The sequence below is a fragment of the Schistocerca piceifrons genome, unplaced genomic scaffold, assembly GCF_021461385.2.
Source record: "Schistocerca piceifrons isolate TAMUIC-IGC-003096 unplaced genomic scaffold, iqSchPice1.1 HiC_scaffold_1578, whole genome shotgun sequence".
NCBI lineage: Eukaryota > Metazoa > Arthropoda > Insecta > Orthoptera > Acrididae > Schistocerca > Schistocerca piceifrons.
In genome coordinates, this window is record NW_025727432.1 from 434,922 (window position 1) to 579,100 (window position 144,179).

The window sequence follows — 144,179 nt, forward strand, 5'->3', positions numbered from 1 at the left end:
GTCTTAAGTACAACAAGACTGACTCTTCTTACTGTCTATGTTTTGAACCATCCCTGTGACACTAGTTATACATTCCGATGCTTCACTCCAGGTTTACTGTATCCCTTGGTCATTCTTATTGACGATGAAACACAGAAATTGCATCGGAATTTAATACAAAAGGTTCAACGCCGACTTAAGGTCAAGATGACTGACTCTTCCTACTGTCTATGTTTTGAACCATTCCTGTGACACTAGATATGAATTCCGATGCTTCACTTCAGGTTTACTGTATCCCTTGGACCTTCTTATTGACGATGAAACATAGAAATTGCTTCGGAATTAAATAGAAAAGGCACAATGCCGACTTAAGTACAAGAGGACTGACTCTTCTTACTGACTATACTATGAAACATTCCTGTGACACTAGTTATAGATTCCGATGCTTCACTCCAGGTTTACTGTATCCCTTGGACCTTCTTATTGACGATGAAACACAGGAATTGCATCGGAATCAAATAGAAAAGGCACAATGAAGACTTAAGTACAAGAAGACTGACACTTCTTACTGACTATGTTTTGAACCATTCCTGTGACACTAGTTATAGATTCCGATGCTTCACCTCAGGTTTACTGTATCCCTTGGACTTTCTTATTGACGATGAAACACAGAAATTGCATCGGAATTAAATACAAAAGGCAAAATGCCGACTTAAGTACACGAAGACTGACTCTTCTTACTGTCTATGATTTGAACCATTCCTGTGACACTAGTTATAGATTCCGATGCTACACTCCAGGTTTGCTGTATCCCTTGGACCTTCTAATTGACGATGAAACACAGAAATTGCATAGGAATTAAATACAAAAGGCACAATGCCGACTTAAGGACAAGAAGACTGACTGTTCTTACTGACTATGTTTTGAACCATTCCTGTGACACTAGTTATAGATTCTGATGCTTCACTTCAGGTTTATTGTATCCCTCTGACCTTCTTATTGACGATGAAACACAGTAATTGCATCGGAATTAAATAGAAAAGACACAATGTCGACTTAAGTACAAGAAGACTTACTCTTCTTACTGTCTGTGATTTGAACCATTCCTGTGACACTAGTTATAGATTCCGATGCTTCACTCCAGGTTTACTGTGTCCCTTGGACCTTCTTATTGACGATGAAGCACAGAAATTGCATCGGAATTAAATAGAAAAGGCACAATGCCAACTTAAGTACAAGAAGACTGGCTCTTCTAACTGACTATGTTTGGAACCATTCCTGTGACACTAGTTATAGATTCCGATGCTTCACTTCAGGTATACTGTATACCTTGGACCTTTCGTATTGACGATGAAACACAGAAATTGCATCGGAATTAAATACAAAAGGCACAATGCCGACTTAAGTACAAGAAGACTGACAATTCCTACTGTCTATGATTTGAACCATTCCTGTGACACTTGTTTTGGATTCCGATGCTTCACTTCAGGTTTACTGTATCCCTCTGACCTTATTGCCGATGAAACACAGAAATTGCATCGGAATGAAATACAAAAGGCACAATGCCGACTGAAGGACAAGAAGACTGACTCTTCTTACTGACTATGTTTTGAACCATTCCTGTGACACTAGTAATAGGTTCCGATGCTTCACTTCAGGATTTCTGTTTCCCTTGGACATTCTTATTGACGATGAAATACAGAAATTGCATCGGAATTAAATACAAAAGGCACAATGCCGACTTAAGTACAAGAAGACTGACTCTTCTACTGTCTATGTTTTGAACCATTACTGTGACACTAGTTATAGAGTCTGATGCTTCACTTCAGGTTTACTGTATCCCTTGGTCCTTCTTATTTACGATGAATCACAGAAATTGCATCGGAATTATATACATAATTCACAATGCCGACTTAAGTACAAGAAGACTGACTCTTCTTACTGTCTATATTTTGAACCTTTCCAGTGACACTAGTTATAGATTTCGATGCTTCACTTCAGGTTTACTGTATCCCTTGGACCTTGTGATTGACTATGAAACACAGAAATTGCATCGGAAGTAAATACAAAAGGACAATGCCGACTTAAGTAAAAGACGTCTGTCTCTTCTTACTGTCTATGATTTGAACCATTACTGTGCCACTAGTTATAGATTCCGATGCTTCACTTCAGGTTTACTATATCCCTTGGACCTTCTAATTGACGATGAAACACAGAAATTTCATCGGAATTAAATACAAAAGGCAAAATGCCGACTTAAGTACACGAAGACTGACTCTTCTTACTGTCTATGTTTTGAACCATTCCTGTGACTCTAGTCATAGATTCCGATGCTTCACTCCAGGTTTACTGTATCCCTTGGACCTTCTTATTGACGATGAAACACAGAAATTGCATCGGAATTTAATAAAAAGGTACAATGCCGACTTAGGTACAATAAGACTGACTCTTCCTACTGTCTATGCTTTGAACCATTCCTGTGACACTAGTTATAGATTCCGTTGCTTCACTCCAGCTTTACTGTATCCCTTGGACCTTCATGTTGACGAAGAAACACAGAAATTGCATCGGAATTAAATAGAAAAGCACAATGAAGACTTAAGTAAAAGAAGACTGACTTTTCTTACTGAATATGTTTGAACCATTCCTGCGACACTAGCTATAGATTCCGATGGTTCAATTCATGTTTACTGTATCCCTTGGACCTTCTTATTGACGATGAAACACAGAAATTGCATAGGAATTAAATAGAAAAGGCACAATGCCGACTTAAATACAAGAAGACTAACTCTTCTTACTGACTATGCTTTGAACCATTTCTGTGACACTAGTTATAGATTCTGATGCTTCACTCCAGCTTTACTGTATCCCTTGGACCTTCTTGTTGACGATGAAACACAGAAATTGCATCGGAATTAAATAGAAAAGGCACAATGAAAACTTAAGTAAAAGAAGACTGACTCTTCTTACTGAATATGTTTTGAACCATTCCTGTGACACTAGTTATAGATTCCGATGCTTCACTTCAGGTTCACTGTATCCCTTGGCCCTTCTAATTGACGATGAAACACAGAAATTTCATCGGAATTAAATACAAAAGGCAAAATGCCGACTTAAGTACACGAAGACTGACTCTTCTTACTGTCTATGTTTTGAACCATTCCTGTGACACTAGTCATAGATTCCGATGCTTCACTCCAGGTTTACTGTATCCCTAGGACCTTCTTATTGACGATGAAACACAGAAATTGCATCAGAATTTAATAAAAAAGTTACAATGCCGACTTAAGTACAATAAGACTGACTCTTCCTACTGTCTGTGTTTGAACCAATCCTGTGACACTAGTTATAGATTCCGATGCTTCACTCCAGCTTTACTGTATCCCTTGGACCTTCTTGTTGACGATGAAACACAGAAATTGCATCGGGATTAAATACAAAAGGCACAATGAAGACTTAAGTAAAAGAAGACTGACTTTTCTTACTGAATATGTTTTGAACCATTCCTGTGACACTAGTTATAGATTCCGATGGTTCAATTCAGGTTTACTGTATCCCTTGAACCTTCTTATTGACGATGAAACACAGAAATTGCATAGGAATTAAATAGAAAAGTCACAATGCCGACTTAAATACAAGAAGACTGACTCTTCTTACTGACTATGCTTTGAACCATTTCTGTGACACTAGTTATAGATTCCGATGCTTCACTCCAGCTTTACTGTATCCCTTGGACCTTCTTGTTGACGATGAAACACAGAAATTGCATCGGAATTAAATAGAAAAGGCACAATGAAGACTTAAGTAAAAGAAGACTGACTCTTCTTACTGAATATGTTTTGAACCATTCCTGTGACACTAGTTATAGATTCCGATGCTTCACTTCAAGTTCACTGTATCCCTTGGCCCTTCTTATTGACGATGAAACACAGAAATTGCATCGGAATTAAATACAAAAGGCAAAATGCCGACTTAAGTACACGTAGACTCACTCTTCCTACTGTCTATGTTTTGAACCATTCCTGTGACACTAGTTATAGATTCCGATGCTACACTCCAGTTTTACTGTACCCCTTGGACCTTCTTATTGACGATGAAACACAGAAATCGCATAGCAATTAAATACAAAAGGCACAATGCCGACTTAAGGACATGAAGACTGACTGTTCTTACAGACTATGTTTTGAACCATTCCTGTGACACTAGTTATAGATTCCGATGCTTCACTCCAGGTTCACTGTGTCCCTTGGACCTTCTTATTGACGATGAAACACAGAAATTGCTTCGGAATTAAATAGAAAAGGCACAATGCCGACTTAAGTACAAGAAGACTGACTCTTCTTACTGACTATGTTTGGAACCATTCCTGTGACACTAGTTATAGATTCCGATGCTTCACTTCAGGTATACTGTATACCTTGGACCTTTCGTATTGACGATGAAACACAGAAATTGCATCGGAATTAAATACAAAAGGCACAATGCCGACTTAAGTACAAAAAGACTGACTCTTCTTACTGTCTATATTTTGAACCTTTCCAGTGACACTAGTTATAGATTTCGATGCTTCACTTCAGGTTTACTGTATCCCTTGGACCTTGTCATTGACTATGAAACACAGAAATTGCATCGGAAGTAAATACAAAAGGCACAATGCCGACATAAGTAAAAGACGTCTGACTCTTCTTACTGTCTATGATTTGAACCATTACTGTGACACTAGTTATAGATTCCGATGCTTCACTTCAGGTTTACTGTATCCCTTGGACCTTCTTATTTACGATGAATCACAGAAATTGCATCGGAATTATATACAAAATTCACAATGCCGACTGAAGTACAAAAAGACTGACTCTTCTTACTGTCTATATTTTGAACCTTTCCAGTGACACTAGTTATAGATTTCGATGCTTCACTTCAGGTTTACTGTATCCCTTGGACCTTGTCATTGACTATGAAACACAGAAATTGCATCGGAAGTAAATACAAAAGGCACAATGCCGACATAAGTAAAAGACGTCTGACTCTTCTTACTGTCTATGATTTGAACCATTACTGTGACACTAGTTATAGATTCCGATGCTTCACTTCAGGTTTACTGTATCCCTTGGACCTTCTAATTGACGATGAAACGCATAAATTTCATCGGAATTAAATACAAAAGGCAAAATGCCGACTTAAGTACACGAAGACTGACTCTTCTTACTGTCTATGTTTTGAACCATTCCTGTGACACTAGTCATAGATTCCGATGCTTCAGTCCAGGTTTACTGTATCCCTTGGACCTTCTTATTGACGACGAAACACAGAAATTGCATCGGAATTTAATAAAAAAGGTACAATGCCGACTTAAGGACAATAAGACTGACTCTTCCTACTGTCTATGCTTTGAAGCATTCCTGTGACACTAGTTATAGATTCCGATGCTTCACTCCAGCTTTACTGTATCCCTTGGATCTTCTTGTTGACGATGAAACACAGATATAGCATCGGAATTAAATAGAAAAGGCACAATGAAGACTTAAGTAAAAGAAGACTGACTCTTCTTATTGAATATGTTTTGAACCATTCCTGTGACACTAGTTATAGATTCCGATGCTTCACTTCAGGTTCACTGGATCCCTTGGACCTTCTAATTGACGATGAAACACAGAAATTTCATCGGAATTAAATACAAAAAGCAAAATGCCGACTTAAGTACACGAAGACTGACTCTTCTTACTGTCTATGTTTTAAACCATTTTTGTGACACTAGTCATAGATTCCGATGCTTCACTCCAGGTTTACTGTATCCCTTGGACATTCTTATTGATGATGAAACACAGAAATTGCATAGGAATTAAATAGAAAAGGCACAATGCCGACTTAAATACAAGAAGACTGACTCTTCTTACTGACTATGCTTTGAACCATCTCTGTGACACTAGTTCTAGATTCCGATGCTTCACTGCAGCTTTACTGTATCCCTTGGACCTTCTTGTTGACGATGAAACACAGAAATTGCATCGGAATTAAATACAAAAGGCAAAATGCCGACTTCAGTACACGAAGACTCACTCTTCTTACTGTCTATGCTTTGAACCATTCCTGTGACACTAGTTATAAATTCCGATGCTACACTCCAGGTTTACTGTATTCCTTGGACCTTCTTATTGACGAAGAAACACAGAAATTGCATACGAATTAAATACAAAAGGCACAATGCCGACTTAAGGACATGAAGACTGACTCTTCTTACTGTCTATGCTTTGAACCATTCCTGTGACACTAGTTAAAGATTCCGATGCTTCTCTCCAGGTTTATTGTATCCCTCTGTCCTTCTTATTGACAATGAAACACAGAAATTGCGTCGGAATTAAATAGAAAAGGCACAATGCCGACTTAAGTACAAGAAGACTGACTCTTCTTACTGATTAGGTTTTGAACCATTCCTGTGACACTAGTTATAGATTCCGATGCTTCACTTCAGGTTTACTGTATACCATGGACCTTTCGTATTGACGATGAAACACAGAAATTGCATCTCAATTAAATACAAAAGGCACAATGCCGACTTAAGTACCAGAAGACTGACTCAACTTACTTTCTATGATTTGAACCATTCCTGTGACACTAGTTTTGGATTCCGATGCTTCACTTCAGGTTTACTGTTTCCCTTGGACATTCTTATTGACGATGAAACACAGAAATTGCATCGGAATGAAATACAAAAGGCACAATGCCAACTTAAGGACAAGAAGACTGACTGTTTTTACTGACTATGTTTTTAACCAATCCTGTGACACTAGTTATAGATTCCGATGCTTCACTCCAGGTTTACTGTATCCCTTGGTCATTCTTATTGACGATGAAACACAGAAATTGCATCGGAATTTAATACAAAATGTACAATGCCGACTTAAGGTCAAGAAGACTGACTCTTCCTACTGTCTATGTTTTGAACCATTCCTGTGACACTAGATATAAATTCCGATGCTTCACTTCAGGTTTACTGTATCCCTTGGACCTTCTTATTGACGATGAAACACAGAAATTGCTTCGGAATTAAATAGAAAAGGCACAATGCCAACTTAAGTACACGAAGACTGACTCTTCTTACTGTCTATGTTTTGAACCATTCCTGTGAGACTAGTTATAGATTCCGATGCTTCACTCCAGCTTTACTGTATCCCTTGGACCTTCTTGTTGACGATGAAACACAGAAATTGCATCGGAATTAAATAGAATAGGCACAATGAAGACTTAAGTAAAAGAAGACTGACTTTTCTTACTGAATATGTTTGAACCATTCCTGTGACACTAGTTATGGATTCCGATGGTTCAATTCAGGTTTACTGTATCCCTTGGACCTTCTTATTGACGATGAAACACAGAAATTTCATAGGAATTAAATAGAAAAGGCACAATGCCGACTTAAATACAAGAAGACTGACTCTTCTTACTGACTATGCTTTGAACCATTTCTGTGACACTAGTTATAGATTCCGATGCTTCACCCCAGCTTTACTGTATCCCTTGGACCTTCTAATTGACGATGAAACACAGAAATTTCATCGGAATTAAATACAAAAGGCAAAATGCCGACTTACGTACACGAAGACTGACTCTTCTTACTGTCTATGTTTTGAACCATTCCTGTGACACTAGTCATAGATTCAGATGCTTCACTCCAGGTTTACTGTATCCCTTGGACATTCTTATTGACGATGAAACACAGAAATTGCATCCGAATTTATCAGAAAAGGTACAATGCCGACTTAAGTACAATAAGACTGACTCTTCCTACTGTCTATGTTTGAACCACTCCTGTGACACTAGTTATAGATTCCGATGCTTCACTCCAGCTTTACTGTATCCCTTGGACCTTCTTGTTGACGATGAAACACAGAAATTGCATCGGAATTAAGTAGAAAAGGCACAATGCCGACTTAAATACAAGAAGACTGACTCTTAAACTGACTATGCTTTGAACCATCTCTGTGACACTAGTTGCAGATTCCGATGCTTCACTCCAGCTTTACTGTATCCCTTGGACCTTCTTGTTGACGATGAAACACAGAAATTGCATCGGAATTAAATAGAAAAGGCACAATGAAGACTTAAGTAAAAGAAGACTGACTCTTCTTACTGAATATGTTTTGAAAGATTCCTGTGACACTAGTTATAGATTCCGATGCTTCACTTCAGGTTCACTGTATCCCTTGGACCCTCTTATTGACGATGAAACACAGAAATTGCATAGGAATTAAATACAAAAGGCACAATGCCGACTTAAGGACATGAAGACTGACTGTCCTTACTGACTATGTTTTGAACCAATCCGGTGACACTAGTTATAGATTGCGATGCTTCACTTCAGGTTTATTGTATCACTCTGTCCTTCTTATTGACGATGAAACACAGAAATAGCATCGGAATTAAATAGAAAAGGCACAATGTCGACTTAAGTACAAGAGGACTGACTCTTCTTACTGTCTATGCTTTGAACCATTCCTGTGACACTAGTTATAGATTCCGATGCTTCTCTCCAGGTTTATTGTATCCCTCTGTCCTTCTTATTGGCGATGAAACACAGAAATTGCGTCGGAATTAAATAGAAAAGGCACAATGCCGACTTAAGTACAAGAAGACTGACTCTTCTTACCGACTATGTTTTGAACCATTCCTGTGACACTAGTAATAGGTTCCGATGCTTCACTTCAGGATTTCTGTTCCCTTGGACATTCTTATTGACGATGAAACACAGAAATTGCATCGGAATTAAATACAAAAGGCACAATGCCGACTTAAGTACAAGAAGACTGACTCTTCTACTGTCTATGTTTTGAACCATTTCTGTGACACTAGTTATAGAGTCCGATGCTTCACTTCAGGTTTACTGTATCCCTTGGTCCTTCTTATTTACGATGAATCACAGAAATTGCATCGGAATTATATACAAAATTCACAATGCCGACTTAAGTACAAGAAGACTGACTCTTCTTACTGTCTATATTTTGAACCTTTCCAGTGACACTAGTTATAGATTTCGATGCTTCACTTCAGGTTTACTGTATCCCTTGGACTATGAAACACAGAAATTGCATCGGAAGTAAACACAAAAGGCACATTGCCGACATAAGTAAAAGACGTCTGACTCTTCTTACTGTCTATGATTTGAACCATTACTGTGACACTAGTTATAGATTCCGATGCTTCACTTCAGGTTTACTGTATCCCTTGGACCTTCTAATTGACGATGAAACACAGAAATTTCATCGGAATTAAATACAAAAGGCAAAATGCCGACTTAAGTACACGAAGACTGACTCTTCTTACTGTCTATGTTTTGAACCATTCCTGTGACACTAGTCATAGATTCCGATGCTTCACTCCAGGTTTACTGTATCCCTTGGACCTTCTTATTGACGATGAAACACAGAAATTGCATCGGAATTTAATAAAAAAGGTACAATGCCTACTTAAGTACAATAAGACTGACTCTTCCTACTGTCTATGCTTTGAACCATTCCTGTGACACTAGTTATAGATTCCGATGCTTACCTCCAGCTTTACTGTATCCCTTGGATCTTCTTGTTGACGATGAAACACAGAAATTGCATCGGACTTAAATAGAAAAGGCACAATGAAGACTTAAGTAAAAGAAGACTGACTCTTCTTATTGAATATGTTTTGAACCATTCCTGTGACACTAGTTATAGATTCCGATGCTTCACTTCAGGTTCACTGTATCCCTTGGAACTTCTAATTGACGATGAAACACAGAAATTTCATCGGAATTAAATACAAAAAGCAAAATGCCGACTTAAGTACACGAAGACTGACTCTTCTTACTGTCTATGTTTTAAACCATTCCTGTGACACTAGTCATAGATTCCGATGCTTCACTCCAGGTTTACTGTATACCTTGGACATTCTTATTGACGATGAAACACAGAAATTGCATAGGAATTAAATAGAAAAGGCACAATGCCGACTTAAATACAAGAAGACTGACTCTTCTTACTGACTATGCTTTGAACCATCTCTGTGACACTAGTTATAGATTCCGATGCTTCACTCCAGCTTTACTGTATCCCTTGGACCTTCTTGTTGACGATGAAACACAGAAATTGCATCGGAATTAAATACAAAAGGCAAAATGCCGACTTAAGTACACGAAGACTCACTCTTCTTACTGTCTGTGTTTTGAACCATTCCTGTGACTCTATTTATAGATTCCGATGCTACACTCCAGGTTTACTGTATCCCTTGGACCTTCTTATTGACGATGAAACACAGAAATTGCATAGGAATTAAATACAAAAGGCACAATGCCGACTTAAGGTCATGAAGACTGACTCTTCTTACTGTCTATGCTTTGAACCATTCCTGTGACACTAGTTAAAGATTCCGATGCTTCTCTCCAGGTTTATTGTATCCCTCTGTCCTTCTTATTGACGATGAAACACAGAAATTGCGTCGGAATTAAATAGAAACGGCACAATGCCGACTTAAGTACAAGAAGACTGACTCTTCTTACTCACTAGGTTTTGAACCATTCCTGTGACACTAGTTATAGATTCCGATGCTTCACTTCAGATTTACTGTATACCATGGACCTTTCGTATTGACGATGAAACACAGAAATTGCATCTCAATTAAATACAAAATGCACAATGCCGACTTTAGTACCAGAAGACTGACTCTACTTACTTTCTATGATTTGAACCATTCCTGTGACACTAGTTTGGATTCCGATGCTTCACTTCAGGTTTACTGTTTCCCTTGGACATTCTTATTGACGATGAAACACAGAAATTGCATCGGAATGAAATACAAAAGGCACAATGCCGACTTAAGGACAAGAAGACAGACTGTTTTTAATGACTATGTGTTTAACCAATCCTGTGACACTAGTTATAGATTCCGATGCTTCACTCCAGGTTTACTGTATCCCTTGGTCATTCTTATTGACGATGAAACACAGAAATTGCATCGGAATTTAATACAAAAGGTACAATGCCGACTTAAGGTCAAGAAGACTGACTCTTCCTACTGTCTATGTTTTGAACCATTCCTGTGACACTAGATATAAATTCCGATGCTTCACTTCAGGTTTACTGTATCCCTTGGACCTTCTTATTGACGATGAAACACAGAAATTGCTTCGGAATTAAATAGAAAAGGCACAATGCCGACTTAAGTACACGAAGACTGACTCTTCTTACTGTCTATGTTTTGAACCATTCCTGTGACACTAGTTATAGATTCCGATGCTTCACTCCAGCTTTACTGTATCCCTTGGACCTTCTTGTTACGATGAAACACAGAAATTGCATCGGAATTAAATAGAATAGGCACAATGAATGCTTAAGTAAAAGAAGACTGACTTTTCTTACTGAATATGTTTGAACCATTCCTGTGACACTAGTTATAGATTCCGATGGTTCAATGCAGGTTTACTGTATCCCTTGGACCTTCTTATTGACGATGAAACACAGAAATTGCATAGGAATTAAATAGAAAAGGCACAATGCCGACTTAAATACAAGAAGACTGACTCTTCTTACTGACTATGCTTTGAACCATTTCTGTGACACTAGTTATAGATTCCGATGCTTCACCCCAGCTTTACTGTATCCCTTGGACCTTCTAATTGACGATGAAACACAGAAATTTCATCGGAATTAAATACAAAAGGCAAAATGCCGACTTAAGTACACGAAGACTGACTCTTCTTACTGTCTATGTTTTGAACCATTCCTGTGACACTAGTCATAGATTCCGATGCTTCACTCCAGGTTTACTGTATCCCTTGGACATTCTTATTGACGATGAAACACAGAAATTGCATCGGAATTTATCAGAAAAGGTACAATGCCGACTTAAGTACAATAAGACTGACTCTTCCTACTGTCTATGTTTGAACCACTCCTGTGACACTAGTTATAGATTCCGATGCTTCACTCCAGCTTTACTGTATCCCTTGGACCTTCTTGTTGTCGATGAAACACAGAAATTGCATCGGAATTAAATACCAAAGGCACAATGAAGACCTAAGTAAAAGAAGACTGACTTTTCTTACTGAATACGTTTTGAACCATTCCTGTGACACTAGTTATAGATTCCGATGGTTCAATTCAGGTTTACTGTATCCCTTGGACCTTCTTATTGACGATGAAACACAGAAATTGCATAGGAATTAAGTAGAAAAGGCACAATGCCGACTTAAATACAAGAAGACTGACTCTTAAACTGACTATGCTTTGAACCATCTCTGTGACACTAGTTATAGATTCCGATGCTTCACTCCAGCTTTACTGTATCCCTTGGACCTTCTTTTTGACGATGAAACACAGAAATTGCATCGGAATTAAATAGAAAAGGCACAATGAAGACTTAAGTAAAAGAAGACTGACTCTTCTTACTGAATATGTTTTGAAAGATTCCTGTGACACTAGTTATAGATTCCGATGCTTCACTTCAGGTTCACTGTATCCCTTGGCCCTTCTTATTGACGATGAAACACAGAAATTGCATCGGAATTAAATACAAAAGGCAAAATGCCGACTTAAGTACACGAAGACTCACTCTTCTTACTGTCTATGTTTTGAACCATTCCTGTGACACTAGTTATAGATTCCGATGCTACACTCCTGGTTTACTGTATCCCTTGGACCTTCTTGTTGACGATGAAACACAGAAATTGCATCGGAATTAAATAGAATAGGCACAATGAAGACCTAAGTAAAAGAAGACTGACTTTGCTTACTGAATATGTTTGAACCATCCCTGTGACACTAGTTATAGATTCCGATGGTTCAATTCAGGTTTACTGTATCCTTGGACCTTCTTATTGACGATGAAACACAGAAATTGTATAGGAATTAAATAGAAAAGGCACAATGCATACTTAAATACAAGAAGACTGACTCTTCTTACTGACTATGCTTTGAAACCATTTCTGTGACACTAGTCATAGATTCCGATGCTTCACTCCAGCTTTACTGTATCCCTTGGATCTTCTTGTTGACGATGAAACACAGAAATTGCATCGGAATTAAATAGAAAAGGCACAATGAAGACTTTAGTAAAAGAAGCCTGACTCTTCTTATTGAATATGTTTTGAACCATTCCTGTGACACTAGTTATAGATTCCGATGCTTCACATCAGGTTCACTGTATCCCTTGGACCTTCTAATTGACGATGAAACACAGAAATTTCATCGGAATTAAATACAAAAAGCAAAATGCCGACTTAAGTACACGAAGACTGACTCTTCTTACTGTCTATGTTTTAAACCATTCCTGTGACACTAGTCATAGATTCGATGCTTCACTCCAGGTTTACTGTATGCCTTGGACATTCTTATTGACGATGAAACACAGAAATAGCATAGAATTAAATAGAAAAGGCACAATGCCGACTTAAATACAAGAAGACTGACTCTTCTTACTGACTATGCTTTGAACCATCTCTGTGACACTAGTTCTAGATTCCGATGCTTCACTGCAGCTTTACTGTATCCCTTGGACCTTCTTGTTGACGATGAAACACAGAAATTGCATCGGAATTAAATACAAAAGGCAAAATGCCGACTTCAGTACACGAAGACTCACTCTTCTTACTTTCTATGTTTTGAACCATTCCTGTGACACTAGTTATAAATTCGATGCTACACTCCAGTTTACTGTATCCCTTGGACCTTCTTATTGACGATGAAACACAGAAATTGCATACGAATTAAATACAAAAGGCACAATGCCGACTAAGGACATGAAGACTGACTCTTCTTACTGTCTATGCTTTGAACCATTCCTGTGACACTAGTTAAAGATTCCGATGCTTCTCTCCAGGTTTATTGTATCCCTCTGTCCTTCTTATTGACGATGAAACACAGAAATTGCGTCGGAATTAAATAGAAAAGGCACAATGCCGACTTAAGTACAAGAAGACTGACTCTTCTTACTGACTAGGTTTTGAACCATTCCTGTGACACTAGTTATAGATTCCGATGCTTCACTTCAGGTTTACTGTATACCATGGACCTTTCGTATTGACGATGAAACACAGAATTGCATCTCAATTAAATACAAAAGGCACAATGCCGACTAAGTACCAGAAGACTGACTCTACTTACTTTCTATGATTTGAACCATTCCTGTGACACTAGTTTTGGATTCCGATGCTTCACTTCAGGTTTATTGTTTCCCTTGGACATTCTTATTGACGATGAAACACAGAAATTGCATCGGAATGAAATACAAAAGGCACAATGCGACTAAGGACAAGAAGACTGACTGTTTTTACTGACTATGTTTTTAACCAATCCTGTGACACTAGTTATAGATTCCGATGCTTCACTCCAGGTTTACTGTATCCCTTGGTCATTCTTATTGACGATGAGAACACAGAAATTGCATCGGAATTTAATACAAAAGGTACAATGCCGACTTAAGGTCAAGAAGACTGACTCTTCCTACTGTCTATGTTTTGAACCTTTCCTGTGACACTAGATATAAATTCCGATGCTTCACTTCAGGTTTACTGTATCCCTTGGACCTTTTTATTGACGATGAAACACAGAAATTGCTTCGGAATTAAATAGAAAAGGCACAATGCCGACTTAAGTACACGAAGACTGACTCTTCTTACTGTCTATGATTTGAACCATTCCTGTGACACTAGTTACAGATTCCGATGCTTCACTCCAGCTTTACTGTATCCCTTGGACCTTCTTGTTGACGATGAAACACAGAAATTGCATCGGAATTAAATAGAATAGGCACAATGAAGACTTAAGTAAAAGATGACTGACTTTTCTTACTGAATATGTTTGAACCATCCTGTGACACTAGTTATAGATTCCGATGGTTCAATTCAGGTTTACTGTATCCCTTGGACCTTCTTATTGACGATGAAACACAGAAATTGCATAGGATTAAATAGAAAAGGCACAATGCCGACTTAAATACAAGAAGACTGACTCTTCTTACTGACTATGCTTTGAACCATTTCTGTGACACTAGTTATAGATTCCGATGCTTCACCCCAGCTTTACTGTATCCCTTGGACCTTCTAATTGACGATGAAACACAGAAATTTCATCGGAATTAAATACAAAAGGCAAAATGCCGACTTAAGTACACGAAGACTGACTCTTCTCACTGTCTATGTTTTGAACCATTCCTGTGACACTAGTCATAGATTCCGATGCTTCACTCCAGGTTTACTGTATCCCTTGGACATTCTTATTGACGATGAAACACAGAAATTGCATCGGAATTTATCAGAAAAGGTACAATGCGACTTAAGTACAATAAGACTGACTCTTCCTACTGTCTATGTTTGAACCACTCCTGTGACACTAGTTATAGATTCCGATGCTTCACTCCAGCTTTACTGTATCCCTTGGACCTTCTTGTTGTCGATGAAACACAGAAATTGCATCGGAATTAAATACCAAAGGCACAATGAAGACCTAAGTAAAAGAAGACTGACTTTTCTTACTGAATATGTTTTGAACCATTCCTGTGACACTAGTTATAGATTCCGATGGTTCAATTCAGGTTTACTGTATCCCTTGGACCTTCTTATTGACGATGAAACACAGAAATTGCATAGGAATTAAGTAGAAAAGGCACAATGCCGACTTAAATACAAGAAGACTGACTCTTAAACTGACTATGCTTTGAACCATCTCTGTGACACTAGTTATAGATTCCGATGCTTCACTCCAGCTTTACTGTATCCCTTGGACCTTCTTGTTGACGAAGAAACACAGAAATTGCATCGGAATTAAATAGAAAAGGCACAATGAAGACTTAAGTAAAAGAAGACTGACTCTTCTTACTGAATATGCTTTGAAAGATTCCTGTGACACTAGTTATAGATTCCGATGCTTCACTTCAGGTTCACTGTATCCCTTGGCCCTTCTTATTGACGATGAAACACAGAAATTGCATCGGAATTAAATACAAAAGGCAAAATGCCGACTTAAGTACACGAAGACTCACTCTTCTTACTGTCTATGTTTTGAACCATTCCTGTGACACTAGTTATAGATTCCGATGCTACACTCCAGGTTTACTGTATAACTTGGACCTTCTTATTGACGATGAAACACATAAATTGCATAGGAATTGAATACAAAAGGCACAATGCCGACTTAAGGACATGATGACTGACTGTCCTTACTGACTATGTTTTGAACCAATCCGGTGACACTAGTTATAGATTCCGATGCTTCACTTCAGGTTTATTGTATTCCTCTGTCCTTCTTATTGACGATGAAACACAGAAATTGCATCGGAATTAAATAGAAAAAGCACAATGTCGACTTAAGTAAAAGAGGAGTGACTCTTCTTACTGTCTATGCTTTGAACCATTCCTGTGACACTAGTTATAGATTCCGATGCTTCTCTCCAGGTTTATTGTATCCCTCTGTCCTTCTTATTGGCGATGAAACACAGAAATTGCGTGGGAATTAAATAGAAAAGGCACAATGCCGACTTAAGTACAGGAAGACTGACTCTTCTTACCGACTATGTTTTGAACCATTTCTGTGACACTAGTTATAGAGTCCGATGCTTCACTTCAGGTTTACTGTATCCCTTGGTCCTTCTTATTTACGATGAATCACAGAAATTGCATCGGAATTATATACAAAATTCACAATGCCGACTTAAGTACAAGAAGACTGACTCTTCTTACTGTCTATATTTTGAACCTTTCCAGTGACACTAGTTATAGATTTCGATGCTTCACTTCAGGTTTACTGTATCCCTTGGACTATGAAACACAGAAATTGCATCGGAAGTAAATACAAGAGGCACAATGCCGACATAAGTAAAAGACGTCTGACTCTTCTTACTGTCTATGATTTGAACCATTACTGTGACACTAGTTATAGATTCCGATGCTTCACTTCAGGTTGACTGTATCCCTTGGACCTTCTAATTGACGATGAAACACAGAAATTTCATCGGAATTAAATACAAAAGGCAAAATGCCGACTTAAGTACACGAAGGCTGACTCTTCTTACTGTCTATGTTTTGAACCATTCCTGTGACACTAGTCATAGATTCCGATGCTTCACTCCAAGTTTACTGTATCCCTTGGACCTTCTTATTGACGATTAAACACAGAAATTGCATCGGAATTTAATAAAAAAGGTACAATGCCGACTTAAGTACAATAAGACTGACTCTTCCTACTGTCTATGCTTTGAACCATTCCTGTGACACTAGTTATAGATTCCGATGCTTACCTCCAGCTTTACTGTATCCCTTGGACCTTCTTGTTGACGATGAAACACAAAAATTGCATCGGAATTAAATAGAATAGGCACAATGAAGACCTAAGTAAAAGAAGACTGACTTTGCTTACTGAATATGTTTGAACCATTCCTGTGACACTAGTTATAGATTCCGATGGTTCAATTCAGGTTTACTGTATCCCTTGGACCTTCTTATTGACGAAGAAACACAGAAATTGTATAGGAATTAAATAGAAAAGGCACAATGCATACTTAAATACAAGAAGACTGACTCTTCTTACTGACTATGCTTTGAACCATTTCTGTGACACTAGTTATAGATTCCGATGCTTCACTCCAGCTTTACTGTATCCCTTGGATCTTCTTGTTGACGATGAAACACAGAAATTGCATCGGACTTAAATAGAAAAGGCACAATGAAGACTTAAGTAAAAGAAGACTGACTCTTCTTATTGAATATGTTTTGAACCATTCCTGTGACACTAGTTATAGATTCCGATGCTTCACTTCAGGTTCACTGTATCCCTTGGACCTTCTAATTGACGATGAAACACAGAAATTTCATCGGAATTAAATACAAAAAGCAAAATGCCGACTTAAGTACACGAAGACTGACTCTTCTTACTGTCTATGTTTTAAACCATTCCTGTGACACTAGTCATAGATTCCGATGCTTCACTCCAGGTTTACTGTATACCTTGGACATTCTTATTGACGATGAAACACAGAAATTGCATCGGAATTAAATACAAAAGGCAAAATGCCGACTTAAGTACACGAAGACTCACTCTGCTTACTGTCTATGTTTTGAACCATTCCTGTGACTCTAGTTATAGATTCCGATGCTACACTCCAGGTTTATTGTATCCCTCTGTCCTTCTTATTGACGATGAAACACAGAAATTGCGTCGGAATTAAATAGAAAAGGCACAATGCCGACTTAGGTACCAGAAGACTGACTCTACTTACTTTCTATGATTTGAACCATTCCTGTGACACTAGTTTTGGATTCCGATGCTTAACTTCAGGTTTACTGTTTCCCTTGGACATTCTTATTGACGATGAAACACAGAAATTGCATCGGAATGAAATACAAAAGGCACAATGCCGACTTAAGGACAAGAAGACAGACTGTTTTTAATGACTATGTTTTTAACCAATCCTGTGACACTAGTTATAGATTCCGATGCTTCACTCCAGGTTTACTGTATCCTTTGGTCATTCTTATTGACGATGAAACACAGAAATTGCATCGCAATTTAATACAAAAGGTACAATGCCGACTTAAGGTCAAGAAGACTGACTCTTCCTACTGTCTATGTTTTGAACCATTCCTGTGACACTAGTCATAGATTCCGATGCTTCACTCCAGGTTTACTGTATGCCTTGGACATTCTTATTGACGATGAAACACAGAAATAGCATAGGAATTAAATAGTAAAGGCACAATGCCGACTTAAATACAAGAAGACTGACTCTTCTTACTGACTATGCTTTGAACCATCTCTGTGACACTAGTTCTAGATTCCGATGCTTCACTGCAGCTTTACTGTATCCCTTGGACCTTCTTGTTGACGATGAAACACAGAAATTGCATCGGAATTAAATACAAAAGGCAAAATGCCGACTTCAGTACACGAAGACTCACTCTTCTTACTGTCTATGTTTTGAACCATTCCTGTGACACTAGTTATAAATTCCGATGCTACACTCCAGGTTTACTGTATCCCTTGGACCTTCTTATTGACGATGAAACACAGAAATTGCATACGAATTAAATACAAAAGGCACAATGCCGACTTAAGGACATGAAGACTGACTCTTCTTACTGTCTATGCTTTGAACCATTCCTGTGACACTAGTTAAAGATTCCGATGCTTCTCTCCAGGTTTATTGTATCCCTCTGTCCTTCTTATTGACGATGAAACACAGAAATTGCGTCGGAATTAAATAGAAAAGGCACAATGCCGACTTAAGTACAAGAAGACTGACTCTTCTTACTGACTAGGTTTTGAACCATTCCTGTGACACTAGTTATAGATTCCGATGCTTCACTTCAGGTTTACTGTATACCATGGACCTTTCGTATTGACGATGAAACACAGAAATTGCATCTCAATTAAATACAAAAGGCACAATGCCGACTTAAGTACCAGAAGACTGACTCTACTTACTTTCTATGATTTGAACCATTCCTGTGACACTAGTTTTGGATTCCGATGCTTCACTTCAGGTTTACTGTTTCCCTTGGACATTCTTATTGACGATGAAACACAGAAATTGCATCGGAATGAAATACAAAAGGCACAATGCCGACTTAAGGACAAGAAGACTGACTGTTTTTACTGACTATGTTTTTAACCAATCCTGTGACACTAGTTATAGATTCCGATGCTTCACTCCAGGTTTACTGTATCCCTTGGTCATTCTTATTGACGATGAAACACAGAAATTGCATCGGAATTTAATACAAAAGGTACAATGCCGACTTAAGGTCAAGAAGACTGACTCTTCCTACTGTCTATGTTTTGAACCATTCCTGTGACACTAGATATAAATTCCGATGCTTCACTTCAGGTTTACTGTATCCCTTGGACCTTTTTATTGACGATGAAACACAGAAATTGCATCGGAATTAAATAGAAAAGGCACAATGCCGACTTAAGTACACGAAGACTGACTCTTCTTACTGTCTATGATTTGAACCATTCCTGTGACACTAGTTACAGATTCCGATGCTTCACTCCAGCTTTACTGTATCCCTTGGACCTTCTTGTTGACGATGAAACACAGAAATGGCATCGGAATTAAATAGAATAGGCACAATGAAGACTTAAGTAAAAGATGACTGACTTTTCTTACTGAATATGTTTGAACCATTCCTGTGACACTAGTTATAGATTCCAATGGTTCAATTCAGGTTTACTGTATCCCTTGGACCTTCTTATTGACGATGAAACACAGAAATTGCATAGGAATTAAATAGAAAAGGCACAATGCCGACTTAAATACAAGAAGACTGACTCTTCTTACTGACTATGCTTTGAACCATTTCTGTGACACTAGTTATAGATTCCGATGCTTCACCCCAGCTTTACTGTATCCCTTGGACCTTCTAATTGACGATGAAACACAGAAATTTCATCGGAATTAAATACAAAAGGCAAAATGCCGACTTAAGTACACGAAGACTGACTCTTCTCACTGTCTATGTTTTGAACCATTCCTGTGACACTAGTCATAGATTCCGATGCTTCACTCCAGGTTTACCTGTATCCCTTGGACATTCTTATTGACGATGAAACACAGAAATTGCATCGGAATTTATCAGAAAAGGTACAATGCCGACTTAAGTACAATAAGACTGACTCTTCCTACTGTCTATGTTTGAACCACTCCTGTGACACTAGTTATAGATTCCGATGCTTCACTCCAGCTTTACTGTATCCCTTGGACCTTCTTGTTGTCGATGAAACACAGAAATTGCATCGGAATTAAATACCAAAGGCACAATGAAGACCTAAGTAAAAGAAGACTGACTTTTCTTACTGAATATGTTTTGAACCATTCCTGTGACACTAGTTATAGATTCCGATGGTTCAATTCAGGTTTACTGTATCCCTTGGACCTTCTTATTGACGATGAAACACATAAATTGCATAGGAATTAAATACAAAATGCACAATGCCGACTTAAGGACATGATGACTGACTGTCCTTACTGACTATGTTTTGAACCAATCCGGTGACACTAGTTATAGATTCCGATGCTTCACTTCAGGTTTATTGTATTCCTCTGTCCTTCTTATTGACGATGAAACACAGAAATTGCATCGGAATTAAATAGAAAAGGCACAATGTCGACTTAAGTAAAAGAGGAGTGACTCTTCTTACTGTCTATGCTTTGAACCATTCCTGTGACACTAGTTATAGATTCCGATGCTTCTCTCCAGGTTTATTGTATCCCTCTGTCCTTCTTATTGGCGATGAAACACAGAAATTGCGTGGGAATTAAATAGAAAAGGCACAATGCCGACTTAAGTACAAGAAGACTGACTCTTCTTACCGACTATGTTTTGAACCATTTCTGTGACACTAGTTATAGAGTCCGATGCTTCACTTCAGGTTTACTGTATCCCTTGGTCCTTCTTATTTACGATGAATCACAGAAATTGCATCGGAATTATATACAAAATTCACAATGCCGACTTAAGTACAAGAAGACTGACTCTTCTTACTGTCTATATTTTGAACCTTTCCAGTGACACTAGTTATAGATTTCGATGCTTCCCTTCAGGTTTACTGTATTCCTTGGACTATGAAACACAGAAATTGCATCGGAAGTAAATACAAGAGGCACAATGCCGACATAAGTAAAAGACGTCTGACTCTTCTTACTGTCTATGATTTGAACCATTACTGTGACACTAGTTATAGATTCCGATGCTTCACTTCAGGTTACTGTATCCTTGGACCTTCTAATTGACGATGAAACACAGAAATTTCATCGGAATTAAATACAAAAGGCAAAATGCCGACTTAAGTACACGAAGACTGAATCTTCTTACTGTCTATGTTTTTGAACCATTCCTGTGACACTAGTCATAGATTCCGATGCTTCACTCCAAGTTTACTGTATCCCTTGGACCTTCTTAATGACGATTAAACACAGAAATTGCATCGGAATTTAATAAAAAAGGTACAATGCCGACTTAAGTACAATAAGACTGACTCTCCTACTGTCTATGCTTTGAACCATTCCTGTGACACTAGTTATAGATTCCGATGCTTACCTCCAGCTTTACTGTATCCCTTGGACCTTCTTGTTGACGATGAAACACAGAAATTGCATCGGAATTAATAGAATAGGCACAATGAAGACCTAAGTAAAAGAAGACTGACTTTGCTTACTGAATATGTTTGAACCATTCCTGTGACACTAGTTATAGATTCCGATGGTTCAATTCAGGTTTACTGTATCCCTTGGACCTTCTTATTGACGAAGAAACACAGAAATTGTATAGGAATTAAATAGAAAAGGCACAATGCATACTTAAATACAAGAAGACTGACTCTTCTTACTGACTATGCTTTGAACCATTTCTGTGACACTAGTTATAGATTCCGATGCTTCACTCCAGCTTTACTGTATCCCTTGGATCTTCTTGTTGACGATGAAACACAGAAATTGCATCGGACTTAATAGAAAAGGCACAATGAAGACTTAAGTAAAAGAAGACTGACTCTTCTTATTGAATATGTTTTGAACCATTCCTGTGACACTAGTTATAGATTCCGAATGCTTCACTTCAGGTTCACTGTATCCCTTGGACCTTCTAATTGACGATGAAACACAGAAATTTCATCGGAATTAAATACAAAAAGCAAAATGCCGACTTAAGTACACGAAGACTGACTCTTCTTACTGTCTATGTTTTAAACCATTCCTGTGACACTAGTCATAGATTCCGATGCTTCACTCCAGGTTTACTGTATACCTTGGACATTCTTATTGACGATGAAACACAGAAATTGCATCGGAATTAAATACAAAAGGCAAATGCCGACTTAAGTACACGAAGACTCACTCTGCTTACTGTCTATGTTTTGAACCATTCCTGTGACTCTAGTTATAGATTCCGATGCTACACTCCAGGTTTACTGTATCCCTTGGACCTTCTTATTGACGATGAAACACAGAAATTGCATAGGAATTAAATACAAAAGGCACAATGCCGACTTAAGGACATGAAGACTGACTCTTCTTACTGTCTATGCTTTGAACCATTCCTGTGACACTAGTTAAAGATTCCGATGCTTCTCTCCAGGTTTATTGTAACCCTCTGTCCTTCTTATTGACGATGAAACACAGAAATTGCGTCGGAATTAAATAGAAAAGGCACAATGCCGACTTAGGTACCAGAAGACTGACTCTACTTACTTTCTATGATTTGAACCATTCCTGTGACACTAGTTTTGGATTCCGATGCTTCACTTCAGGTTTACTGTTTCCCTTGGACATTCTTTTGATGATGAAACACAGAAATTGCATCGGAATGAAATACAAAAGGCACAATGCCGACTTAAGGACAAGAAGACAGACTGTTTTTAATGACTATGTTTTTAACCAATCCTGTGACACTAGTTATAGATTCCGATGCTTCACTCCAGGTTTACTGTATCCTTTGGTCATTCTTATTGACGATGAAACACAGAAATTGCATCGCAATTTAATACAAAAGGTACAATGCCGACTTAAGGTCAAGAAGACTGACTCTTCCTACTGTCTATGTTTTGACCATTCCTGTGACACTAGATATAAATTCCGATGCTGCACTTCAGGTTTACTGTATCCCTTGGACCTTCTTATTGACGATGAAACACAGAAATTGCTTCGGAATAAATAGAAAAGGCACAATGCCGACTTAAGTACACGAAGACTGACTCTTCTTACTGTCTATGTTTTGAACCATTCCTGTGACACTAGTTATAGATTCCGATGCTTCACTCCAGCTTTACTGTATCCCCTTGGACCTTCTTGTTACGATGAAACACAGAAATTGCATCGGAATTAAATAGAATAGGCACAATGAAGACTTAAGTAAAAGAAGACTGACTTTTCTTACTGAATATGTTTGAACCATTCCTGTGACACTAGTTATAGATTCCGATGGTTCAATTCAGGTTTACTGTATCCCTTGGACCTTCTTATTGACGATGAAACACAGAAATTGCATAGGAATTAAATAGAAAAGGCACAATGCCGACTTAAATACAAGAAGACTGACTCTTCTTACTGACTATGCTTGAACCATTTCTGTGACACTAGTTATAGATTCCGATGCTTCACCCCAGCTTTACTGTATCCCTTGGACCTTCTTGTTGACGATGAAACACAGAAACTGCATCGGAATTAAATAGAAAATGCACAATGAAGACTTAAGTAAAAGAAGACTGACTCTTCTTACTGAATATGTTTTGAACCATTCCTGTGTCACTAGTTATAGATTCCGATGCTTCACTTCAGGTTCACTGTATCCCTTGGACCTTCTAATTGACGATGAAACACAGAAATTTCATCGGAATTGAATACTAAAGGCAAAATGCCGACTTAAGTACACGAAGACTGACTCTTCTTACTGTCTATGTTTTGAACCATTCTGTAACACTAGTCATAGATTCCGATGCTTCACTCCAGGTTTACTGTATCCCTTGGACATTCTTATTGACGATGAAACACAGAAATTGCATCGGAATTTATCAGAAAAGGTACAATGCCGACTTTAGTACAATAAGACTGACTCTTCCTACTGTCTATGTTTGAACAACTCCTGTGACACTAGTTATAGATTCCGATGCTTCGCTCCAGCTTTACTGTATCCCTTGGACCTTCTTGTTGTCGATGAAACACATAAATTGCATCGGAATTAAATACCAAAGGCACAATGAAGACCTAAGTAAAAGAAGACTGACTTTTCTTACTGAATATATTTTGAACCATTCCTGTGACACTAGTTATAGATTCCGATGGTTCAATTCAGGTTTACTGTATCCCTTGGACCTTCTTATTGACGATGAAACACAGAAATTGCATAGGAATTAAATAGAAAAGGCACAATGGCGACTTAAATACAAGAAGACTGACTCTTAAACTGACTATGTTTTCAACCATCTCTGTGACACTAGTTATAGATTCCGATGCTTCACTCCAGCTTTACTTAATCCCTTGGACCTTCTTGTTGACGATGAAACACAGAAATAGCATCGGAATTAAATAGAAAAGGCACAATGAAGACTTAAGTAAAAGAAGACTGACTCTTCTTACTGAATATGTTTTGAACCATTCCTGTGACACTAGTTATAGATTCCGATGCTGCACTCCAGGTTTACTGTATCCCTTGGACCTTCTTATTGACGATGAAACACAGAAATTGCATAGGAATTAAACACAAAAGGCACAATGCCGACTTAAGGACATGAAGACTGACTGTCCTTACTGACTATGTTTTGAACCATTCCGGTGACACTAGTTATAGATTCCGATGCTTCACTTCAGGTTTATTGTATCCCTCTGTCCTACTTATTGACGATGAAACACAGAAATTGCATCTCAATTTAATACAAAAGGCACAATGCCGACTTAAGTAGAAGAAGACTGACTCTACTTACTTTCTATGATTTGAACCATTCCTGTGACACTAGTTTTAGATTCCGATGCTTCACTTCAGGTTTACTGTATCCCTTGGTCATTCTTATTGACGATGAAACACAGAAATTGCATCGGAATTTAATACAAAAGGTACAATGCCGACTTAAGGTCAAGAAGACTGACTCTTCCTACTGTCTATGTTTTGAACCATTCCTGTGACACTAGATATAAATTCCGATGCTTCACTTCAGGTTTACTGTATCCCTTGGACCTTTTTGTTGACGATGAAACACAGAAATTGCTTCGGAATTAAATAGAAAAGGCACAATGCCGACTTAAGTACACGAAGACTGACTCTTCTTACTGTCTATGATTTGAACCATTCCTGTGACACTAGTTACAGATTCCGATGCTTCACTCCAGGTTTACTGTATCCCTTGGTCATTCTTATTGACGATGAAACACAGAAATTGCATCGGAATTTAATACAAAAGGTACAATGCCGACTTAAGGTCAAGAAGACTGACTCTTCCTACTGTCTATGTTTTGAACCATTCCTGTGACACTAGATATAAATTCCGATGCTTCACTTCAGGTTTACTGTATCCCTTGGACCTTTTTATTGACGATGAAACACAGAAATTGCTTCGGAATTAAATAGAAAAGGCACAATGCCGACTTAAGTACACGAAGACTGACTCTTCTTACTGTCTATGATTTGAACCATTCCTGTGACACTAGTTACAGATTCCGATGCTTCACTCCAGCTTTACTGTATCCCTTGGACCTTCTTGTTGACGATGAAACACAGAAATTGCATCGGAATTAAATAGAATAGGCACAATGAAGACTTAAGTAAAAGATGACTGACTTTTCTTACTGAATATGTTTGAACCATTCCTGTGACACTAGTTATAGATTCCGATGGTTCAATTCAGGTTTACTGTATCCCTTGGACCTTCTTATTGACGATGAAACACAGAAATTGCATAGGAATTAAATAGAAAAGGCACAATGCCGACTTAAATACAAGAAGACTGACTCTTCTTACTGACTATGCTTTGAACCATTTCTGTGACACTAATTATAGATTCCGATGCTTCACCCCAGCTTTACTGTATCCCTTGGACCTTCTAATTGACGATGAAACACAGAAATTTCATCGGAATTAAATACAAAAGGCAAAATGCCGACTTAAGTACACGAAGACTGACTCTTCTCACTGTCTATGTTTTGAACCATTCCTGTGACACTAGTCATAGATTCCGATGCTTCACTCCAGGTTTACTGTATCCCTTGGACTTTCTTATTGACGATGAAACACAGAAATTGCATCGGAATTTATCAGAAAAGGTACAATGCCGACTTATGTACAATAAGACTGACTCTTCCTACTGTCTATGTTTGAACCACTCCTGTGACACTAGTTATAGATTCCGATGCTTCACTCCAGCTTTACTGTATCCCTTGGACCTTCTTGTTGTCGATGAAACACAGAAATTGCATCGGAATTAAATACCAAAGGCACAATGAAGACCTAAGTAAAAGAAGACTGACTTTTCTTACTGAATATGTTTTGAACCATTCCTGTGACACTAGTTATAGATTCCGATGGTTCAATTCAGGTTTACTGTATCCCTTGGACCTTCTTACTGACGATGAAACACAGAAATTGCATAGGAATTAAGTAGAAAAGGCACAATGCCGACTTAAATACAAGAAGACTGACTCTTAAACTGACTATGCTTTGAACCATCTCTGTGACACTAGTTATAGATTCCGATGCTTCACTCCAGCTTTACTGTATCCCTTGGACCTTCTTGTTGACGAAGAAACACAGAAATTGCATCGGAATTAAATAGAAAAGGCACAATGAAGACTTAAGTAAAAGAAGACTGACTCTTCTTACTGAATATGCTTTGAAAGATTCCTGTGACACTAGTTGTAGATTCCGATGCTTCACTTCAGGTTCACTGTATCCCTTGGCCCTTCTTATTGACGATGAAACACAGAAATTGCATCGGAATTAAATACAAAAGGCAAAATGCCGACTTAAGTACACGAAGACTCACTCTTCTTACTGTCTATGTTTTGAACCATTCCTGTGACACTAGTTATAGATTCCGATGCTACACTCCAGGTTTACTGTATCCCTTGGACCTTCTTATTGACGATGAAACACAGAAATTGCATAGGAATTAAATACAAAAGGCACAATGCCGACTTAAGGACATGAAGACTGACTGTCCTTACTGACTATGTTTTGAACCAATCCGGTGACACTAGTTATAGATTCCGATGCTTCACTTCAGGTTTATTGTATTCCTCTGTCCTTCTTATTGACGATGAAACACAGAAATTGCATCGGAATTAAATAGAAAAGGCACAATGTCGACTTAAGTAAAAGAGGAGTGACTCTTCTTACTGTCTATGCTTTGAACCATTCCTGTGACACTAGTTATAGATTCCGATGCTTCTCTCCAGGTTTATTGTATCCCTCTGTCCTTCTTATTGGCGATGAAACACAGAAATTGCGTGGGAATTAAATAGAAAAGGCACAATGCCGACTTAAGTACAAGAAGACTGACTCTTCCTACCGACTATGTTTTGAACCATTTCTGTGACACTAGTTATAGAGTCCGATGCTTCACTTCAGGTTTACTGTATCCCTTGGTCCTTCTTATTTACGATGAATCACAGAAATTGCATCGGAATTATATACAAAATTCACAATGCCGACTTAAGTACAAGAAGACTGACTCTTCTTACTGTCTATATTTTGAACCTTTCCAGTGACACTAGTTATAGATTTCGATGCTTCACTTCAGGTTTACTGTATCCCTTGGACTATGAAACACAGAAATTGCATCGGAAGTAAATACAAGAGGCACAATGCCGACATAAGTAAAAGACGTCTGACTCTTCTTACTGTCTATGATTTGAACCATTCCTGTGACAGTAGTTATAGATTCCGATGCTTCACTTCAGGTTCACTGTATCCCTTGGACCTTCTAATTGACGATGAAACACAGAAATTTCATCGGAATTAAATACAAATAGCAAAATGCCGACTTAAGTACACGAAGACTGACTCTTCTTACTGTCTATGTTTTAAACCATTCCTGTGACACTAGTCATAGATTCCGATGCTTCACTCCAGGTTTACTGTATACCTTGGACATTCTTATTGACGATGAAACACAGAAATTGCATAGGAATTAAATAGAAAAGGCACAATGCCGACTTAAATACAAGAAGACTGACTCTTCTTACTGACTATGCTTTGAACCATCTCTGTGACACTAGTTATAGATTCCGATGCTTCACTCCAGCTTTACTGTATCCCTTGGACCTTCTTGTTGACGATGAAACACAGAAATTGCATCGGAATTGAATACAAAAGGCAAAATGCCGACTTAAGTACACGAAGACTCACTCTGCTTACTGTCTATGTTTTGAACCATTCCTGTGACTCTAGTTATAGATTCCGATGCTACACTCCAGGTTTACTGTATCCCTTGGACCTTCTTATTGACGATGAAACACAGAAATTGCATAGGAATTAAATACAAAAGGCACAATGCCGACTTAAGGACATGAAGACTGACTCTTCTTACTGTCTATGCTTTGAACCATTCCTGTGACACTAGTTAAAGATTCCGATGCTTCTCTCCAGGTTTATTGTATCCCTCTGTCCTTCTTATTGACGATGAAACACAGAAATTGCGTCGGAATTAAATAGAAAAGGCACAATGCCGACTTAAGTACCAGAAGACTGACTCTACTTACTTTCTATGATTTGAACCATTCCTGTGACACTAGTTTTGGATTCAGATGCTTCACTTCAGGTTTACTGTTTCCCTTGGACATTCTTATTGACGATGAAACACAGAAATTGCATCGGAATGAAATACAAAAGGCACAATGCCGACTTAAGGACAAGAAGACAGACTGTTTTTAATGACTATGTTTTTAACCAATCCTGTGACACTAGTTATAGATTCCGATGCTTCACTCCAGGCTTACTGTATCCTTTGGTCATTCTTATTGACGATGAAACACAGAAATTGCATCGCAATTTAATACAAAAGGTACAATGCCGACTTAAGGTCAAGAAGACTGACTCTTCCTACTGTCTATGTTTTGAACCATTCCTGTGACACTAGATATAAATTCCGATGCTTCACTTCAGGTTTACTGTATCCCTTGGACCTTCTTATTGACGATGAAACACAGAAATTGCTTCGGAATTTAATAGAAAAGGCACAATGCCGACTTAAGTACACGAAGACTGACTCTTCTTACTGTCTATGTTTTGAACCATTCCTGTGACACTAGTTATAGATTCCGATGCTTCACTCCAGCTTTACTGTATCCCTTGGGCCTTCTTGTTACGATGAAACACAGAAATTGCATCGCAATTAAATAGAGTAGGCACAATGAAGACTTAAGTAAAAGAAGACTGACTTTTCTTACTGAATATGTTTGAACCATTCCTGTGACACTAGTTATAGATTCCGATGGTTCAATTCAGGTTTACTGTATCCCTTGGACATTCTTATTGACGATGAAACACAGAAATTGCATAGGAATTAAATAGAAAAGGCACAATGCCGACTTAAATACAAGAAGACTGACTCTTCTTACTGACTATGCTTTGAACCATTTCTGTGACACTAGTTATAGATTCCGATGCTTCACCCCAGCTTTACTGTATCCCTTGGACCTTCTTGTTGACGATGAAACACAGAAACTGCATCGGAATTAAATAGAAAATGCACAATGAAGACTTAAGTAAAAGAAGACTGACTCTTCTTACTGAATATGTTTTGAACCATTCCTGTGACACTAGTTATAGATTCCGATGCTTCACTTCAGGTTCACTGTATCCCTTGGACCTTCTAATTGACGATGAAACACAGAAATTTCATCGGAATTGAATACTAAAGGCAAAATGCCGACTTAAGTACAAGAAGACTGACTCTTCTTACTGTCTATGTTTTGAACCATTCCTGTGACACTAGTCATAGATTCCGATGCTTCACTCCAGGTTTACTGTATCCCTTGGACATTCTTATTGACGATGAAACACAGAAATTGCATCGGAATTTATCAGAAAAGGTACAATGCCGACTTAAGTACAATAAGACTGACTCTTCCTACTGTCTATGTTTGAACAACTCCTGTGACACTAGTTATAGATTCCGATGCTTCGCTCCAGCTTTACTGTATCCCTTGGACCTTCTTGTTGTCGATGAAACACAGAAATTGCATCGGAATTAAATACCAAAGGCACAATGAAGACCTAAGTAAAAGAAGACTGACTTTTCTTACTGAATATGTTTTGAACCATTCCTGTGACACTAGTTATAGTTTCCGATGGTTTAATTCAGGTTTACTGTATCCCTTGGACCTTCTTATTGACGATGAAACACAGAAATTGCATAGGAATTAAATAGAAAAGGCACAATGCCGACTTAAATACAAGAAGACTGACTCTTAAACTGACTATGTTTTGAACCATCTCTGTGACACTAGTTATAGATTCCGATGCTTCACTCCAGCTTTACTGTATCCCTTGGACCTTCTTGTTGACGATGAAACACAGAAATAGCATCGGAATTAAATAGAAAAGGCACAATGAAGACTTAAGTAAAAGAAGACTGACTCTTCTTACTGAATATGTTTTGAACCATTCCTGTGACACTAGTTATAGATTCCGATGCTGCACTCCAGGTTTACTGTATCCCTTGGACCTTCTTATTGACGATGAAACACAGAAATTGCATAGGAATTAAACACAAAAGGCACAATGCCGACTTAAGGACATGAAGACTGACTGTCCTTACTGACTATGTTTTGAACCATTCCGGTGACACTAGTTATAGATTCCGATGCTTCACTTCAGGTTTATTGTATCCCTCTGTCCTTCTTATTGACGATGAAACACAGAAATTGCATCTCAATTTAATACAAAAGGCACAATGCCGACTTAAGTACAAGAAGTCTGACTCTACTTACTTTCTATGATTTGAACCATTCCTGTGACACTAGTTTTAGATTCCGATGCTTCACTTCAGGTTTACTGTTTCCCTTGGACATTCCTATTGACGATGAAACACAGAAATTGCATCGGAATGAAATACAAAAGGCACAATGCCGACTTAAGGACAAGAAGACTGACTGTTTTTACTGACTATGTTTTAACCAATCCTGTGACACTAGTTATAGATTCCGATGCATCACTTCAGGATTACTGTATCCCTCTGACCTTTTTATTGACGATGAAACACAGATATTGCATCGGAATTAAATACAAAATGCACAATGCCGACTTAAGTACAAAAAGACTGATTCTTCTTACTGTCTATGTTTTGAACCATCCCTGTGACACTAGTTATAGATTCCGATGCTTCACTCCAGGTTTACTGTATCCCTTGGTCATTCTTATTGACGATGAAACACAGAAATTGCATAGGAATTAAATACAAAAGGCACAATGCCAACTTAAGGACAAGAAGACTGACTGTTCTTACTGACTATGTTTTGAACCAGTCCTGTGACACTAGTTATAGATTCTGATGCTTCACTTCAGGTTTATTGTATCCCTCTGACCTTCTTATTGACGATGAAACACGGTAATTGCATCGGAATTAAATAGAAAAGACACAATGTCGACTTAAGTACAAGAAGACTGACTCTTCTTACTGTCTATGATTTGAACCATTCCTGTGACACTAGTTATAGATTCCGATGCTTCACTCCAGGGTTACTGTCTCCCTTGGACCTTCTTATTGACGATGAAACACAGAAATTGCATCGGAATTTAATAGAAAAGGCACGATGCCGACTTAAGTACAAGAGGACTGACTCTTCTTACTGACTATGTTTGGAACCATTCCTGTGACACTAGTTATAGATTCCGATGCTTCACTTCAGGTATACTGTATACCTTGGACCTTTCGTATTGACGATGAAACACAGAAATTGCATCGGAACTAAATACAAAAGGCACAATGCCGACTTAAGTACAAGAAGACTGACAATTCCTACTGTCTATGATTTGAACCACTCCTGTGACACTAGTTTTGGATTCCGATGCTTCACTTCAGGTTTACTGTATCCCTCTGACCTTATTGCCGATGAAACACAGAAATTGCATCGGAATGAAATACAAATGGCAAAATGCCGACTTAAGTACAAGAAGACTGACTCTTCTTACTGTCTATATTTTGAACCTTTCCAGTGACACTAGTTATAGATTTCGATGCTTCACTTCAGGTTTACTGTATCCCTTGGACATTGTCATTGACTAAGAAACACAGAAATTGCATCGGAAGTAAATAGAAAAGGCACAATGCCGACTTAAGTACAAGACGTCTGACACTTCTTACTGTCTATGATTTGAACAATTACTGTGACACTAGTTATAGATTCCGATGCTTCACGCCAGGTTTACTGTATCCCTTGGAGCTTCTTATTGACGATAAAACACAGAAATTGCATCGGAATTAAATACAAAAGGCAAAATGCCGACTTAAGTACAAGAAGACTGACTCTTGTTACTGAATAAGATTTGTACCATTCCTGTGACACTAGTTATAGATTCCGATGCTTCACTTCAGGTTCACTGTATCCCTTGGACCTTCTAATTGACGATGAAACACAGAAATTTCATCGGAATTAAATACAAAAGGCAAAATGCCGACTTAAGTACACGAAGACTGACTCTTCTTACTGTCTACGTTTTGAACCATTCCTGTGACACTAGTCATAGATTCCGATGCTTTACTCCAGGTTTACTGTATCCCTTGGACCTTCTTATTGACGAAGAAACACAGAAATTGCATCGGAATTAAATAGAAAAGGCACAATGAAGACTTAAGTAAAAGAAGACTGACTCTTCTTACTGAATATGTTTTGAACCATTCCTGTGACACTAGTTATAGATTCCGTTGCTTCACTTCAGGTTCACTGTATCCCTTGGCCCTTCTTATTGACGATGAAACACAGAAATTGCATCGGAATTAAATGCAAAAGGCAAAATGCCGACTTAAGTACACGAAGACTCACTCTTCTTAGTGTCTATGTTTGAACCATTCCTGTGACACAAGTTATAGATTCCGATGCTACACTCCAGGTTTACTGTATCCCTTGGGCTTCTTATTGACGATGAAACACTGAATTTGCATAGGAATTAAATACAAAAGCACAATGCCGACTTAAGGACATGAAGACTGACTGTTCTTACTGACTATGTTTTGAACCATTCCTGTGACACTAGTTATAGATTCCTATGCTTCACTTCAGGTTTATTGTATCCCTCTGTCCTTCTTATTGACGATGAAACACAGAAATTGCGTCGGAATTAAATAGAAAAGGCACAATGCCGACTTAAGTACAAGAAGACTGACTCTTCTTACTGACTAGGTTTTGATCCATTCCTGTGACACTAGTTATAGATTCCGATGCTTCACCTCAGGTTTACTGTATACCATGGAACTTTCGTATTGACGATGAAACACAGAAATTGCATCTCAATTAAATACAAAATGCACAATGCCGACTTAAGTACGAGAAGACAGACTCTACTTACTTTCTATGATTTGAACCATTCCTGTGACACTAGTTTTGGATTCCGATGCTTCACTTCAGGTTTCTTGTTTCCCTTGGACATTCTTATTGACGATGAAACACAGAAATTGCATCGGAATGAAATGCAAAAGGCACAATGCCGACTTAAGGACAACAAGACTGACTGTTCTTACTGACTATGTTTTTAACCAATCCTGTGACACTAGTTATAGATTCCGATGCTTCACTTCAGGATTACTGTTTCCCTCTGACCTTTTTATTGACGATGAAACACAGAAATTGCATCGGAATTAAATACAAAATGCACAATGCCGACTTAAGTACAAAACGACTGACTCTTCTTACTGTCTATGTTTTGAACCATCCCTGTGACACTAGTTATAGATTCCGATGCTTCACTCCAGGTTTAATGTATCCCTTGGTCATTCTTATTGACGATGAAACACAGAAATTGCATCGGAATTTATTACAAAAGGTACAATGCCGACTTAAGGTCAAGAAGACTGACTCTTCCTACTGTCTATGTTTTGAACCATTCCTGTGACACTAGAGATAAATTCCGATGCTTCACTTCAGGTTTACTGTATCCCTTGGACCTTCTTATTGACGATGAAACACAGAAATTGCTTCGGAATTAAATAGAAAAGGCACAATGCCGACTTAAGTACAAGATGACTGACTCTTCTTACTGACTATGCTATGAAACATTCCTGTGACACTAGTTATAGATTCCGATGCTTCACTTCAGGTTTACTGTAACCCTTGGACTTTCTTATTGACGATGAAACACAGAAATTGCATAGGAATTAAATACAAAAGGCACAATGACGACTTATGGACATGAAGACTGACTGTCCTTACTGACTATGTTTTGAACCATTCCGGTGTCACTAGTTATAGATTCCGATGCTTCACTTCAGGTTTATTATATCCCTCTGTCCTTCTTATTGACGATGAAACACAGAAATTGCATCGGAATTAAATAGAAAAGGCACAATGTCGACTTAAGCACAAGAAGACTGACTCTTCTTACTGTCTATGCTTTGAACCATTCCTGTGACACTAGTCATAGATACCGATGTTTCTCTCCAGGTTTATTGTATCCCTCTGTCCTTCTTATTGGCGATGAAACACAGAAATTGCGTCGGAATTAGATAGAAAAGGCACAATGCCGACTTAAGTACAAGAAGACTGACTCTTCTTACTGACTAGGTTTTGAACCATTCCTGTGACACTAGTTATAGACTCCGATGCTTCACTTCAGGTTTACTGTATACCATGGACCTTTCGTATTGACGATTAAACACAGAAATTGCATCTCAATTAAATACAAAAGGCACAATGCCGACTTAAGTACAAGAAGACTGACTCTACTTACTTTCTATGATTTGAACCATTCCTGTGACACTAGTTTTAGATTCCGATGCTTCACTTCAGGTTTACTGTTTCCCTTGGACATTTTTATTGACAATGAAACACAGAAATTGCATCGGAATGAAATACAAAAGGCACAATGCCGACTTAAGGACAAGAAGACTGACTGTTTTTACTGACTATGTTTTAACCAATCCTGTGACACTAGTTATAGATTCCGATGCTTCACTTCAGGATTACTGTATCCCTCTGACCTTTTTATTGACGATGAAACACAGAAATTGCATCGGAATTAAATACAAAATGCACAATGCCGACTTAAGTACAAAAAGACTGATTCTTCTTACTGTCTATGTTTTGAACCATCCCTGTGACACTAGTTATAGATTCCGATGCTTCACTCCAGGTTTACTGTATCCCTTGGTCGTTCTTATTGACGATGAAACACAGAAATTGCATCGGAATTTAATACAAAAGGTACAATGCCGACTTAAGGTCAAGAAGACTGACTCTTCCTACTGTCTATGTTTTCAACCATTTCTGTGACACTAGTTATAGATTCCGATGCTACACTCCAGGTTTACTGTATCCCTTGGACCTTCTTTTTGACGATGAAACACAGAAATTGCATAGGAATTAAATACAAAAGGCACAATGCCGACTTAAGGACAAGAAGACTGACTGTTCTTACTGACTATGTTTTGAACCATTCCTGTGACACTAGTTATAGATTCCGATGCTTCACTTCAGGTTTACTGTAACCCTTGGACTTTCTTATTGACGATGAAACACAGAAATTGCATCGGAATTAAATACAAATGGGAAAATGCCGACTTAAGTACACGAAGACTGACTCTTCTTACTGTCTATGTTTTCAACCATTCCTGTGACACTAGTTATAGATTCCGATGCTACACTCCAGGTTTACTGTATCCCTTGGACCTTCTTATTGACGATGAAACACAGAAATTGCATAGGAATTAAATACAAAAGGCACAATGCCAACTTAAGGACAAGAAGACTGACTGTTCTTACTGACTATGTTTTGAACCAGTCCTGTGACACTAGTTATAGATTCTGATGCTTCACTTCTGGTTTATTGTATCCCTCTGACCTTCTTATTGACGATGAAACACGGTAATTGCATCGGAATTAAATAGAAAAGACACAATGTCGACTTAAGTACAAGAAGACTGACTCTTCTTACTGTCTATGATTTGAACCATTCCTGTGACACTAGTTTTGGATTCCGATGCTTCACTTCAGGTTTACTGTATCCCTCTGACCTTATTGCCGATGAAACACAGAAATTTCATCGGAATGAAATACAAAAGGCACAATGCCGACTTAAGTACAAGAAGACTGACAATTCCTACTGTCTATGATTTGAACCATTCCTGTGACACTAGTTATAGATTCCGATGCTTCACTCCAGGGTTACTGTATCCCTTGGACCTTCTTATTGACGATGAAACACAGAAATTGCATCGGAATTAAATAGAAAAGGCACAATGCCGACTTAAGTACAAGATTACTGACTCTTCTTACTGACTATGTTTGGAACCATTCCTGTGACACTAGTTATAGATTCCGATGCTTCACTTCAGGTATACTGTATACCTTGGACCTTTCGTATTGACGATGAAACACAGAAATTGCATCGGAATTAAATACAAAAGGCACAATGCCGACATAAGTACAAGATGACTGATAATTCCCACTGTCTATGATTTGAACCATTCCTGTGACACTAGGTTTGGATTCCGATGCTTCACTTCAGGTTTACTGTATCCCTCTGACCTTATTGCCGATGAAACACAGAAATTGCATCGGAATGAAATACAAAAGCCACAATGCCGACTGAAGGACAAGAAGACTGACTCTTCTTACTGACTATGTTTTGAACCATTCCTGTGACACTAGTAGTAGGTTCCGATGCTACACTTCAGGATTTCTGTGTCCCTTGCACATTCTTATTGACGATGAAACACAGAAATTGCATCGGAATTAAATACAAAAGGCACAGTGCCGACTTAAGTACAAGAAGACTGACTCTTCTACTGCCTATGTTTTGAACCATTTCTGTGACACTAGTTATAGAGTCCGATGCTTCACTTCAGGTTTACTGTATCCCTTGGTCCTTCTTATTTACGATGAATCACAGAAATTGCATCGGAATTATATACAAATTCACAATGCCGACTTAAGTACAAGAAGACTGACTCTTCTTACTGTCTATATTTTGAACCTTTCCAGTGACACTAGTTATAGATTTCGATGCTTCACTTCAGGTTTACTGTATCCCTTGGACCTTGTCATTGACTAAGAAACACAGAAATTGCATCGGAAGTAAATAGAAAAGGCACAATGCCGACTTAAGTACAAGACGTCTGACACTTCTTACTGTCTATGATTTGAACAGTTACTGTGACACTAGTTATAGATTCCGATGCTTCACGCCAGGTTTACTGTATCCCTTGGAGCTTCTTATTGACGATAAAACACAGAAATTGCATCGGAATTAAATACAAAAGGCAAAATGCCGACTTAAGTACAAGAAGACTGACTCTTCTTACTGAATAAGATTTGTACCATTCCTGTGACACTAGTTATAGATTCCGATGCTTCACGCCAGGTTTACTGTATCCCTTGGAGCTTCTTATTGACGATGAAACACAGAATTTGCATAGGAATTAAATACAAAAGCACAATGCCGACTTAAGGACATGAAGACTGACTGTTATTACTGACTATGTTTTGAACCATTCCTGTGACACTAGTTATAGATTCCTATGCTTCACTTCAGGTTTATTGTATCCCTCTGTCCTTCTTATTGACGATGAAACACAGCAATTGCGTCGGAATTAAATAGAAAAGGCACAATGCCGACTTAAGTACAAGAAGACTGACTCTTCTTACTGACTAGGTTTTGATCCATTCCTGTGACACTAGTTATAGATTCCGATGCTTCACCTCAGGTTTACTGTATACCATGGAACTTTCGTATTGACGATGAAACACAGAAATTGCATCTCAATTAAATACAAAATGCACAATGCCGACTTAAGTACGAGAAGACAGACTCTACTTACTTTCTATGATTTGAACCATGCCTGTGACACTAGTTTAGGATTCCGATGCTTCACTTCAGGTTTCTTGTTTCCCTTGGACATTCTTATTGACGATGAAACACAGAAATTGCATCGGAATGAAATGCAAAAGGCACAATGCCGACTTAAGGACAACAAGACTGACGGTTCTTACTGACTATGTTTTTAACCAATCCTGTGACACTAGTTATAGATTCCGATGCTTCACTTCAGGATTACTGTTTCCCTCTGACCTTTTTATTGACGATGAAACACAGAAATTGCATCGGAATTAAATACAAAATGCACAATGCCGACTTAAGTACAAAACGACTGACTCTTCTTACTGTCTATGTTTTGAACCATCCCTGTGACACTAGTTATAGATTCCGATGCTTCACTCCAGGTTTACTGTATCCCTTGGTCATTCTTATTGACGATGAAACACAGAAATTGCATCGGAATTTATTACAAAAGGTACAATGCCGACTTAAGGTCAAGAAGACTGACTCTTCCTACTGTCTATGTTTTGAACCATTCCTGTGACACTAGATATAAATTCCGATGCTTCACTTCAGGTTTACTGTATCCCTTGGACCTTCTTATTGACGATGAAACACAGAAATTGCTTCGGAATTAAATAGAAAAGGCACAATGCCGACTTAAGTACAAGATGACTGACTCTTCTTACTGACTATGCTATGAAACATTCCTGTGACACTAGTTATAGATTCCGATGCTTCACTCCAGGTTTACTGTATCCCTTGGACCTTCTTATAGGCGATGAAACACAGGAATTGCATCGGAATCAAATAGAAAAGGCACAATGAAGACTTAAGTACAAGAAAACTGACACTTCTTACTGACTATGTTTTGAACCATTCCTGTGACACTAGTTATAGATTCCGATGCTTCACTTCAGGTTTACTGTAACCCTTGGACTTTCTTATTGACGATGAAACACAGAAATTGCATAGGAATTAAATACAAAAGGCACAATGACGACTTAAGGACATGAAGACTGACTGTCCTTACTGACTATGTTTTGAACCATTCCGGTGTCACTAGTTATAGATTCCGATGCTTCACTTCAGGTTTATTATATCCCTCTGTCCTTCTTATTGACGATGAAACACAGAAATTGCATCGGAATTAAATAGAAAAGGCACAATGTCGACTTAAGTACAAGAAGACTGACTCTTCTTACTGTCTATGCTTTGAACCATTCCTGTGACACTAGTTATAGATTCCGATGTTTCTCTCCAGGTTTATTGTATCCCTCTGTCCTTCTTATTGGCGATGAAACACAGAAATTGCGTCGGAATTAGATAGAAAAGGCACAATGCCGACTTAAGTACAAGAAGACTGACTCTTCTTACTGACTAGGTTTTGAACCATTCCTGTGACACTAGTTATAGACTCCGATGCTTCACTTCAGGTTTACTGTATACCATGGACCTTTCGTATTGACGATTAAACACAGAAATTGCATCTCAATTAAATACAAAAGGCACAATGCCGACTTAAGTACAAGAAGACTGACTCTACTTACTTTCTATGATTTGAACCATTCCTGTGACACTAGTTTTAGATTCCGATGCTTCACTTCAGGTTTACTGTTTCCCTTGGACATTCTTATTGACAATGAAACACAGAAATTGCATCGGAATGAAATACAAAAGGCACAATGCCGACTTAAGGACAAGAAGACTGACTGTTTTTACTGACTATGTTTTAACCAATCCTGTGACACTAGTTATAGATTCCGATGCTTCACTTCAGGATTACTCTATCCCTCTGACCTTTTTATTGACGATGAAACACAGAAATTGCATCGGAATTAAATACAAAATGCACAATGCCGACTTAAGTACAAAATGACTGATTCTTCTTACTGTCTATGTTTTGAACCATCCCTGTGACACTAGTTATAGATTCCGATGCTTCACTCCACGTTTACTGTATCCCTTGGTAGTTCTTATTGACGATGAAACACAGAAATTGCATCGGAATTTAATACAAAAGGTACAATGCCGACTTAAGGTCAAGAAGACTGACTCTTCCTACTGTCTATGTTTTCAACCATTTCTGTGACACTAGTTATAGATTCCGATGCTACACTCCAGGTTTACTGTATCCCTTGGACCTTCTTTTTGACGATGAAACACAGAAATTGCATAGGAATTAAATACAAAAGGCACAATGCCGACTTAAGGACAAGAAGACTGACTGTTCTTACTGACTATGTTTTGAACCATTCCTGTGACACTAGTTATAGATTCCGATGCTTCACTTCAGGTTTACTGTAACCCTTGGACTCTCTTATTGACGATGAAACACAGAAATTGCATCGGAATTAAATACAAATGGGAAAATGCCGACTTAAGTACACGAAGACTGACTCTTCTTACTGTCTATGTTTTCAACCATTCCTGTGACACTAGTTATAGATTCCGATGCTACACTCCAGGTTTACTGTATCCCTTGGACCTTCTTATTGACGATGAAACACAGAAATTGCATAGGAATTAAATACAAAAGGCACAATGCCAACTTAAGGACAAGAAGACTGACTGTTCTTACTGACTATGTTTTGAACCAGTCCTGTGACACTAGTTATAGATTCTGATGCTTCACTTCTGGTTTATTGTATCCCTCTGACCTTCTTATTGACGATGAAACATGGTAATTGCATCGGAATTAAATAGAAAAGACACAATGTCGACTTAAGTACAAGAAGACTGACTCTTCTTACTGTCTATGATTTGAACCATTCCTGTGACACTAGTTTTGGATTCCGATGCTTCACTTCAGGTTTACTGTATCCCTCTGACCTTATTGCCGATGAAACACAGAAATTGCATCGGAATGAAATACAAAAGGCACAATGCCGACTTAAGTACAAGAAGACTGACAATTCCTACTGTCTATGATTTGAACCATTCCTGTGACACTAGTTTTGGATTCCGATGCTTCACTTCAGGTTTACTGTATCCCTCTCACCTTATTGCCGATGAAACACAGAAATTGCATCGGAATGAAATACAAAAGGCACAATGCCGACTGAAGGACAAGAAGACTGACTCTTCTTACTGACTATGTTTTGAACCATTCCTGTGACACTAGTAGTAGGTTCCGATGCTACACTTCAGGATATCTGTTTCCCTTGGACATTCTTATTGACGATGAAACAAAGAAATTGCATCGGAATTAAATACAAAAGGCACAATGCCGACTTAAGTACAAGAAGACTGACTCTTCTACTGCCTATGTTTTGAACCATTTCTGTGACACTAGTTATAGAGTCCGATGCTTCGCCTCAGGTTTACTGTATCCCTTGGTCCTTCTTATTTACGATGAATCACAGAAATTGCACCGGAATTATATACAAATTCACAATGCCGACTTAAGTACAAGAAGACTGACTCCTCTTACTGTCTATATTTTGAACCTTTCCAGTGACACTAGTTTTAGATTTCGATGCTTCACTTCAGGTTTACTGTATCCCTTGGACCTTGTCATTGACTAAGAAACACAGAAATTGCATCTGAAGTAAATAGAAAAGGCACAATGCCGACTTAAGTACAAGACGTCTGACACTTCTTGCTGTCTATGATTTGAACAATTACTGTGACACTAGTTATAGATTCCGATGCTTCACGCCAGGTTTACTGTATCCCTTGGAGCTTCTTATTGACGATAAAACACAGAAATTGCATCGGAATTAAATACAAAAGGCAAAATGCCGACTTAAGTACAAGAAGACTGACTCTTCTTACTGAATAAGATTTGAACCATTCCTGTGACACTAGTTATAGATTCCGATGCTTCACTTCAGGTTCACTGTATCCCTTGGACCTTCTAATTGACGATGAAACACAGAAATTTCATCGGAATTAAATACAAAAGGCAAAATGCCGACTTAAGTACACGAAGACTGACTCTTCTCACTGTCTATGTTTTGAACCATTCCTGTGACACTAGACATAGATTCCGATGCTTTACTCCAGGTTTACTGTATCCCTTGGACCTTCTTATTGACGAAGAAACACAGAAATTGCATCGGAATTAAATAGAAAAGGCACAATGAAGACTTAAGTAAAACAAGACCGATTCTTCTTACTGAATATGTTTTGAACCATTCCTGTGACACTAGTTATAGATTCCGTTGCTTCACTTCAGGTTCACTGTATCCCTTGGCCCTTCTTATTGACGATGAAACACAGAAATTGCATCGGAATTAAATAGAAAAGGCAAAATGCCGACTTAAGTACACGAAGACTCACTCTTCTTAGTGTCTATGTTTTGAACCATTCCTGTGACACAAGTTATAGTTTCCGATGCTACACTCCTGGTTTACTGTATCCCTTGGGCTTCTTATTGACGATGAAACACAGAATTTGCATCGGAATTTAATACAAAAGGTACAATGCCGACTTAAGGTCAAGAAGACTGACTCTTCCTACTGTCTATGTTTTCAACCATTCCTGTGACACTAGTTATAGATTCCAATGCTACACTCCAGGTTTACTGTATCCCTTGGAAATTCTTATTGACGATGAAACACAGAAATTGCATAGGAATTAAATACAAAAGGCACAATGCCGACTTAAGGACAAGAAGACTGACTGTTCTTACTGACTATGTTTTGAACCATTCCTGTGACACTTGTTATAGATTCTGATGCTTCACTTCAGGTTTACTGTAACCCTTGGACTTTCTTATTGACGATGAAACACAGATATTGCATCGGAATTAAATACAAAAGGCAAAATGCCGACTTAAGTACACGAAGACTGACTCTTCTTACTGTCTATGTTTTCAACCATTCTTGTGACACTAGTTATAGATTCCGATGCTACACTCCAGGTTTACTGTATCCCTTGGACCTTCTTATTGACGATGAAACACAGAAATTGCGTAGGAATTAAATACAAAAGGCACAATGCCAACTTAAGGACAAGAAGACTGACTGTTCTTACTGACTATGCTTTGAACCAGTCCTGTGACACTAGTTATAGATTCTGATGCTTCACTTCAGGTTTATTGTATCCCTCTGACCTTCTTATTGACGATGAAACACGGTAATTGCATCGGAATTAAATAGAAAAGACACAATGTCGACTTAAGTACAGGAGGACTGACTCTTCTTACTGTCTATGATTTGAACCATTCCTGTGACACTAGTTATAGATTCCGATGCTTCACTCCAGGGTTACTGTATCCCTTGGACCTTCTTATTGACGATGAAACACAGAAATTGCATCGGAATTAAATAGAAAAGGCACAATGCCGACTTAAGTACAAGATTACTGACTCTTCTTACTGACTATGTTTGGAACCATTCCTGTGACACTAGTTATAGATTCCGATGCTTCACTTCAGGTATACTGTATACCTTGGACCTTTCGTATTGACGATGAAACACAGAAATTGCATCGGAATTAAATACAAAAGGCACAATGCCGACATAAGTACAAGAAGACTGATAATTCCCACTGTCTATGATTTGAACCATTCCTGTGACACTAGGTTTGGATTCCGATGCTTCACTTCAGGTTTACTGTATCCCTCTGACCTTATTGCCGATGAAACACAGAAATTGCATCGGAATGAAATACAAAAGCCACAATGCCGACTGAGGGACAAGAAGACTGACTCTTCTTACTGACTATGTTTTGAACCATTCCTGTGACACTAGTAGTAGGTTCCGATGCTACACTTCAGGATTTCTGTTTCCCTTGCACATTCTTATTGACGATGAAACACAGAAATTGCATCGGAATTAAATACAAAAGGCACAGTGCCGACTTAAGTACAAGAAGACTGACTCTTCTACTGCCTATGTTTTGAACCATTTCTGTGACACTAGTTATAGAGTCCGATGCTTCACTTCAGGTTTACTGTATCCCTTGGTCCTTCTTATTTACGATGAATCACAGAAATTGCATCGGAATTATATACAAATTCACAATGCCGACTTAAGTACAAGAAGACTGACTCTTCTTACTGTCTATATTTTGAACCTTTCCAGTGACACTAGTTTTAGATTTCGATGCTTCACTTCAGGTTTACTGTATCCCTTGGACCTTGTCATTGACTAAGAAACACAGAAATTGCATCGGAAGTAAATAGAAAAGGCACTATGCCGACTTAAGTACAAGACGTCTGACACTTCTTACTGTCTATGATTTGAACAATTACTGTGACACTAGTTATAGATTCCGATGCTTCACGCCCGGTTTACTGTATCCCTTGGAGCTTCTTATTGACGATAAAACACAGAAATTGCATCGGAATTACATACAAAAGGCAAAATGCCGACTTAAGTACAAGAAGACTGACTCTTCTTACTGAATAAGATTTGTACCATTCCTGTGACACTAGTTATAGATTCCGATGCTTGACTTCAGGTTCACTGCATCCCTTGGACCTTCTAATTGACGATGAAACACAGAAATTTCATCGGAATTAAATACAAAAGGCAAAATGCCGACTTAAGTACACGAAGACTGACTCTTCTTACTGTCTATGTTTTGAACCATTCCTGTGACACTAGTCATAGATTCCGATGCTTTACTCCAGGTTTACTGTATTCCTAGGACCTTCTTATTGACGAAGAAACACAGAAATTGCATCGGAATTAAATAGAAAAGGCACAATGAAGACTTAAGTAAAAGAAGACTGACTCTTCTTACTGAATATGTTTTGAACCATTCCTGTGACACTAGTTATAGATTCCGTTGCTTCAATTCAGTTTCACTGTATCCCTTGGCCCTTCTTATTGACGATGAAACACAGAAATTGCATCGGAATTAAATACAAAAGGCAAAATGCCGACTTAAGTACACGAAGACTCACTCTTCTTAGAGTCTATGTTTTAAACCATTCCTGTGACACAAGTTATAGATTCCGATGCTACACTCCAGGTTTACTGTATCCCTTGGGCTTCTTATTGACGATGAAACACAGAATTTGCATAGGAATTAAATACAAAAGCACAATGCCGACTTAAGGACATGAAGACTGACTGTTCTTACTGACTATGTTTTGAACCATTCCTGTGACACTAGTTATAGATTCCTATGCTTCACTTCAGGTTTATTGTATCCCTCTGTCCTTCTTATTGACGATGAAACACAGCAATTGCGTCGGAATTAAATAGAAAAGGCACAATGCCGACTTAAGTACAAGAAGACTGACTCTTCTTACTGACTAGGTTTTGATCCATTCCTGTGACACTAGTTATAGATTCCGATGCTTCGCCTCAGGTTTACTGTATACCATGGAACTTACGTATTGACGATGAAACACAGAAATTGCATCTCAATTAAATACAAAATGCACAATGCCGACTTAAGTACAATAAGACAGACTCTACTTACTTTCTATGATTTGAACCATTCCTGTGACACTAGTTTTGGATTCCGATGCTTCACTTCAGGTTTATTGTTTCCCTTGGACATTCTTATTGACGATGAAACACAGAAATTGCATCGGAATGAAATACAAAAGGCACAATGCCGACTAAAGGACAACAAGACTGACTGTTCTTACTGACTATGTTTTTAACCAATCCTGTGACACTAGTTATAGATTCCGATGCTTCACTTCAGGATTACTGTTTCCCCCTGACCTTTTTATTGACGATGAAACACAGAAATGGCATCGGAATTAAATACAAAATGCACAATGCCGACTTAAGTACAAAAAGACTGACTCTTCTTACTGTCTATGTTTTGAACCATCCCTGTGACACTAGTTATAGATTCCGATGCTTCACTCCAGGTTTACTGTATCCCTTGGTCATTCTTATTGACGATGAAACACAGAAATAGCATCGGAATTTATTACAAAAGGTACAATGCCGACTTAAGGTCAAAAAGACTGACTCTTCCTACTGTCTATGTTTTGAACCATTCCTGTGACACTAGATATAAATTCCGATGCTTCACTTCAGGTTTACTGTATCCCTTGGACCTTCTTATTGACGATGAAACACAGAAATTGCATCGGAATTAAATAGAAAAGGCACAATGCCGACTTAAGTACAAGAAGACTGACTCTTCCTACTGTCTATGTTTTGAACCATTCCTGTGACACTAGATATAAATTCCGATGCTTCACTTCAGGTTTACTGTATCCCTTGGACCTTCTTATTGACGATGAAACACAGAAATTGCATCGGAATTAAATAGAAAAGGCACAATGCCGACTTAAGTACAAGAAGACTGACTCTTCTTACTGACTATGCTATGAAACATTCCTGTGACACTAGTTATAGATTCCGATGCTTCACTCCAGGTTTACTGTATCCCTTCGACCTTCTTATAGGCGATGAAACACAGGAATTGCATCGGAATCAAATAGAAAAGGCACAATGAAGACTTAAGTACAAGAAGACTGACACTTCTTACTGACTATGTTTTCAACCATTCCTGTGACACTAGTTATAGATTCCGATGCTACACTCCAGGTTTACTGTATCCCTTGGACCTTCTTATTGACGATGAAACACAGAAATTGCATATGAATTAAATACAAAAGGCACAATTCCAACTTAAGGACAAGAAGACTGACTGTTCTTACTGACTATGTTTTGAACCAGTCCTGTGACACTAGTTATAGATTCTGATGCTTCACTTCAGGTTTATTGTATCCCTCTGACCTTCTTACTGACGATGAAACACGGTAATTGCATCGGAATTAAATAGAAAAGACACAATGTCGACTTAAGTACAAGAAGACTGACTCTTCTTACTGTCTATGATTTGAACCATTCCTGTGACACTAGTTATAGATTCCGATGCTTCACTCCAGGGTTACTGTATCCCTTGGACCTTCTTATTGACGATGAAACACAGAAATTGCATCGGAATTAAATAGAAAAGGCACAATGCCGACTTAAGTACAAGAGGACTGACTCTTCTTACTGACTATGTTTGGAACCATGCCTGTGACACTAGTTATAGATTCCGATGCTTCACTTCAGGTATACTGTATACCTTGGACCTTTCGTATTGACGATGAAACACAGAAATTGCATCGGAATTAAATACAAAAGGCACAATGCCGACTTAAGTACAAGAAGACTGACAATTCCTACTGTCTATGATTTGAACCATTCCTGTGACACTAGTTTTGGATTCCGTTGCTTCACTTCAGGTTTACTGTATCCCTCTGACCTTATTGCCGATGAAACACAGAAATTGCATCGGAATGAAATACAAAAGGCACAATGCCGACTGAAGGACAAGAAGACTGACTCTTCTTACTGACTATGTTTTGAACCATTCCTGTGACACTAGTAGTAGGTTCCGATGCTACACTTCAGGATTTCTGTTTCCCTTGCACATTCTTATTGACGATGAAACACAGAAATTGCATCGGAATTAAATACAAAAGGCACAATGCCGACTTAAGTACAAGAAGACTGACTCTTCTACTGCCTATGTTTTGAACCATTTCTGTGACACTAGTTATAGAGTCCGATGCTTCACTTCAGGTTTACTGTATCCCTTGGTCCTTCTTATTTACGATGAATCACAGAAATTGCATCGGAATTATATACAAATTCACAATGCCGACTTAAGTACAAGAAGACTGACTCTTCTTACTGTCTATATTTTGAACCTTTCCAGCGATACTAGTTATAGATTTCGATGCTTCACTTCAGGTTTACTGTATCCCTTGGACCTTGTCATTGACTAAGAAACACAGAAATTGCATCGGAAGTAAATAGAAAAGGCACAATGCCGACTTAAGTACAAGACGTCTGACACTTCTTACTGTCTATGATTTGAACAATTACTGTGACACTAGTTATAGATTCCGATGCTTCACGCCAGGTTTACTGTATCCCTTGGAGCTTCTTATTGACGATAAAACACAGAAATTGCATCGGAATTAAATACAAAAGGCAAAATGCCGACTTAAGTACAAGAAGACTGACTCTTCTTACTGAATAAGATTTGAACCATTCCTGTGACACTAGTTATAGATTCCGATGCTTCACTTCAGGTTCACTGTATCCCTTGGACCTTCTAATTGACGATGAAACTCAGAAATTTCATCGGAATTAAATACAAAAGGCAAAATGCCGACTTAAGTACACGAAGACTGACTCTTCTTACTGTCTATGTTTTGAACCATTCCTGTGACACTAGTCATAGATTCCGATGCTTTACTCCAGGTTTACTGTATCCCTTGGACCTTCTTAATGACGAAGAAACACAGAAATTGCATCGGAATTAAATAGAAAAGGCACAATGAAGACTTAAGTAAAAGAAGACTGACTCTTCTTACTGAATATGTTTTGAACCATTCCTGTGACACTAGTTATAGATTCCGTTGCTTCACTTCAGGTTCACTGTATCCCTTGGCCCTTCTTATTGACGATGAAACACAGAAATTGCATCGGAATTAAATACAAAAGGCAAAATGCCGACTTAAGTACACGAAGACTCACTCTTCTTAGTGTCTATGATTTGAACCATTCCTGTGACACTAGTTATAGATTCCGATGCTTCACTTCAGGTTTATTGTATCCCTCTGACCTTCTTATTGACGATGAAACACGGTAATTGCATCGGAATTAAATAGAAAAGACACAATGTCGACTTAAGTACAAGAAGACTGACTCTTCTTACTGTCTATGATTTGAACCATTCCTATGACACTAGTTATAGATTCCGATGCTTCACTCAGGGTTACTGTATCCCTTGGGCTTCTTATTGACGATGAAACACAGAATTTGTATAGGAATTAAATACAAAAGCACAATGCCGACTTAAGGACATGAAGACTGACTGTTCTTACTGACTATGTTTTGAACCATTCCTGTGACACTAGTTATAGATTCCTATGCTTCACTTCAGGTTTATTGTATCCCTCTGTCCTTCTTATTGACGATGAAACACAGAAATTGCGTCGGATTTAAATAGAAAAGGCACAATGCCGACTTAAGTACAAGAAGACTGACTCTTCTTACTGACTAGGTTTTGATCCATTCCTGTGACACTAGTTATAGATTCCGATGCTTCACCTCAGGTTTACTGTATACCATGGAACTTTCGTATTGACGATGAAATACAGAAATTGCATCTCAATTAAATACAAAATGCACAATGCCGACTTAAGTACAAGAAGACAGACTCTACTTACTTTCTATGATTTGAACCATTCCTGTGACACTAGTTATAGATTCCGATGCTACATTCCAGGTTTACTTTATCCCTTGGACCTTCTTATTGACGATGAAACACAGATATTGCATAGGAATTAAATACAAAAGGCACAATGCCGACTTAAGGACAAGAAGACTGACTGTTCTTACTGACTATGTTTTGAACCAGTCCTGTGACACTAGTTATAGATTCTGTTGCTTCACTTCAGGTTTATTGTATCCCTCTGACCTTCTTATTGACGATGAAACACAGTAATTGCATCGGAATTAAATAGAAAAGACACAATGTCGACTTAAGTACAAGAAGACTGACTCTTCTTACTGTCTATGATTTGAACCATTCCTGTGACACTAGTTATAGATTCCGATGCTTCACTCCAGGGTTACTGTATCCCTTGGACCTTCTTATTGACGATGAAACACAGAAATTGCATCGGAATTAAATAGAAAAGGCACAATGCCGACTTAAGTACAAGAGGACTGACTCTTCTTACTGACTATGTTTCGAACCATTACTGTGACACTAGTTATAGATTCCGATGCTTCACTTCAGGTATACTGTATACCTTGGACCTTTCGTATTGACGATGAAACACAGAAATTGCCTCGGAATTAAATACAAAAGGCACAATGCCGACTTAAGTACAAGAAGACTGACAATTCCTACTGTCTATGATTTGAACCATTCCTGTGACACTAGGTTTGGATTCCGATGCTTCTCTTCAGGTTTACTGTATCCCTCTGACCTTATTGCCGATGAAACACAGAAATTGCATCGGAATGAAATACAAAAGGCACAATGCCGACTGAAGGACAAGAAGACTGACTCTTCTTACTGACTATGTTTTGAACCATTTTTGTGACACTAGTAATAGGTTCCGATGCAACACTTCTTGATTTCTGTTTCCCTTGGACATTCTTATTGACGATGAAACACAGAAATTGCATCGGAATTAAATTCAAAACGCTCAATGCCGACTTAAGTACAAGAAGACTGACTCTTCTACTGTCTATGTTTTGAACCATTTCTGTGACACTAGTTATAGAGTCCGATGCTTCACTTCAGGTTTACTGTATCCCTTGGTCCTTCTTATTTACGATGAATCAAAAAAATTGCATCGGAATTATATACAAATTCACAATGCCGACTTAAGTACAAGAAGACTGACTCTTCTTACTGTCTATATTTTGAACCTTTCCAGTGACACTGGTTATAGATTTCGATGCTTCACTTCAGGTTTACTGTATCCCTTGGACCTTGTCATTGACTATGAAACACAGAAATTGCATCGGAAGTAAATACAAAAGGCAAAATGCCGACTTAAGTACAAGAAGACTGACTCCTCTTACTGTCTATGTTTTGAACCATTCCATTGACACTAGTCATAGATTCCGATGCTTCACTCCAGCTTTACTGTATCCCATGGACCTTCTTATTGACGATGAAACACAGAAATTGCATCGGAATTAAATAGAAAAGGCACAATGAAGACTTAAGTGAAAGAAGACTGACTCTTCTTACTGAATAAGATTTGAACCATTCCTGTGACACTAGTTATAGATTCCGATGCTTCACTTCAGGTTCACTGTATCCCTTGGACATTCTAATTGACGATGAAACACAGAAATTTCATCGGAATTAAATACAAAAGGCAAAATGCCGACTTAAGTACACGAAGACTGACTCTTCTTACTGTCTATGTTTTGAACCATTCCTGTGACACTAGTCATAGATTCCGATGCCTTACTCCACTTTTACTGTATCCCTTGGACCTTCTTATTGACGATGAAACACAGAAATTGCATCGGAATTAAATAGAAAAGGCACAATGAAGACTTAAGTAAAAGAAGGCTGACTCTTCTTACTGAATATGTTTTGAACCATTCCTGTGACACTAGTTATAGATTCCGTTGCTTCAATTCAGTTTCACTGTATCCCTTGGCCCTTCTTATTGACGATGAAACACAGAAATTGCATCTCAATTAAATACAAAATGCACAATGCCGACTTAAGTACAAGAAGACAGACTCTACTTACTTTCTATGATTTGAACCATTCCTGTGACACTAGTTTTGGATTCCGATGCTTCACTTCAGGTTTATTGTTTCCCTTGGACATTCTTATTGACGATGAAACACAGAAATTGCATCGGAATGAAATACAAAAGGCACAATGCCGACTTAAGGACAACAAGACTGACTGTTCTTACTGACTATACTTTTAACCAATCCTGTGACACTAGTTATAGATTCCGATGCTTCACTTCAGGATTACTGTTTCCCTCTGACCTTTTTATTGACGATGAAACACAGAAATGGCATCGGAATTAAATACAAAATGCACAATGCCGACTTAAGTTAAAAAGACTGACTCTTCTTACTGTCTATGTTTTGAACCATCCCTGTGACACTAGTTATAGATTCCGATGCTTCACTCCAGGTTTACTGTATCCCTTGGTCATTCTTATTGACGATGAAACACAGAAATTGCATCGGAATTTATTACAAAAGGTACAATGCCGACTTAAGGTCAACAAGACTGACTCTTCCTACTGTCTATGTTTTGAACCATTCCTGTGACACTAGATATAAATTCCGATGCTTCACTTCAGGTTTACTGTATCCCTTGGACCTTCTTATTGACGATGAAACACAGAAATTGCTTCGGAATTAAATAGAAAAGGCACAATGCCGACTTAAGTACAAGAAGACTGACTCTTCTTACTGACTATGCTATGAAACATTCCTGTGACACTAGTTATAGATTCCGATGCTTCACTCCAGGTTTACTGTATCGCTTGGACCTTCTTATAGGCGATGAAACATAGGAATTGCATCGGAATCAAATAGAAAAGGCACAATGAAGACTTAAGTACAAGAAGACTGACACTTCTTACTGACTATGTTTTGAACCATTCCTGTGACACTAGTTATAGATTCCGATGCTTCACTTCAGGTTTACTGTAACCCTTGGACTTTCTTATTGACGATGAAACACAGAAATAGCATCGGAATTAAATACAAAAGGCAAAATGCCGACTTAAGTACACGAAGACTGACTCTTCTTACTGTCTATGTTTTCAACCACTCCTGTGACACTAGTTATAGATTCCGATGCTACACTCCAGGTTTACTGTATCCCTTGGACCTTCTTATTGACGATGAAACACAGAAATTGCATATGAATTAAATACAAAAGGCACAATGCCAACTTAAGGACAAGAAGACTGACTGTTCTTACTGACTATGTTTTGAACCAGTCCTGTGACACTAGTTATAGATTCTGATGCTTCACTTCAGGTTTATTGTATCCCTCTGACCTTCTTATTGACGATGAAACACGGTAATTGCATCGGAATTAAATAGAAAAGACACAATGTCGACTTAAGTACAAGAAGACTGACTCTTCTTACTGTCTATGATTTGAACCATTCCTGTGACACTAGTTATAGATTCCGATGCTTCACTCCAGGGTTACTGTATCCCTTGGACCTTCTTATTGACGATGAAACACAGAAATTGCATCGGAATTAAATAGAAAAGGCACAATGCCGACTTAAGTACAAGAGGACTGACTCTTCTTACTGACTATGTTTGGAACCATGCCTGTGACACTAGTTATAGATTCCGATGCTTCACTTCAGGTATACTGTATACCTTGGACCTTTCGTATTGACGATGAAACACAGAAATTGCATCGGAATTAAATACAAAAGGCACAATGCCGACTTAAGTACAAGAAGACTGACAATTCCTACTGTCTATGATTTGAACCATTCCTGTGACACTAGTTTTGGATTCCGTTGCTTCACTTCAGGTTTACTGTATCCGTCTGACCTAATTGCCGATGAAACACAGAAATTGCATCGGAATGAAATACAAAAGGCACAATGCCGACTGAAGGACAAGAAGACTGACTCTTCTTACTGACTATGTTTTGAACCATTCCTGTGACACTAGTAGTAGGTTCCGATGCTACACTTCAGGATTTCTGTTTCCCTTGCACATTCTTATTGACGATGAAACACAGAAATTGCATCGGAATTAAATACAAAAGGCACAATGCCGACTTAAGTACAAGAAGACTGACTCTTCTACTGCCTATGTTTTGAACCATTTCTGTGACCCTAGTTATAGAGTCCGATGCTTCACTTCAGGTTTACTGTATCCCTTGGTCCTTCTTATTTACGATGAATCACAGAAATTGCATCGGAATTATATACAAATTCACAATGCCGACTTAAGTACAAGACGTCTGACACTTCTTACTGTCTATGATTTGAACAATTACTGTGACACTAGTTATAGATTCCGATGCTTCACGCCAGGTTTACTGTATCCCTTGGAGCTTCTTATTGACGATAAAACACAGAAATTGCATCGGAATTAAATACAAAAGGCAAAATGCCGACTTAAGTACAAGAAGACTGACTCTTGTTACTGAATAAGATTTGTACCATTCCTGTGACACTAGTTATAGATTCCGATGCTTCACTTCAGGTTCACTGTATCCCTTGGACCTTCTAATTGACGATGAAACACAGAAATTTCATCGGAATTAAATACAAAAGGCAAAATGCCGACTTAAGTACACGAAGACTGACTCTTCTTACTGTCTATGTTTTGAACCATTCCTGTGACACTAGTCATAGATTCCGATGCTTTACTCCAGGTTTACTGTATTCCTTGGACCTTCTTATTGACGAAGAAACACAGAAATTGCATCGGAATTAAATAGAAAAGGCACAATGAAGACTTAAGTAAAAGAAGACTGACTCTTCTTACTGAATATGTTTTGAACCATTCCTGTGACACTAGTTATAGATTCCGTTGCTTCAATTCAGTTTCACTGTATCCCTTGGCCCTTCTTATTGACGATGAAACACAGAAATTGCATCGGAATTAAATACAAAAGGCAAAATGCCGACTTAAGTACACGAAGACTCACTCTTCTTAGAGTCTATGTTTTAAACCATTCCTGTGACACAAGTTATAGATTCCGATGCTACACTCCAGGTTTACTGTATCCCTTGGGCTTCTTATTGACGATGAAACACAGAATTTGCATAGGAATTAAATACAAAAGCACAATGCCGACTTAAGGACATGAAGACTGACTGTTCTTACTGGCTATGTTTTGAACCATTCCTGTGACACTAGTTATAGATTCCTATGCTTCACTTCAGGTTTATGGTATCCCTCTGTCCTTCTTATTGACGATGAAACACAGCAATTGCGTCGGAATTAAATAGAAAAGGCACAATGCCGACTTAAGTACAAGAAGACTGACTCTTCATACTGACTACGTTTTGATCCATTCCTGTGACACTAGTTATAGATTCCGATGCTTCACCTCAGGTTTACTGTATACCATGGAACTTACGTATTGACGATGAAACACAGAAATTGCATCTCAATTAAATACAAAATGCACAATGCCGACTTAAGTACAAGAAGACAGACTCTACTTACTTTCTATGATTTGAACCATTCCTGTGACACTAGTTTTGAATTCCGATGCTTCACTTCAGGTTTATTGTTTCCCTTGGACATTCTTATTGACGATGAAACACAGAAATTGCATCGGAATGAAATACAAAAGGCACAATGCCGACTTAAGGACAACAAGACTGACTGTTCTTACTGACTATGTTTTTAACCAATCCTGTGACACTAGTTATAGATTCCGATGCTTCACTTCAGGATTACTGTTTCCCTCTGACCTTTTTATTGACGATGAAACACAGAAATGACATCGGAATTAAATACAAAATGCACAATGCCGACTTAAGTACAAAAAGACTGACTCTTCTTACTGTCTATGTTTTGAACCATCCCTGTGACACTAGTTATAGATTCCGATGCTTCACTCCAGGTTTACTGTATCCCTTGGTCATTCTTATTGACGATGAAACACAGAAATTGCATCGGAATTTATTACAAAAGGTACAATGCCGACTTAAGGTCAAGAAGACTAACTCTTCCTACTGTCTATGTTTTGAACCATTCCTGTGACACTAGATATAAATTCCGATGCTTCACTTCAGGTTTACTGTATCCCTTGGACCTTCTTATTGACGATGAAACACAGAAATTGCTTCGGAATTAAATAGAAAAGGCACAATGCCGACTTAAGTACAAGAAGACTGACTCTTCTTACTGACTATGCTATGAAACATTCCTGTGACACTAGTTATAGATTCCGATGCTTCACTCCAGGTTTACTGTATCCCTTGGACCTTCTTATAGGCGATGAAACACAGGAATTGCATCGGAATCAAATAGAAAAGGCACAATGAAGACTTAAGTACAAGAAGACTGACACTTCTTACTGACTATGTTTTGAACCATTCCTGTGACACTAGTTATAGATTCCGATGCTTCACTTCAGGTTTACTGTAACCCTTGGACTTTCTTATTGACGATGAAACACAGAAATAGCATCGGAATTAAATACAAAAGGCAAAATGCCGACTTAAGTACACGAAGACTGACTCTTCTTACTGTCTATGTTTTCAACCACTCCTGTGACACTAGTTATAGATTCCGATGCTACACTCCAGGTTTACTGTATCCCTTGGACCTTCTTATTGACGATAAAACACAGAAATTGCATATGAATTAAATACAAAAGGCACAATGCCAACTTAAGGACAAGAAGACTGACTGTTCTTACTGACTATGTTTTGAACCAGTCCTGTGACACTAGTTATAGATTCTGATGCTTCACTTCAGGTTTATTGTATCCCTCTGACCTTCTTATTGACGATGAAACACGGTAATTGCATCGGAATTAAATAGAAAAGACACAATGTCGACTTAAGTACAAGAAGACTGACTCTTCTTACTGTCTATGATTTGAACCATTCCTGTGACACTAGTTATAGATTCCGATGCTTCACTCCAGGGTTACTGTATCCCTTGGACCTTCTTATTGACAATGAAACACAGAAATTGCATCGGAATTAAATAGAAAAGGCACAATGCCGACTTAAGTACAAGAGGACTGACTTTTCTTACTGACTATGTTTGGAACCATGCCTGTGACACTAGTTATAGATTCCGATGCTTCACTTCAGGTATACTGTATACCTTGGACCTTTCGTATTGACGATGAAACACAGAAATTGCATCGGAATTAAATACAAAAGGCACAATGCGGACTTAAGTACAAGAAGACTGACAATTCCTACTGTCTATGATTTGAACCATTCCTGTGACACTAGTTTTGGATTCCGTTGCTTCACTTCAGGTTTACTGTATCCCTCTGACCTTATTGCCGATGAAACACAGAAATTGCATCGGAATGAAATACAAAAGGCACAATGCCGACTGAAGGACAAGAAGACTGACTCTTCTTACTGACTATGTTTTGAACCATTCCTGTGACACTAGTAGTAGGTTCCGATGCTACACTTCAGGATTTCTGTTTCCCTTGCACATTCTTATTGACGATGAAACACAGAAATTGCATCGGAATTAAATACAAAAGGCACAATGCCGACTTAAGTACAAGAAGACTGACTCTTCTACTGCCTATGTTTTGAACCATTTCTGTGACACTAGTTATAGAGTCCGATGCTTCACTTCAGGTTTACTGTATCCCTTGGTCCTTCTTATTTACGATGAATCACAGAAATTGCATCGGAATTATATACAAATTCACAATGCCGACTTAAGTACAAGAAGACTGACTCTTCTTACTGTCTATATTTTGAACCTTTCCAGTGATACTAGTTATAGATTTCGATGCTTCACTTCAGGTTTACTGTATCCCTTGGACCTTGTCATTGACTAAGAAACACAGAAATTGCATCGGAAGTAAATAGAAAAGGCACAATGCCGACTTAAGTACAAGACGTCTGACACTTCTTACTGTCTATGATTTGAACAATTACTGTGACACTAGTTATAGATTCCGATGTTTCTCGCCAGGTTTACTGTATCCCTTGGAGCTTCTTATTGACGATAAAACACAGAAATTGCATCGGAATTAAATACAAAAGGCAAAATGCCGACTTAAGTACAAGAAGACTGACTCTTCTTACTGAATAAGATTTGAACCAATCCTGTGACACTAGTTATAGATTCCGATGCTTCACTTCAGGTTCACTGTATCCCTTGGACCTTCTAATTGACGATGAAACTCAGAAATTTCATCGGAATTAAATACAAAAGGCAAAATGCCGACTTAAGTACACGAAGACTGACTCTTCTTACTGTCTATGTTTTGAACCATTCCTGTGACACTAGTCATAGATTCCGATGCTTTACTCCAGGTTTACTGCATCCCTTGGACCTTCTTAATGACGAAGAAACACAGAAATTGCATCGGAATTAAATAGAAAAGGCACATTGAAGACTTAAGTAAAAGAAGACTGACTCTTCTTACTGAATATGTTTTGAACCATTCCTGTGACACTAGTTATAGATTCCGTTGCTTCACTTCAGGTTCACTGTATCCCTTGGCCCTTCTTATTGACGATGAAACACAGAAATTGCATCGGAATTAAATACAAAAGGCAAAATGCCGACTTAAGTACACGAAGACTCACTCTTCTTAGTGTCTATGTTTTGAACCATTCCTGTGACACAAGTTATAGATTCCGATGCTACATTCCAGGTTTACTGTATCCCTTGGGCTTCTTATTGACGATGAAACACAGAATTTGTATAGGAATTAAATACAAAAGCACAATGCCGACTTAAGGACATGAAGACTGACTGTTCTTACTGACTATGTTTTGAACCATTCCTGTGACACTAGTTATAGATTCCTATGCTTCACTTCAGGTTTATTGTATCCCTCTGTCCTTCTTATTGACGATGAAACACAGAAATTGCGTCGGATTTAAATAGAAAAGGCACAATGCCGACTTAAGTACAAGAAGACTGACTCTTCTTACTGACTAGGTTTTGATCCATTCCTGTGACACTAGTTATAGATTCCGATGCTTCACCTCAGGTTTACTGTATACCATGGAACTTTCGTATTGACGATGAAACACAGAAATTGCATCTCAATTAAATACAAAATGCACAATGCCGACTTAAGTACAAGAGGACAGACTCTACTTACTTTCTATGATTTGAACCATTCCTGTGACACTAGTTATAGATTCCGATGCTACATTCCAGGTTTACTTTATCCCTTGGACCTTCTTATTGACGATGAAACACAGAAATTGCATAGGAATTAAATACAAAAGGCACAATGCCGACTTAAGGACAAGAAGACTGACTGTTCTTACTGACTATGTTTTGAACCAGTCCTGTGACACTAGTTATAGATTCTGATGCTTCACTTCAGGTTTATTGTATCCCTCTGACCTTCTTATTGACGATGAAACACAGTAATTGCATCGGAATTAAATAGAAAAGACACAATGTCGACTTAAGTACAAGAAGACTGACTCTTCTTACTGTCTATGATTTGAACCATTCCTGTGACACTAGTTATAGATTCCGATGCTTCACTCCAGGGTTACTGTATCCCTTGGACCTTCTTATTGACGATGAAACACAGAAATTGCATCGGAATTAAATAGAAAAGGCACAATGCCGACTTAAGTACAAGAGGACTGACTCTTCTTACTGACTATGTTTGGAACCATTCCTGTGACACTAGTTATAGATTCCGATGCTTCACTTCAGGTATACTGTATACCTTGGACCTTTCGTATCGACGATGAAACACAGAAATTGCCTCGGAATTAAATACAAAAGGCACAATGCCGACTTAAGTACAAGAAGACTGACAATTCCTACTGTCTATGATTTGAACCATTCCTGTGACACTAGGTTTGGATTCCGATGCTTCTCTTCAGGTTTACTGTATCCCTCTGACCTTATTGCCGATGAAACACAGAAATTGCATCGGAATGAAATACAAAAGGCACAATGCCGACTGAAGGACAAGAAGACTGGCTCTTCTTACTGACTATGTTTTGAACCATTCCTGTGACACTAGTAATAGGTTCCGATGCAACACTTCTTGATTTCTGTTTCCCTTGGACATTCTTATTGACGATGAAACACAGAAATTGCATCGGAATTAAATACAAAACGCTCAATGCCGACTTAAGTACAAGAAGACTGACTCTTCTACTGTCTATGTTTTGAACCATTTCTGTGACACTAGTTATAGAGTCCGATGCTTCACTTCAGGTTTACTGTATCCCTTGGTCCTTCTTATTTACGATGAATCACAAAAATTGCATCGGAATTATATACAAATTCACAATGCCGACTTAAGTACAAGAAGACTGACTCTTCTTACTGTCTATATTTTGAACCTTTCCAGTGACACTAGTTATAGATTTCGATGCTTCACTTCAGGTTTACTGTATCCCTTGGCCCTTGTCATTGACTATGAAACACAGAAATTGCGTCGGAAGTAAATACAAAAGGCACAATGCCGACTTAAGTAAAAGACGTCTGACACTTCTTACTGTCTATGATTTGAACCAATACTGTGACACTAGTTATAGATTCCGATGCTTCACGCCAGGTTTACTGTATCCCTTGGAGCTTCTTATTGACGATAAAACACAGAAATTGCATCGGAATTAAATACAAAAGGCAAAATGCCGACTTAAGTACAAGAAGACTGACTCCTCTTACTGTCAATGTTTTGAACCATTCCATTGACACTAGTCATAGATTCCGATGCTTCACTCCAGCTTTACTGTATCCCATGGACCTTCTTATTGACGATGAAACACAGAAATTGCATCGGAATTAAATAGAAAAGGCACAATGAAGACTTAAGTGAAAGAAGACTGACTCTTCTTACTGAATAAGATTTGAACCATTCCTGTGACACTAGTTATAGATTCCGATGCTTCACTTCAGGTTCACTGTATCCCTTGGACATTCTAATTGACGATGAAACACAGAAATTTCATCGGAATTAAATACAAAAGGCAAAATGCCGACTTAAGTACACGAAGACTGACTCTTCTTACTGTCTATGTTTTGAACCATTCCTGTGACACTAGTCATAGATTCCGATGCCTTACTCCACTTTTACTGTATCCCTTGGACCTTCTTATTGACGATGAGACACAGAAATTGCATCGGAATTAAATAGAAAAGGCACAATGAAGACTTAAGTGAAAGAAGACTGACTCTTCTTACTGAATAAGATTTGAACCATTCCTGTGACACTAGTTATAGATTCCTATGCTTCACTTCAGGTTTATGGTATCCCTCTGTCCTTCTTATTGACGATGAAACACAGCAATTGCGTCGGAATTAAATAGAAAAGGCACAATGCCGACTTAAGTACAAGAAGACTGACTCTTCATACTGACTACGTTTTGATCCGTTCCTGTGACACTAGTTATAGATTCCGATGCTTCACCTCAGGTTTACTGTATACCATGGAACTTACGTATTGACGATGAAACACAGAAATTGCATCTCAATTAAATACAAAATGCACAATGCCGACTTAAGTACAAGAAGACAGACTCTACTTACTTTCTATGATTTGAACCATTCCTGTGACACTAGTTTTGAATTCCGATGCTTCACTTCAGGTTTATTGTTTCCCTTGGACATTCGTATTGACGATGAAACACAGAAATTGCATCGGAATGAAATACAAAAGGCACAATGCCGACTTAAGGACAACAAGACTGACTGTTCTTACTGACTATGTTTTTAACCAATCCTGTGACACTAGTTATAGATTCCGATGCTTCACTTCAGGATTACTGTTTCCCTCTGACCTTTTTATTGACGATGAAACACAGAAATGGCATCGGAATTAAATACAAAATGCACAATGCCGACTTAAGTACAAAAAGACTGACTCTTCTTACTGTCTATGTTTTGAACCATCCCTGTGACACTAGTTATAGATTCCGATGCTTCACTCCAGGTTTACTGTATCCCTTGGTCATTCTTATTGACGATGAAACACAGAAATTGCTTCGGAATTAAATAGAAAAGGCACAATGCCGACTTAAGTACAAGAAGACTGACTCTTCTTACTGACTATGCTATGAAACATTCCTGTGACACTAGTTATAGATTCCGATGCTTCACTCCAGGTTTACTGTATCCCTTGGACCTTCTTATAGGCGATGAAACACAGGAATTGCATCGGAATCAAATAGAAAAGGCACAATGAAGACTTAAGTACAAGAAGACTGACACTTCTTACTGACTATGTTTTGAACCATTCCTGTGACACTAGTTATAGATTCCGATGCTTCACTTCAGGTTTACTGTAACCCTTGGACTTTCTTATTGACGATGAAACACAGAAATAGCATCGGAATTAAATACAAAAGGCAAAATGCCGACTTAAGTACACGAAGACTGACTCTTCTTACTGTCTATGTTTTCAACCACTCCTGTGACACTAGTTATAGATTCCGATGCTACACTCCAGGTTTACTGTATCCCTTGGACCTTCTTATTGACGATAAAACACAGAAATTGCATATGAATTAAATACAAAAGGCACAATGCCAACTTAAGGACAAGAAGACTGACTGTTCTTACTGACTATGTTTTGAACCAGTCCTGTGACACTAGTTATAGATTCTGATGCTTCACTTCAGGTTTATTGTATCCCTCTGACCTTCTTATTGACGATGAAACACGGTAATTGCATCGGAATTAAATAGAAAAGACACAATGTCGACTTAAGTACAAGAAGACTGACTCTTCTTACTGTCTATGATTTGAACCATTCCTGTGACACTAGTTATAGATTCCGATGCTTCACTCCAGGGTTACTGTATCCCTTGGACCTTCTTATTGACGATGAAACACAGAAATTGCATCGGAATTAAATAGAAAAGGCACAATGCCGACTTAAGTACAAGAGGACTGACTTTTCTTACTGACTATGTTTGGAACCATGCCTGTGACACTAGTTATAGATTCCGATGCTTCACTTCAGGTATACTGTATACCTTGGACCTTTCGTATTGACGATGAAACACAGAAATTGCATCGGAATTAAATACAAAAGGCACAATGCCGACTTAAGTACAAGAAGACTGACAATTCCTACTGTCTATGATTTGAACCATTCCTGTGACACTAGTTTTGGATTACGTTGCTTCACTTAAGGTTTACTGTATCCCTCTGACCTTATTGCCGATGAAACACAGAAATTGCATCGGAATGAAATACAAAAGGCACAATGCCGACTGAAGGACAAGAAGACTGACTCTTCTTACTGACTATGTTTTGAACCATTCCTGTGACACTAGTAGTAGGTTCCGATGCTACACTTCAGGATTTCTGTTTCCCTTGCACATTCTTATTGACGATGAAACACAGAAATTGCATCGGAATTAAATACAAAAGGCACAATGCCGACTTAAGAACAAGAAGACTGACTCTTCTACTGCCTATGTTTTGAACCATTTCTGTGACACTAGTTATAGAGTCCGATGCTTCACTTCAGGTTTACTGTATCCCTTGGTCCTTCTTATTTACGATGAATCACAGAAATTGCATCGGAATTATATACAAATTCACAATGCCGACTTAAGTACAAGAAGACTGACTCTTCTTACTGAATAAGATTTGAACCAATCCTGTGACACTAGTTATAGATTCCGATGCTTCACTTCAGGTTTACTGTATACCATGGAACTTTCGTATTGACGATGAAACACAGAAATTGCATCTCAATTAAATACAAAATGCACAATGCCGACTTAAGTACAAGAGGACAGACTCTACTTACTTTCTATGATTTGAACCATTCCTGTGACACTAGTTATAGATTCCGATGCTACATTCCAGGTTTACTTTATCCCTTGGACCTTCTTATTGACGATGAAACACAGAAATTGCATAGGAATTAAATACAAAAGGCACAATGCCGACTTAAGGACAAGAAGACTGACTGTTCTTACTGACTATGTTTTGAACCAGTCCTGTGACACTAGTTATAGATTCTGATGCTTCACTTCAGGTTTATTGTATCCCTCTGACCTTCTTATTGACGATGAAACACAGTAATTGCATCGGAATTAAATAGAAAAGACACAATGTCGACTTAAGTACAAGAAGACTGACTCTTCTTACTGTCTATGATTTGAACCATTCCTGTGACACTAGTTATAGATTCCGATGCTTCACTCCAGGGTTACTGTATCCCTTGGACCTTCTTATTGACGATGAAACACAGAAATTGCCTCGGAATTAAATACAAAAGGCACAATGCCGACTTAAGTACAAGAAGACTGACAATTCCTACTGTCTATGATTTGAACCATTCCTGTGACACTAGGTTTGGATTCCGATGCTTCTCTTCAGGTTTACTGTATCCCTCTGACCTTATTGCCGATGAAACACAGAAATTGCATCGGAATGAAATACAAAAGGCACAATGCCGACTGAAGGACAAGAAGACTGGCTCTTCTTACTGACTATGTTTTGAACCATTCCTGTGACACTAGTAATAGGTTCCGATGCAACACTTCTTGATTTCTGTTTCCCTTGGACATTCTTATTGACGATGAAACACAGAAATTGCATCGGAATTAAATACAAAACGCTCAATGCCGACTTAAGTACAAGAAGACTGACTCTTCTACTGTCTATGTTTTGAACCATTTCTGTGACACTAGTTATAGAGTCCGATGCTTCACTTCAGGTTTACTGTATCCCTTGGTCCTTCTTATTTACGATGAATCACAAAAATTGCATCGGAATTATATACAAATTCACAATGCCGACTTAAGTACAAGAAGACTGACTCTTCTTACTGTCTATATTTTGAACCTTTCCAGTGACACTAGTTATAGATTTCGATGCTTCACTTCAGGTTTACTGTATCCCTTGGCCCTTGTCATTGACTATGAAACACAGAAATTGCGTCGGAAGTAAATACAAAAGGCACAATGCCGACTTAAGTAAAAGACGTCTGACACTTCTTACTGTCTATGATTTGAACCATTACTGTGACACTAGTTATAGATTCCGATGCTTCACGCCAGGTTTACTGTATCCCTTGGAGCTTCTTATTGACGATAAAACACAGAAATTGCATCGGAATTAAATACAAAAGGCAAAATGCCGACTTAAGTACAAGAAGACTGACTCCTCTTACTGTCTATGTTTTGAACCATTCCATTGACACTAGTCATAGATTCCGATGCTTCACTCCAGCTTTACTGTATCCCATGGACCTTCTTATTGACGATGAAACACAGAAATTGCATCGGAATTAAATAGAAAAGGCACAATGAAGACTTAAGTGAAAGAAGACTGACTCTTCTTACTGAATAAGATTTGAACCATTCCTGTGACACTAGTTATAGATTCCGATGCTTCACTTCAGGTTCACTGTATCCCTTGGACATTCTAATTGACGATGAAACACAGAAATTTCATCGGAATTAAATACAAAAGGCAAAATGCCGACTTAAGTACACGAAGACTGACTCTTCTTACTGTCTATGTTTTGAACCATTCCTGTGACACTAGTCATAGATTCCGATGCCTTACTCCACTTTTACTGTATCCCTTGGACCTTCTTATTGACGATGAAACACAGAAATTGCATCGGAATTAAATAGAAAAGGCACAATGAAGACTTAAGTAAAAGAAGGCTGACTCTTCTTACTGAATATGTTTTGAACCATTCCTGGGACACTAGTTATAGATTCCGATGCTTCACTTCAGGTTCACTGTATCCCTTGGCCCTTCTTATTGACGATGAAACACAGAAATTGCATCGGAATTAAATACAAAAGGCAAAATGCCGACTTAAGTACACGAAGACTCACTCTTCTTACTGTCTATGTTTTGAACCATTCCTGTGACACAAGTTATAGATTCCGATGCTACACTCCAGGTTTACTGTATCCCTTGGACCTTCTTATTGACGATGAAACACAGAATTTGCATAGGAATTAAATACAAAAGGCACAATGCCGACTTAAGGACATGAAGACTGACTGTTCTTACTGACTATGTTTTGAACCATTCCTGTGACACTAGTTATAGATTCCGATGCTTCACTTCAGGTTCATTGTATACCTCTGTCCTTCTTATTGACGATGAAACACAGAAATTGCGTCGGAATTAAATAGAAAAGGCACAATGCCGACTTACGTACAAAAAGACTGACTCTTCTTACTGACTAGGTTTTGATCCATTCCTGTGACACTAGTTATAGATTCCGATGCTTCACCTCAGGTTTACTGTATACCATGGAACTTTCGTATTGACGATGAAACACAGAAATTGCATCTCAATTAAATACAAAATGCACAATGCCGACTTAAGTACAAGAAGACTGACTCTACTTACTTTCTATGATTTGAACCATTCCTGTGACACTAGTTTTGGATTCCGATGTTTCACTTCAGGTTTACTGTTTCCCTTGGACTTTCTTATTGACGATGAAACACAGAAATTGCATCGGAATGAAATACAAAAGGCACAATGCCGACTTAAGGACAACAAGACTGACTGTTATTACTGACTATGTTTTTAACCAATCCTGCGACACTAGTTATAGATTCCGATGCTTCACTTCAGGATTACTGTATCCGTCTGACCTTCTTATTGACGATGAAACATAGAATCGCATCGGAATTAAATACAAAATGCACAATGCCGACTTAAGTACAAAAAGACTGACTCTTCTTACTGTCTATGTTTTGAACCATCCCTGTGACACTAGTTATAGATTCCGATGCTTCACTCCAGGTTTACTGTTTCCCTTGGTCATTCTTATTGACGATGAAACACAGAAATTGCATCGGAATTTAATACAAAAGGTACAATGCCGACTTAAGTACAAGAAGGCTGACTCTTCCTACCGTCTATGTTTTGAACCATTCCTGTGACACTAGATATAAATTCCGATGCTTCACTTCAGGTTTACTGTATCCCTTGGACCTTCTTATTGACGATGAAACACAGAAATTGCTTCGGAATTAAATAGAAAAGGCACAATGCCGACTTAAGTACAAGAAGACTGACTCTTGTTACTGACTATGCCATGAAGCATTCCTGTGACACGAGTTATAGATTCCGATGCTTCACTCCAGGTTTACTGTATCCCTTGGACCTTCTTATTGACGATGAAACACAGGAATTGCATCGGAATCAAATAGAAAAGGCACAATGAAGACTTAAGTACAAGAAGACTGACACTTCTTACTGACTATGTTTTGAACCATTCCTGTGACACTAGTTATAGATTCTGATGATTCACTTCGGGTTTATTGTATCCCTCTGACCTTCTTATTGAAGATGAAACACAGTAATTGCATCGGAATTAAATAGAAAATACACAATGTCGACTTACGCACAAGAAGACTGACTCTTCCTAGTGTCTATGATTTGAACCATTCCTGTGACACTAGTTATAGATTCCGATGCTTCACTCCAGCTTTACTGTATCCCTTGGCCCTTCTTATTGACAATGAAACACAGTAATTGCATCGGAATTAAATAGAAAAGACACAATGTCGACTTAAGTACAAGGAGACTGACTATTCCTACTGTCTATGATATTAACCATTCCTGTGACACTAGTTATAGATTCCGATGCTTCACTCCAGGTTTACTGTATCCCTTGGACCTTCTTATTGACGATGAAACACAGAAATTGCATCGGAATTAAATAGAAAAGGCACAATGCCGACCTAAGTACAAGAAGACTGACTCTTCTTACTGACTATGTTTTGACCCATTCCTGTGACACTATTAATAGGTTGCGATGCTTAACTTTAGGATTTCTGTTTCCCTTGGACATTCTTATTGGCGATGAAACACAGAAATTGCATCGGAATTAAATACAAAAGGCACAATGCCGACTTAAGTACAAGAAGACTGACTCTTCTACTGTCTATGTTTTGAACCATTTCTGTGACACTAGTTAGAGAGTCCGATGCTTCACTTCAGGTTTACTGTATCCCTTGGTCCTTCTTATTTACGATGAATCACAGAAAATGCATCGGAATTATATACAAATTCACAATGCCGACTTAAGTACAAGAAGACTGTCTCTTCTTACTGTCTATATTTTGAACCTTTCCAGTGACACTAGTTATAGATTTCGATGCTTCACTTCAGGTTTACTGTATCCCTTGGACCTTGTCATTGACTATGAAACACAGAAATTGCATCGGAAGTAAATACAAAAGGAACAATGCCGACTTAAGTAAAAGACATCTGACTCTTCTTAATGTCTATGATTTGAACCATTACTGTGACACTAGTTATAGATTCCGATGCTTCACGCCAGGTTTACTGTATCCTTTGGAGCTTCTTATTGACGATGAAACACAGAAATTGCATCGGAATTAAATACAAAAGTCAAAATGCCGACTTAAGTACAAGAAGATTGACTCTTCTTACTGTCTATGTTTGAACCATTCCTGTGACACGAGTTATAGATTTCAATGCTACAGTCCAGGTTTACTGTATCCCTTGGACCTTCTTACTGACGATGAAACACAGAAATTGCATCGGAATTAAATACAAAAGGCGCAATGCCGACTTACGTGCAAGAAGACTGACTCCTATTACTGTCTATGTTTTGAACCATTCCATTGACACTAGTCATAGATTCCGATGCTTCACTCCAGCTTTACTGTATCCCTTGGACCTTCTTATTGACGATGAAACACTGAAATTGCATCGGAATTAAATAGAAAGGGCACAATGAAGACTTAAGTGAAAGAAGACTGACTCTTCTTACTGAATAAGTTTTGAACCATTCCTGTGACACTAGTTATAGATTCCGATGCATCACTTCAGGTTCAATGTATCCCTTGGACCTTCTAATTGACGATGAAACACAGAAATTTCATCGGAATTAAATACAAAAGGCAAAATGCCGACTTAAGTACACGAAGACTGACTCTTCTTACTGTCTATGTTTTGAACCATTCCTGTGACACTAGTCATAGATTCCGATGCTTCACTCCAGGTTTACTGTATCCCTTGGACCTTCGTATTGACGATGAAACACAGAAATTGCATCGGAATTTAATAAAAAAGGTGCAATGCCGACTCAAGTACAATAAGACTGACTCTTCCTACTGTCTATGATTTGAACCATTCCTGTGACACTAGTTATAGATTCCGATGCTTCACTCCAGCTTTACTGTATCCCTTGGACCTTCTTGTTGACGATGAAACACAGAAATTGCATCGGAATTAAATAGAAAAGGCACAATGAAGACTTAAGTAGAAGAAGACTGACTTTTCTTACAGAATATGCTTTGAACCATTCCTGTGACTCTAGTTATAGATTCCGATGGTTCAATTCAGGTTTACCGTATCCCTTCGACCTTCTTATTGACGATGAAACACAGAAATTGCATAGGAATTAAATAGAAAAGGCACAATGCCGACTTAAATACAAGAAGACTGACTCTTCTTACTGACTATGTTTTGAACCATTTCTGTGACACTAGTTATAGATTCCGATGCTTCACTCCAGCTTTACTGTATCCCTTGGACCTTCTTGTTGACGATGAAACACAGAAATTGCATGGGAATTAAATAGAAAAGGCACAATGAAGACTTCAGTAAAAGAAGACTGACTCTTCTTACTGAATATGTTTTGAACCATTCCTGTGACACTAGTTATAGATTCCGATGCTTCACTTCAGGTTGACTGTATCCCTTGGCCCCTCTTATTGACGATGAAACACAGAAATTGCATCGGAATTAAATACAAAAGGCAAAATGCCGACTGAAGTACACGAAGACTCACTCTTCTTACTGTCTATGTTTTGAACCATTCCTGTGACACTAGTTATAGATTCCGATGCTACACTCCAGGTTTACTGTATCCCTTGGACCTTCATATTGACGATGAAACACAGAAAATGCATAGGAATTAAATACAAAAGGCACAATGCCGACTTAAGGACATGAAGACTGACTGTTCTTACTGAATATGTTTTGAACCATTCCTGTGACACTAGTTATAGATTCCGATGCTTCACTTCAGGTTTATTGTATCCCTCTGTCCTTCTTATTGACGATGAAACACAGAAATTGCATCGGAATTAAATAGAAAAGGCACAATGTCGACTTAAGTACAAGAAGACTGACTCGTCTTACTGTCTATGCTTTGAACCATTCCTGTGACACTAGTTATAGATTCCGATGCTTCACTCCAGGTTTATTGTATCCCTCTGTCCTTCTTATTGACTATGAAACACAGAAATTGCGTCGGAATTAAATAGAAAGGCACAATGCCGACTTAAGTACAAGAAGACTGATTCTTCTTACTGACTAGGTTTTGAACCATTCCTGTGACACTAGTTATAGATTCCGATGCTTCACTTCAGGTTTACTGTATACCATGGACCTTTCGTATTGACGATGAAACACAGAAATTGCATCTCAATTAAATACAAAAGGTACAATGCCGACTTAAGTACAAGAAGACTGACTCTTCCTACTGTCTATGTTTTGAACCATTCCTGTTACACTAGATATAAATTCCGATGCTTCACTTCAGGTTTACTGTATCCCTTGGACCTTCTTATTGACGATGAAACACAGAAATTGCTTCGGAAATAAATAGAAAAGGCACAATGCCGACTTAAGTACAAGAAGACTGACTCTTCTTACTGACTATGCTATGAAACATTCCTGTGACACTATTTATAGATTCCGAAGCTTCATTCCAGGTTTACTGTATCCCTTGGACCTTCTTATTGACGATGAAACACAGGAATTGCATCGGAATCAACTAGAAAAGGCACAATGAAGACTTAAGTACAAGAAGACTGACACTTCTTACTGACTATGTTTTGAACCATTCCTGTGACACTAGTTATAGATTCCGATGCTTCACTTCAGGTTTACTGTATCCCTTGGACTTTCTTATTGACGATGAAACACAGAAATTGCATCGGAATTAAATACAAAAGGCAAAATGCCGACTTAAGTACACGAAGACTGACTCTTCTTACTGTCTATGTTTTGAACCCTTCCTATGACACTAGTTATAGATTCCGATGCTACACTCCAGGTTTACTGTATCCCTTGGACCTTCTTATTGACGATGAAACACAGAAATTGCATCGGAATTAAATACAAAAGGCACAATGCCGACTTAAGGACAAGAAGACTGACTTTTCTTACTGTCTATGTTTTGAACCATTCCTGTGACACTAGTCATAGATTCCGATGCCTTACTCCACTTTTACTGTATCCCTTGGACCTTCTTATTGACGATGAAACACAGAAATTGCATCGGAATTAAATAGAAAAGGCACAATGAAGACTTAAGTAAAAGAAGGCTGACTCTTCTTACTGAATATGTTTTGAACCATTCCTGGGACACTAGTTGTGGTGTCACCGCCAGACACCACACTTGCTAGGTGGTAGTTTAAATCGGCCGCGGTCCATGTAGTACATGTCGGACCCGCGTGTCGCCACTGTGATCGCAGACCTAGCGCCACCACCAAGGCAGGTCTCGTGATACGAGAGTGGACTCGGCCCCAGTTGTACGAGAACCAAGCTACCGCCCAGTTGTACGCGAACCTAGCTATCGCCCAGTTGTACGAAGCCTTTCTCTCTCATTAGCCGAGAGACATAATAGCCATCAGCTAAGTTAATGGCTACGAACTAGCTAGGAGCCATCTGTATCAGTGCCTATAGCTTACGAGTATTCCAGAGAGATGTATTCCGAGGAATCAATAAAAGTTAAGTAAAAAGCATCTACATACTTTTCTTCTTATTCATTCATAAGTTTTTATGTTCCAGACTTCACGCCCGTATGCTTATTGCCGTTCGTGCACTATCGGCCACAGCGTTAGTTTAGCATTCCTTTTCAGCAACTATCATCACGGTGTCGGTCCAGCTACCGACACTACAATTATTGGCGACGAGCAAACGAGTTTGTATTAATTCGTTTGCAACATTTATTTGGCGACGTTTTAAAGTGTTCTGATTGCTTACATTTATTTGTGTCATGGCTTCGCCACATTCTCCAGATGTACTGTCCGAATTTTATCGCTTGCAGACTCAGCAGACGCAGGCGTTACTGGATGCCGTTGGACAGCTCGTCCAGGGTCAACGTACCATTCCAACCGATGCGGCCGCCGCCGCTTCTTCGCTACCGCAGCCACAATCTGCCGTTGCACCGCCTTTTAGGCACTACGACCCGAACCACGAGACCTGGCAAGAGTGGTCTCGTCAGTTCGCCTTCCACCTTGCTGCCTACAGAATTCAAGGTAATGAGCGGCAGCCGTTTTTGCTTTCTTGTGTCGGTGTGTCCACATACCGTGTGATAGTGAAATTGTTTCCCCGCCGAGACGTAGCAACTCTGTCCTACGAGGAAATTTTGTCTGCATTAGATGCCTATTTCAAAGAAACCGTTAATGTGGTTGCAAAACGGTATACGTTCTTTCGTACAAAACGTACGGCCGGTCAAACTAATAGGGAGTGGGTAGCAACATTGCAAGGACTTACTAGGGACTGTGCCTTTGAATGTGACTGTGGTCTTTCTTATTCAGATACAATGGTGCGTGATGCAATTGCACAGAACGTTTCTGATGTTCGCATACGGGAGCAAATTTTGAAACTAGTTAATCCCTCCCTTCAACAAGTGATAGACATATTGGATCGACAGGACACACTGGACTGTGCTCAGGAATCTTTTGAAACTTCGCCAGCCGTGTGTAACATTAACCGGCCCGCTGGACGCACTGCGCGGCCCGGTAACCGGGCCTCGCGCACGGACACACAGCGACCGCCGCGTGCTAAGCCAGGTGTGCCGCGCCGGCCCACAAATGTAGTGAAATCATGCCCGCGGTGTGCTACTAGACATTCGCGTGAACATTGCCCGTCACGCCAAGCTATTTGCTTTTTCTGCAATAAGAAAGGACATGTTCAAAGTGTTTGCCAGAAAAAGCTCAGATCAGACAATCACAATCGTTCCAGGCCCTTTGCTTCGCGCCGGAATCGAACCAAGGACACTCAGGCTCGTGGACCTTCGCCTATGGACATTCATGTCGTTAATTCCGCTTCGTCCAGTGACACTTTCTCTAACAGTGACTGTGATCGTCCCACAAAAACTGTGCGTCGACGTCGCCGGAAATCACGTCAATTAGCAAGTGATTCTGTACCAGTGTCTGTTCCAATTGCACAAAACAGTCGCTCTTGTCGTCCGCAGGACAATAAACTTTTTGTGGACTTAGACTTTGAAGGCAAAGTGATACCATTCCAGCTCGATACCGGAGCTGCAGTTTCATTGCTCAATCACGACACGTACAAACAACTGGGCAAACCTCCGTTGCGTTCCGCAAATGTTAAGCTAACTACATATTCCGGACAGAAAATTCCTGTGTTAGGACAGTGCAGCCTTCTGGCAACATACAAGAGACAAACAAAACTTGTGTCATTTTACGTTCTTCGTTCTTCTTCTGCAGTGAACTTATTTGGTCTAGATTTATTTAAGTTGTTTAACATGTCTATTGTAAATCAGGTCCTATCTGTGAATCAGACTGTGCCTACAGACAGTGTTTCTCGGCTGTGTGACGAATTTGCAGACATTTTTGCACCGGGCTTAGGTTGCGCTAAAAACTATGAAGCACATTTAGACCTGAAGGTAAACGCGCAACCGAAATTTTTCAGGGCGCGCAATGTTCCCCACGCATTGCGTGATGAGGTCGCCAGAACGTTACACGATCTCGAATCACAGGGTGTAATTGAACGTGTGCAAGCTTCTCTCTGGGCCTCACCCTTAGTAATTTTGCCAAAACCTTCCGGAAAATTGAGACTTTGCGTGGACTTCGAGGCCACAGTGAATCCACAGCTAGTGACTGCTACTTTTCCTTTGCCCCGCCCGGAAGATCTTTTTGCTAAACTGTGCCCGGGAAAATATTTTTCAAAGTTGGACCTAGCCGATGCGTACTTGCAAATACCGGTGGACGACGAATCCCAGCGCGTATTGGTGGTTAACACGCATCTTGGATTGTACCGCTTCAAAAGACTGCCTTTCGGGTGTGCATCCGCCCCTGCCTTGTTTCAGCAATATTTACAAACTATTTGTGCGTCGGTCCCTACTGCAGCAAACTATCTGGACGATATAGTGATCTCCGGACAGACAGAAGAAGATCAACTTGCGAATTTACGAACATTATTTCAGGTCTTGCGGCAAAATGGTCTTCGCTTGAGGAAGGACAAATGTGTGTTTTTTGCTCGTGACTTACCATACCTGGGACATGTCATTAATGCCCAAGGCATACATCCAAGTCCAGAGCACCTCCGTGCCATACGCGATTTGCCTTCCCCTCAAAATCTGAAACAGCTACAGAGTGTGTTGGGTAAAATTAACTATTATCATAAATATGTGCGCAATGCCTCTTCCATTTCAGCTCCGCTTCATCGCTTACGCCGTAAAGGTGTTCCGTTCGTCTGGACGACGGAATGTGAACGCGCCTTTCGCCAGTTGAAATCGGCGTTGCTTTCTAATACTTGCCTTACGCCATTCGATCCCCAGAAACCCCTTTTGTTGATGGTAGATGCATCGGATTTCGGGATCGGTGCTGTGCTTGCGCACAAAGTTGGCTCTCATGATCGCCCTATTGCCTTTGCGTCCAAATTGCTCTCGTCTGCGCAAAGAAATTATTCACGGATAGAGAAAGAAGCTTTGGCTCTCGTGTTTGGTGTTACTAAGTTCCATGATTTCTTGTATGGTCGTCACTTTACCATCATCACAGACCACAAACCTTTGACATCGCTTTTTCATCCGACCACGCCTGTACCTCCACGTACAGCGCAGAAATTCATTCGCTGGTCTATTTTCCTTTCGCAGTACCGCTACGATATCTTGTATCGGTCCACTGCTAAGCACGGAAACGCCGATGCGTTGTCCCGTTTGCCTGTTGCTGAGGATACAGCATTCGATTCTTCCGAACTTGCTTGCATGTTCATTGATTCGGAAACCGATGAAGTGGTCGAATCGTTTCCGATTGATTTTCGTCGTGTCGCTACAGCCACAGCTGCTGACCCTGTCCTTGCTACTGTTTTACGTTTTGTTGCTACGCAATGGCCTTTGTCAAAGTCTCGGATCGAGGATCCGTTGGTTCGCCGTTTTTTTGCTCACAAGGAGAGACTTTTTGTTCGACGTGGTGTTTTGTTGTTGCGTTCTGATAATGATCAGTCCAGAGTCGTGGTCCCACGTTCGTTACAGTCCTCTGTTTTACGGCTTCTTCATCAAGGACATTGGGGTATAGTGCGAACGAAACAACTTGCTCGTCAGCACTGTACTTGGTTCGGAATCGATGCTGCGATTACGAATATGTGTTCTTCGTGCCCGGCGTGTGCCGAACAACAGTCCGCACCGCCGCGGAAAGTCTTTGCGTGGCCAAAAGCCACTTCCCCTTGGCAACGCTTGCACATTGATTTTGCTGGTCCATTCTGGAATGCTCGATGGTTGGTTCTGGTCGACGCCTTCAGTAATTTTCCTTTTGTTGTCCGGATGTCTTCCACGACGTCCTCCGCCACCATCCAAGCGTTGTCTGCTATCTTTTGCATTGAAGGTCTTCCGCAGACTATTGTTTCCGACAATGGCCCACAATTCATGTCCGCAGAATTCCAGTCTTTCTGCCAGGCCAATGGTATTCAACATCTGACATCCGCGCCGTTTTCGCCTCAGTCCAACGGTGCCGCTGAACGATTGGTCCGGACTTTCAAGTCACAGATGTTGAAATTGAAAGAGTCGCATTCTCGGGAGGACGCATTGTTGCTCTTTTTGTCTTCGTATCGCTCTCAGCCCCGAGATGGTCGCTCGCCGGCTGAGTTGCTCCACGGTCGTCCTCATCGCACCTTGATGTCTTTGCTGCATCCGCCGCATCAGTTTCCTGTGCAGCGGCAGACTCCGGCTTTTGCTCCAGGCGACGTTGTATTTTATCGCAACTATCGAGGTTCACGGCGTTGGCTCGCAGGGCGCATTCTTCGCTGCCTCGGCCGCGCGATGTATTTGGTTTTGGGGGCCTCTGGTGAGGTGCGTCGGCATCTCAATCAGCTGCGCCTCTGTCGTCGCTCGGGTTCTGCCGCTCCCCGTCTGCTTTCAGCGACGGTGCCGTCCGGTCAGCGCCCTGGGGACCCATCTACTGGCTCGCCTCATCCCCAGGTGTTACCGACGATGCCTTCCATTTTGCCCCATGGCGACGCGCCGCCGCCGCCGCAGCAGCAGCAGCTGCAGCAGCCGCCGCCGCCGCCGACCGCATTCGACGCTTCGTTGCAGCCGCCAAGCGCCTCCCAGGGTCACGCGCCGCCGATCGCTTCCCGTGACCAGCTGTCCTCCGCCATGGAACTCCCGCCCGCTCCGGACCACATGACGTCATCGCGCGTCGGCTCCCCCGACGCAATGGAGGTTGATCCTTCGGTCCCTCCTGTCTCTTTACGGGCGCATACACCGCATGTTGACGTGCACCCTGGACTAGTTTTTCAGGCGTTTCCTAGCTCCCCTCGGACCGGATGGCCGGGTGCGGGTGGCACAGCCTCGCCTGTTGTTCGGCTCCCCACCTCATCGCATACGTCAACATGTGGTCCTCCCCACGGCGGGCGGAAGCCTTATTACACGACCGTTCGCCGATTTGCGGGGGAGGAATGTGGTGTCACCGCCAGACACCACACTTGCTAGGTGGTAGTTTAAATCGGCCGCGGTCCATGTAGTACATGTCGGACCCGCGTGTCGCCACTGTGATCGCAGACCTAGCGCCACCACCAAGGCAGGTCTCGTGATACGAGAGTGGACTCGGCCCCAGTTGTACGAGAACCAAGCTACCGCCCAGTTGTACGCGAACCTAGCTATCGCCCAGTTGTACGAAGCCTTTCTCTCTCATTAGCCGAGAGACATAATAGCCATCAGCTAAGTTAATGGCTACGAACTAGCTAGGAGCCATCTGTATCAGTGCCTATAGCTTACGAGTATTCCAGAGAGATGTATTCCGAGGAATCAATAAAAGTTAAGTAAAAAGCATCTACATACTTTTCTTCTTATTCATTCATAAGTTTTTATGTTCCAGACTTCACGCCCGTATGCTTATTGCCGTTCGTGCACTATCGGCCACAGCGTTAGTTTAGCATTCCTTTTCAGCAACCATCATCACGGTGTCGGTCCAGCTACCGACACTACACTAGTTATAGATTCCGATGCTTCACTTCAGGTTCACTGTATCCCTTGGCCCTTCTTATTGACGATGAAACACAGAAATTGCATCGGAATTAAATACAAAAGGCAAAATGCCGACTTAAGTACACGAAGACTCACTCTTCTTACTGTCTATGTTTTGAACCATTCCTGTGACACAAGTTATAGATTCCGATGCTACACTCCAGGTTTACTGTATCCCTTGGACCTTCTTATTGACGATGAAACACAGAATTTGCATAGGAATTAAATACAAAAGGCACAATGCCGACTTAAGGACATGAAGACTGACTGTTCTTACTGACTATGATTTGAACCATTCCTGTGACACTAGTTATAGATTCCGATGCTTCACTTCAGGTTTATTGTATACCTCTGTCCTTCTTATTGACGATGAAACACAGAAATTGCGTCGGAATTAAATAGAAAAGGCACAATGCCGACTTACGTACAAAAAGACTGACTCTTCTTACTGACTAGGTTTTGATCCATTCCTGTGACACTAGTTATAGATTCCGATGCTTCACCTCAGGTTTACTGTATACCATGGAACTTTCGTATTGACGATGAAACACAGAAATTGCATCTCAATTAAATACAAAATGCACAATGCCGACTTAAGTACAAGAAGACTGACTCTACTTACTTTCTATGATTTGAACCATTCCTGTGACACTAGTTTTGGATTCCGATGTTTCACTTCAGGTTTACTGTTTCCCTTGGACTTTCTTATTGACGATGAAACACAGAAATTGCATCGGAATGAAATACAAAAGGCACAATGCCGACTTAAGGACAACAAGACTGACTGTTATTACTGACTATGTTTTTAACCAATCCTGCGACACTAGTTATAGATTCCGATGCTTCACTTCAGGATTACTGTATCCGTCTGACCTTCTTATTGACGATGAAACATAGAATCGCATCGGAATTAAATACAAAATGCACAATGCCGACTTAAGTACAAAAAGACTGACTCTTCTTACTGTCTATGTTTTGAACCATCCCTGTGACACTAGTTATAGATTCCGATGCTTCACTCCAGGTTTACTGTTTCCCTTGGTCATTCTTATTGACGATGAAACACAGAAATTGCATCGGAATTTAATACAAAAGGTACAATGCCGACTTAAGTACAAGAAGGCTGACTCTTCCTACCGTCTATGTTTTGAACCATTCCTGTGTCACTAGATATAAATTCCGATGCTTCACTTCAGGTTTACTGTATCCCTTGGACCTTCTTATTGACGATGAAACACAGAAATTGCTTCGGAATTAAATAGAAAAGGCACAATGCCGACTTAAGTACAAGAAGACTGACTCTTGTTACTGACTATGCCATGAAGCATTCCTGTGACACGAGTTATAGATTCCGATGCTTCACTCCAGGTTTACTGTATCCCTTGGACCTTCTTATTGACGATGAAACACAGGAATTGCATCGGAATCAAATACAAAAGGCACAATGAAGACTTAAGTACAAGAAGACTGACACTTCTTACTGACTATGTTTTGAACCATTCCTGTGACACTAGTTATAGATTCTGATGATTCACTTCGGGTTTATTGTATCCCTCTGACCTTCTTATTGAAGATGAAACACAGTAATTGCATCGGAATTAAATAGAAAATACACAATGTCGACTTACGCACAAGAAGACTGACTCTTCCTAGTGTCTATGATTTGAACCATTCCTGTGACACTAGTTATAGATTCCGATGCTTCACTCCAGCTTTACTGTATCCCTTGGCCCTTCTTATTGACAATGAAACACAGTAATTGCATCGGAATTAAATAGAAAAGACACAATGTCGACTTAAGTACAAGGAGACTGACTATTCCTACTGTCTATGATATTAACCATTCCTGTGACACTAGTTATAGATTCCGATGCTTCACTCCAGGTTTACTGTATCCCTTGGACCTTCTTATTGACGATGAAACACAGAAATTGCATCGGAATTAAATAGAAAAGGCACAATGCCGACCTAAGTACAAGAAGACTGACTCTTCCTACTGACTATGTTTTGACCCATTCCTGTGACACTATTAATAGGTTGCGATGCTTAACTTCAGGATTTCTGTTTCCCTTGGACATTCTTATTGGCGATGAAACACAGAAATTGCATCGGAATTAAATACAAAAGGCACAATGCCGACTTAAGTACAAGAAGACTGACTCTTCTACTGTCTATGTTTTGAACCATTTCTGTGACACTAGTTAGAGAGTCCGATGCTTCACTTCAGGTTTACTGTATCCCTTGGTCCTTCTTATTTACGATGAATCACAGAAAATGCATCGGAATTATATACAAATTCACAATGCCGACTTAAGTACAAGAAGACTGTCTCTTCTTACTGTCTATATTTTGAACCTTTCCAGTGACACTAGTTATAGATTTCGATGCTTCACTTCAGGTTTACTGTATCCCTTGGACCTTGTCATTGACTATGAAACACAGAAATTGCATCGGAAGTAAATACAAAAGGAACAATGCCGACTTAAGTAAAAGACATCTGACTCTTCTTACTGTCTATGATTTGAACCATTACTGTGACACTAGTTATAGATTCCGATGCTTCACGCCAGGTTTACTGTATCCTTTGGAGCTTCTTATTGACGATGAAACACAGAAATTGCATCGGAATTAAATACAAAAGTCAAAATGCCGACTTAAGTACAAGAAGATTGACTCTTCTTACTGTCTATGTTTGAACCATTCCTGTGACACGAGTTATAGATTTCAATGCTACAGTCCAGGTTTACTGTATCCCTTGGACCTTCTTACTGACGATGAAACACAGAAATTGCATCGGAATTAAATACAAAAGGCGCAATGCCGACTTACGTGCAAGAAGACTGACTCCTATTACTGTCTATGTTTTGAACCATTCCATTGACACTAGTCATAGATTCCGATGCTTCACTCCAGCTTTACTGTATCCCTTGGACCTTCTTATTGACGATGAAACACAGAAATTGCATCGGAATTAAATAGAAAGGGCACAATGAAGACTTAAGTGAAAGAAGACTGACTCTTCTTACTGAATAAGTTTTGAACCATTCCTGTGACACTAGTTATAGATTCCGATGCATCACTTCATTTTCAATGTATCCCTTGGACCTTCTAATTGACGATGAAACACAGAAATTTCATCGGAATTAAATACAAAAGGCAAAATGCCGACTTAAGTACACGAAGACTGACTCTTCTTACTGTCTATGTTTTGAACCATTCCTGTGACACTAGTCATAGATTCCGATGCTTCACTCCAGGTTTACTGTATCCCTTGGACCTTCGTATTGACGATGAAACACAGAAATTGCATCGGAATTTAATAAAAAAGGTACAATGCCGACTCAAGTACAATAAGACTGACTCTTCCTACTGTCTATGATTTTAACCATTCCTGTGACACTAGTTATAGATTCCGATGCTTCACTCCAGCTTGACTGTATCCCTTGGACCTTCTTGTTGACGATGAAACACAGAAATTGCATCGGAATTAAATAGAAAAGGCACAATGAAGACTTAAGTAGAAGAAGACTGACTTTTCTTACAGAATATGCTTTGAACCATTCCTGTGACACTAGTTATAGATTCCGATGGTTCAATTCAGGTTTACCGTATCCCTTCGACCTTCTTATTGACGATGAAACACAGAAATTGCATAGGAATTAAATAGAAAAGGCACAATGCCGACTTAAATACAAGAAGACTGACTCTTCTTACTGACTATGTTTTGAACCATTGCGGTGTAACGACGTATTAGTAGGTTTGCGTTTGATATATGTATGACCATGTGCAGACTTCGTCACCCACGTCAGTTACACTCACTTCAAAAATGATTCATGTTCTTTTTAAATTGTTATAGGATGGTTCTTGAACGAAACTGTAAAACATCAGCTGAGTCGTGTGCAGAGAATTACATCACTTGGGCCAATTGGTTTTCGTAACTTTTTCCCAATTTAAATTTCGTTTGTTTCTCCTCAGAAAATTATATCGACACACGTTATCTTGATCTAATCGATATCAGAATCACACATTAAATAAACTTTTTTTTAGACTCAAAGTTTCGGCCAACGCTGTCTGAATCAATAATCTTGTCAAAATATATTATTAATCCGTTCACATAACTCTTCATAAATAAATCTTCAAGACACGTGTTTCAATTTTAATAGCATACACTATTTTATTAGCTTCCTACACATACAGATGTGAACTTGAGCGTTGACAGACAGTGACTAACATCTCAATAAGGTTAAGATCATTATGATGTCATTGTTGTACAAAAAGAGTATAAAAATTCATTTTTAATTTTTTAGAAACACGACGCAACATCTCGGTTCCAGGATCTTCTGTTGCTCCTTGGCTGTCGACCCGCGACGTATAGCGGCCAGCAATTTCCTCTCTGGTCGCGGCAACGAAGATGCTGTCCCCGTTCGTTGCGCCGATCTCTCCGTACATGAAACACATAAAAAAAATACAAAACTTTTAGATAATTCACATTTATTACAAATAATAAGAAAACACATAAACAAAACCTAAATTAAACTTATAGTCACCTGCAAACTGGGCTGACTTGGTGGATGGGTGACGTTTAATTTCGTCCCACTACATACCCACCCACAAGCTCAGTTTGTCAGGTTTTAACCGAAATTAAAACTGTTCAATATACAATATTTAACTGTTAACACATTTTCCTCACATTTTATGTAACCTAGAATCCTTGCTATTAGAGAGATTTAATCCTTTTAATACGATATCGTTGTGACTATTTGTCATTTACTCTTAATTGTGCTCTTATGGTAATTCGTAACCGAATATAGGGAGATTGCTCCTCTTCAGTTAATAGTTGCTAATCAATACTAATTTAGTACGTTCTTTAACGTTGTACATTAGGACAGAGCGTTCAAATTGTGATAGATTAGTTTCAGTTTCATTTATTTACTAGAGTTATTCTTCTCAAGAATGTATATTACTAATAAGTTTCTCACAATAACTAATAGTACTATTTACTTTACGTCATCCTCTTCCCTAATGCCTTATTTATGCCTGAGGTCAAGAAGAAATCAAGCAAAACTCTCTTTAGAATCTCGGCACGGCTTTCTTTACCTTCGGACGCCTTATTGGGTAATGGCCATTTATTTAGGAGAAACAAGCGAGAGAGCCCCGTTTGGTGTGTTCTATATTAACACTATTGCAAACCTCTATTAAAGGCACTCTGCTATGTTCTCGTGAGCCATATAGCTCTGGACGCCCATGGTCCCTAAAACTATTAACCATCCCCTTTGGTTCCTACTATCCGAGTAAATTTAAAATATGCAAAATTCCTTTTGACCTAAGAGCAAAGTTTCCTCCATATAAATCCCCCTTTTGGTTATCTTTCTCTTTTTGAAGTACCAGTAGATTATTGTAGAACACATGTTTAAGCTTTCTGTTCTATTCTTTAAAATAATACGTAACTATCACGAAAACTTCACGTGAATAAACTATGAACGCTCTTCCGTATGTAACATATACTAAATATTAACTTATTTAGGAATGAAGAGTTTCATTTGATCAACACTATATAATCCTTTAATTACACCTGATGAAGGTTCTATAAGAAGTAATGCTTTGGGATGTACAATCTTATGTACAACATATGGACCTTCAAAGATAAAGAAGAATTTTCTACATTCCTTACCGATCTTAGAACTTTTAGGATGAGATCGTACTAACACAAGATCTCCTACCTGAAATGAGGGTTCTATAGCCTGTTGATTATAACTTTTAATTCTCCGTTCGGCATTTTTTACAATCTGTTCGCAAACTTTTTCGTCTGGGATGCATTGTTGGATCTCATTTACTGGTGGCCAAGGTAAAGCAGCTAGTAAAGGCTCACCTATAATTCGTTTGCCTAAAATTTCTATAGGTGATAATCCCGTCGTTAGGTGAGGCAATTCATTTAATATCTTTTCGAATTCAGGCATTAGTTTGGCCCACCGAGTATGTTTATGTGCACAATAAGTTCTACATAATCGTCCTAATTCTTTCATGACTCTTTCTACTAAATTACTTTGAGGGTGATATTTCGAAATTAAGATATGTTTGATTCCATATTGTCTTATCATATCTTGAAATCTTTGACTAATAAAGGCACTACCGTTGTCAGACATAAGTCGTTTAGGAATGCCCCAGTTAACAAAGTAATTTCGGGTGAGGCAGCGTATAACGCTTGCTGTATTCGCTCGTTTCAAAGTATACAGTTTCACTTGTTTGGACCAACATTCCATTACAACAAACACATATGTGAATCCTCCTGAACTCCGAGGCAGAGGGCCGAAAAAATCTAATGACAGTAGATCCCACAAACCTCGAGGAATTACAGCATATAATTTATAACGCTTGGATTTGTTATTAACTTTAACCTTTTGACAGGTTTCACAAGCCCTAATAATACTTCTCACAATACGTGACATATTTTTGAAATAATAATACTTCATTAGATGTTTAATACATTTATGAATTCCGAAATGCCCGTAACCTTCATGAATATAAGTAATTAACTCGTCCACAACAGTTTCCGGAATGCAGATTTTCCATCTCTGGTGTTCCCTCTGTGCTTTCCAATACAACAAGTCGTTAAAATATAACCACACACCCCGGGTGTTAACTGTTTCGTCCCCATTATTAAGGTTTTGTATAATTCGTAGAATAACATTTTTCTTTCCTTTATGTAATACGGTAACCTACTACTTAGGACTCGTATTAGATGACTGTCAATAATTGGTTCTTCAATTAACTGAGCACGGTTTAAATTCCATTCAAAATAATTCCTATAACCTCTCCACCGTTTAGAATATGGAGGAGGGGCTAACAACTTTAAAGTTAAGTGTTGTTGTTTTCGTCTTGACCAATAATTTTGTTTAAACTGCTTAACAAAATCATCCCAATCCCTGAATTCATTTCTATGCAGTACTGCCCATTCCGCAGCTTCTGCTTCTAAATGTCCTATTACAAATTGAATGCGTTTTTCATTACTCCATTTAGGAGATAATGATGTTTCAAAAGCTTTTATAAAGATTATAGGGTGCAGTTCGCCTCCTGGTTTGAATACAGGAAATCGACTTGCTACATTTGAATTTGTTGTTATGTCATCCAGACATTCTGCGAGAGAAATAGTCGGATTTTGTTTAGCTGGCAGAGACGGATTTGCATCGGATTGGCTTGCCGTGATTGCCTTATTCATATTGTTGTCATCCGTGCTAGCAAATTCGATGCGACTGTTGTCTCTGATTATGTTATTACCTCTGCTACCTGAAATGTCTTCGTTATTATCTAATTCCGATAATCGTTTAGTAATTTCCTGTATCCGCATTTCTGTATTGGATACGCGATTAGCTAATACCGATTCTTCACTGTGTTCACGATGTGAACGCTCTGTACCTTCGTCAATATTATTATCTTTGGCAGTCTCAAGATTACTGCATATCTCAGTAATTAAAAATTTCATGTTTTCGATTTCGGTATGGTCCTTTTCTACTTGATGAGTTAATGTTTCTAATTCTACATTATCTATTGAAGAAATCTCTACAGGTTTGGTAGAGACCTCTTTAATAGATTCCAATAATTCTCTACGAACAGTTTCTGTTTGCATAGAAAATTCATCTCGTAACATATCGTTATTTTTCTGTATTTCATTTACAACTAAGATATTGACACTATCTAGTCTCTCGGATAAGTCAGTAATATCGTGTCGCATGCGAGCTTTTTCCTCGCGCGATTCCTGGATATGTTCTTCTAACCTTTTACAATTATCAGCAATCTTATTACTAAGTCCTACTAGTTTTTCCTGCATTTCAACTTTAGAAGACTCTATTTTACCACTTAATTCTCGACTGGTTTCATTAAGATATTCCTGCAACCTGTCTGTTGATTTTATTAGCTCCCCTTTAAGTCTAGCAGTAGATTCCTCGTTAGACTGTTTTAATTCCTGTTTTAGTTCCTGTTTCAATCTAGCAGTAGATTCCTCATTAGACTGTTTTAATCTAGCCATAGATTCTTCGTTAGACTGTTTTAATCTAGCCATAGATTCTTCGTTAGACTGTTTTAATTCCTCTTTTAATCTAGCAGTAGATTCTTCGTTAGACTGTTTTAATTCAGCTAGGAAATCCCCGTTATATTGTTTTAATTTAGCTATCGCCCTAAAAAGGGATCTCATGCTCCTATCGGACATAGATTGCTCTTCGTCTGACATTTCACTTCCCGACATTATTGTAAAATATTAACTATTTACACATGCAGACTTGGAATCAACAATCCTATAAAAGCACACTTCCTATGTACAACACTCCACTTCCAACTTGAAACAAACTCACCGGACACTAATATTGTAATTTGTAGTTCTCGATGATCAGTGTGCTGCTATGGGCTGCAGATGTAACAGCCGTCGATGCAGCCGCTGAGATGCTGCGACCCCGCTTCCGCAACCGGCAGGACGCTGAGTCGAACACCGGAAACGTCGCTAGCTGCAACCACGCCCGGCACCGCCGTAGACAGGCGAAGCCCTCAGCAACACCTCTAATACCAGCCGGAGGAACGCCCCGCAGCTGACGTACTGGGCCTATTAGTTTAGGGAGAAAAAGGGTTGTCGAGGTTTGCAGCGTTCAGCTGCTGCCCAACAGATGCGCCTTCTCGTGGAACAACTGCGTGACCGTACTGCTTGGCTGCGGCTCCGTCAGATGCCCACACCCACGAAGTCGCCGCTGGCTGGTGAAGGCTCCACGAAAACTCGCGTTGACTTCCGAAGGACTCTTGATTTCTTGTTTCGTACCTGTGTGCCTTAGTTGCACACAAGTCCTGTTTCTAAGGTCGCCACGGTGCGGTGTAACGACGTATTAGTAGGTTTGCGTTTGATATATGTATGACCATGTGCAGACTTCGTCACCCACGTCAGTTACACTCACTTCAAAAATGATTCATGTTCTTTTTAAATTGTTATAGGATGGTTCTTGAACGAAACTGTAAAACATCAGCTGAGTCGTGTGCAGAGAATTACATCACTTGGGCCAATTGGTTTTCGTAACTTTTTCCCAATTTAAATTTCGTTTGTTTCTCCTCAGAAAATTATATCGACACACGTTATCTTGATCTAATCGATATCAGAATCACACATTAAATAAACTATTTTTTAGACTCAAAGTTTCGGCCAACGCTGTCTGAATCAATAATCTTGTCAAAATATATTATTAATCCGTTCACATAACTCTTCATAAATAAATCTTCAAGACACGTGTTTCAATTTTAATAGCATACACTATTTTATTAGCTTCCTACACATACAGATGTGAACTTGAGCGTTGACAGACAGTGACTAACATCTCAATAAGGTTAAGATCATTATGATGTCATTGTTGTACAAAAAGAGTATAAAAATTCATTTTTAATTTTTTAGAAACACGACGCAACATCTCGGTTCCAGGATCTTCTGTTGCTCCTTGGCTGTCGACCCGCGACGTATAGCGGCCAGCAATTTCCTCTCTGGTCGCGGCAACGAAGATGCTGTCCCCGTTCGTTGCGCCGATCTCTCCGTACATGAAACACATAAAAAAAATACAAAACTTTTAGATAATTCACATTTATTACAAATAATAAGAAAACACATAAACAAAACCTAAATTAAACTTATAGTCACCTGCAAACTGGGCTGACTTGGTGGATGGGTGACGTTTAATTTCGTCCCACTACACCATTTCTGTGACACTAGTTATAGATTCCGATGCTTCACTCCAGCTTTACTGTATCCCTTGGACCTTCTTGTTGACGATGAAACACAGAAATTGCATGGGAATTAAATAGAAAAGGCACAATGAAGACTTAAGTAAAAGAAGACTGACTCTTCTTACTGAATATGCTTTGAACCATTCCTGTGACACTAGTTATAGATTCCGATGCTTCACTTCAGGTTGACTGTATCCCTTGGCCCCTCTTATTGACGATGAAACACAGAAATTGCATCGGAATTAAATACAAAAGGCAAAATGCCGACTGAAGTACACGAAGACTCACTCTTCTTACTGTCTATGTTTTGAACCATTCCTGTGACACTAGTTATAGATTCCGATGCTACACTCCAGGTTTACTGTATCCCTTGGACCTTCTTATTGACGATGAAACACAGAAAATGCATAGGAATTAAATACAAAAGGCACAATGCCGACTTAAGGACATGAAGACTGACTGTTCTTACTGAATATGTTTTGAACCAATCCTGTGACACTAGTTATAGATTCCGATGCTTCACTTCAGGTTTATTGTATCCCTCTGTCCTTCTTATTGACGATGAAACACAGAAATTGCATCGGAATTAAATAGAAAAGGCACAATGTCGACTTAAGTACAAGAAGACTGACTCGTCTTACTGTCTATGCTTTGAACCATTCCTGTGACACTAGTTATAGATTCCGATGCTTCACTCCAGGTTTATTGTATCCCTCTGTCCTTCTTATTGACTATGAAACACAGAAATTGCGTCGGAATTAAATAGAAAGGCACAATGCCGACTTAAGTACAAGAAGACTGATTCTTCTTACTGACTAGGTTTTGAACCATTCCTGTGACACTAGTTATAGATTCCGATGCTTCACTTCAGGTTTACTGTATACCATGGACCTTTCGTATTGACGATGAAACACAGAAATTGCATCTCAATTAAATACAAAAGGTACAATGCCGACTTAAGTACAAGAAGACTGACTCTTCCTACTGTCTATGTTTTGAACCATTCCTGTTACACTAGATATAAATTCCGATGCTTCACTTCAGGTTTACTGTATCCCTTGGACCTTCTTATTGACGATGAAACACAGAAATTGCTTCGGAAATAAATAGAAAAGGCACAATGCCGACTTAAGTACAAGAAGACTGACTCTTCTTACTGACTATGCTATGAAACATTCCTGTGACACTATTTATAGATTCCGATGCTTCATTCCAGGTTTACTGTATCCCTTGGACCTTCTTATTGACGATGAAACACAGGAATTGCATCGGAATCAACTAGAAAAGGCACAATGAAGACTTAAGTACAAGAAGACTGACACTTCTTACTGACTATGTTTTGAACCATTCCTGTGACACTAGTTATAGATTCCGATGCTTCACTTCAGGTTTACTGTATCCCTTGGACTTTCTTATTGACGATGAAACACAGAAATTGCATCGGAATTAAATACAAAAGGCAAAATGCCGACTTAAGTACACGAAGACTGACTCTTCTTACTGTCTATGTTTTGAACCCTTCCTATGACACTAGTTATAGATTCCGATGCTACACTCCAGGTTTACTGTATCCCTTGGACCTTCTTATTGACGATGAAACACAGAAATTGCATCGGAATTAAATACAAAAGGCACAATGCCGACTTAAGGACAAGAAGACTGACTTTTCTTACTGACTATGTTTTGAACCATTCCGGTGACACTAGTTATAGATTCTGATGCTTCACTTCAGGTTTATTGTATCCCTCTGACCTTCTTATTGACGATGAAACACAGTAATTGCATCGGAAGTAAATAGAAAAGACACAATGTCGACTTAAGTACAAGAAGACTGACTCTTCCTACTGTCTATGATTTGAACCATTCCTGTGACACTAGTTATGGATTCCGATGCTTCACTCCAGGTTTACTGTATCCCTTGGACCTTCTCATTGACGATGAAACACAGAAATTGCATCGGAATTAAATAGAAAAGGCACAATGCCGACTTAAGTACAGGAAGACTGACTCTTCTTACTGACTATGTTTGGAACCATTCCTGTGACACTAGTTATAGATTCCGATGCTTCACTTCAGGTATACTGTATACCTTGGACCTTTCGTATTGACGATGAAACACAGAAATTGCATCGGAATTAAATACAAAAGGCACAATGCCGACTTAAGTACAAGAAGACTGGCTCTTCTACTGTCTATGTTTTGAACCATTTCTGTGACACTAGTTATAGAGTCCGATGCTTCACTTCAGGTTTACTGTATCCCTTGGTCCTTGTTATTTACGATGAATCACAAAAATTGCATCGGAATTATATACAAATTCACAATGCCGACTTAAGTACAAGAAGACTGACTCTTCTTACTGTCTATATTTTGAACCTTTCCAGTGACACTAGTTATAGATTTCGATGCTTCACTTCAGGTTTACTGTATCCCTTGGACCTTGTCATTGACTATGAAACACAGAAATTGCATCGGAAGTATATACAAAAGGCACAATGCCGACTTAAGTAAAAGACGTCTGACACTTCTTACTGTCTATGATTTGAACCATTACTGTGACACTAGTTATAGATTCCGATGCTTCACGCCAGGTTTACTGTATCCCTTGGAGCTTCTTATTGACGATAAAACACAGAAATTGCATCGGAATTAAATACAAAAGGCAAAATGCCGACTTAAGTACAAGAAGACTGACTCCTCTTACTGTCTATGTTTTGAACCATTCCATTGACACTAGTCATAGATTCCGATGCTTCACTCCAGCTTTACTGTATCCCTTGGACCTTCTTATTGACGATGATACACAGAAATTGCATCGGAATTAAATAGAAAAAGCACAATGAAGACTTAAGTGAAAGAAGACTGACTCTTCTTACTGAATAAGATTTGAACCATTCCTGTGACACTAGTTATAGATTCCGATGCTTCACTTCAGGTTCACTGTATCCCTTGGACTTTCTAATTGACGATGAAACACAGAAATTTCATCGGAATTAAATACAAAAGGCAAAATGCCGACTTAAGTACACGAAGACTGACTCTTCTTACTGTCTATGTTTTGAACCATTCCTGTGACACTAGTCATAGATTCCGATGCTTTACTCCACTTTTACTGTATCCCTTGGACTTTCTTATTGACGATGAAACACAGAAATTGCATCGGAATTAAATAGAAAAGGCACAATGAAGACTTAAGTAAAAGAAGACTGATTCTTCTTACTGAATACGTTTGAACCATTCCTGTGACACTAGTTATAGATTCCAATGCTTCACTTCAGGTTCACTGTATCCCTTGGCCCTTCTTATTGACGATGAAACACAGAAATTGCATCGGAATTAAATACAAAAGGCAAAATGCCGACTTAAGTACACGAAGACTCACTCTTCTTACTGTCTATGTTTTGAACCATTCCTGTGACACAAGTTATAGATTCCGATGGTACACTCCAGGTTTACTGTATCCCTTGGACCTTCTTATTGACGATGAAACACAGAATTTACATAGGAATTAAATACAAAAGGCACAATGCCGACTTAAGGACATGAAGACTGACTGTTCTTACTGACTATGTTTTGAACCATTCCTGTGACACTAGTTATAGATTCCGATGCTTCACTTCAGGTTTATTGTATCCCTCTGTCCTTCTTATTGACGATGAAACACAGAAATTGCGTCGGAATTAAATAGAAAAGGCACAATGCCGACTTACGTACAAGAAGACTGACTCTTCTTACTGACTAGGTTTTGATCCATTCCTGTGACACTAGTTATAGATCCCGATGCTTCACCTCAGGTTTACTGTATACCAAGGTACTTTCGTATTGACGATGAAACACAGAAATTGCATCTCAATTAAATACAAAATGCACAATGCCGACTTAAGTACAAGAAGACTGACTCTACTTACTTTCTATGATTTGAACCATTCCTGTGACACTAGTTTTGGATTCCGATGCTTCACTTCAGGTTTACTGTTTCCCTTGGACATTCTTATTGACGATGAAACACAGAAATTGCGTCAGAATTAAATAGAAAGGCACAATGCCGACTTAAGTACAAGAAGACTGATTCTTCTTACTGACTAGGTTTTGAACCATTCCTGTGACACTAGTTATAGATTCCGATGCTTCACTTCAGGTTTACTGTATACCATGGACCTTTCGTATTGACGATGAAACACAGAAATTGCATCTCAATTAAATACAAAAGGTACAATGCCGACTTAAGTACAAGAAGACTGACTCTTCCTACTGTCTATGTTTTGAACCATTCCTGTTACACTAGATATAAATTCCGATGCTTCTTTTCAGGTTTACTGTATCCCTTGGACCTTCTTATTGACGATGAAACACAGAAATTGCTTCGGAAATAAATAGAAAAGACACAATGCCGACTTAAGTTCAAGAAGACTGACTCTTCTTACTGACTATGCTATGAAACATTCCTGTGACACTATTTATAGATTCCGATGCTTCATTCCAGGTTTACTGTATCCCTTGGACCTTCTTATTGACGATGAAACACAGGAATTGCATCGGAATCAACTAGAAAAGGCACAATGAAGACTTAAGTACAAGAAGACTGACACTTCTTACTGACTATGTTTTGAACCATTCCTGTGACACTAGTTATAGATTCCGATGCTTCACTTCAGGTTTACTGTATCCCTTGGACATTCTTATTGACGATGAAACACAGAAATTGCATCGGAATTAAATACAAAAGGCAAAATGCCGACTTAAGTACACGAAGACTCACTCTTCTTACTGTCTATGTTTTGAACCATTCCTGTGACACAAGTTATAGATTCCGATGGTACACTCCAGGTTTACTGTATCCCTTGGACCTTCTTATTGACGATGAAACACCGAATTTACATAGGAATTAAATACAAAAGGCACAATGCCGACTTAAGGACATGAAGACTGACTGTTCTTACTGACTATGTTTTGAACCATTCCTGTGACACTAGTTATAGATTCCGATGTTTCACTTCAGATTTACTGTATCCCTCTGACCTTCTTATTGACGATGACACACAGAAATTGCATCGGAATTAAATAGGAAAGTCACAATGCCGACTTAAGTACAAGAAAACTGACTCTTCTTACTGTCTATGTTTTGAACCATTCCTGTGACACTAGTTATAGATTCCGATGCTTCACTCCAGGTTTACTGTATCCCTTGGACCTTCTCATTGACGATGAAACACAGAAATTGCATCGGAATTAAATACAAAAGGCACAATGCCAACTTAAGTACAGGAAGACTGACTCTTCTTACTGACTATGTTTGGAACCATTCCTGTGACACTAGTTATAGATTCCGATGCTTCACTTCAGGTATACTGTATACCTTGGACCTTTCGTATTGACGATGAAACACAGAAATTGCATCGGAATTAAATACAAAAGGCACAATGCCGACTTAAGTACAAGAAGACTGGCTCTTCTACTGTCTATGTTTTGAACCATCTCTGTGACACTAGTTATAGAGTCCGATGCTTCACTTCAGGTTTACTGTATCCCTTGGTCCTTCTTATTTACGATGAATCACAAAAATTGCATCGGAATTATATACAAATTCACAATGCCGACTTAAGTACAAGAAGACTGACTCTTCTTACTGTCTATATTTTGAACCTTTCCAGTGACACTAGTTATAGATTTCGATGCTTCACTTCAGGTTTACTGTATCCCTTGGACCTTGTCATTGACTATGAAACACAGAAATTGCATCGGAAGTAAATACAAAAGGCACAATGCCGACTTAAGTAAAAGACGTCTGACACTTCTTACTGTCTATGATTTTAACCATTACTGTGACACTAGTTATAGATTCCGATGCTTCACGCCAGGTTTACTGTATCCCTTGGAGCTTCTTATTGACGATAAAACACAGAAATTGCATCGGAATTAAATACAAAAGGCAAAATGCCGACTTAAGTACAAGAAGACTGACTCCTCTTTCTGTCTATGTTTTGAACCATTCCATTGACACTAGTCATAGATTCCGATGCTTCACTCCAGCTTTACTGTATCCCTTGGACCTTCTTATTGACGATGATACACAGAAATTGCATCGGAATTAAATAGAAAAGGCACAATGAAGACTTAAGTGAAAGAAGACTGACTCTTCTTACTGAATAAGATTTGAACCATTCCTGTGACACTAGTTATAGATTCCGATGCTTCACTTCAGGTTCACTGTATCCCTTGGACTTTCTAATTGACGATGAAACACAGAAATTTCATCGGAATTAAATACAAAAGGCAAAATGCCGACTTAAGTACACGAAGACTCACTCTTCTTACTGTCTATGTTTTGAACCATTCCTGTGACACAAGTTATAGATTCCGATGGTACACTCCAGGTTTACTGTATCCCTTGGACCTTCTTATTGACGATGAAACACAGAATTTACATAGGAATTAAATACAAAAGGCACAATGCCGACTTAAGGACATGAAGACTGACTGTTCTTACTGACTATGTTTTGAACCATTCCTGTGACACTAGTTATAGATTCCGATGCTTCACTTCAGGTTTATTGTATCCCTCTGTCCTTCTTATTGACGATGAAACACAGAAATTGCGTCGGAATTAAATAGAAAAGGCACAATGCCGACTTACGTACAAGAAGACTGACTCTTCTTACTGACTAGGTTTTGATCCATTCCTGTGACACTATTTATAGATTCCGATGCTTCACCTCAGGTTTACTGTATACCAAGGTACTTTCGTATTGACGATGAAACACAGAAATTGCATCTCAATTAAATACAAAATGCACAATGCCGACTTAAGTACAAGAAGACTGACTCTACTTACTTTCTATGATTTGAACCATTCCTGTGACACTAGTTTTGGATTCCGATGCTTCACTTCAGGTTTACTGTTTCCCTTGGACATTCTTATTGACGATGAAACACAGAAATTGCATCGGAATGAAATACAAAAGGCACAATGCCGACTTAAGGACAACAAGACTGACTGTTATTACTGACTATGTTTTTAACCAATCCTGTGACACTAGTTATAGATTCCGATGCTTCACTTCAGGATTACTGTATCCCTCTGACCTTCTTATTGACGATGAAACACAGAATCGCATCGGAATTAAATACAAAATGCACAAAGCCGACGTAAGTACAAAAAGGCTGACTCTTCTTACTGTCTATGTTTTGAACCATCCCTGCGACACTAGTTATAGATTCCGATGCTTCACTTCAGGTTTACTGTATCCCTTGGTCATTCTTATTGACGATGAAACACAGAAATTGCATCGGAATTTAATACAAAAGGTCAATGCCGACTTAAGTACAAGAAGACTGACTCTTCCTACTGTCTATGTTTTGAACCATTCCTGTGACACTAGATATAAATTCCGATGCTTCACTTCAGGTTTACTGTATCCCTTGGAAGTTCTTATTGACGATGAAACACAGAAATTGCTTCGGAATTAAATAGAGAAGGCACAATGCCGACTTAAGTACAAGAAGACTGACTCTTGTTACTGACTATGCCATGAAACATTCCTGTGACACGAGTTATAGATTCCGATGCTTCACCCCAGGTTACTGTATCCCTTGGACCTTCTTATTGACGATGAAACACAGTAATTGCATCGGAATTAAATAGAAATGTCACAATGTCGACTTAAGTACAGGGAGACTGACTCTTCCTACTGTCTTTGATATTAACCATTCCTGTGACACTAGTTATAGATTCCGATGCTTCACTCCAGGTTTACTGTTTCCCTTGGACCTTCTTATTGACGATGAAACACAGAAATTGCATCGGAATTAAATAGAAAAGGCACAATGCCGACTTAAGTACAAGAGGACTGACTCTTCTTACTGACTATGTTTTGATCCATTCCTGTGACAGTAGTAATAGGTTGCGATGCTTAACTTCAGGATTTCTGTTTCCCTTGGACATTCTTATTGACGATGAAACACAGAAATTGCATCGGAATTAAATACAAAAGGCACAATGCCGACTTAAGTACAAGAAGACTGACTCTTCTACTGTCTATGTTTTGAACCATTTCTGTGACACTAGTTATAGAGTCAGATGCTTCCCTTCAGGTTTACTGTATCCCTTGGTCCTTCTTATTTACGATGAATCACAGAAATTGCATCGGAATTATATACAAATTCACAATGCTGACTTAAGTACAAGAAGACTGTCTCTTCTTACTGTCTATATTTTGAACCTTTCCAGTGACACTAGTTATAGATTTCGATGCTTCACTTCAGGTTTACTGTATCCCTTGGACCTTGTCATTGACTATGAAACACAGAAATTGCATCGGAAGTAGATACAAAAGGCACAATGCCGACTTAAGTAAAAGACATCTGACTCTTCTTACTGTCTATGATTTGAACCATTACTGTGACACTAGTTATAGATTCAGATGCTTCACGCCAGGTTTACTGTATCCTTTGGAGCTTATTAATGACGATGAAACACAGAAATTGCATCGGAATTAAATACAAAAGTCAAAATGCCGACTTAAGTACAAGAAGACTGACTCTTCTTACTGTCTATGTTTGAACCATTCCTGTGACACTAGTTATAGATTTCAATGCTACAGTCCAGGTTTACTGTATCCCTTAGACCTTCTTACTGACGATGAAACACAGAAATTGCATCGGAATTAAATACAAAAGGCACAATGCCGACTTAAGTGCAAGAAGACTGACTCCTCTTACTGTCTATGTTTTGAACCATTCCATTGACACTAGTCATAGATTCCGATGCTTCACTCCAGCTTTACTGTATCCCTTGGACATTCGTATTGACGATGAAACACAGAAATTGCATCGGAATTAAATAGAAAGGGCACAATGAAGACTTAAGTGAAAGAAGACTGACTCTTCTTACTGAATAAGTTTTGAACCATTCCTGCGACACTAGTTATAGATTCCGATGCATCACTTCAGGTTCAATGTATCCCTTGGACCTTCTAATTGACGATGAAACACAGAAATTTCATCGGAATTAAATACAAAAGGCAAAATGCCGACTTAAGTACACGAAGACTGACTCTTCTTACTGTCTATGTTTTGAACCATTCCTGTGACACTAGTCATAGATTCCGATGCTTCACTCCAGGTTTACTGTATCCCTTGGACCTTCTTATTGACGATGAAACACAGAAATTGCATCGGAATTTAATAAAAAAGGTACAATGCCGACTTAAGTACAATAAGACTGACTCTTCCTACTGTCTATGTTTTGAACCATTCCTGTGACACTAGTTATAGATTCCGATGCTTCACTCCAGCTTTACTGTATCCCTTGGACCTTCTTGTTGACGATGAAACACAGAAATTGCATCGGAACTAAATAGAAAAGGCACAATGAAGACTTAAGTAGAAGAAGACTTACTTTTCTTATTGAATATGCTTTGAACCATTCCTGCGACACTAGTTATAGATTCCGATGGGTCAATTCAGGTTTACTGTATCCCTTGGACCTTCTTATTGACGATGAAACACAGAAATTGCATAGGAATTAAATAGAAAAGGCACAATGCCGACTTAAATACAAGAAGACTGACTCTTTTTACTGACTATGCTTTGAACCATTTCTGTGACACTAGTTATAGATTCCGATGCTTCACTCCAGCTTTACTGTATCCCTTGGACATTCTTGTTGACGATGAAACACAGAAATTGCATGGGAATTAAAAAGAAAAGGCACAATGAAGACTTAAGTAAAAGAAGACTGACTCTTCTTACTGAATATGTTTTGAACCATTCCTGTGACACTAGTTATAGATTCCGATGCTTCACTTCAGGTTGACTGTATCCCTTGGCCCCTCTTATTGACGATGAAACACAGAAATTGCATCGGAATTAAATACAAAAGGCAAAATGCCGACTTAAGTACACGAAGACTCACTCTTCTTACTGTCTATGTTTTGAACCATTCCTGTGACACTAGTTATAGATTCCGATGCTACACTCCAGGTTTACTGTATCCCTTGGACCTTCTTATTGACGATGAAACACAGAAAATGCATAGGAATTAAATACAAAAGGCACAATGCCGACTTAAGGACATGAAGACTGACTGTTCTTACTGAATATGTTTTGAACCATTCCTGTGACACTAGTTATAGATTCCGATGCTTCACTTCAGGTTTATTGTATCCCTCTGTCCTTCTTATTGACGATGAAACACAGAAATTGCATCGGAATTAAATAGAAAAGGCACAATGTCGACTTAAGTACAAGAAGACTGACTCTTCTTACTGTCTATGCATTGAACCATTCCTGTGACACTAGTTATAGATTCCGATGCTTCACTCGAGGTTTATTGTATCCCTCTGTCCTTCTTATTGACGATGAAACACAGAAATTGCGTCGGAATTAAATAGAAAGGCACAATGCCGACTTAAGTACAAGAAGACTGACTCTTCTTACTGACTAGGTTTTGTACCATTCCTGTGACACTAGTTATAAATTCCGATGCTTCACTTCAGGTTTACTGTATACCATGGACCTTTCGTATTGACGATGAAACACAGAAATTGCATCTCAATCAAATACAAAAGGTACAATGCCGACTTAAGTACAAGAAGACTGACTCTTCCTACTGTCTATGTTTTGAACCATTCCTGTTACACTAGATATAAATTCCGATGCTTCACTTCAGGTTTACTGTATCCCTTGGACCTTCTTATTGACGATGAAACACAGAAATTGCTTCGGAATTAAATAGAAAAGGCACAATGCCGACTTCAGTACAAGAAGACTGACTCTTCTTACTGACTATGCTATGAAACATTCCTGTGACACTATTTATAGATTCCGATGCTTCATTCCAGGTTTACTGTATCCCTTGGACCTTCTTATTGACGATGAAACACAGGAATTGCATCGGAATCAAATAGAAAAGGCACAATGAAGACTTAAGTACAAGAAGACTGACACTTCTTACTGACTATGTTTTGAACCATTCCTGTGACACTAGTTATAGATTCCGATGCTTCACTTCAGGTTTACTGTATCCCTTGGACTTTCTTATTGACGATGAAACACAGAAATTGCATCGGAATTAAATACAAAAGGCAAAATGCCGACTTAAGTACACGAAGACTGACTCTTCTTACTGCCTATGTTTTGAACCCTTCCTGTGACACTAGTTATAGATTCCGATGCTACACTCCAGGTTTACTGTATCCCTTGGACCTTCTTATTGACGATGAAACACAGAAATTGCATCGGAATTAAATACAAAAGGCACAATGCCGACTTAAATACAAGAAGACTGACTTTTCTTACTGACTATGTTTTGAACCATTCCGGTGACACTAGTTATAGATTCTGATGTTTCACTTCAGGTTTATTGTATCCCTCTGACCTTCTTATTGACGATGAAACACAGTAATTGCATCGGAATTAAATAGAAAAGACACAATGTCGACTTAAGTACAAGAAGAATGACTCTTCCTACTGTCTATGATTTGAACCATTCCTGTGACACTAGTTATAGATTCCGATGCTTCACTCCAGGTTTACTGTATCCCTTGGACCTTCTTATTGACGATGAAACACAGAAATTGCATCGGAATTAAATAGAAAAGGCACAATGCCGACTTAAGTACAAGAAGACTGACTCTTCTTACTGACTATGTTTGGAACCATTCCTGTGACACTAGTTATAGATTCCGATGCTTCACTTCAGGTATACTGTATACCTTGGACCTTTCGTATTGACGATGAAACACAGAAATTGCATCGGAATTAAATACAAAAGGCACAATGCCGACTTAAGTACAAGAGGACTGACAATTCCTACTGTCTATGATTTGAACCATTACTGTGACACTAGTTTTGGATTCCGATGCTTCACTTCAGGTTTACTGTATCCCTTGGTCCTTCTTATTGACGATAAAACACAGAAATATCATCGGAATTAAATACAAAAGGCACAATGCCGACTTAAGTACAAGAAGACTGACTCTTCTACTGTCTATGTTTTGAACCATTTCTGTGACACTAGTTATAGAGTCCGATGCTTCGCTTCAGGATTTCTGTTGCCCTTGGACATTCTTATTGACGATGAAACACAGAAATTGCATCGGAATAAAATACAAAAGGCACAATGCCGACTTAAGTACAAGAAGACTGACTCTTCTACTGTCTATGTTTTGAACCATTTCTGTGACACTAGTTATAGAGTCCAATGCTTCACTTCAGATTTACTGTATCCCTTCGTCCTTCTTATTTACGATGAATCACAGAAATTGCATCGGAATTATATACAAAATTCACAATGCCGACTTAAGTACAAGAAGACTGACTCTTCCTACTGTCTATATTCTGAACCGTTCCAGTGACTCTAGTTATAGATTTCGATGCTTCACTTCAGGTTTACTGTATCCCTTGGACCTTGTCATTGACTATGAAACACAGAAATTGCATCGGAAGTAAATACAAAAGGCACAATGCCGACTTAAGTAAAAGACGTGTGACTCTTCTTACTGTCTATGATTTGAACCATTACTGTGACACTAGTTATAGATTCCGATGCTTCACGAAAGGTTTACTGTATCCCTTGGAGCTTCTTATTGACGATGAAACACAGAAATTGCATCGGAATTACATACGAAAGGCACAATGCCAACTTAAGTACAAGAAGACTGACTCTTCTTACTTACTATGTTTTGAATCATTCCTGTGACACTAGTAATAGATTCCGATGCTTCACTTCAGGTTTACTGTTTGCCTTGGACATTCTTATTGACGATGAAACTCAGAAATTGAATCGGAATTAAATACAAAAGGCACAATGCCGACTTAAGTTCAAGAAGACTGACTCTTCTACTGTCCATGTTTTGAACCATTCCTGAGACACTAGTTATAGATTCCGATGCTTCACTTCAGGATTACTGTATCCCTCTGACCTTCGTATTGACGATGAAACGCAGAAATTGCATCGGAATTAATTACAAAAGGCACAATGCCAACTTATGTACAAGAAGACTGACTCTTCTTACTGTCTATGTTTTGAGCCATCCCTGTGACACTAGTTATAGATTCCGATGCTTCACTCCAGGTTTACTGTATCCCTTGGTCCTTCTTATTGACGATAAAACACAGAAATATCATCGGAATTAAATACAAAAGGCACAATGCCGACTTAAGTACAAGAAGACTGACTCTTCTTACTGACTATGATTTGAACCATTCCTGTGACACTAGTTACAAATTCCGATGCTTCACTTCAGGTTTACTGTATCCCTTGGACCTTCTGATTGACGATGAAACACAGAAATTGCATCGGAATTAAATACAAAAGGCACAATGCAGAATTAAGTACAAGATGACTGACTCTTCTTACTGTCTATGTTTTGAACCATTCCTGTGACACAAGTTATAGATTCCGATGCTTCATTCCAGGTTTACTGTATCCCTTGGACCTTCTTATTGACGATAAAAAACAGGAATCGCATCGGAATTAAATACAAAATTCACAATGCCGACTTAAGTACAAGAAGACCGACTCTTCTTACTGACTATGTTTTGAACCATTCCTGTGACTACCGTTACAGATTCCGATGCTTCACCTCAGGTTTTCTGTATCCCTTGGACCATCTTATTGACGATAAAACACAGAAATTGCATCGGAATTAAATACAAAAGGCAAAATGCCGACTTAAGTACACGAGGACCGTCTCTTCTTACTGTCTAAGATTTGAACCATTCCTGCGACACTAGTTATAGATTCCGATGCTACACTCCAGGTTCATTGTATCCCTCTGACCCTCTTATTGGCGATGAAACACAGAAATTGCATCGGAATTAAATTGAATAGGCACAATGTCGACTTAAGTACAAGAAGACTGACTCATCTTTCTGACTATGTTTTGAACCATTCCTGAGACACTAGTTATAGATTCCGATGCTTCACTCCAGGTTTACTGTATCTCTTGTAAATTCTTATAGACGATGAAACACAGAAATTGCATCGGAATTAAATAGAAATGGCACAATGCCGACTTAAGTACAAGAAGACTGACTCTTGTTACTGACTATGTTTTGAACCATTCCTGTGACACTAGTTATAGATTCCGATGCTTCATTTAAGGTTTACTGTATACCTTGGACCTTCTTATTGACGATGAATCACAGAAATTGCATCGGAATTAAATACAAAATGCACAATGCCGACTTAAGGACAAGAAGACTGACTGTTGTTACTGACTATGTTTTGAACCATTCCTGTTACACTAGTTATAGATTCCGATGCTTCACTTCAGGTTTATTGTATCCCTCTGACCTTCTTATTGACGAAGAAACACAGTAATTGCATCAGAATTAAATAGAATAGACACAATGTCGACCTAAGTACAAGAAGACTGACCCTTCTTACTGTCTATGTTTTGATCCATTCCTGTGACACTAGTTATAGATTCCGATGCTTCACTCCAGGTTTTCTGTATCCCTTGGACCTTCTTATTGACGATGAAACACAGAAATAGCATAGGAATTAAATACAAAAGGCACAATGCCGACTTAAGGACAAGAAGACTGACTGTTCTTACTGACTATGTTTTGAACCATTCCTGTGACACTAGTTATAGATTCCGATGCTTCACTTCAGGTTTATTGTATCCCTCTGACCTTCTTATTGACCAAGAAACACAGTAATTGCATCGGAATTAAATAGAATAGACACAATGTGACTTAAGTAGTAGAAGACTGACTCTTCTTACTGTCTATGTTTTGATCCATTCCTGTGTCACTAGTTATAGATTCCGATGCTTCACTCCAGATTTACTGTATCCCTTGGACCTTCTTATTGGCGATGAAACACAGAAATTGCATCGGAAATAAATAGAAAAGGCACAATGCCGACTTAAGTACAAGAAGACTGACTCTCCTTACTGACTATGTTTTGAACCATTCCTGTGACACTAGTTATAGATTCCGATGCTTCACTTCAGGTATACTGTATACCTTGGACCTTTCGTATTGACGATGAAACACAGAAATTGCATCGGAATTAAATACAAAAGGCACAATGCCGACTTAAGTACAAGAAGACTGACTCTTCCTACTGTCTATGGTTTGAACCATTCCTGTGACACTAGTTTTGGATTCCGATGCTTCTCTTCAGGTTTACTGTATGCCTCTGACCTTATTGCCGATGAAACACAGAAATTGCATCGGAATGAAAAACAAAAGGCACAATGCCGACTGAAGGACAAGAAGACTGAGTCTTCTTACTGACTATGTTTTGAACCAATCCTGTGACACTAGTAATAGGTTCCGATGCTTCACTTCAGGATTTCTGTTTCCCTTGGACATTCTTATTGACGTTGAAACACAGAAATTGCATCGGAATTAAATACAAAAGGCACAATGCCGACTTAAGTACTAGAAGACTGACTCTTCTACTGTCTATGTTTTGAACCATTTCTGTGACACTAGTTATAGAGTCCGATGCTTCACGCAAGGTTTACTGCATCCCTTGGACCTTCTTATTGACGATGAAACACAGAAATTGCATCGGAATTACATACGAAAGGCAAAATGCCGACTTAAGTACACGAAGACTGACTCTTCTTACTGTCTATGTTTGAACCATTCCTGTGACACTAGTTATAGATTCCGATGCTACACTCCAGGTTTACTGTATCCCTTGGACCTTCGTATTGACGATGAAACACAGAAATTGCATCGGAATTAAATACAAAAGGCACAATCCCGACTTAAGGACAAGAAGACTGACTTTTCTTACTGACTATGTTTTGAACCATTCCTGTGACACTAGTTATAGATTCTGATGCTTCACTTCAGGTTTATTGTATCCCTCTGACCTTCTTATTGACGATGAAACACAGTAATTGCATCGGAATTAAATAGAAAAGACACAATGTCGACTTAACTACAAGAAGACTGACTGTTACTACTGTCTATGATTTGAACCATTCCTGTGACACTAGTTATAGATTCCGATGCTTCACTCCAGGTTTACTGTATCCCTTGGACCTTCTTATTGACGATGAAACACAGAAATTGCATCGGAATTAAATAGAAAAGGCACAATGCCGACTTAAGTACAAGAAGACTGACTCATCTTACTGACTATGTTTGGAACCATTCCTGTGACGCTAGTTATAGATTCCGATGCTTCACTTCAGGTATACTGTATACCTTGGACCTTTCGTATTGACGATGAAACACAGAAATTGCATCGGAATTAAATACAAAAGGCACAATGCCGACTTAAATACAAGAGGACTGACAATTCCTACTGTCTATGATTTGAACCATTCCTGTGACACTAGTTTTGGATTCCGATGCTTCACTTCTGGTTTACTGTATCCCTCTAACCTTATTGCCGATGAAACACAGAAATTGCATCGGAATGAAATACAAAAGGCACAATGCCGACTGAAGGACAAGATGACTGACTCTTCTTACTGACTATGTTTTGAACCATTCCTGTGACACTAGTAATAGTTTCCGATGCTTCACTTCAGTATTTCTGTTTCCCTTGGACATTCTTATTGACGATGAAACACAGAAATTGCATCGGAATTAAATACAAAAGGCACAATGCCGACTTAAGTACAAGAAGACTGACTCTTCTACTGTCTATGTTTTGAAGCATTTCTGTGACACTAGTTATAGAGTCCGATGCTTCACTTCAGGTTTACTGTATCCCTTCGTCCTTCTTATTTACGATGAATCACAGAAATTGCATCGGAATTATATACAAAATTCACAATGCCGACTTAAGTACAAGAAGACTGACTCTTCTTACTGTCTATATTTTGAACCTTTCCAGTGCTTCTAGTTATAGGTTTCGATGCTTCACTTCAGGTTTACTGTATCCCTTGGACCTTGTCATTGACTATGAAACACAGAAATTGCATCGGAAGTAATTACAAAAGGCACAATGCCGACTTAAGTAAAAGACGTCTGACTCTTCTTACTGTCTATGATTTGAACCATTCCTGTGAAACAAGTTATAGATTCCGATGCTTCACTTCAGGTTTACTGTATCCCTCTGACCTTATTGCCGATGAAACACAGAAATTGCATCGGAATTAAATACAAAAGGCACAATGCCGACTTAAGTACAAGAAGACTGACTCTTCTACTGTCTATGTTTTGAACCATTTCTGTGACACTAGTTATAGAGTCCGATGCTTCACTTCAGGTTTACTGTATCCCTTCGTCCTTCTTATTTACGATGAATCACAGAAATTGCATCGGAATTATATACAAAATTCACAATGCCGACTTAATTACTAGAAGACTGACTCTTCTTACTGTCTATATTTTGAACCTGTCCAGTGCTTCTAGTTATAGGTTTCGATGCTTCACTTCAGGTTTACTGTATCCCTTGGACCTTGTCATTGACTATGAAACACAGAAATTGCATCGGAAGTAATTACAAAAGGCACAATGCCGACTTAAGTAAAAGACGTCTCACTCTTCTTACTGTCTATGATTTGAACCATTACTGTGACACTAGTTATAGATTCCGATGCTTCACGCCAGGTTTACTGTATCCCTTGGAGCTTCTTATTGACGATGAAACACAGAAATTGCATCGGAATTACATACGAAAGGCACAATGCCAACTTAAGTACAAGAAGACTGACTCTTCTTACTTACTATGCTTTGAACTATTCCTGTGAAACAAGTTATAGATTCCGATGCTTCACTTCAGGTTTACTGTATCCCTCTGACCTTATTGCCGATGAAACACAGAAATTGCATCGGAACTAAATACAAAAGGCACAATGCCGACTTAAAGACAAGAAGACTGACTCTTCTTACTGACTATGTTTTGAATCATTCCTGTGACACTAGTAATAGATTCCGATGCTTCACTTCAGGTTTACTGTTTCCCTTGGACATTCTTATTGACGATGGAACACAGAAATTGCATCGGAATTAAATACAAAAGGCACAATGCCGACTTAAGTACAAGAAGACTGACTCTTCTACTGTCTATGTTTTGAACCATTCCTGTGACACTAGTTATAGATTCCGATGCTTCACTTCAGGATTACTGAATCCCTCTGACCTTCGTATTGACGATGAAACGCAGAAATTGCATCGGAATTAAATACAAAAGGCACAATGCCAACCTATGTACAAGAAGGCTGACTCTTCTTACTGTCTATGTTTTGAGCCCCTCCCTGTGACACTAGTTATAGATTCCGATGCTTCACTCCAGGTTTACTGTATCCCTTGGTCCTTCTTATTGACGATAAACCACAGAAATATCATCGGAATTAAATACAAAAGGCACAATGGCGACTTAAGTACAAGAAGACTGACTCTTCTTACTGACTATGATTTGAACCATTCCTGTGACACTAGTTACAAATTCCGAAGCTTCACTTCAGGTTTACTGTATCCCTTGGACCTTCTGATTGACGATGAAACACAGAGATTGCATCGGAATTAAATACAAAGGGCACAATGCAGAATTAAGTACAAGATGACTGACTCTTCTTACTGTCTATGTTTTGAACCATTCCTGTGACACAAGTTATAGATTCCGATGCTTCACTCCAGGTTTACTGTATCTCTTGGAAATTCTTATAGACGATGAAACACAGAAATTGCATCGGATTTAATAGAATTTTCACAATGCCGACTTAAGTACAAGAAGACTGACTCTTGTTACTGACTATGTTTTGAACCATTCCTGTGACACTAGTTATAGATTCCGATGCTTCACTTCAGGTTTACTGTTTCCCTTGGACCTTCTTATTGACGATAAAAAACAGGAATCGCATCGGAATTAAATGCAAAATTCACAATGCCGACTTAAGTACAAGAAGACTGACTCTTCTTACTGACTATGTTTTGAACCATTCCTGACACACTAGTTATAGATTCCGATGCTTCACTCCAGGTTTACTGTATCTCTTGGAAATTCTTATAGACGATGAAACACAGAAATTGCATCGGAATTAAATAGAAATGGCACAATGCCGACTTAAGTACAAGAAGACTGACTCTTGTTACTGACTATGTTTTGAACCATTCCTGTGACACTAGTTATAGATTCCGATGCTTCATTTAAGGTTTACTGTATACCTTGGACCTTCTTATTGACGATGAATCACAGAAATTGCATCGGAATTAAATACAAAAGGCACAATGCCGACTTAAGGACAAGAAGATTGACTGTTCTTACTGACTATGTTTTGAACCATTCCTGTGACACTAGTTATGGATTCCGAAGCTTCACTTCAGGTATACTGTATACCTTGGACCTTTCGTATTGACGATGAAACACAGAAATTGCATCGGAATTAAATACAAAAGGCACAATGCCGACTTAAGTACAAGAAGTCTGACTCTTCCTACTGTCTATGATTTGAACCATTCCTGTGACACTAGTTTTGGATTCCGATGCTTCTCTTCAGGTTTACTGTATGCCTCTGACCTTATTGCCGATGAAACACAGAAATTGCATCGGAATGAAAAACAAAAGGCACAATGCCGACTGAAGGACAAGAAGACTGAGTCTTCTTACTGACTATGTTTTGAACCATTCCTGTGACACTAGTAATAGGTTCCGATGCTTCACTTCAGGATATCTGTTTCCATTGGACATACTTATTGACGATGAAACACAGAAATTGCATCGGAATTAAATAGAAAAGGCACAATGCCGACTTAAGTACAAGAAGACTGAGTCTTCTTACTGTCTATATTTTGAACCTTTCCAGTGACACTAGTTATAGATTCTGATGCTTCACTTCAGGCTTACTGTATCCCTTGGACCTTGTCATTGACTATGAAACTCAGAAATTGCATCGGAAGTAAATACAAAAGGCACAATGCCGACTTAAGTAAAAGACGTCTGACTCTTCTTACTGTCTATGATTTGAACCATTACTGTGGCACTAGTTATAGATTCCGATGCTTCACGCCAGGTTTACTGCATCCCTTGGACCTTCTTATTGACGATGAAACACAGAAATTGCATCGGAATTACATACGAAAGGCACAATGCCAACTTAAGTACAAGAAGACTGACTCTTCTTACTGACTATGCTTTGAACCATTCCTGTGAAACAAGTTATAGATTCCGATGCTTCACTTCAGGTTTACTGTATCCCTCTGACCTCCTTATTGACGATGAAACACAGAAATAGAATCGGAATTAAATAGAAAATGCACAATGAAGACTTAAGTACAAGAAGACTGACTCTTCTTACTGACTATGTTTTGAACCATTCCTGTGACACTAGTTATAAATTCCGATGCTTCTCTTCAGGTTTACTGTATCCCTTGGACCTTCTTATTGACGATGAAACACAGTAATTGCATCGGAATTAAATAGAATAGACACAATATCGACTTAAGTACAAGAAGACTGACTCTTCTTACTGTCTATGCTTTGAACCATTCCTGTGACACTAGTTATAGATTCCGATGTTTCACTTCAGGTATACTGTATACCTTGGACCTTTCGTATTGACGATGAAACACAGAAATTGCATCGGAATTAAATACAAAAGGCACAATGCCGACTTAAGTACAAGAAGACTGACTCTTCCTACTGTCTATGATTTGAACCATTCCTGTGACACTAGTTTTTGATTCCGATGCTTCACTTCAGGTTTACTGTATCCCTCTGACCTTATTGCCGATGAAACACAGAAATTGCATCGGAACTAAATACAAAAGGCACAATGCCGACTTAAAGACAAGAAGACTGACTCTTCTACTGTCTATGTTTTGAACCATTTCTGTGACAGTAGTTATAGAGTCCGATGTTTCACTTCAGGTTTACTGTATCCCTTGGTCCTTCTTCTTGACGATTAATCACAGAAATTGCATCGGAATTATATACAATAGGCACAATGCCGACTTAAGTACAAGAAGACTGACCCTTTTTACTGTCTATATTTTGAACCATTCCAGTGACACTAGTTATAGATTCCGACGCTTCACTTCAGGTTTCTGTATCCCTTGGACCATCTTATTGACGATGAAACACAGAAATTGCATCGGAAGTAAATACAAAAGGCACAATGCCGACTTAAGTACAAGACGTCTGACTCTTCTTACTTTCTATGATTTGAACCATTACTGTGACACTAGTTATAAATTCCGATGCTTCACGGCAGGTTTACTGTATCCGTTGGACCTTCTTATTGACGATGAAACACAGAAATTGCATCGGAATTACATACGAAAGGCACAATGCCAACTTAAGTACAAGAAGACTGACTCTTCTTACTGTCTATGATTTGAGCCATCCCTGTGACACTAGTTATAGATTCCGATGCTTCACTCCAGGTTTACTGTATCCCTTGGTCCTTCTTATTGACGATAAAACACAGAAATATCTCGGAATTAAATACAAAAGGCACAATGCCGACTTAAGTACAAGAAGACTGGCTGTTCTTACTGACTATGATATGAACCATTCCTGTGACACTAGTTACAAATTGCGATGCTTCACTTCAGGTTTACTGTATCCCTTGGACCTTCTGATTGACGATGAAACACAGAAATTGCATCGGAATTAAATACAAAAGGCACAATGCAGAATTAAGTACAAGATGACTGACTCTTCTTACAGTCTATGCTTTGAACCATTCCTGAGACACTAGTTATAGATTCCGATGCTTCACTCCAGGTTTACTGTATCCCTTGGACCTTCTTATTGACGATGAAACACAGGAATCGCATCGGAATTAAATACAAAAGGCACAATGCCGACTTAAGGACAAGAAGACTGACGCTTCTTACTGTCTATGTTTTGAACCATTCCATTGACACTAGTTATAGATTCCGATGCTTCACTCCAGGTTTACTGTATCCCTTGGACCTTGTTATTGTCGATGAAACACAGAAATTGCATCGGAATTAAATAGAAAACGTACAATGCCGACTTAAGTACAAGAAGACAGACTCTTCTTACTGACTATGATTTGAACCATTCCTGTGACACTAGTAATAGATTCCGATGCTTCACCTAGGGTTTACTGTATCCCTTGGACCATTTTATTGACGATGAAACACAGAAATTGCATCTGAATTAAATACAAAAGGCAAAATGAAGACTTAAGTACACGAGGACTGTCTCTTCTTACTGTCTAAGATTTGAACCATTCCTGTGACACTAGTTATAGATTCCCATGCTACACTCCAGGTTCATTGTATCCCTCCGACCTTCTTATTGACGATGAAACACAGAAATTGCATTGGAATGAAATAGAAAAGGCACAATGTCGACATAAGTACAAGAAGACTGGCTCTTCTTACTGTCTATGTTTTGAACCATTCCTGTGACGCTAGTTATAGATTCCGATGCTTCACTCCAGGTTTACTGTATCCCTTGGACCTTCTTATTGACGATGAAACACAGAATTTGCATTTGCATTAAATAGAAAATTCACAATGCCCACTTAAGTATAAGAAGACTGACTCTTCTTACTGACTATGTTTTGAACCATTCCTGTGACACTAGTTATATATTTCGATGCTCCACTTCAGGTTTACTGTATACCTTGGACCATCTTATTGACGATGAAACACAGAAATTGCATTGGAATTATATAGAAAATTCACAATGCCGACTTAAGTACAAGAAGACTGACTCATCCTTCTGTCTATGTTTGAACCATTCCTGTGACACTAGTTTTGGATTCCGATGCTTCACTTCAGGTTTACTGTATCCCTCTGACCTTCTTATTGACGATGAAACACAAAAATAGTATCGGAATTAAATACAAAACTCACAATGCCGACTTAAGTACAAGAAGACTGACTCTTATTCCTGTCTATGTTTTGAACCATTCCTGTGACACTAGTTATAGATTCCGATGTTTCGCTTCAGGTTTACTGTATCCCTCCGACCTTATTGCCGATGAAACACAGAATTTGCATCGGATCTAAATACAAAAAGCACAATGCCGACTTAAGGACAGGAAGACTGACTCTTCTTACTGACTATGTTTTGAACCATTCCTGTGACACTAGTTATAGATTCCGATGCTTCACTTCAGGTTTACTGTTTCCCATGGACCTTCTTATTGACGATGAAACACAGAAATTGCATCGGAATTAAATACAAAAGGCACAATGCCGATTTAAGTACAAGAAGACTGACTCTTCTACTGTCTATGTTTTGAACCATTTCTGTGACACTAGTTATAGAGTCCGATTGTTCACTTCAGGTTTACTGTATCCCTTGGGCCTTCTTATGGACGATGAATCACAGAAATTTTATCGGAATTAAATACAAAAGGCACAATGCCGACTTAAGTACAAGAAGACTGACTCTTCTTACTGTCTACATTTTGAACCATTCCAGTGATACTAGTTATAGATTCCAATGCTTCACTTCAGGTTGACTGTATCACTTGGACCTTCTTATTGACGATGAAACACAGAAATTGCATCGAAATTAAATACAAATGGCACAATGCCGACTTAAGTACGAGACGTCTGACTCTTCTTACTGTCTATGTTTTGAACCATTACTGTGACACTAGATATGGATTCCGATGCTTCACTTCATTTTTACTGTATCCCTCCGACCTTCTTATTGCCGGTGAAACACAGGAATTGCATCGGAATTCAATACGAAAGGCACAATGCCAACTTAAGTACAAGAAGACTGACTGTTCCAACTGTCTATGCTTTGAACCATTCCTGTGACACTAGTTATTGATTCCGATGCTTCACTTCTGGTGTTGTGTATCCCTCTGACCTTCTTATTGACGATGAATCACAGAAATTGCATCGGAATTAAATACAAAAGGCACAATGTCGACTTAAGTACAAGAAGACTGACTCTTCTTACTGTCTATGTTTTGAACCATTCCTGTGACACTAGTTATAGATTCCGATGCTTCACTTCAGGTTTACTGTATCCCTTGGACCTTGTCATTGACTATGAAACACAGAAATTGCATCGGAAGTAAATACAAAAGGCACAATGCCGACTTAAGTAAAAGACGGCAGACTCTTCTTACTGTCTACGATTTGAACCATTACTGTGACACTAGTTATAGATTCCGATGCTTCACGCCAGGTTTACTGTATCCCTTGGACCTTCTTATTGACGATGAAACACAGAAATTGCATCGGAATTACATACGAAAGGCACAATGCCAACTTAAGTACAAGAAGACTGACTCTTCTTACTGACTATGCTTTGAACCATTCCTGTGAAACAAGTTATAGATTCCGATGCTTCAGTTCAGATTTACTGTATCCCTCTGACCTTCTTATTGACGATGAAACACAGAAATAGCATCGGAATTAAATAGATAAGGCACAATGCCGACTTAAGTACAAGAAGACTGACTCTTCTTACTGTCTATGTTTTGAACCATTCCTGTGACACTAGTTGTAGATTCCGATGCTTCACTTCAGGTTTACTGTATCCCTTGCACCTTCTTATTGACGATGAAACACAGAAATTGCATCGGAATTAAATACAAAAGGCACAATGCCGACTTAAGTACAAGAAGACTGACTCTTCCTACTGTCTATGATTAGAACCATACCTGTGACACTAGTTTTGGATTCCGATGCTTCACCTCAGGTTTACTGTATCCCTCTGACCTTATTGCCGATGAAACACGGAAATTGCATCGGAAGTAAATAGATAAGGCACAATGCCGACTTAAAGACAAGAAGACTGACTCTTCTACTGTCTATGTTTTGAACCATTTCTGTGACAGTAGTTATAGAGTCCGATGCTTCACTTCAGGTTTACTGTATCCCTTGGTCCTTCTTCTTGACGATGAATAACAGAAATTGCATCGGAATTATATACAATAGGCACAATGCCGACTTAAGTACAAGAAGACTGACCCTTTTTACTGTCTATATTTTGAACCATTCCAGTGACACTAGTTATAGATTCCGATGCTGCACTTCAGGTTTACTGTATCCCTTGGACCATCTTATTGACGATGAAACACAGAAATTGCATCGGAAGTAAATACAAAAGGCACAATGCCGACTTAAGTACAAGACGTCTGACTCTTCTTACTGTCTATGATTTGAACCATTACTGTGACACTAGTTATAAATTCCGATGCTTCACGGCAGGTTTACTGTATCCGTTGGACCTTCTTATTGACGATGAAACACAGAAATTGCATCGGAATTACATACGAAAGGCACAATGCCAACTTAAGAACAAGAAGACTGACTCTTCTTACTGTCTATGTTTTGAGCCATCCCTGTGACACTAGTTATAGATTCCGATGCTTCACTCCAGGTTTACTGTATCCCTTGGTCCTTCTTATTGACGATAAAACACAGAAGTATCATCGGAATTAAATACAAAAGGCACAATGCAGAATTAAGTACAAGATGACTGACTCTTCTTACAGTCTATGTTTTGAACCATTCCTGTGACACTAGTTATAGATTCCGATGCTTCACTCCAGGTTTACTGTATCCCTTGGACCTTGTTATTGGCGATGAAACACAGAAATTGCATCGGAATTAAATAGAATAGACACAATATCGACTTAAGTACAAGAAGACTGACTCTTCTTACTGTCTATGCTTTGAACCATTCCTGTGACACTAGTTATAGATTCCGATGTTTCACTTCAGGTATACTGTATACCTTGGACCTTTCGTATTGACGATGAAACACAGAAATTGCATCGGAATTAAATACAAAAGGCACAATGCCGACTTAAGTACAAGAAGACTGAGTCTTCTTACTGTCTATATTTTGAACCTTTCCAGTGACACTAGTTATAGATTCTGATGCTTCACTTCAGGCTTACTGTATCCCTTGGACCTTGTCATTGACTATGAAACTCAGAAATTGCATCGGAAGTAAATACAAAAGGCACAATGCCGACTTAAGTAAAAGACGTCTGACTCTTCTTACTGTCTATGATTTGAACCATTACTGTGACACTAGTTATAGATTCCGATGCTTCACGCCAGGTTTACTGCATCCCTTGGACCTTCTTATTGACGATGAAACACAGAAATTGCATCGGAATTACATACGAAAGGCACAATGCCAACTTAAGTACAAGAAGACTGACTCTTCTTACTGACTATGCTTTGAACCATTCCTGTGAAACAAGTTATAGATTCCGATGCTTCACTTCAGGTTTACTGTATCCCTCTGACCTTCTTATTGACGATGAAACACAGAAATAGAATCGGAATTAAATAGAAAATGCACAATGAAGACTTAAGTACAAGAAGACTGACTCTTCTTACTGACTATGTTTTGAACCATTCCTGTGACACTAGTTATAAATTCCGATGCTTCTTTTCAGGTTTACTGTATCCCTTGGACCTTCTTATTGACGATGAAACACAGTAATTGCATCGGAATTAAATAGAATAGACACAATATCGACTTAAGTACAAGAAGACTGACTCTTCTTACTGTCTATGCTTTGAACCATTCCTGTGACACTAGTTATAGATTCCGATGTTTCACTTCAGGTATACTGTATACCTTGGACCTTTCGTATTGACGATGAAACACAGAAATTGCATCGGAATTAAATACAAAAGGCACAATGCCGACTTAAGTACAAGAAGACTGACTCTTCCTACTGTCTATGATTTGAACCATTCCTGTGACACTAGTTTTGGATTCCGATGCTTCACTTCAGGTTTACTGTATCCCTCTGACCTTATTGCCGATGAAACACAGAAATTGCATCGGAACTAAATACAAAAGGCACAATGCCGACTTAAAGACAAGAAGACTGACTCTTCTACTGTCTATGTTTTGAACCATTTCTGTGACAGTAGTTATAGAGTCCGATGTTTCACTTCAGGTTTACTGTATCCCTTGGTCCTTCTTCTTGACGATGAATCACAGAAATTGCATCGGAATTATATACAATAGGCACAATGCCGACTTAAGTACAAGAAGACTGACCCTTTTTACTGTCTATATTTTGAACCATTCCAGTGACACTAGTTATAGATTCCGATGCTTCACTTCAGGTTTCTGTATCCCTTGGACCATCTTATTGACGATGAAACACAGAAATTGCATCGGAAGTAAATACAAAAGGCACAATGCCGACTTAAGTACAAGACGTCTGACTCTTCTTACTTTCTATGATTTGAACCATTACTGTGACACTAGTTATAAATTCCGATGCTTCACGGCAGGTTTACTGTATCCGTTGGACCTTCTTATTGACGATGAAACACAGAAATTGCATCGGAATTACATACGAAAGGCACAATGCCAACTTAAGTACAAGAAGACTGACTCTTCTTACTGTCTATGATTTGAGCCATCCCTGTGACACTAGTTATAGATTCCGATGCTTCACTCCAGGTTTACTGTATCCCTTGGTCCTTCTTATTGACGATAAAACACAGAAATATCATCGGAATTAAATACAAAAGGCACAATGCCGACTTAAGTACAAGAAGACTGGCTCTTCTTACTGACTATGATATGAACCATTCCTGTGACACTAGTTACAAATTGCGATGCTTCACTTCAGGTTTACTGTATCCCTTGGACCTTCTGATTGACGATGAAACACAGAAATTGCATCGGAATTAAATACAAAAGGCACAATGCAGAATTAAGTACAAGATGACTGACTCTTCTTACAGTCTATGCTTTGAACCATTCCTGAGACACTAGTTATAGATTCCGATGCTTCACTCCAGGTTTACTGTATCCCTTGGACCTTCTTATTGACGATGAAACACAGGAATCGCATCGGAATTAAATACAAAAGGCACAATGCCGACTTAAGTACAAGAAGACTGACGCTTCTTACTGTCTATGTTTTGAACCATTCCATTGACACTAGTTATAGATTCCGATGCTTCACTCCAGGTATACTGTATCCCTTGGACCTTGTTATTGTCGATGAAACACAGAAATTGCATCGGAATTAAATAGAAAACGTACAATGCCGACTTAAGTACAAGAAGACAGACTCTTCTTACTGACTATGATTTGAACCATTCCTGTGACACTAGTAATAGATTCCGATGCTTCACCTAGGGTTTACTGTATCCCTTGGACCATTTTATTGACGATGAAACACAGAAATTGCATCTGAATTAAATACAAAAGGCAAAATGAAGACTTAAGTACACGAGGACTGTCTCTTCTTACTGTCTAAGATTTGAACCATTCCTGTGACACTAGTTATAGATTCCCATGCTACACTCCAGGTTCATTGTATCCCTCCGACCTTCTTATTGACGATGAAACACAGAAATTGCATTGGAATTAAATAGAAAAGGCACAATGTCGACATAAGTACAAGAAGACTGGCTCTTCTTACTGTCTATGTTTTGAACCATTCCTGTGACGCTAGTTATAGATTCCGATGCTTCACTCCAGGTTTACTGTATCCCTTGGACCTTCTTATTGACGATGAAACACAGAATTTGCATTTGCATTAAATAGAAAATTCACAATGCCCACTTAAGTATAAGAAGACTGACTCTTCTTACTGACTATGTTTTGAACCATTCCTGTGACACTAGTTATATATTTCGATGCTCCACTTCAGGTTTACTGTATACCTTGGACCATCTTATTGACGATGAAACACAGAAATTGCATTGGAATTATATAGAAAATTCACAATGCCGACTTAAGTACAAGAAGACTGACTCATCCTTCTGTCTATGTTTGAACCATTCCTGTGACACTAGTTTTGGATTCCGATGCTTCACTTCAGGTTTACTGTATCCCTCTGACCTTCTTATTGACGATGAAACACAAAAATAGTATCGGAATTAAATACAAAACTCACAATGCCGACTTAAGTACAAGAAGACTGACTCTTATTCCTGTCTATGTTTTGAACCATTCCTGTGACACTAGGTATAGATTCCGATGTTTCGCTTCAGGTTTACTGTATCCCTCCGACCTTATTGCCGATGAAACACAGAATTTGCATCGGATCTAAATACAAAAAGCACAATGCCGACTTAAGGACAGGAAGACTGACTCTTCTTACTGACTATGTTTTGAACCATTCCTGTGACACTAGTTATAGATTCCGATGCTTCACTTCAGGTTTACTGTTTCCCATGGACCTTCTTATTGACGATGAAACACAGAAATTGCATCGGAATTAAATACAAAAGGCACAATGCCGATTTAAGTACAAGAAGACTGACTCTTCTACTGTCTATGTTTTGAACCATTTCTGTGACACTAGTTATAGAGTCCGATTGTTCACTTCAGGTTTACTGTATCCCTTGGGCCTTCTTATGGACGATGAATCACAGAAATTTTATCGGAATTAAATACAAAAGGCACAATGCCGACTTAAGTACAAGAAGACTGACTCTTCTTACTGTCTACATTTTGAACCATTCCAGTGATACTAGTTATAGATTCCAATGCTTCACTTCAGGTTGACTGTATCACTTGGACCTTCTTATTGACGATGAAACACAGAAATTTCATCGAAATTAAATACAAATGGCACAATGCCGACTTAAGTACGAGACGTCTGACTCTTCTTACTGTCTATGTTTTGAACCATTCCTGTGACACTAGTTATAGATTCCGATGCTTCACTTCAGGTTTACTGTTTCCCATGGACCTTCTTATTGCCGGTGAAACACAGGAATTGCATCGGAATTCAATACGAAAGGCACAATGCCAACTTAAGTACAAGAAGACTGACTGTTCCAACTGTCTATGCTTTGAACCATTCCTGTGACACTAGTTATTGATTCCGATGCTTCACTTCTGGTGTTGTGTATCCCTCTGACCTTCTTATTGACGATGAATCACAGAAATTGCATCGGAATTAAATACAAAAGGCACAATGTCGACTTAAGTACAAGAAGACTGACTCTTCTTACTGTCTATGTTTTGAACCATTCCTGTGACACTAGTTATAGATTCCGATGCTTCACTTCAGGTTTACTGTATCCCTTGGACCTTGTCATTGACTATGAAACACAGAAATTGCATCGGAAGTAAATACAAAAGGCACAATGCCGACTTAAGTAAAAGACGGCAGACTCTTCTTACTGTCTACGATTTGAACCATTACTGTGACACTAGTTATAGATTCCGATGCTTCACGCCAGGTTTACTGTATCCCTTGGACCTTCTTATTGACGATGAAACACAGAAATTGCATCGGAATTACATACGAAAGGCACAATGCCAACTTAAGTACAAGAAGACTGACTCTTCTTACTGACTATGCTTTGAACCATTCCTGTGAAACAAGTTATAGATTCCGATGCTTCAGTTCAGATTTACTGTATCCCTCTGACCTTCTTATTGACGATGAAACACAGAAATAGCATCGGAATTAAATAGATAAGGCACAATGCCGACTTAAGTACAAGAAGACTGACTCTTCTTACTGTCTATGTTTTGAACCATTCCTGTGACACTAGTTGTAGATTCCGATGCTTCACTTCAGGTTTACTGTATCCCTTGCACCTTCTTATTGACGATGAAACACAGAAATTGCATCGGAATTAAATACAAAAGGCACAATGCCGACTTAAGTACAAGAAGACTGACTCTTCCTACTGTCTATGATCAGAACCATACCTGTGACACTAGTTTTGGATTCCGATGCTTCACCTCAGGTTTACTGTATCCCTCTGACCTTATTGCCGATGAAACACGGAAATTGCATCGGAACTAAATACAAAAGGCACAATGCCGACTTAAAGACAAGAAGACTGACTCTTCTACTGTCTATGTTTTGAACCATTTCTGTGACAGTAGTTATAGAGTCCGATGCTTCACTTCAGGTTTACTGTATCCCTTGGTCCTTCTTCTTGACGATGAATAACAGAAATTGCATCGGAATTATATACAATAGGCACAATGCCGACTTAAGTACAAGAAGACTGACCCTTTTTACTGTCTATATTTTGAACCATTCCAGTGACACTAGTTATAGATTCCGATGCTGCACTTCAGGTTTACTGTATCCCTTGGACCATCTTATTGACGATGAAACACAGAAATTGCATCGGAAGTAAATACAAAAGGCACAATGCCGACTTAAGTACAAGACGTCTGACTCTTCTTACTGTCTATGATTTGAACCATTACTGTGACACTAGTTATAAATTCCGATGCTTCACGGCAGGTTTACTGTATCCGTTGGACCTTCTTATTGACGATGAAACACAGAAATTGCATCGGAATTACATACGAAAGGCACAATGCCAACTTAAGAACAAGAAGACTGACTCTTCTTACTGTCTATGTTTTGAGCCATCCCTGTGACACTAGTTATAGATTCCGATGCTTCACTCCAGGTTTACTGTATCCCTTGGTCCTTCTTATTGACGATAAAACACAGAAGTATCATCGGAATTAAATACAAAAGGCACAATGCAGAATTAAGTACAAGATGACTGACTCTTCTTACAGTCTATGTTTTGAACCATTCCTGTGACACTAGTTATAGATTCCGATGCTTCACTCCAGGTTTACTGTATCCCTTGGACCTTGTTATTGGCGATGAAACACAGAAATTGCATCGGAATTAAATAGAAAACGTACAATGCCGACTTATGTACAAGAAGACTGACACTTCTTACTGACTATGATTTGATCCATTCCTGTGACACTAGTTATAGATTCCGATGCTTCACCTCAGGTTTACTGTATCCCTTGGACCATCTTATTGACGATGAAACACAGAAATTGCATCGGAATTAAATACAAAAGGCAAAATGAAGACTTAAGTACACGAGGACTGTCTCTTCTTACTGTCTAAGATTTGAACCATTCCTGTGACACTAGTTATAGATTCCCATGCTACACTCCAGGTTCATTGTATCCCTTGGACCTTCTTATTGATGATGAAACACAGAATTTGCATCGGAATTAAATAGAAAATTCACAATGCCCAATTAAGTATAAGAAGACTGACTCTACTTACTGACTATGTTTTGAACCATTCCTGTGACACTAGTTATATATTTCGATGCTCCACTTCAGGTTTACTGTATACCTTGGAACTTCTTATTGACGATGAAACACAGAAATTGCATTGGAATTAAATAGAAAATGCACAATGCCGACTTAAGTACAAGAAGACTGACTCATCCTTCTGTCTATGTTTTGAACCATTCCTGTGACGCTAGTTTTGGATTCCGATGCTTCACTTCAGGTTTACTGTATCCCTCTGACCTTCTTATTGACGATGAAACACAAAAATTGTATCGGAATTAAATACAAAACTCACAATGCCGACTTAAGTACAAGAAGACTGACTCATCCTCATGTCTATGTTTTGAACCATTCCTGTGACACTAGTTATACATTCCGATGTTTCGCTTCAGGTTTACAGTATCCCTCTGACCTTATTGCCGATGAAACACAGAAATTGCATCGGATCTAAATACAAAAAGGACAATGCAGACTTAAGGACAGGAAGACTGACTCTTCTTACTGACTATGTTTTGAACCATTCCTGTGACACTAGTTATAGATTCCGATGCTTCACTTCAGGTTTACTGTTTCCCATGGACCTTCTTATTGACGATGAAAAACAGAAATTGCATCGGAATTAAATACAAAAGGCACAATGCCGATTTAAGTACAAGAAGACTGACTCTTCTACTGTCTATGATTTGAACCATTTCTGTGACACTAGTTATAGGGTCCGATTCTTCACTGCAGGTTTACTGTATCCCTTGGGCCTTCTTATGGACGATGAATCACAGAAATTTTATCGGAATTAAATACAAAAGGCACAATGCCGACTTAAGTACAAGAAGACTGACTCTTCTTACTGCCTACATTTTGAACCATTCCAGTGACACTAGTTATAGATTCCAATGCTTCACTTCAGGTTGACTGTATCCCTTGGACCTTCTTATTGACGATGAAACACAGAAATTGCATCGGAATTAAATACAAAAGTCACAATGCCGACTTAAGTAAGAGACGTCTGACTCTTCTTACTGTCTATGTTTGAACCGTTACTGTGACACTAGTTATAGATTCCGATGCTTCACTTAAGGTTTACTGTTTCCCTTGGACCTTCTTATTGACGATGAAACACGGAAACTACATCGAAATTAAATACAAAATTCACAATGCCGACTTAAGTACAAGAAGACTGACTCTTCTTACTGTCCATGTTTGAACCATTCCTGTGACACTAGTTATAGATTCCGATGCTTCACTTCATTTTTACTGTATCCCTCCGACCTTCGTATTGCCGGTGAAACACAGGAATTGCATCGGAATTCAATACGAAAGGCACAATGCCAACTTAAGTACAAGAAGACTGACTGTTCCAACTGTCTATGTTTTGAACCATTCCTGTGACACTAGTTATTGATTCCGATGGTTCACTTCTGGTGTACTGTATCCCTCTGACCGTCTTATTGACGATGAAACACAGAAATTGCATCGGAAATAAATAGAAAAGGCACAATGCCGACATAAGTACTAGAAGACAGACTCTTCCTACTCTCTATGTTTTGAACCATTCCTGTGACACTAGTTATAGATTCCGATGCTTCACTACAGGTTTACTGTATCCCTTGGACCTTCTTATTGACGATTAAACACAGAAATTGCATCGGAATTAAATACAAAAGGCACAATGCCGACTTAAGTACAAGAATACTGACTCTTCTTACTGTCTATGATTTGAACCATCCCTGTGACACTAGTTATAGATTTCGATGCTTCACTCCGGGTTTACTGCATCCCTTGGCCCTTGTTATTGACGATGAAACACAGAAATTGCATCGGTATAAAATACAAAAGACACAATGCCGACTTAAGTACAAGAAGATTGACTTTTCCTACTGACTATGTTTTGAACCATTCCTGTGACACTAGATATAAATTCCGATGCTTCACTCCAGGTTTACTGTATCCCTTGGACATTCTTATTGACGATGAAGCACAGAAATTGCATCGGAATAAAATACAATAGGCACAATGCAGAATTAAGTACAAGAAGCCTGACTCTTCTTACCATCTGTGTTTTGAACCATTCCTGTGACACTAGTTATAGATTCCTATGCATCACTTCAGGTTTACTGTATCCCTCTGACCTTCTTATTGACGATGAAACACAGAAATAGCATGGGAATTAAATACAAAAGGCACAATGCCGACTTAAGTACAAGAAGACTGACTCTACTTACTGTCTATGTTTGAACCATTCCATTGACACTAGTTATAGATTCAGATGCTTCACTACAGGTTTACTGTATCCTTTGTACCTTGTTATTGACGATGAAACACAGATTTTGCATCGGAAATAAATAGAAAAGGTACAATGCCGACTTAAGTACAAGAAGACTGACTCTTCTTACTATGTTTTGAACCATTCCTGTGACACTAGTTACAGATTCCGATTCTTCACCTCAGGTTTACTGTATCCCTTGGACCTTCTTATTGACGATGAAACACAGAAATTGCATCAGAAATAAATACAAAAGGCAAAATGCCAACTTAAGTACACGAAGACTGACTCTTGTTACTGTCTATGTTTTGAACCATTCCTGTGACACTAGTTATAGATTCAGATGCTACACTCCAGGTTTACTGTATCCCTTGAACCTTCTTATTGACGATGATACACAGAAATTGCATCGGAATTAAATACAAAAGGCACAATGCCGACTTAAGGACAAGAAGACTGACTCTTCTTACTGACTTTGTTTTGAACCATTCCTGTGACACTAGTTATAGATTCCGATGCTTCACTTCATGTTTATTGTATCCCTCTGTCCTTCTTATTGACGATGAAACACAGAAATTGCATTGGAATTAAATAGAAAAGGCACAATGTCGACTTAAGTACAAGAAGACTGACTCATCTTACTGTCTATGTTTTGAACCATTCCTGTGACACTAGTTATAGACTCCGATGCTTCACTCCAGGTTTACTGTCTCCCTTGGACCTTCTTATTGACGATGAAACACAGAAATTGCATCGGAATTAAATAGAAAAGGCACAATGCCGATTTAAGGACAAGAAGACTGACTCTACATACTGACTGTGTTTTGAACCATTCCTGTGACACTAGTTATAGATTCCGACGCTTCACTTGAGGTTTACTGTATCCGTTGGACCTTCTTATTGACAATGAAACACAGAAATTGCATCGGAATTAAATACTAAAGGCACAATGTCGACTTAAGTACAAAAACACTGACTCTTCTTATTGTCTATGATTTGAACCATTCCTGTGACACTAGTTATAGATTCCGATGCTTCACTCCATGTTTACCGTATCCCTTGGACCTTCTTATTGACGATGAAACACAGAATGTGGATCGGAATTAAATAGAAAATTCACTATGCCCACTTAAGTATAAGAAGACTGACTCTTCTTACTGACTATGTTTTGAACCATTCCTGTGACACTAGTTATAGATTCCGATGCTTCACTTCAGGTTTACTGTATACCGTGGACCTTCTTATTGACGATTAAACACAGAAATTGCATTGGAAATAAATAGAAATGGCACAATGCCGACTTAAGTGCAAGAAGACTGACTCTTCCTTCTGTCTATCTTTTCAACCATTCCTGTGACACTAGTTTTGGATTCCGATGCTTCACTTCAGGTTTACTGTATCCCTCTAACATTCTTATTGACGATGAAACACAGAAATTGTATCGGAATTAAATACAAAAGGCACAATGCCGACTTAAGTACAAGAAGACTGACTCTTCCTACTGTCTATGTTTTGAACCATTCCTGTGACACTAGTTATAGATTCCGATGCTTCACTTCCGGTTTACTGTATCCCTCTGACCTTATTGCCGATGAAACACAGAAATTGCATCGGATCTTAATCCAAAGGCACAATGCCGACTTAAGGACAAGAAGACTGACTCTTCTTACTGACTATGTTTTAAACCATTTCTGTGACACTAGTTATAGATTCCGATGCTTCACTTCCGGTTTACTGTTACCCATGGACCGTCTTATTGACGATGAAAGACAGAAATTGCATCGGAAATAAATACAAAAGGCACAATGCCGACTTAAGTGCAAGAAGACTGACTCTTCTACTGTCTATGCTTTGAACCATTTCTGTGACACTAGTTATAGAGTCCGATTCTTCACTTCAGGTTTACTGTATCCATTGGGCCTTCTTATTGACGATGAATCACAGAAATTGCATTGAAAATAAATACAAAAGGCACAATGCCGACTTAAGTACAAGAAGACTGACTCTTCTTACTGTCTACATTTTGAACCATTCCAGTGACACTAGTTATTGATTCCGATGCTTCACTTCAGGTTGACTGTATCCCTTGGACCATCTTATTGACGATGAAACACAGAAATTTCATCGGAATTAAATACAAAAGGCACAATGCCGACTTAAGTACAAGACGTCTGACTCTTCTTACTGTCTATGTTTTGAAATATTACTGTGACACTAGTTACAGATTCTGATGCTTCACTTCAGGTTTACTGTATCCCACTGACCTTCTTATTGACATTGAAACACAGAAATTGCATCGGAATTAAATACAAAAGGAACAATGCCGACTTAAGGACAAGAAGACTGACTCTCCTTACTGACTATAATTTGAACCATTCCTGTGGCACTAGTTATAGATTCCGATGCTTCACTTCAATTTTACTGTATCCCTCTGACCTCCTTATTGCCGGTGAAACACAGAAACAGTATCGGAAAAAATACGAAATGCACAATGCCAACATAAGTACAAGAAGACTGACTGTTCCAACTGTCTATGATTTGAACCATTCCTGTGACACTAGTTATTGATTCCGATGCTTCACTTCTGAAGTACTGTATCCCTCTGACCGTCTTATTGACGATGAAACACAGAAATTGCATCGGAAATAAATAGAAAAGGCACAATGCCGACATAAGTACTAGAAGACTGACTCTTCCTACTCTCTATGTTTTGAACCATTCCTGTGACACTAGTTATAGATTCCGATGCTTCACTACAGGTTTACTGTATCCCTTGGACCTTCTTATTGACGATGAAACACAGAGATTGCGTCGGAATTCGATACAAAATGCACAATGCCGACTTAACTACAAGAAGACTGACTCTTATTACTGACTATGCTTTGAACCATTCCTGTGACACTAGTTATAGTTTCAGATGCTTCACTACAGGATTACAGTATCCCTCTGACCTTCTTATTGACGATGAAACACAGAAATTGTATTGGAATTAAATACAAAAGACACAATGCCGACTTAAGTACAAGAATACTGACTCTTCTTACTGTCTATGATTTGAACCATCCCTGTGACACTAGTTATAGATTCCGATGCTTCACTCCAGGTTTACTGCATCCCTTGGCCCTTGTTATTGACGATGAAACACAGAAATTGCAACGGAATTAAATACAAAAAGCACAATGCCGACTTAAGTACAAGAAGATTGACTCTTCCTACTGACTATGTGTTGAACCATTCCTGTGACACTAGTTGTAGATTCCGATGCTTCACTCCAGGTGTACTGTATCCCTTGGACCTTCATATTGACGATGAAACACAGAAATTGCATCGGAATTAAATACAAAAGCACAATGCCGACTTAAGGACAAGAAGACTGACTCTTCTTACTGACTATGTTTTGAACCATTCCTGTGACACTAGCTATAGATTCCGATGCATCACTTCAGGTTTACTGTATCCCTCTGACCTTCTTATTGACGAAGAAACACAGAAATATCATGGGAATTAAATACAAAAGGCACAATGCCGACTTTAGGACAAGAAGACTGACTCTACTTACTATCTATGTTTTGAACCATTCCATTGACACTAGTTATAGATTCAGATGCTTCACTACAGGTTTACTGTATCCTTTGTACCTTGTTATTGACGATGAAACACAGAATTTGCATCGGAAATAAATAGAAAAGGTACAATGCCGACTTAAGTACAAGAAGACTGACTCTTCTTACTGACTATGTTTTGAACCATTCCTGTGACACTAGTTATAGATTCCGATGCTTCACTTCATGTTTATTGTATCACTCTGTCCTTCTTATTGACGATGAAAGACAGAAATTGCATTGGAATTAAATTGAAAAGGCACAATGTCGACTTAAGTACAAGAAGACTGACTCTTCTTACTGTCTATGTTTTGAACCATTCCTGTGACACTACTTATAGACTCCGATGCTTCACTCCAGGTTTACTGTCTACCTTGGACCTTCTTATTGACGATGAAACACAGAAATTGCATCGGAATTAAATAGAAAAGGCACATGCCGATTTAAGGACAAGAAGACTGACTCTTCTTACTGACTTTGTTTTGAACCATTCCTGTGACACTAGTTATAGATTCCGACGCTTCACTTGAGGTTTACTGTATCCGTTGGACCTTCTTATTGACAATGAAACACAGAAATTGCATCGGAATTAAATACAAAAGGCACAATGTCGACTTAAGTACAAGAACACTGACTCTTCTTACTGTCTACGATTTGAACCATTCCTGTGACACTAGTTATAGATTCCGATGCTTCACTCCATGTTTACCGTATCCCTTGGACCTTCTTATTACGATGAAACACAGAATTTGCATCGGAATTAAATAGAAAATTCACAATGCCCACTTAAGAATAAGAAGACTGACTCTTCTTACTGACTATGTTTTAAACCATTCCTGTGACCCTAGTTATAGATTCCGATGCTTCACTTCAGGTTTACTGTATACCGTGGACCTTCTTATTGACGATTAAACACAGAAATTGCATTGGAAATAAATAGAAATGGCACAATGCCGACTTAAGTGCAAGAAGACTGACTCTTCCTTCTGTCTATCTTTTCAACCATTCCTGTGACATTAGTTTTTGATTCCGATGCTTCACTTCAGGTTTACTGTATCCCTCTAACCTTCTTATTGACGATGAAACACAGAAATTGTATCGGAATTAAATACAAAAGGCACAATGCCGACTTAAGTACAAGAAGACTGACTCTTCCTACTGTCTATGTTTTGAACCATTCCTGTGACACTAGTTATAGATTCCGATGCTTCACTTCAGATTTACTGTATCCCTCTGACCTTATTGCCGATGAAACACAGAAATTGCATCGGATCTTAATACAAAAGGAACAATGCCGACTTAAGGACAAGAAGACTGTCTCTTCTTACTGACTATGTTTTAAACTATTTCTGTGACACTAGTTATAGATTCCGATGCTTCACTTCCGGTTTACTGTTACCCATGGACCGTCTTATTGACGATGAAACACAGAAATTGCATCGGAATTAAATACAAAAGGCACAATGCCGACTTAAGTACAAGAAGACTGACTCTTCTTACTGACTATGCTTTGAACCATTATTGTAACACTAGTTATAGATTCCGATGCGTAACTACTGGATTACTGTACCTCTCTGACCTTCTTAGTGACGATGAAACACAGAAATTGCATCGGAAATAAATACAAAAAGCACAATGCCGACTTAAGTACAAGAATACTGACTCATCTTACTGTCTATGATATGAACCGTCCCTGTGACACTAGTTATAGATTCCGATGCTTCACTTCATGTTTATTGTATCACTCTGTCCTTCTTATTGACGATGAAAGACAGAAATTGCATTGGAATTAAATTGAAAAGGCACAATGTCGACTTAAGTACAAGAAGACTGACTCTTCTTACTGTCTATGTTTTGAACCATTCCTGTGACACTACTTATAGACTCCGATGCTTCACTCCAGGTTTACTGTATCCCTTGGACATTCTTAATGACGATGAAGCACAGAAATTGCATCGGAATTAAATACCAAAGGCACAATGCCGACTTAAGTACAAGAAGACTGACTCTTCTTACTGACTATGCTTTGAACCATTATTGTAACACTAGTTATAGATTCCGATGCGTAACTACTGGATTACTGTACCTCTCTGACCTTCTTAGTGACGATGAAACACAGAAATTGCATCGGAAATAAATACAAAAAGCACAATGCCGACTTAAGTACAAGAATACTGACTCATCTTACTGTCTATGATATGAACCGTCCCTGTGACACTAGTTATAGATTCCGATGCTTCACTCCAGGTTTACTGTATCCCTTGGACCTTCTTGTTGACGATGAAACACAGAAATTGCATCGGAATTAAATACCAAAGGCACACTGCCGACTTAAGTACAAGAAGACTGACTCTTCTTACTGACTATGTTTTGAACCATTCCTGTGACACTAGTTATGGATTCCGATGCTTCACTTCAGGTTTAATCTGTCCCTCTGACCTTCTTATTGACGACGAAACACAGAAATTGCATCAGAATTAAATATAAAATGCGCAATGATGACATAAGTACAAGAAGTCTGACTATTCTTACTGACTATGTTTTGAACCATTCCTGTGACACTAGTTATAGATTCCGATGCTTCACTCCAGGTTTACTGTATCCCTTGGACCTTCTTGTTGACGATGAAACACAGAAATTGCAACGGAATTAAATACAAAAGGCACAATGCCGACTTAAGTACAAGAAGATTGACTCTTCTTACTGACTATGTTTTGAACCATTCCTGTGACACTAGTTATAAATTCCGATGCTTCACTCCAGGTTTACTGTATCCCTTCGACATTCTTAATGACGATGAAGCACAGAAATTGCATCGGAATTAAATACAAAAGGCACAATGCAGAATTAAGTACAAGAAGACTGACTCTTCTTACTATCTATGTTTTGAACCATTCCTGTGACACTAGTTACAGATTCCGATGATTCACTCCAGGTGTACTGTATCCCTTGGACCTTCATATTGACGATGAAGAACAGAAATTGCATCGGAATTAAATACAAAATTCACAATGCTGACTTAAGGACAAGAAGACTGACTCTTCTTACTGACTATGTTTTGAACCATTCCTGTGACACTAGCTATAGTTTCCGATGCATCACTTCAGGTTTACTGTATCCCTCTGACCTTCTTATTGACGATGAAACACAGAAATAGCATCGGAATTAAATACAAAAGGCACAATGCCGACTTAAGTACAAGAAGACTGACTCTTCTTATTGTCTATGTTTTGAACCATTCCATTGACACTAGTTATAGATTCAGATGCTTCACTCCAGGTTTACTGTATCCTTTGAACCTTGTTATTGACGATGAAACACAGAATTTGCATCGGAATTAAATAGAAAAGTTACAATGCCGACTTAAGTACAAGAATACTGACTCTTCTTACTGACTATGTTTTGAACCATTCCTGTGACACTAGTTACAGATTCCGATGCTTCACTTCAGGTTTACGGTATACCTTAGACTTTCTTATTGCGATGAAACACAGAAATTGCATCGGAATTAAATACAAAAGGCACAATGCCGATTTAAGGAAAAGAAGACTGACTCTTCTTACTGACTTTGTTTTGAACCATTCCTGTGACACTAGTTATAGATTCCGATGCTTCACTTGAGGTTTACTGCTTCCGTTGGACCTTCTTATTGACAATGAAACACAGAAATTGCATCGGAATTAAATACAAAATGCACAATGTCTACTTAAGTACAAGAAGACTGACTCTTCTTACTGTCTATGTTTTGAACCATTCCTGTCACACTAGTTATAGATTCCGATGCTTCACTCCAGGTTTACCGTTTCCCTTGGAGCTTCTTATTGACGATGAAACACAGAATTTTCATCGGAATTAATTAGAAAATTCACAATGCCCACTTAAGTATAAGAAGACTGACTCTTCTCACTGACTATGTTATGAACCATTCCTGTGACACTAGTTATAGATTCCGATGTTTAACTTCAGGTTTACTGTATACCTTGGACCTTCTTATTGACGATGAAACCCAGAAATTGCATTGGAATTAAATAGAAAAGGCTCAATGCCAACTTAAGTACAAGAAGACTGACTCTTCCTTCTGTTTATCATTTGAACCATTCCTGTGACGCTAGTTTTGGATTCCGGTGCTTCACTTCAGGTTTACTGTATCCCTCTGACCATCTTATTGACGATGAAACACAGAAATTGCATCGGAATTAAATACAAAAGGCACAATGCCGCCTTAAGTACAAGAAGACTGACTCTTCTTACTGTCTATGTTTAAACCATTCCTGTGACACTAGTTATAGATTCCGATGCTTCACTTCAATTTTACTGTATCCCTCTGACCTTCTTATTGCCGGTGAAACACAGAAACTGCATCGGAAATAAATACGAAAGGCACAATACCACCATAAGTACAAGATGACTGACTCTTCGTACTGTCTATGTTTTGAACCATTCTGGTGACACTAGTTATAGATTCCGATGCTTCACATCAGGTTTACTGTATCCCTTGGACCTTCTTATTGACGATGAAACACAGAAATTGCATCGGAATTCAATACAAAAGCACATTGCCGACTTAACTACAAGAAGACTGACTCTTCTTACTGACTATGCTTTGAACCATTATTGTATCACTAGTTATCGATTCCGATCTGTAACTTCAGGATTACTGTACCTCTCTGACCTTCTTAGTGACGAGGAAACACAGAAATTGCATCGGAAATAAATACAAAAAGCACAATGCCGACTTAAGTACTAGAATACTGACTCATCTTACTGCCTATGTTATGAACCGTCCCTGTGACACTAGTTATAGATTCCGATGCTTCACTCCAGGTTTACTGTATCCCTTGGACCTTCTTGTTGACGTTGAAACACAAAAATTGCATCGGAATTAAATACCAAAGGCACAATGCCGACTTAAGTACATGAAGACTGACTCTTCTTACTGACTATGTTTTGAACCATTCCTGTGACACTAGTTATGGATTCCGATGCTTCACTTCAGGTTTAATCTATCCCTCTGACCTTCTTATCGACGACGAAACACAGAAATTGCATCAGAATTAAATATAAAATGCGCGATGATGACATAAGTACAAGAAGACTGACTATTCTTACTGACTATGTTTTGAACCATTCCTGTGACACTAGTTATAGATTCCGATGCTTCACTCCAGGTTTACTGTATCCCTTGGACCTTCTTGTTGACGATGAAACACAGAAATTGCAACGGAATTAAATACAAAAGGCACAATGCCGACTTAAGTACAAGAAGATTGACTCTTCTTACTGACTATGTTTTGAACCATTCCTGTGACACTAGTTATAAATTCCGATGCTTCACTCCAGGTGTACTGTATCCCTTGGACCTTCATATTGACGATGAAACACAGAAATTGCATCGGAATTAAATACAAAAGGCACAATGCCGTCTTAAGGACAAGAAGACTGACTCTTCTTACTGACTATGTTTTGAACCATTCCTGTGACACTAGCTATAGTTTCTGATGCATCACTTTAGGTTTACTGTATCCCTCTGACCTTCTTATTGACGATGAAACACAGAAATAGCATCGGAATTAAATACAAAATGCACAATGCCGACTTAAGTACAAGAAGACTGACTCTTCTTACTGTCTATGATTTGAACCATTCCATTGACACTAGTTATAGATTCAGATGCTTCACTCCAGGTTTACTGTATCCTTTGGACCTTGTTATTGACGATGAAGCACAGAATTTGCATCGGGATTAAATAGAAAAGTTACAATGCCGACTTAAGTTCAAGAATACTGACTCTTCTTACTGACTATGTTTTGAACCATTCCTGTGACAGTAGTTGCAGATTCCGATGCTTCACTTCAGGTTTACTGTATACCTTGGACTTTCTTATTGACGATGAAACACAGAAATTGCATCGGAATTAAATACAAAAGGCACAATGCCGATTTAAGGACAAGAAGACTGACTCTTCTTACTGACTTTGCTTTGAACCATTCCTGTGACACTAGTTACAGATTCCGATGCTTCACTTGAGGTTTACTGCTTCCGTTGGACCTTCTTATTGACAATGAAACACAGAAATTGCATCGGAATTAAATACAAAAGGCACATTGTCTACTTAAGTACAGGAAGACTGACTCTTCTTACTGTCAATGTTTTGAACCATTCCTGTCACACTAGTTATAGATTCCGATGCTTCACTCCAGGTTTACCGTTTCCCTTGGACCTTCTTATTGACGATGAAACACAGAAATTGCATCGGAAATAAATAGAAAAGGCACCATGCCAACATAAGTACTAGAAGACTGACTCTTCCTACTGTCTATGTTTTGAACCATTCCTGTGACACAAGCTATAGATTCCGATGCTTCACATCAGGTTTACTGTATCCCTTGGACCTTCTTATTGACGATGAAACACAGAAATTGCATCGGAATTCAATACAAAAGGCACATTGCCGACTTAACTACAAGAAGACTGACTCTTCTTACTGACTATGTTTGAACCATTATTGTAACACTAGTTATAGATTCCGATCTGTAACTTCAGGATTACTGTACCTCTCTGACCTACTTAGTGACGATGAAACACAGAAATTGCATCGGAAATAAATACAAAAAGCACAATGCTGACTTAAGTACAAGAATACTGACTCATCTTACTGTCTATGTTATGAACCGTCCCTGTGACACTAGTTATAGATTCCGATGCTTCACTCCAGGTTTACTGTATCCCTTGGACCTTCTTGTTGACGATGAAACACAGAAATTGCATCGGAATTAAATACCAAAGGCACAATGCCGACCTAAGTACAAGAAGACTGACTCTTCTTACTGACTATGTTTTGAACCATTCCTGTGACACTAGTTATGGATTCCGATGCCTCACTTCAGGTTTAATCTAACCCTCTGACCTTCTTATTGACGACGAAACACAGAAATTGCATCAGAATTAAATATAAAATGCGCGATGATGACATAAGTACAAGAAGACTGACTATTCTTACTGACTATGTTTTGAACCATTCCTGTGACACTAGTTATAGATTCCGATGCTTCACTCCAGGTTTACTGTATCCCTTGGACCTTCTTGTTGACGATGAAACGCAGAAATTGCAACGGAATTAAATACAAAAGGCACAATGCCGACTTAAGTACAAGAAGATTGTCTCTTCTTACTGACTATGTTTTGAACCATTCCTGTGACACTAGTTATAAATTCCGCTGCTTCACTCCAGGTTTACTGTATCCCTTGGACATTCTTATTGACGATGAAGCACAGAAATTGCATCGAAATTAAATACAAAAGGCACATTGCCGTCTTATGAACAAGAAGACTGACTCTTCTTACTGACTATGTTTTGAACCATTCCTGTGACACTAGCTATAGTTTCCGATGCATCACTTCAGGTTTACTGTATCCCTCTGACCTTCTTATTGACGATGAAACACGGAAATAGCATCGGAATTAAATACAAAAGGCACAATGCCGACTTAAGAACAAGAAGACTGACTCTTCTTACTGTCTATGTTTTGAACCATTCCATTGACACTAGTTATAGATTCAGATGCTTCACTCCAGGTTTACTGTATCCTTTGGACCTTGTTATTGACGATGAAACACAGAATTTGCATCGGAATTAAATAGAAAAGGTACAATGCCGACTTAAGTACAAGAATACTGACTCTTCTTACTGACTATGTTTTGAACCATTCCTGTGACACTAGTTACAGATTCCGATGCTTCACTTCAGGTTTACTGTATACCTTGGACTTTCTTATTGACGATGAAACACAGAAATTGCATCGGAATTTAATACGAAAGGCACAATGCCGATTTAAGGACAAGAAGACTGACTCTTCTTACTGTCTATGTTTTGAACCATTCCATTGACACTAGTTATAGATTCAGATGCTTCACTCCAGGTTTACTGTATCCTTTGGACCTTGTTATTGACGATGAAACACAGAATTTGCATCGGAATTAAATAGAAAAGGTACAATGCCGACTTAAGTACAAGAATACTGACTCTTCTTACTGACTATGTTTTGAACCATTCCTGTGACACTAGTTACAGATTCCGATGCTTCACTTCAGGTTTACTGTATACCTTGGACTTTCTTATTGACGATGAAACACAGAAATTGCATCGGAATTTAATACGACAGGCACAATGCCGATTAAAGGACAAGAAGACTGACTCTTCTTACTGACTTTGCTTTGAACCATTTCTGTGACACTAGCTATAGTTTTCGATGCATCATTTCAGGTTTACTGTATCCCTCTGACCTTCTTATTGACGATGAAACACAGAAATAGCATCGGAATTAAATACAAAATGCACAATGCCGACTTAAGTACAAGGAGACTGACTCTTCTTACTGTCTATGCTTTGAACCATTCCATTGACACTAGTTATAGATTCAGATGCTTCACTCCAGGTTTACTGTATCCTTTGGACCTTGTTATTGACGATGAAGCACAGAATTTGCATCGGGATTAAATAGAAAAGTTACAATGCCGACTTAAGTACAAGAATACTGACTCTTCTTACTGACTATGTTTTGAACCATTCCTGTGACAGTAGTTGCAGATTCCGATGCTTCACTTCAGGTTTACTGTATACCTTGGACTTTCTTATTGACGATGAAACACAGAAATTGCATCGGAATTAAATACAAAAGGCACAATGCCGATTTAAGGACAAGAAGACTGACTCTTCTTACTGACTTTGCTTTGAACCATTCCTGTGACACTAGTTACAGATTCCGATGCTTCACTTGAGGTTTACTGCTTCCGTTGGACCTTCTTATTGACAATGAAACACAGAAATTGCATCGGAATTAAATACAAAAGGCACATTGTCTACTTAAGTACAGGAAGACTGACTCTTCTTACTGTCAATGTTTTGAACCATTCCTGTCACACTAGTTATAGATTCCGATGATTCACTCCAGGTTTACCGTTTCCCTTGGACCTTCTTATTGACGATGAAACACAGAAATTGCATCGGAAATAAATAGAAAAGGCACCATGCCAACATAAGTACTAGAAGACTGACTCTTCCTACTGTCTATGTTTTGAACCATTCCTGTGACACAAGCTATAGATTCCGATGCTTCACATCAGGTTTACTGTATCCCTTGGACCTTCTTATTGACGATGAAACACAGAAATTGCATCGGAATTCAATACAAAAGGCACATTGCCGACTTAACTACAAGAAGACTGACTCTTCTTACTGACTATGTTTGAACCATTATTGTAACACTAGTTATAGATTCCGATCTGTAACTTCAGGATTACTGTACCTCTCTGACCTACTTAGTGACGATGAAACACAGAAATTGCATCGGAAATAAATACAAAAACACAATGCCGACTTAAGTACAAGAATACTGACTCATCTTACTGTCTATGTTATGAACCGTCCCTGTGACACTAGTTATAGATTCCGATGCTTCACTCCAGGTTTACTGTATCCCTTGGACCTTCTTGTTGACGATGAAACACAGAAATTGCATCGGAATTAAATACCAAAGGCACAATGCCGACTTAAGTACAAGAAGACTGACTCTTCTTACTGACTATGTTTTGAACCATTCCTGTGACACTAGTTATGGATTCCGATGCCTCACTTCAGGTTTAATCTAACCCTCTGAACTTCTTATTGACGACGAAACACAGAAATTGCATCAGAATTAAATATAAAATGCGCGATGATGACATAAGTACAAGAAGGCTGACTATTCTTACTGACTATGTTTTGAACCATTCCTGTGACACTAGTTATAGATTCCGATGCTTCACTCCAGGTTTACTGTATCCCTTGGACCTTCTTGTTGACGATGAAACACAGAAATTGCAACGGAATTAAATACAAAAGGCACAATGCCGACTTAAGTACAAGAAGATTGTCTCTTCTTACTGACTATGTTTGAACCATTCCTGTGACACTAGTTATAAATTCCGATGCTTCACTCCAGGTTTACTGTATCCCTTGGACATTCTTATTGACGATGAAGCACAGAAATTGCATCGAAATTAAATACAAAAGGCACAATGCCGTCTTATGAACAAGAAGACTGACTCTTCTTACTGACTATGTTTTGAACCATTCCTGTGACACTAGCTATAGTTTCCGATGCATCACTTCAGGTTTACTGTATCCCTCTGACCTTCTTATTGACGATGAAACACGGAAATAGCATCGGAATTAAATACAAAAGGCACAATGCCGACTTAAGAACAAGAAGACTGACTCTTCTTACTGTCTATGTTTTGAACCATTCCATTGACACTAGTTATAGATTCAGATGCTTCACTCCAGGTTTACTGTATCCTTTGGACCTTGTTATTGACGATGAAACACAGAATTTGCATCGGAATTAAATGGAAAAGGTACAATGCCGACTTAAGTACAAGAATACTGACTCTTCTTACTGACTATGTTTTGAACCATTCCTGTGACACTAGTTACAGATTCCGATGCTTCACTTCAGGTTTACTGTATACCTTGGACTTTCTTATTGACGATGAAACACAGAAATTGCATCGGAATTTAATACGAAAGGCACAATGCCGATTTAAGGACAAGAAGACTGACTCTTCTTACTGTCTATGTTTTGAACCATTCCATTGACACTAGTTATAGATTCAGATGCTTCACTCCAGGTTTACTGTATCCTTTGGACCTTGTTATTGACGATGAAACACAGAATTTGCATCGGAATTAAATAGAAAAGTTACAATTTCGACTTAAGTACAAGAATACTGACTCTTCTTACTGACTATGTTTTGAACCATTCCTGTGACACTAGTTGCAGATTCCGATGCTTCACTTCAGGTTTACTGTATACCTTGGACTTTCTTATTGACGATGAAACACAGAAATTGCATCGGAATTAAATACAAAAGGCACAATGCCGATTTAAGGACAACAAGACTGACTCTTCTTACCGACTTTGTTTTGAACTATTCCTGTGACACTAGTTATAGATTCCGATGCTTCACTTGAGGTTTTCTGCTTCCGTTGGACCTTCTTATTGACAATGAAACACAGAAATTGCATCGGAATTAAATACAAAATGCACAATGTCTACTTAAGTACAAGAAGACTGACTCTTCTTACTGTCTGTGTTTGAACCATTCCTGTCACACTAGTTATAGATTCCGATGCTTCACTGCAGGTTTACCGTTTCCCTTGGACCTTCTTATTGACGATGAAACGCACAATTTGCATCGGAATTAAATAGAAAATTCACAATGCCCACTTAAGTATAAGAAGACTGACTCTTCTCACTGACTATGTTATGAACCATTCCTGTTACGATAGTTATAGATTGCGATGTTTCACTTCAGGTTTACTGTATCCCTCTGACCATCTTATTGACGATGAAACACAGAAATTGCATCGGAATTAAATACAAAAGGCACAATGCCGACTTAAGTACAAGAAGACTGACTCTTCTTACTGTCTATGTTTGAACCATTCCTGTGACACAAGTTATAGATTCCGATGCTTCACTTCAATTTTACTGTATCCCTCTGACATTCTTATTGCCGGTGAAACACAGAAACTGCATCGGAAATAAATACGAAAGGCACAATGCCAACATAAGTACAAGAAGATTGACTGTTCCAACTGTCTACGTTTTGAACCATTCCTGTGCTACTAGTTATAGATTCCCATGCTTCACTTCAGGTGTACTGTATCCCTCTGACCGTCTTATTGACGATGAAACACAGAAATTGCATCGGAAATAAATAGAAAAGGCACCATGCCGACATAAGTACTAGAAGACTGATTCTTCCTACTGTCTATGTTTTGAACCATTCCTGTGACACTAGTTATACATTCCGATGCTTCACATCAGGTTTACTGTATCCCTTGCACCTTCTTATTGACGATGAAACACAGAAATTGCATCGGAATACAATACAAAAGGCACATTGCCGATTTAACTACAAGAAGACTGACTCTTCTTACTGACTATGCTTTGGACCATTATTGTAACACTAGTTATAGATTCCGATCTGTAACTTCAGGATTACTGTACCTCTCTGACCTTCTTAGTGACGATGAAACACAGAAATTGCATCAGAAATAAATACAAAAAGCACAATGCCGAATTAAGTACAAGAATACTGACTCATCTAACTGTCTATGTTATGAACCGTCCCTGTGACACTAGTTATAAATTCCGATGCTTCACTCCAGGTTTACTGTATCCCTTGGACCTTCGTGTTGACGATGAAACACAGAAATTGCATCGGAATTAAATACCAAAGGCACAATGCCGACTTAAGTACAAGAAGACTGACTCTTCTTACTGACTATGTTTTGAACCATTCCTGTGACACTAGTTATGGATTCCGATGACTCACTTCAGGTTTAATCTAACCCTCTGACCTTCCTATAGACGACGAAACACAGAAATTGCATCAGAATTAAATATAAAATGCGCGATGATGACATAAGTACAAGAAGACTGACTATTCTTACTGACTATGTTTTGAACCATTCCTGTGACACTAGTTATAGATTCCGATTCTTCACTCCAGGTTTACTGTATCCCTTGGACCTTCTTGTTGACGATGAAACACAGAAATTGCAACGGAATTAAATACAAAAGGCACAATGCCGACTTAAGTACAAGAAGATTGACTCTTCTTACTGACTATGTTTTGAACCATTCCTGTGACACTAGTTATAAATTCCGATGCTTCACTCCAGGTTTACTGTATCCCTTGGACCTTGTTATTGACGATGAAACACAGAAATTGCATCGGAATTAAATACAAAAGGCACAATGCCGATTTAAGGACAACAAGACTGACTCTTCTTACTGACTTTGTTTTGAACCATTCCTGTGACACTAGTTATAGATTCCGATGCTTCACTTGAGGTTTACTGCTTCCGTTGGACCTTCTTATTGACAATGAAACACAGAAATTGCATCGGAATTAAATACAAAATGCACAATGTCTACTTAAGTACAAGAAGACTGACTCTTCTTACTGTCTGTGTTTGAACCATTCCTGTCACACTAGTTATAGATTCCGATGCTTCACTGCAGGTTTACCGTTTCCCTTGGACCTTCTTATTGACGATGAAACACAGAATTTGCATCGGAATTAAATAGAAAATTCACAATGCCCACATAAGTATAAGAAGACTGACTCTTCTCACTGACTATGTTATGAACCATTCCTGTTACGCTAGTTATAGATTGCGATGTTTCACTTCAGGTTTACTGTATACCTTGGACCTTCTTATTGACGATGAAACACAGAAATTGCATTGGAATTAAATAGAAAAGGCACAATGCCGACTTAAGTACAAGAAGACTGACCCTTCCTTCTGTTTATGTTTTGAACCATTCCTGTGACACTAGTTTTGGATTCCGATGCTTCACTTCAGGTTTACTGTATCCCTCTGACCATCTTATTGACGATGAAACACAGAAATTGCATCGGAATTAAATACAAAAGGCACAATGCCGACTTAAGTACAAGAAGACTGACTCTTCTTACTGTCTATGTTTGAACCATTCCTGTGACACAAGTTATAGATTCCGATGCTTCACTTCAATTTTACTGTATCCCTCTGACATTCTTATTGCCGGTGAAACACAGAAACTGCATCGGAAATAAATACGAAAGGCACAATGCCAACATAAGTACAAGAAGATTGACTGTTCCAACTGTCTACGTTTTGAACCATTCCTGTGCTACTAGCTATAGATTCCCATGCTTCACTTCAGGTGTACTGTATCCCTCTGACCGTCTTATTGACGATGAAACACAGAAATTGCATCGGAAATAAATAGAAAAGGCACCATGCCGACATAAGTACTAGAAGACTGACTCTTCCTACTGTCTATGTTTTGAACCATTCCTGTGACACTAGTTATAAATTCCGATGCTTCACTCCAGGTTTACGGTATCCCTTGGACCTTCTTATTGACGATGAAACACAGAAATTGCATCGGAATTAAATACCAAAGGCACAATGCTGACTTAAGTACAAGAAGACTGACTCTTCTTACTGACTATGTTTTGAACCATTCCTGTGACACTAGTTATGGATTCCGATGCCTCACTTCAGGTTTAATCTAACCCTCTGACCTTCCTATAGACGACGAAACACAGAAATTGCATCAGAATTAAATATAAAATGCGCGATGATGACATAAGTACAAGAAGACTGACTATTCTTACTGACTATGTTTTGAACCATTCCTGTGACACTAGTTATAGATTCCGATGCTTCACTCCAGGTTTACTGTATCCCTTGGACCTTCTTGTTGACGATGAAACACAGATATTGCAACGGAATTAAATACAAAAGGCACAATGCCGACTTAAGTACAAGAAGATTGACTCTTCTTACTGACTATGTTTTGAACCATTCCTGTGACACTAGTTATAAATTCCGATGCTTCACTCCAGGTTTACTGTATCCCTTGGACCTTCTTATTGACGATGAAACACAGAATTTGCATCGGAATTAAATAGAAAAGGTACAATGCCGACTTAAGTACAAGAATACTGACTCTTCTTACTGACTATGTTTTGAACCATTCCTGTGACACTAGTTACAGATTCCGATGCTTCACTTCAGGTTTACTGTATACCTTGGACTTTCTTATTGACGATGAAACACAGAAATTGCATCGGAATTTAATACGAAAGGCACAATGCCGATTTAAGGACAAGAAGACTGACTCTTCTTACTGACTTTGCTTTGAACCATTCCTGTGACACTAGCTGTAGTTTCCGATGCATCACTTCAGGTTTACTGTATCCCTCTGACCTTCTTATTGACGATGAAACACAGAAATAGCATCGGAATTAAATACAAAAGGCACAATGCCGACTTAAGTACAAGAAGACTGACTCTTCTTACTGTCTATGTTTTGAACCATTCCATTGACACTAGTTATAGATTCAGATGCTTCACTCCAGGTTCACCGTATCCTTTGGACCTTGTTATTGACGATGAAACACAGAATTTGCATCGGAATTAAATAGAAAAGTTACAATGCCGACTTAAGTACAAGAATACTGACTCTTCTTACTGACTATGTTTTAAACCATTCCTGTGACACTAGTTGCAGATTCCGATGCTTCACTTCAGGTTTACTGTATACCTGGACTTTCTTATTGACGATGAAACACAGAAATTGCATCGGAATTAAATACAAAAGGCACAATGCCGATTTAAGGACAAGAAGACTGACTCTTCTTACTGACTTTGTTTTGAACCATTCCTGTGACACTAGTTTTGGATTCCGATGCTTCACTTCAGGTTTACTGTATTCCTCTGACCATCTTATTGACGATGAAACACAGAAATTGCATCGGAATTAAATACAAAAGGCACAATGCCGACTTAAGTACAAGAAGACTGACTCTTCTTACTGTCTATGTTTGAACCATTCCTGTGACACAAGTTATAGATTCCGATGCTTCACTTCAATTTTACTGTATCCCTCTGACATTCTTATTGCCGGTGAAACACAGAAACTGCATCGGAAATAAATACGAAAGGCACAATGCCAACATAAGTACAAGAAGATTGACTGTTCCAACTGTCTACGTTTTGAACCATTCCTGTGCTACTAGTTATAGATTCCCATGCTTCACTTCAGGTGTACTGTATCCCTCTGACCGTCTTATTGACGATGAAACACAGAAATTGCATCGGAAATAAATAGAAAAGGCACCATGCCGACATAAGTACTAGAAGACTGACTCTTCCTACTGTCTATGTTTTGAACCATTCCTGTGACACTAGTTATACATTCCGATGCTTCACATCAGGTTTACTGTATCCCTTGGACCTTCTTATTGACGATGAAACACAGAAATTGCATCGGAATACAATACAAAAGGCACATTGCCGACTTAACTACAAGAAGACTGACTCTTCTTACTGACTATGCTTTGAACCATTATTGTAACACTAGTTATAGATTCCGATCTGTAACTTCAGGATTACTGTACCTCTCTGACCTTCTTAGTGACGATGAAACACAGAAATTGCATCGGAAATAAATACAAAAAGCACAATGCCGAATTAAGTACAAGAATACTGACTCATCTTACTGTCTATGTTATGAACCGTCCCTGTGACACTAGTTATAAATTCCGATGCTTCACTCCAGGTTTACTGTATCCCTTGGACCTTCGTGTTGACGATGAAACACAGAAATTGCATCGGAATTAAATACCAAAGGCACAATGCCGACTTAAGTACAAGAAGACTGACTCTTCTTACTGACTATGTTTTGAACCATTCCTGTGACACTAGTTATGGATTCCGATGACTCACTTCAGGTTTAATCTAACCCTCTGACCTTCCTATAGACGACAAAACACAGAAATGGCATCAGAACTAAATATAAAATGCGCGATGATGACATAAGTTCAAGAAGACTGACTATTCTTACTGACTATGTTTTGAACCATTCCTGTGACACTAGTTATAGATTCCGATTCTCCACTCCAGGTTTACTGTATCCCTTGGACCTTCTTGTTGACGATGAAACACAGAAATTGCAACGGAATTAAATACAAAAGGCACAATGCCGATTTAAGGACAAGAAGACTGACTCTTCTTACTGACTTTGCTTTGAACCATTCCTGTGACACTAGCTGTAGTTTCCGATGCATCACTTCAGGTTTACTGTATCCCTCTGACCTTCTTATTGACGATGAAACACAGAAATAGCATCGGAATTAAATACAAAAGGCACAATGCCGACTTAAGTACAAGAAGACTGACTCTTCTTACTGTCTATGTTTTGAACCATTCCATTGACACTAGTTATAGATTCAGATGCTTCACTCCAGGTTCACCGTATCCTTTGGACCTTGTTATTGACGATGAAACACAGAATTTGCATCGGAATTAAATAGAAAAGTTACAATGCCGACTTAAGTACAAGAATACTGACTCTTCTTACTGACTATGTTTTGAACCATTCCTGTGACACTAGTTGCAGATTCCGATGCTTCACTTCAGGTTTACTGTATACCTTGGACTTTCTTATTGACGATGAAACACAGAAATTGCATCGGAATTAAATACAAAAGGCACAAAGCCGATTTAAGGACAAGAAGACTGACTCTTCTTACTGACTTTATTTTGAACCATTCCTGTGACACTAGTTATAGATTCCGATGCTTCACTTGAGGTTTACTGCTTCCGTTGGAACTTCTTATTGACAATGAAACACAGAAATTGCATCGGAATTAAATACAAAAGGCACAATGTCTACTTAAGTACAAGAAGACTGACTCTTCTTACTGACTATGTTTTGAACCATTCCTGTGACACTAGTTATGGATTCCGATGCCTCACTTCAGGTTTAATCTAACCCTCTGACCTTCCTATAGACGACGAAACACAGAAATTGCATCAGAATTAAATATAAAATGCGCGATGATGACATAAGTACAAGAAGACTGACTATTCTTACTGACTATGTTTTGAACCATTCCTGTGACACTAATTATAGATTCCGATGCTTCACTCCAGGTTTACTGTATCCCTTGGACCTTCTTGTTGACGATGAAACACAGAAATTGCAACGGAATTAAATACAAGAGGCACAATGCCGACTTAAGTACAAGAAGATTGACTCTTCTTACTGACTATGTTTTGAACCATTCCTGTGACACTAGTTATAAATTCCGATGCTTCACTCCAGGTTTACTGTATCCCTTGGACCTTGTTATTGACGATGAAACACAGAATTTGCATCGGAATTAAATAGAAAAGGTACAATGCCGACTTAAGTACAAGAATACTGACTCTTCTTACTGACTATGTTTTGAACCATTCCTGTGACACTAGTTACAGATTCCGATGCTTCACTTCAGGTTTACTGTATACCTTGGACTTTCTTATTGACGATGAAACACAGAAATTGCATCGGAATTTAATACGAAAGGCACAATGCCGATTTAAGGACAAGAAGACTGACTCTTCTTACTGACTTTGCTTTGAACCATTCCTGTGACACTAGCTATAGTTTCCGATGCATCACTTCAGGTTTACTGTATCCCTCTGACCTTCTTATTGACGATGAAACACAGAAATAGCATCGGAATTAAATACAAAAGGCACAATGCCGACTTAAGTACAAGAAGACTGACTCTTCTTACTGTCTATGTTTTGAACCATTCCATTGACACTAGTTATAGATTCAGATGCTTCACTCCAGGTTTACCGTATCCTTTGGACCTTGTTATTGACGATGAAACACAGAATTTGCATCGGAATTAAATAGAAAAGTTGCAATGCCGACTTAAGTACAAGAATACTGACTCTTCTTACTGACTATGTTTTGAACCATTCCTGTGACACTAGTTGCAGATTCCGATGCTTCACTTCAGGTTTACTATATACCTTGGACTTTCTTATTGACGATGAAACACAGAAATTGCATCGGAATTAAATACAAAAGGCACAATGCCGATTTAAGGACAAGAAGACTGACTCTTCTTACTGACTTTGTTTTGAACCATTCCTGTGACACTAGTTATAGATTCCGATGCTTCACTTGAGGTTTACTGCTTCCGTTGGACCTTCCTATTGACAATGAAACACAGAAATTGCATCGGAATTAAATACAAAAGGCACAATGTCTACTTAAGTACAAGAAGACTGACTCTTCTTACTGTCTATGCTTTGAACCATTCCTGTCACACTAGTTATAGATTCCGATGCTTCACTCCAGGTTTATCGTTTCCCTTGGACCTTCTTATTGACGATGAAACACAGAATTTGCATCGGAATTAAATAGAAAATTCACAATGCCCACTTAAGTATAAGAAGACTGACTCTTCTCACTGACTATGTTATGAACCATTCCTGTGACGCTAGTTATAGATTCCGATGTTTCACTTCAGGTTTACTGTATACCTTGGACCTTCTTATTGACGATGAAACACAGAAATTGCATTGGAATTAAATAGAAAAGGCACAATGCCGACTTAAGTACAAGAAGACCGACTCTTCCTTCTGTTTATGTTTTGAACCATTCCTGTGACACTAGTTTTGGATTCCGATGCTTCACTTCAGGTTTACTGTATCCCTCTGACCATCTTATTGACGATGAAACACAGAAATTGCATCGGAATTAAATACAAAAGGCACAATGCCGACTTAAGTACAAGAAGACTGACTCTTCTTACTGTCTATGTTTGAACCATTCCTGTGACACAAGTTATAGATTCCGATGCTTCACTTCAATTTTACTGTATCCCTCTGACATTCTTATTGCCGGTGAAACACAGAAACTGCATCGGAAATAAATACGAAAGGCACAATGCCAACATAAGTACAAGAAGATTGACTGTTCCAACTGACTACGTTTTGAACCATTCCTGTGCTACTAGTTATAGATTCCCATGCTTCACTTCAGGTGTACTGTATCCCCCTGACCGTCTTATTGACGATGAAACACAGAAATTGCAACGGAAATAAATACAAAAGGCACCATGCCGACATAAGTACTAGAAGACTGACTCTTCCTACTGTCTATGTTTTGAACCATTCCTGTGACACTAGTTATACATTCCGATGCTTCACATCAGGTTTACTGTATCCCTTGGACCTTCTTATTGACGATGAAACACAGAAATTGCATCGGAATTCAATACAAAAGGCACATTGCCGACTTAACTACAAGAAGACTGACTCTTCTTACTGACTATGCTTTGAACCATTATTGTAACACTAGTAATAGATTCCGATCTGTAACTTCAGGATTACTGTACCTCTCTGACCTTCTTAGTGACGATGAAACACAGAAATTGCATCGGAAATAAATACAAAAAGCACAATGCCGACTTAAGTACAAGAATTCTGACTCA